We start from the raw sequence: 144,179 nt of genomic DNA on the forward strand, positions 1-144,179 counted from the left end.
GAGCCCCGCTCCGTGCGGCCCCTGTCGCCCCTGGGCGGCTCAGGCCCGCGCCCCGGTCCCACCGGTTCCACCCCGCCCGCCCGCCCGCAGGCGCCGGCAGAGGCCACTTCCCTGGGAAGCCTGCGCCTGTGCCCGGGCGAGGCCTCCGAGGGCCGCTAGGGGGCGCGCCGGAGCGCTTAGTCCTCTTCGGAGAGCTCCCCGCCCGCAGCCCCCGCAGCCCCGGCCCATTGTGCGGACCAGGCTCGCCCCAGCGCACCGGGCAGCTCGGCGGCCCGTGTCTCACTGGGGCTAGACCCCCGACGGCGGTGCAGACCGAGGGTGTAGGCGCTCCCGCTGCTACGGAAAGGCGGCGAGAAAGGGGCTGGTGTTCAGGGAGAATCGCGCGCGTGTTTTCCAAGCATCCGGTCATTTAATCTCGTGTTTATCCTGCTTATAAAATCGTACAATGAGGTAGACAGTCATACACCCATTTGCAAACGCGTCAACAGGCTCAGAAGGTACAGCGGCAGTCTGCAGGGCGGCGCAGCTGGGGCTGCTCCTCCGGCCGAGCGCGCGGCCGGTGTCCTCCCGCGGCCAGCGGCCTAGCGCGGGAGCAGCGTGCGGAGGGCCGGGCCCGGCGCGTGCGGGCCGCGCGGCGGCTGGTCGGGGATCATGGCGGCGCTGTGCTCGGCCCGCAGCGCCAGGCGCGGGCACGCGGCGCGGAGGCGGCGCAGGCCGGCCGCGCTCACGTTGCGGCAGAAGTCCACGTGCAGCGTCTGCAGCGCGCGCCCGTGCGCCGCCGCGGCCGCCAGCGTGCGGTTGGTGACGCGCGCGCAGTTCTCGAGGCGCAGGGTGCGCAGGCGCGGGCAGCAGCGCAGCAGCCGCGCCAGGCAGTCGTCGGTGACGTGGCCGCAGCCGGACAGCGTGACGGACGCCAAGTTGGGGCACCTGTGGAGAGAGGGCGGTGGCCGCAGGGGCCGGGCCGCCGAGGGCGCCGTTAGCGGGCCCGGGCCCGCAGGTGCAGGTTCTCATGGTCTCCGCCGTCCTCCCGTAGCCTGGGAGGCGTCAGGACCTTAATGAACGGAGAAGGAACAGCCCAGCCAGTGTAAGGACTTCCTGGCTGCGATGCCGCGGCCGGAGCCGAGCCCGGCTGGTGCCACACTTCCCTTCCCCATACGGCAATCCGCGTGGCTGCTTAGGCCCCGGAGCCCAGGGGGAAGCCTGGCCCGGTCCTGCTGGGTCCCGGAGGGCAGCTGTAGTTCCCTCCGTCCCCCGCGCCTGTTGGCGTGGTGAGCGCGCGGGAGTAGCGGGCAGCGGGCGTGGTGAGCGCGCCAGGCCGCCTGTGAGCCGAGGCCCTGCCTCCCCTGGCCGAGAGGAGAGGGAGGGTGTCCAGGGGGGTGGCTTAGAGACAGGCCCGCTCCAGCCGTGAGGAGGGCAGGGGTGGGGGGCCCTGGTTTCAGCTCAGTCAGTCATTGCATCCCACTGAGACCCGGACTGCAGACCAGGCCCGGGGGGTGCACAGTCAGGGCAGGAGCAGCTTGTCCAGAAAGCTCGGAGGCCCTTCTGCCCCAGCCTCACCAGAACCTGATGGAGCAGTTAGTCTTGCCTGATTTGCAGTGTGCCCTGGGCTAAGTCACTCAGCCTAATTTTCCCGGTGGGGCAGTAGGAAGGGAATGATGCCAGTGGGGATAAGGGGATTTTTATTTGGGGTGTAGAGAATATAGGTAGTTGTAGTCCACTTCCGGGAGTAAACATAGAGACTTATCCGGTCAAGAAGGGCTTACGGGCCTGGCCAGTGTAGCTCAGTCGTTGAGCTGCAGCCTATGAACCAGGAGGTCATGGTTCGATTCCCCATCGGGGGCACTTACTGGGGTTGCAGGTGAAGGGTGTGCAGGAGGCAGCCAAGCAGTGGTTCTCTCATCATTGATGTTTCTCCCTCTCCCTCTCCCTCTCTGAAATCAATAAAATATATTTAAAAAGAAGGACCCTGTTGGGCACAGGGCTTGGGTCCTTATAGGGAGGAGAGGGGAAATCCCTGCCCCATCAGCTTCCCCAACCCCTTGACTGCATCTGCCTAGGCCAGCTCAGCTCCCTGGTGCCTGGGGCAGAGGGTACAGAACTAAAATAAAAGGCTGGAATGGCCACATTTCACACACTGAACCCATCCCACCCTCCCAGTTCACATGTCTGCCTAGTCTGCACATCAGCCTCCCTACCCTCCGTTTTGTGAAGGAAGAAACTGGCCCAGAGAGCTCCAGTGACTTCCTGTGATTGATTTGCTGTTTTGAACCTTGTGGAGCCACCTCCTTGTGGGGGGGAAATTGCTACCTCCAGGAGGGTTCTGGGGACCAGGTGCTTAAGCCTCAGGAGTGGTGAGCGATCCCTTCCTCTAAGAACCTTCAGAAGAATCCTGATGCAGGAAGAGACCGGGAAGAGAAAGAGCCAGCCCCTGCTGTTCCCCACCACCAGCCCCGCTGAGGCCAGAAGAACCAGCTTTGATGATGCTCATCTATATGCACTGCGTGCCAGTGCTACTGTGTCACTTAACCTGTGATGGGCGATTTGTCCTCTTACAGATGGAGAAATGAGGGTGACAGTTTAAATACTTAAGTTGGGGTCACATAATCGGACAATAGAACTGGGGGACTCGGCACAGAACCCCAATCTCCAAGCCCTTGCTGCACCAGGACAGTAGCCTGGGAGGCCCATTCCACACACACCTTGCTGGTTTGGGGGATTAGAGCAACTCCAGGGCAAGCTTTCTGCCCCATTTGTATCACCCACCACCCCCTTGCCCCCCCCCCCCCATCTGACTTCTGGACCTTGTTCAACCCATCAGAACGGCCTGGTCCTGTGAGGGCTAGTCCCAGCCCATCGTTTCCTTCCTACTGCCTTACAAAGCACAGGTGGGCTACTGCACCGTTTTCTTCCGTTTCCTGTCGTGCTGCCTCAGTGGCAACAAGCTGGCCCAGCCAAGGGCAGAGCCTGGCGGGAAGTCTGTGACCTTGCTCTGGGCAGGAGGCTGTGGCTCAGCCTCTGTCTGCTGTAGGGTTGATGCATCAAATACAGGGTGTATTTGGACATACTTTTAACAAGAAGATATTCTATCTGAAATTTAAACTGGGTACCTCGAGTTTTTACTAAAATATGGCAATCCTAGATTGTGGGCAAATCAAATGACCTCTTAGACTTAGAGCTTTGGTTTGCTCATTTGAAAAATTAGGCAAAAACACCCTTCCCTAGGAGAACTGTGAAGATCAGTAAGTTTCTGTTGGGGAGACCATGACTGTATATCACCACCCCTGCCCTGAGCCTGGCTGGGCTCAGCTAATCCAGGGCATCCCGCTCCGCCCACAGCTGCAGTTCCTGAGCCCTGGGGTTTGCTTGCTGGAGTGTGTGTGGGGAGGGGGGCAGAGGGGTGGGAGGGTTGATTGCTAAATCTAGGAATCTTTTTATGAGGTCTGACCTTGAGAATCCTGGCTCAGCGGACCCACCTAGCACTTGATGGCTGCCGGGGAGGACAGCTGCCTGAAGGACAGCAGGACAGCGAGCTGATGCCCAGCTCCTCCGCTCCAGGGCCTGTGGGGCTAAGAGGAGCTTGCTCCCCCCATGATTTTATCCATCTTCCGGGGGCTGCGCTGCGGGAGGGCCTAGGGGGTCTGCCTTGGGCCTATTCTGAGGACCCGGAGGCAGAGCCATCTTGGTCTTGGAAGCTGCTCTTCCCTGCCCCCCAGGAGCCTCCGCGAGCTCTGGGTGCCAGTGCCAGCGCTGCTCCGGAGGCGGCGACCTACCTGTCGCACACCTGGAGGAGGAAGTCATTGACCAGGCTCTCGTGCCGGCTGCAGATGCTCCTCTGGAAGGCGCTCTTGAGCCAGTCCTCGATGCTGCACACCTGCACGCGGCTGGAGTGCCAGCAGATGGAGAGGCTCCTGAGCGTGGGGCTCAGGAGGAAGTTGTCCTTCTTGAGTTCTGTGAGGGAGCGAAAGTGCAACAGGGGCCAGAGTGCGGGGTCCTCAAACACGTCCTGGAGCTGGGGGCAGGTCCTGGCGAGGTTCTTCCTGCTGTCCTTGTCCAGGAAGGAGAAGAGGTGCAGCAGGCACTCGCGATTGAGCTGGGTGATGTGCATGGTGTGCAGCAGCCACGGAGTGTGGCTGGGGCCCAGGGACCTGACCTACCTCCGGCTGCTCCTCCCCAGCTCCAGGCCCGTGGACATATATGGTTGTGGAATGGGGTTTATTTTGGGATAACAACTGGTGCTGGCGCTGGGGCGGGGGGGCAGCATCAGACATACGTGCAGCAGTCTGTGTCTCGGCTTATGTTCAGAGGAATTGAAAATCCTGGCAGAAAAGCAGCCTATTGAAGTTAAATAGTTTCCTTAAAAGGGATTTCTTTTCCTTTTAGCTGACAATGGTGTTCAGCAGTGAGCTCTTTGGCTTTTCCCGAGGCATTTTCATTCTAGGTGGCTAGCCAGCCCACCTCTGTCCGGGCTTGCAGGCTCTGCGCGCGGAGGGACCTTAACTGTAAATAATTCTGCTCTTCTCTCCTCTTCCCGAGCACCAGAGTTCTGCCCCGCTCGTAGTGGGCAGCAGCCTGCTGTCTGGAAAGCGCTCAGGGTGACAGTTGTTTCCTGAGCCGTGAGCAGACACGGGTGGTGCCTCCTGCTTTCACTCGGTGCTGATGGCTCCTCCAGGCTGGGCTGACCGGCCTTCAGACCCTGCTGCCCTCCACCAGGCAGGGGGCCCTGGCCTCCCAGCGGGCTCTGCTCTTATCCCGTCATTCCCAAAACACGTACCTTCAGTCGCTTACCTTTCTGGTTTCTTCAGTGAACGTGTCGTGTTTTAAATTACTTGCTTTACCTTTTTCTAATGTGTCCAGTTGTATCTAGCCTTTATCTCCAAAACGCTCAGGATGGATAAAGTAGCTCTTCATACAAAACTTCGTGAAACAACTTTAGGTGCAAGTATTTTAGCCTGAGTTTGCCCTTTAAGCGAACCACACACCATCCTTGTGAATGCTTTAGTTCCGCTTGGCAGATTGCACGAGTCTTTTCCTTTCAGTTCTTCTCCTAAAGTAACCAACATTTCTCAACACATGGATCCATTTCCTAACAGTGCTTGCTCGAGTCCCAGTTCGACCTGGACTCTCCTGTAATTCCCTGCCAGGAGGGCCTGGCTTTGGCACAGGGTGGGCGGCTGGTGCAATGCCAACAGGAGAAAGCTGCTGGGCCACAGGAGTGAGCGAGCAGCCTTCTCTCCCTCTGCTGGGCCAGGCACTCCGCCCAAGGAGTCCTTTCTTCCTTCTCCTATGGAACTGGCATTGGGAGGACAGGAATCCTTTGTTTGCAGTTTGTAGAGTAAGAGAGGAGCTCAGGCTTGGTCAGACCCAGTGCAGCTTTGCCTGCCTTTAAAAGCGGATGCAGCTGAGGAAGGATTCTGGCCAGCTCTCCTGCTCCTAGAAGCCAGTCTCAACTGTCCTCTGTTGAGGACAGATCTGCCAAACAGCTAAAGGGAAGCTTTTATCAAGGAGAAGGGAACTAGCTAGTACTTCGGGCTAATCATTTAACTTAAAAATGACAGCCAAAGCCCCTCTTTGGGCTCTCGCTGTCCTTCCCCACTCAAAAGGCTCGCTGCACAGCACAGATGGGCTTAACAGAAAGCGTGTGATCTTCACTTCCCCTCCCGAGTCCCTTCCAAACCAGTGCTTCTCACAGGGCGGACCCTGGAAATAGGCAGTTCATTCACTTTCTTAAAAGGCAGGGCTGTGTGGCCACTGGCCACTGGGAAGGGTCATTCTGGTTTGTGTGGCTGCCAGCCTGCACCCCACCCTGCTGGAGCAGCAGAACCCAGCAGGGACTGTCTAGAGCTGCCCCTCTAGGGGGAGGGGGCTGTACTACAGGCCTCAGAATGCAGTGGGCACACATGGCATGCATTTTGGCAGGGAGGGGTCTGGCCCAGGCCTGGGTTGTCAATGGCAACAGCGCCATTCTTTTTTGTGTGGAGCTTGGCTCCTTGGCTGCAACGCAGCAGCTGCACAACCTCTGACAGTACAGCTGCCAACTTGTGATACGGGACCTGGAAGCAAAAGCTTTTGGGCTGCAGGCACCCGTCTTATTTTTTCCCTTTTCATTGAACTTTATTAGGGTGACATTGGTTAATAAATGATATGGGTCTTAGGTATACAGTTCTATAACAAATCATCTGTATATCGTACTGTGTGTTCACCACCCGTGTCTTGTTTTAGACTTACAGGAACAGGAACCGGCCAGTAACAGGAAAACCATGGTATGGACTCGGGGCAGTTCTTGGGTTTGTTTTTTTTTGTTTACAGGGGACATGTGGGCAGAGAAGGTAGTATTCAGAAGCTTTCTCTAAAGCAAAATGTTTAACAGCTCTTGTCTTTTACTTCTTTTACTTAAGATCATCAGTATCCTTTGCTCAGAGTCCGAAGCCTGGTTCCTCAGGGTTGAGCCTCGCTGTGAAGGTGAGCCGACCTCACTCCTCTAAGACCAGCTGCCCAGGGAGAGACAGGGCGACTTCCTTCCGCACAGGGAGCTCCCACAGGCTCCCGGCAGCAGCCCTGAGGGTCTCTCCCCACCCCCACCCTCCCCGCAGGCCACCTCCTCCGGACCCCCGGTCGCCAGCAGCTCCAGATGATGAGGGTTCTGTAAGGATTTGCCTCCTGCTGGCTGAGTCACAAGGCCCAGAGCTTGAGGGAGGATATTATTTACTTGGCTCCACTGAAAGGTGTTCAGAAATAATAGTCAAAAGGAAAGAGACCAGACTTTTAATGATACTTTCCATACAACAGTTCAGGTTGGTGAAGCAGAAAAGGGATGTGATTACAACTTAAATGAAATCAGTCACTTGCACAATTAATCCTCTCGGCATCATACAAACTAGGTTTTAATGGCAAATGATCATAGCACAGCCAACACGCGCGGAGGGAGGCTGGAGCCGGGCTCTCTGACCTGAGGGGCAGGTGCTGCGTCCAGGCAGCGGGCAGAGGCCTGCGCTGCAGCCGACACCCCTGCCCACCTCGCCCCGCGCGGAGGGCGCTCCTGTGGCTGCACTCGGCCCGGCGACCCCCGCCCTGGCGGCAGGAACTGGCCCTTCCTGCACTTTCCCAGGGCCCGCGGGAAGAGGCCGCTCCAGCCACAGAGGGGCCGTGAGAGCTTAGGGGAGGGGGGAGGTTGAAGTGGGATAAGTATATCTAAATAGACGTATGTACACTAACCGATGAAGGAGAGGTTTGGCTTTAAGAAATAAATATGTCCCCAACCCCAGAAGCCACACTGCCGAGTGGGTTCCACAGGTGAGATACACATTTAACACAACCAGGGCCAGTGCACCTGACTGGCTTAATTCTGTTACACTTGTCATCACTATACACTGAGTAGAATACAGTGGATTAGCAAAGGTTTCTCCACCATGGAGAGAGATTTGTGTTGCCACAAACTGTTCTATCACCCACCTAGGTGGGAGGACTTCTGAGAAAGGTTTCTCGTCCAAGGAGCACGTGGCGGCGTGAGGCCCTGCCTCCGCACAAGCTCTGAGCGAGGAGCCACGCGAGCCGAGAGCGTGGCCCAGGGAAAGCCCTGAAGAGCACAAAGTCAGCTTTTAGAAGAGGTGTGATAAGGCTACACAGTTAAATTTCAAAATACAAACAGGCACATTTACATCACTGGTGCTAAGCGCACAATTCAAATGGGTCCAATCACTTTCCCAGAGAGCCTTCATGATATTCAAACAGTTCTGCTCAAGTAAAATCAAGCAATAAAAACACGACAGCAATTCAAGAGAGATGTGTGCATCTTTTAAGCCAAGAGTGCCAGCCTGTCTGAGGACCACTTCCCCCAACGAGTGGTCTGCTGTGGTCCAGCCTCTGCTGAATTCCGTCTGGTATGAAAACAGCTCTTCTCCACCACTGTCAACACTGGCCGAGCTCTACTGCTGAAGCAACGGCAGCCGCCCGCTTGGAGACTCGACCTGCATGGAGGTGCTGGGAGTGACAGCTGTGCACCTTCTACCTGGGTTCATAGCAGATGCTCACCAAGATCAGAGTGGAGTTAAATTAAGGTAGTGATATGTTAGATCAAATTAAGTGAAACTAATTTCTGAAGATCAAAAATAACAATTTCAGCTGGTTCACATAATGTAATTTAGCATTGTGAACTGCTTTAAATAGGTTCCTCTTCTAGACTAAGTTTTAAGACCTAAACATGACGGCAAAGCTTTTTTTCCCCTCTGGAGTAAAAACTTAGACCCCACCGTCCGCGTAAACGACAGAGCGATGGAAATGTCTTGGGTCTGCACAGCCCCATGCCGTGAGCCGGACTGGCTGAGAACCGAGTTCTTTAACTGGAGTTAAACGTGCAGCTGTGACCACTGTCCTGAGAGGTCAGGGTGAGACATGATCTCAGTTCGCTCCTGGTCACGCTGAAGTGTTAGCGGACGGGAGCACCTTTCTATTTACCGGGTGGGATGCTACCTGATTCATAAATTGTTGAATAAAGCCAATTAGATTTTTTTTTAAAGTGTTTAGTGGATATGGCTTACTCTGAGGGAATGTGGGATTTAACATGGGATTCTAGTTCCAAATTTCAATTTGAGTTAAATTTGAATAAATTCTGAAAATTTAAAGAAACTAAGAGATAGAAACTACTTATTGAATACTTCCAACCTGCTCTGCTAGGTTGGACAGGCCAATGGAACAGGGCCATAAAGACTCGTTTCTTCTGCAGAAGCAGGGCCCACAGTGTCACCTGAGAAGCAGGTGGTCGAAATTAGCTCTGGAGTTGGGCGAAGTAGGACCAGAGAGGACACGCAGTTATCCCCAGTGCTCAGTCAGCGGGGGAACAGATGCTGATGCCAACAAAGCCATGTTCCCGGCTCACCGGGAGCACCAAAACCATGTAGCTGAGTCAGGATTTTTAAACACTAAATGTATTTGGTCTTTTCTGTACTCCTATCTTCTCCATGAAAACACACATTAAAAATACACCTCAAAACCAACAGAGTAATTCTTGAATTTGCAGTACAGATATCAGTTATTTCGTTCATGCTAATAAACAGCAGCTTTGAGAAATACAAGAGCATCGGTTACCTGGTCTGCTTATTGATGCCCTGCTACCTTTACAGGCAGAATGAATGATTCCTGAGCAGTCACTGAAATCCCATGGGCCACAGATTCCACACACACGTGATTCTTGATTCAGAGTCAGCCTGGTCTCCAGCACAGCTGTGCAGGCAGCTGCATTGCTCTCCAGTCAGGAACATGCCTTACTGTCAGCATGTGAGAGCAACAAAGCATTGATGTAAATGTGCCTCAAAGTGAGAACTGAAACATTAATATAAAAACGTCCAATAGAACTAAGTTCTTGGAACTACATATAAAAACTGAATTATTACCACTAAAGCAGCAAATCAAAATATCTGCTGAGGTTTTCTGGTAGAACTAAAAAAAAAAATTAGTTGGTGCCCAGATTCACTACCATTGACAAAATAAAACTAAACCCCAAATAGGAAATTGAAAAGTGCATAATGAAATTAAATCTTGGATCAAGTATTTATGGAGAATTGGAAATGTTTGTCCGGCATAGTTGACGAGTATCGGTGGAGAGGAGGTATTAAAGTTTATCTGCCCCCGCTCTGGCCTGGCGCTCCACGTAGAAGAGGATGTAGGCCTTGGCCTTCACCACGGTGTCCTCCTCCGTCAGCGTCACCGTGCTGTCATTGAAATGGAACCAGCGGCCTTCGTGAGTCGCGTATGCTGTGTAATGTCCAGAACCCACCCTGTGAGGAGGAGTCAGAAGATAAAACTGTAGTAAGTGCTACAATGGAATAAACTCTAGAGAACTGTGGCTTAAGATGGCTTACTGAGCTCACATGTTTATCTTCCTCAAAACCTACTGAAATGACAAGGCAGAGACTGACACTAGAACCAGAGTGGAAGATTTTCTCAAACACAAAGGTGTATTCACGGCACCGGATTAATGGAGAAACTAGCCGAGTAATGCTCAACCTAACAAGCACAGGCTACGGCTAGAGGAAACAGAACACAGAACCAGACTTCCCGTCAGAGTTTTGAGGAGGGGTAACGGAGCTTAATAAAGACCCTAGCTGAAGGAAAGTGCCTTTCCCCTATTTTGGCCATCAAGGGCTTTTTTCTGTCAGCACGACCCACCCACTCTCCCAGGCAGAACAGCCTGCAGGTATAACAGAGACGGTCACAGTAATTAACCACTGAGGAAATGAAGGCAAAAAAACTTCACAACTATTAGAAAAACCCTTACCATCCTATGTATAATCCTATGTAATAAAAGCCTAATATGCTAGGTGTCTGGTCGTCTGGTGACCGGTTGACTGTCAACCAACCAAAGCATAATATGTTAATGATATGCTAAGGCCGCTCAACCACCTGCTATAATGTGCAATGACCACCAGGAGGCAGTCAACTAGTCAACCAGGAGCTATGGCATGCACTGACCACCAGGGTAGATGCTCCAACCGGTAGGTTAGCTTGCTGCTGGGGTCTGGCCGATTGGTACTGAGTGAGATGGGCTGGACACGCCCTGGAGCCCTCTCATGGTTCCTCCTGGGCTGGCCAACCTCCTGTGTAATCAGAACTGGGTGAGACAGGACTGGACACAGCCCTTGCGCAGTCCCTCCGGGCCCCATCATGCATTGATGTGGTACCTTGGCCTGGCCTGTGCCCTCTTGGAACCCATGACCCCGGGGGGATTTCGGAGAGCTAGTTTCAGCCCGATCCCACAGGCTACTCCCCTGGGGAAGGCGCCGGATGCAGCGCTCACGGTTGCAAGCACCACTGCAGCAGCAGGAGCCTCCCATGGGGACTGATTGGGCGCGAGCCTGTGGCAGGCACAGTGGGGCCAGCATGAGTGGGAGCAGCAAGTAAGAGCTGCAGGTGGCGTTGGCCTGTGGGTTCTGGCCCGATCCCCACAGGCCACTCAGAGGGGCCCCACCCATGCATGAATTGGTGCATAATGACCAATCTCATCATTTATGATTCTGAATAAACATCCCAAAATCATCAGTCATGAGAGGGAAAAATAGCATGAAAGAGAAGTATCAGAAAAAAAACCACAGTAATTAACCACTGAGGAAATGAAGGCAAAAAAAACAGAGAACTTTAAAAATTCTAATTAGTACCAATGTTTTCAAGAAGATACTGCAACCATAAAACAGGAACAGGCTGTTATGAAACAGTTCTGAGAAAAAATGTGATCTCCACAATATAAAAATTCATGGAGGAGCAAATCCTTAATTTGGAAAGAGATGTAACGCAGATTGCTGATTTGGCAAAATGGGCCAAAAAGATGGAAAACATTAAAGGATAATTAAAATATGTGAAAGATCCAAGAAAGTTACTATACATTTCACAAAGTGAGGTATTCAAGAGGAGTATGGGGTGGGAAAAACAAATTCCCATTATTGGAAGACACGAGATTAAGACTGTCCCTTATCAACTATCAAGCAGGAATATATCATCCAATGTTATTTCTTAAGTCCAAAGACAGAGGATCCTACAACCTTCTAAAGAGAGAAAACACAGAGAAGTGAGTTACCCAGCCAGTGTGGTTCAGTGGTTGAGTATCAACCTATGAACCAAGCGGTCACGGTTCGATTCCCAGTCAGGGCACATGCCCGGATGGCTGGCTCGACCTCCAGTGTAGGACTTGGAGGAAACAGCCCCTCAATGATCTCTCTCATCATTGATGTTTCTATTTCTCTGTCCCTCTCCCTTCCTCTCTGAAATCAATAAAAAAATATTTTTTATAAAAAGGAGTAAAGAGTCAGAATTGTAGTGGTGAAGTCAATACAACAAAGTCTATAAAGTTCTGAGGAAAAGGGTATTCAGTATGGAGAGTGGTTTTCTGAAGGTAAAACAGTCATTCTCAAACAGACCAAACTTTCAGCGGGAAAAATAATCAAGAATTATTCAACAAAATAAAAAATGAAGTGTAGGACATGAAGTTATAAATAATTTTCCATTTTCCCTATTTAAACATCAATTGGCAAAGGAAATTAGTTGAGTAAAGAATGCTCCGGATTTGTGAACTGACTGGGTTCTGGATGCTAGGCTCAAATAAATCACCTTCCATCTAGCTTTTATGTGCCCTCACTTCACAGCATTCTTGCAGAAATATTCTTTCACACCAAACCTGAAGGAAAATTCTATTTCACCCACTTTAATGTGCCTGAATCCACATTTTTAAAGGGAGTTTGGGGAGATTATCAGAGTGGTGCTATTCCTAACCGGGCCAGCCGCTGGCATACTCACCCGGACCCATGGTGCACCACCACCGCGGCGAGGTCGTACAGGCAGCTCTCAGGGCCACTGTTCTCAGGCTGCGGACAAGGGAGAAGGCAGCCAGGACTGAGTTAGGGGCAGTGGTCAAGGGCATCCATATCTCCCACCTCAATGACCTCCAGCCTGTGTCAGTGAAGACTTAATATTACTGAAGAGCCGTCTTCTCACCAGCTAACAATGATATTACCTTACCTCTAGTAAGTAGCATTTCATGTCTAGTCCTCTCAGTGGAAACTCTACGTAGGTGTCAACCTTGTTTCTTAAATATGCTGTCCAATGAAATCTTTTCAAATGTAAGCATAGCACCTGGATCAGAAACAAAGGCAAAGATTGTAAACAAACTACTTGGTTAACTATCATATATTTTAGGTGGCTTTCAGTTTATCTTTTGATCCTTGACATTGCTTTCTTCCATGCACGCACTATTGTGATACTATGATTTGTAATAATGAAATGTATTACTTGGTCGTAGTACCCTTTTCTGGTATATGGCTCCTAAAATTCTTAGAATTTCCTAAGTAACAGAGTTAATGAATGAGGTGACTCACTTTAGGATGAGGGCCTACCTCCCTGATCTCGGGTAGGGTAGAGGAACTGGAAGTTAAATCAGCGGCCAATGGCCAGTAATTTAATCAGTCACGTCTATGCCATGAGGGCACCTGGAGAGTTCCAGTTGGGGAACCAGAATGCTTTCTTTCATGTGCCCCATGCTGGCCCCAAACTCCACACGGCAGGAGGGTCCTTTGGAACTCATACTGTGTATCTCTTCATCAGATTATTCATTTCTATCCTTGGTAATAAATCAGTAATCTAGCGAGTAAACAGGTTTCCTCAGTTCTGTGAGCTCCTCTAGCAAATTAATGGAACCCAAGGATGGAGGGTGGAAACCTCTGACATACAGCCAATCAGAAGACTAAGCATCTAAAGTGCAAAGGGGTGGGGGGCGGGGTTTAAGATAACCTCTCATGTGTAGGTCAGAAACCTAAAGTAGCATTCTGGGCTTATGACTGGCTCTGAGGTGGAGGACAGTCATGGGACTGAGCCCTTAACCTGACGTTCCTTCAGCTGGTGTCAGAACTGAGCTGGAGTGGGGGTCACCGAGCTGGTGCCGTGGGAACCTCTCTCCCTCCACACGCTGCAAACTCCGATGGGGACACATTAAAGTATGCCTTATCAGAGGGTTTATTTAGCTTTTACTGAAAACACTAGAGACTAATACAGGAGAGATTACATAAAGTTACAGAAACAATTTGCTTTTCATCAGTCATAAAAGCACTGTTCCCTTGAAACTGCATTAGAATCTGAAACTTAACACTCACCTTGGGTAGTTTTTGAATCCAGAACTTTTTAGTGGACTTTTGTTTCTTTTTGCATTTGTGGCACATATATAACTCTGTCTCATCAAGCTCTTCCAGGTCAGTAAAACTGCGAAGACAATCTAAAACCAAATGGGTTTTGGCAGCATTACATCGGGAAGTCTTTAATAAAGGCAATTACTATAGAAAAAGACTGACCTTTGAAAGCAAACAACTTAGGCTCAGATCTCAGCTCTATTAGCTATGTGTTACTGTGGGAAAGTCAGCTCTCCTCAGTTACAAAATGAAGATTTAAAAAAATAACAACAAGCCCTAACCGGTTTGGCTCAGTGAATAAGAGCATCGGCCTACAGACTGAAGGGTCCCAGGTTCGATTCCAATCAAGGGCATGTACCTTGGTTTGGGGCACATGCCCAGTACAAAAGGCAGCTGATTGATGTTTCTCTCTCATTAATGTTTCTAACTCTGTATCCCTCTCCCTTCCTCTCTGTAAAAAATAAATATATTTTTTTAAAAAACAACAATAATATCTACTAAGAAGAACTGCTGTAAGGGAGACAAATAATGTGTACAAAGAGCCTGGCATCATAACTTATTAGAAAATAAACATAGATTACAGAAGGCCACCTTATTGGTCTTCCTCCTGTACTGCAATGAATCCTCTGTTCCAGACTACTTTCAATATGTATATATCTCTCTCTTCCCCTTGCTCTCTGAAATAAAAATATTTCAAAAAATGAAATCAATAAAAAAATATCCTCGGGAGAGGATTAAAAAATATATAAAGTTTAAAAAATAAAAAAGACACATTTTATACTCATGATGGTTATTATTTTTTAAAAATGGGAAATAACATGTTATCTAGAATGTGGAGAAATTAGAACGCTCATGCATTGCTGATGAGAAGGTCAGATGGTGCAGCCACTGAGGAAACCAGTGTTGTGGATCCTCAGAAAGTTAAACATAGAATTACCATATGATCCAGCAATTCCACTCCTAAGCCTACACCCGAAAGAATGGAAAGCAGGGACTCAAACAGGCGTTTGCACATTTATGTTAGAACAGCCCTGTTCACAATAGCCAAAGGTGGAAGCACCAGGCCCTGCATCACCTGCTCCTTTTCCCCACCCCCTCCCTCCGCACCTTCTCCCTTAGCTTCTCGCTGCCCCCCAGCACTTCCTGCTTCCCAACTTTTCCTTCCTTCGACCTTTTTGAGAAGCTAAGACTTACTGGGTGACCACAAAGTGGTCCCACAGCCTAGTTACACAAGATAGCACAGTTTCCTCCTTTTCATGTGAGGCCACGTGATAAACCAAAACAGAATGAAAGGTCCATCCAGGCATGTCAAAAAAGCACTACAAGCTGCGCCTAGTTTTTCAAGCGCTCGGTTTAAAAAATGGTGGCCTCTAGGAGCCTTTCTTTTTTCTTTTCTTTTCACACCTCTCCCTGCGGCTACAACAGGCTCAGGAACCCCACAACTGCTACTGTACTCAGACAATGAAGCAGCCTCACTGTCAGCTGCATCAGGTCAGAAGGCTGGTGTGCCCGGGGCAGCCACGAGGGAATTTCAACAACGAAGCAGCATCATGCACTCTTGCTGAGCTAGTGCTGAACTACCAGTCACCTCCATCTGGGTTTTTAAAAGCTTCCTAAGCTCTTCTGAAAACCTAATGCCCATTTGTAATGGTTTCTATGGATTAAAAAACAAAACATAGTTTTTTCCCTAAAAAGTTCCAACCGATGCCCCTTTATAAAACAGCTTTTAAATCTGTTTTTAAACAGAAATACTTTTTTTTTTTAAATATATATTTTATCGATTTTTTACAGAGAGGAAGGGAGAGGGATAGAGAGTTAGAAACATCGGTCAGCTGCCTGCTGCACACCCCCCTACTGGGAATGTGCCCACAACCAAGGTACATGCCCTTGACTGGAATCAAACCCGGGACCTTTCAGTCCGCAGGCCAAGGCTCTATCCACTGAACCAAACTGGTTTTGGCTAAACAGAAATATTCTTAATCATGGTATTTCTGGACAGTGGGCTTATAAGGAATGGGTATTTATTTTCCTCTCTGCGCTCTTTTGAATTTTCCTTGTTTGTAATAAGGAAAACCATTATGAAAACACATCCACACACATCTCTTTAAGAGCAAGATTGCCTCAATATAGCATCTCCTCTACACTCATAGATTTGACAGTTGCCATCTATAACAATAAAAGTGTAATATGCAAATCAATTGAAGAGCCCAACAGCAGAACGACTGTCCGGACGACCATGCTATGACACGCACTGACGCCAGGCCAGCTAAGACGGGAGTGATGCGATTGGTCAGGGGGGCCCACCATTGCCCCCCAGAGGAAGGCCCAGGCCACCCTCTTCGGGTGACTGATCAAGGGGGGGGGCAGGGGGCTGTGCGATCGATCGCCCCAAAGAGGGAGGCCCAGGCAACCGAGCTGAAGGCTGAGGCGGAGGGCGGGGCCTCCCTCTGCAGGGCAGTGGGTCACGTGGTCCAGACTGCAAGAGGGCACAGGCTGGGCTGAGGAAACCCCCCCCCGTCATAAAAGTGCACGAATTTCATGCACTGGGCCTCTAGTTTTAAATATTTGAAAACTCTGACCCTGAATGTACTAGAGTAATATTTTGCAGCAGCACAAATAAGAATTTCACCTCAAAGCTTATATATGGAAGTGAATTATCTCTAGTAGGTATCCACAGTCACACCTCAGCAAAGCTTTGTTGCTCTCTACTGACCTTCACTTATCTCATTAAGAACCTCAAGAAGCTGCTTAAATTTTCATTTGTATTTTATGAGGGGGAAAAAATGTCTTGGTTGTTTTTTAAACTCCTAAGATTCTCAAAGCTTTCAGGGCATATATTTCACAAGTGTCAGTCTTCTACATTATATTAACTGTTAAACAGAATTCCTATAGAAAGCAAGGAATAAAACTGGTTTGTTGAAGTTATTGAGTCATTTTTCTATATTATGTAAGTTTAATTTAGCAAAGCAGTAATAGTGAAGTATGCATAAATTAATCCATATTTTTATTCCTCTCAAATAAATACCTAATTATAAAGGTGACAAAAGTTAAAAAATTCAAACAATATAAAAGAACATGAAAAAGAAGTCACAATTCCATTTATTCCTGAATCCCATTCCTTAAGATAATCACTGTGAACAGACGGTGTATGCTGTTCAAGAATTTTAATGTCTTTTTTATCATACACAATGGATTAATTCAAAATACATACATCCATGGAGTGTTTTATTCTATAATATTTTGTATTCATCTTTCTGTGCCTGGGCTATTCATCAACTTTAGATTTCTTAATTGCTACATAGTATAATTTATTGACCCAATACCCTACTGTTGGGCATATAAATTGTTTCTGATGTCTTGCAGTAACAAAGAATGCTCCAATGAATATCATTTACATATGTTACTGTCCACATTTGCAAGTAAAATTACTAAGTCTAAGGAAATGCCTATTAAAAATTATTACTACCCTCCAAAAACTGCACCAATTTATACTCCTAACACCAATATGAGAGCCCACTTTCAAAATTTTCACTAACAACGGCTATTATCTATCATTTTGACCAATTTTGTTTTACTTATACTTGAAAATGTGAGACATTTTTCAGATGTTAAATTGACCATTTGCATTTTTTCTTCTTAATATACTTTGCCCAAGTACTCTTTCTTACATTACAAATGTTTGTTTCCAGTTTATTAACTCCATCTGCCAATTTTCTTGTTTGTAGTACCAATTAACCACCTATGCTGTGTCATGCACTCTCCAGGATGGTCTTAAGAAAGGAAGGTTGGTATTGAAGCATCTGGGATGGGTAATAAGTGCAAAGCTACAGAGAACCATGAAGATGACCAATTTGGGCTGGGGAGAAGGGTTGGGGGCAGGGGAGGAGACACACAGGGGAAAAAAAAAAAAAAGGAAAGAAGCCTGAACAAACAAGTATTTCTTGGGGCTTCCACCAAAGATTATCTGGATTTATTGGGTTTTATTAAATATTAGGAAATACTTTTTAAATATATACCCACATGTTTATATCAAGGAACAGTATTTTTTTAAAAAAAAAACTAATGCCAATATTAAGACTTATTGAAGAAATTTCGCCGAAACCAGTTTGGCTCAGTGGATAGAGCGTTGGTCTGCGGACTGAAAGGTCCCAGGTTCGATTCCGGTCAAGGGCATGTACCTTGGTTGCGGGCAAATCCCCAGTAGGGGGTGTGCAAGAGGCAGCTGATCAATGATTCTCTCTCATCGATATTTCTAACTCTCTATCCCTCTCTCTTCCTCTTTGTAAAAAAAAAAAAAAGTAACCAATGGCCTTATGTTACTAAAAAAAAAAAAAAAAAAAGACTTATTGGAGAAATTTCAAAATAAAGTCAATCCAATTTAGATTATATAGTTTTAGGCTCTTTAATTCCTTTAATAATTTAATTTTTACTGATTCCCTCTAACTGATCAAATATTTATTTTTAAAATTTTTTTTATTTTATTTATTTTTTTACAGAGAGGAAGGGAGAGGGAGAGAGAGTTAGAAACGTCGATGAGAGAGAAACATCGACCAGCTGCCTCCTGCACACCCCCCACTGGGGATGTGCCTGCAACCCAGGTACATGCCCTTGACCGGAATCAAACCTGGGACCTTTCAGTCCACAGACCAACCCTCTACCACTGAGCCAAACCGGTTTCGGCTCAAATATTTATTTTATGACTAGAGGCCTGGTGTATGAAATTCGTGCACAGAGGGCAGGGATCCCGCAGCCCAGCCTGCACGCTCTCGAATTCCAGGACATCCCTCTCACAATCTGGGACCACTGGCTCCTAACTGCTCACCTGCCTGATGGCCCCTAACCGCTCTGCCTGCCTGAGCACCCCTAAATGCTTGCCTGTCTGCCTGCCTGATTGCCCCTGCCTCAGCCCCCCTGCCAAGGCTTCATCAGGAAGAATGTCTGGATGGAAGGTTGTTTGGCTGTCTGGTCTAATTAGCATATTATGCTTTTATTATTATAGATTAAGTTCACCTGTATTCATATGCTACAAATATAAAGTATATCTGATGTCAAGTATATTGTGATATTTAAAAAATAGATCTCAAGCCAAAAACAGTTTTAGAGAAACACACAATAGCCTATATATTAGGGGAAGTGGAGTGGGCAGGGCTTCCTTAAAACTTCTTCTGTACTTCTGTTCAACAGAGACAATCCGCACTCACACAGGTGGGAACTGAAAGCATCTATGAGGGCAGGTTTACTCTTGTTTCTCAGAGTAGTTCAGTGCCTTTGACAGTCATTCACTGAGAGATTTCCAGAAACTGCCTGAGCCACAGTTCTACAAGCAAGACTCTGCAGCTCCTATTTAACGAGCCAAATGCTGCACTATGCACCTGTGACACAGAGAAGCTCGCCCCTCCCCAAACAGCTATATTTTTACTCGGAGAAGTTGATTCTAGAGCAGTGCTGTCCAGCAGAATTTTCTGCAATAACGGAAATGTTCTGCATCTGTGCTGTTGAATACCATAGCCAATAGCCACATGGTTCTTGAACACGTAAAATATGACTAGTGCAGGTGAGCAACAAAAAATTTTAAATGTCATTTTAATTGCATTTTAATAACCACATGCAACTATGGTTGCCATACAAGGCAGTGCAGTTTTCAAATCTCTTCTTTAAAAACAAAACAAAACAAAAAAACACAAAACCTTCCTATCTATCTATCTATCTATCTATCTATCTAAAAGCCAGGGACCAGAACATTATAACTGTAATGACCGGTCACTATGACGCCCACTGCAGCCAGCAAATAGGCCTGATTAGGGGTGGTGCCAGCTGGCCAATCTCCCGCTGCCCCTCCCCCTGGCTGGCCCTGCCCCTGATGGGCCTCCCACCCGAATCGAGGGCGAGGTGAACAGCTAACCCCCTCCCCTCCCCCCACATAGCTCCCTCCAGCCAGCCCCATCCTGATAGCCCCACCTACCTCAATAGGAGATGGGGCCGGCCATCCAACCTCCTGCAGCCCCTCCCTCCAGCCGGCCTGCCCCATAAGCTCCCACCACCCGGATAGGCCCAAGGCCCCTACCCCCAGTCAGCTCTGCCCCTGATCAGCCCCCCACTCCTTTCAGGGATAAGGATGGCAGGCCAACCACCCATTGCTCCTCCCCCAGCCTGCTGGCATCCAATTGGCCACCCGCCCCATTCAGGGGTGGGGCCGGCTGGCCAATCGCCCTCAGCCCCGCCTCCCAGGCAACCTGGCCGTGATCAGGTCCTGATCTGGACCAGCCAGCCAGCCAGCTGGCCAGCCAACCTACCACCATCTCCTCCTCCTGACAGGCCTGACCCTAATCGGGGTGGATGGGGGCCCAGTCGGCCCGACCCCACCCATGCACGAATTTGTGCAGTGGGCCTATAGTCTAACTATAACTGTGACAATACTCCCTGAAACAGTTGAAGGAAAAAAAAATTACTTTTAGTCAACATACAATTGAGGGCAGAAATTACGTTGCTTGCCTTCAGTGTACAGTTGCTTAATGATAGGACATTTACTAGGTCCTCTTTTTTCTATCCTAGTTTCTTCTTTCTATGACTAAAAAGAACAATTAGTCATTATAGTGGCTCTTGCCTTCACTAAAGTAGTTAATACTCACCAAAGAAAAAAGTTGTTCAAAATCTTGCAAATTAAATGTAAATTTTAATATTCTTGCAATTAAAAGTAGGGCCTATGTTTAACCAATGGTATTACCAACAGATTTCTCACACTATTTGTCATACAAAAGCATAAATAACACCATAATTCATAAAACTCTGCTAAGTATTCTCTCTTCCTGTGGATACCAGTGGGATATCCATAGAATAATTATATTTCATTAGGTCAGAAAAGGTTTTGTTATGAACTTTCACTTTTAAAAGAGAAAAGTGAAAAATGTTTTATGCTTGACCTACTATCTCTGAAAGGCCTTCTCATTAAAATGAATTTTTTTGGACAGGAAGAGACATCCAGGTTTAATTTTTGTTAAGTTACAACACAAATTCATTAAAGTGATTAACAACACAGCACATAGTGATGAAACTTACAAATATACCCGGGTATTTCAGAGGGAAAAAAGAATTCTAGGACATTAATTTAATATCTTACCTCGTAATGAACAAACTGGTCCATTTTCTTGATTCTTAGAGCGCTTATTTCTGAATTGACTTGGAATATCTAATGAAAGGTCTTAAAAGGAAATAGGAAAACAACTGTTAAAGACATATAACTCAAAGAGTAATTTCAAAAATTGTTTTTAAAAAATATATATATATTCCTTTTTTCATTTCAGAGAGGAAGGGAGAGGGAGAGAGAGACAGAAACATTAATGATGAGATGACAAGAGAGAATCATCGGCTGCCTCCTGCACGCACCCTACTGGGGACTGAGCACACAACCCAGCCATGTGCCCTTGGCCGGAATCAAACCTGGGACCCTTAAATCTGCAGGCTGATGCTCTATCCACTGAGCCAAACCGGCTAGGGCAAATTATGTATTTTTAATGATTTATCTTCACTGTTTTAATTTTCAAAGGAAATAAAATTATTTAAATATACTATCTCCACATACCAAATATGTCTTACCTAGGAATGGATCAAACTTTCTAGATTCTGTCCCACATATAAGGCAGTTAACCTCATTTTGGAGAATGCCTCCAAATATAGCCGTGACAACTGTAGATGCTCCATTTCTAAAGAAAATCACATAAGAAAACATCTCAGTAAAAAAAAGAAACAATTTATATTTAAATTATAAAATAATGCAAAAAGTTTCAATCTATATAAATGTATTCTAAATAAGAGGGTTAAGCCATTGTTGGGCCTTCCCCCCAAGCTGTCTACCTACTACTTTACCTACTACTTTTTCCAACATTAACCGACACTAGACATTTGGCACTCTTAACAGGAGTCACACTCAGGGCCAGAGAACACCTTCCCCACAATTATATGCCGAAGAAAAGTGGGAACCGCTGTATATTTGAGTCTTTCCACGGCCTCTCATCTTACAGGGAGCTCTCAATTCCTTTACTTTGAATCACTACCTCAATCGGAAGTAGATTTCCATTTTTCAGATGGTCATCTGTCAGGTTTGGGGGAAAAGAAGAAATGTAATACTTATTTAGTAATTACTGGGGGAGTTCTGACTTCACAATTGAAGTGCTGAATGTTATGGTCAGTGAGACTTAAAAAGCTCACTTAGAATATTATGAATAACTAGAGGCCCAGTGCACGAAATTCGTAAATGAGGGGGGAGGGGTCTCTTCAGCCCGGCCTGCACCCTCGGAGGATGTCTGACTGCTGGTTTAGGCCCAGTCCCCATAGGGCATAAACCGACAGTCAGAGATCCCTCTCACAATCTGGGACGCTGCATGCACAGTGACCATACTTTTCACACAGGAGAAAGGCATCTGGCTGTTGTATGGGCAGCTACATTTTTTGCCCTGATTATAGAAAGTAGTACATAACATGACTCTTCTGAGCCAGAAGTACCATTTTCCCCATCTTATGGGTGGAAAACTGAAGTAGAGAGAAGTTAAGTAATTGGCTTTATCACACAGTTATAAGTGTCAGAATCAGGGCTGACTACAAAATGTACAAGCCAGGGCCCATGCATGTCATCGCTGCATCATCCTGTTTTTTCAGTGTTAGAGCAGCCTTGCCAGGTTTTAATTTTTAAATCTAAAAGACTGTTCCCAATATATAGGGTAGGGTTCCTAGGCCTGGCCAGTAATGCAAATATAAATGCCCCTGGTCTGAAAGTGGGAGGCATGTGCCGGCCAGTCCACTGGTCACAAAGTTCAAGAGCAAACATTTTCAGCAAAGATTAAGGAAAACTCTCCGCCTTCCATTATAAATCTAACAAACAATAACACCAACAGAAATATCTGAGGTTCTCCTAAAACAGCAAAGGAAACTAAATCTTACATGCAACATTTGTTACTTGCAGACAGGGTAGAATTCTCCTGCAGAATTGGTGAGCAGGATACACCATTGAAACCGCCCTGGAGTTCCAAGTGCAGGTGGTCCAAAAGATAGCGCATGAATTCATGGGCATCCTGCTGCTGGTAGCCCCTGAAACACACACAAACACCTGTCATGGGGGAGGCTCCACCTGCCCGGCCAAGCCCACAGGAGGAAAAGCGTGGGGCAGAGATACACCCGGTGCTCAGAGCTCAGGCTCAGGAAGGCTCCTGGAGACTTTTCATCCCCACATGCTCCATGTTTTACACACAAAATTTCTCAGCAAGAAAAATAATTGTTTGGAAATAAAAAATATTAGAGGTAATTGGACTTGTAGTGATCTCAAATGAACCCACTTTAGAGATGAGGTAAAAAGGGGGGTGAGGGTGGGATTTGCCTAAAGTCCTGCAGAGACAGAGCTATAACCCATGTCTCTCTCCTGGATGGACTCTGAATCTTCCCACTATCCCACTGGCCTGTCCAGAGATGCTAAACTGTTAAAATTTCATATCTAAACGTCACCATAAAACTAAATCTAAACCACTACCTCATGAAATAAGGAATCTAAAACTAATTCTTTAGATTGAAAGATACTAATTTTTAAGCACTGGCTGAAAGATAAGAAACACTTTATAAAGGGTTAAAAAGACATCTACCATTCTATACCTAAATCCTAATCTCGATTCAAAAGACATTTTTAAATAAACATTTTTAAAAATGCATTGACTCTAGGTGCCCGGCTAGCTCAGTTGGTAGAGCATGAGACTCTTAAAAATGCATCAACTCATACACAATTATTCTCTATCCTAAAATTTGAATATATTGTATATAGCAACATTTTCTTAGGTTACTTCTTTCACTGTATTCAAACAGGAAATACATGGAATTCTTATACTAATGCAGACCAATGACAAGTAAACAGAAATGAAGGCTGACAGAAAATAAAGCTGATACAACTGGAAGGTCATAAGGGTTTATATAGATAAAATAAATCAAGCAATGAAATACAAGGTACTTGCATAAAACTGTTGATGGAAAAGACTTATGCCGACATTTTGCCAGCATGGAAGGTTCTCTTTAATCTACCCTCTAAATCTCAAGGTTTTCTGGCTTCGTCTTGAGTCAAAACTTCCACTGCTCTTCCAGGCAATGGTTCCATAAACAAAATTTCTTTCAACCAGAGTTTCCCTCAATCTATATTTTCCCCCTTTTCCTGAAATTTCTCCTGGAAAGAAGAAATTATGAAAATAGTCTGCCTAATCAATGGAACTTAAATCAGAAGTCACTTTGGCACTGCACTATAACTTTTTCTGAACTACTTAGTTACAAAATACCAATATGTGTTCAAATATTTCTTCTAAGATTCATATGAATAAATGTAACATTCACAGTCAAAACTATTCATTGAAAGTTGATAGTTCCTTTATGTACCTAAGGAGATGCTTTAAACCTTTTCAATACAACATCCTTTATTTTTTCATAACTCAAAGGTATTATTACTACTTTAGGACATGTGTGAAGTTCTACACATATAAAAATATGTGTTCCTTCACCAAAATAACCTGATATCTAATCATAATGTTTCTAAAATGGATCATGAAAAACCAGTCAGTACATTGTAGTTATGCCAATTTGCATTTTCATCAGATATGTTAAAAAAAATAATGTTCCTAATGTATACTAATGAATGTTTCCAACCACACCATGATTTTATATTCTTTTATCAAAATATATTATATTCTAATGTTTATTTTTTACCATTGGAAACACATTTTTTACCTACATGAGATCACAGAACACTCAGCATTTTTATTAAACTAAGTTATGGGTTTTAATGTGTGATCTTTACCAGAAAACAGTCTCTTTTAAGACTAGGAAAATTTTCTAATTCTGACTAAAGAGACATTTACAATTCCATTTTTAAACATTTAAATAAAACCTTTTATTGAATTATATGGAAATCTTAATATTATTTAGTATGTTAAACTGAACAAACTTCAGTTAACTTTTTAATTATTTGCCAAATATACAATATGAGCTTCAGAGTTTCCTTGTAGTCAATTTAGAATCAAATATCTATTATTTAAACAAACATTTATCTAGTCTATATATCCAACTTCTGTTCTCCTCTTTTAAATAAATAAATAGCAAAACCAGTCTTAACTATTTAGAATACCACCACTTCACTGGAAATTGTTTCAGGAACAATATAAAGACTAATATTAATGTTTTAAATATCTTTCATTAAATAATACTTACCTAAAATTTGGCATAATCTTCCAAACAACATAAAATAAGGACTCTGGGCTAAATGCAGTTTGGCTACCTTGCCATAAAGCACATAGTGTCTTTCTAAACTCTTCCACCAAAGACCTGCAAAAGAGGAAGGGACAAGACCCTGAGCATTAATGAGAGGCTATTATTACAATGCATAATGTCAACTGTCTAAAGTTCACAACAAATTATACAATAAAAACATTAAGAGGGCCTGGTCTCTTCTGAGCTAAGTCTGACAATTAAGTAAAAGCCTTTCAAAAATTCATGTAAATAGAAGTAATTACTGAGAAAACTAGTTTTGTAACCATATGGTGAAGTCTGTGCCAAAAGACAGTCATCCTTGAACAATAAAGCAATGGGTAAGTTACAAACCAAATTATTGAAGAATATACATTTTCCAAACTTAAAATCTTCATTTCTCCTTCTTGCCCCTCACTAGGGGCACTTCTCTGCCTCAGAGAGTCCATCTGACCACAAAGCTTCAACATTCGGTTCCATACTAATGACTCTCAAAAATCCAAATCTAGAAGCTGCATTTTCTCATGATAACTTTTATTCAGGTTTCTCCAGCTTCCAACAGGAATTTTCCACTGAATGTCCTCTTGCCACTTCAAACTCAACATGCACTGAACCTGCTCTCTGTACTCTCCCTATTGTCCCCCAATATCCATTCTCATCTTCTCCGTAAGAATAAAACTTACTTTTTTCCCTTTGGCACATAAATTCCTGGAATAAAAAACTTTGAGTGTGTTTAAATTCTGAGAAATTTCCTTAAAGAGAAATAGTCCTTATTAACCCTCCCTGCCTCCTTCTGGCTAGAATGAGGATGAACTGGTGGCCTAGACCTCCAGCATCGTCTTGCACTGTATGGCTGAGAGCCCCACCCAGGGCTGATGGCACCGAGAGCGAGAAGGAGCCTAAAGACTGAGTGAAAACAGTCCTAGATAGAAACTTGTAACTTTTGCGTGAGAAAATAAACCATGGATGTTTAGGTCACAGTTAATTTTGATTATCTATGCATGTAGCTAAGTTGATAACACCTCCTCAACTTCAATGACTATATCTGTCAATAAACTATCATACTCATGGATAGCTAATAGATGAGATGACTCAGGGAATCTCAGTATCTTCTTTCTCAACCCGTTATCCTGTAGGTCCCTGGAATACAAAGTACATTTTTTACTTAGTGCCTGAACTTATTTGAGGAATTCTCCACCTTAGTCTTGGTGAGAGTCAGAGCCCGTCTCCCGCTCTGGAAGCTGGAAAGTCCGGATACTTGCTTTCCCAGCCTATCCCTCCACCCCCACTGCAGGAATCAGATCCAGGGCCTGGGCTCTGCTTATCTGAGCAGGTGTTAGTGATGCAGAGAATCTGGGACAGTACCACACCCTTTCTGGTGGCAAACATCATCCTCTGCAGCTCACCATGCACCCAGATGCAGCAGTGCCAGCAGTGGGAGCTCAAGCTGCACTGGGCAGCAAAAGCAGTGTTTTCATGGGGAAGTTCTGTGGAGTGACTGTGGCTTTGGTTCTAGATGCCCGGACTTCATACCTGATTTTCTACCTATCCAGTAATGGTTAGCACATCAATTAGACCTTCAGTAAATTCCTTTTCTGCTTAACATAGCCAGAAGCAATTTCTACAGTTTGTAATTAAACCCTAAATGGTTAATGCATCAAGTACTACTCACTCTTCCCTTAAGTTTTGTGCACATGCATTTTTTCTTCTACATTTCACTGCTATCCCCTCCAACCCAATCCTATGTAATAAAAGGCTAATATGCAAATTGTCCCCTTGACTGGGAGTTCGACCGTAAGTTCAATGAGGGAGCAGCACCAACCAACCAACAGCCTGCAGTCCCTCCACCCAAGCAGCCCCACCCCTGATCAGGCTCCCCAACCCCTATCAGGGCAGACCAGCCAGACCCCACCTGTGCATGAGTTCATGCACTGGGCTTCTAGTTTCTATGGAGTATGAGGCTCCCTGAATGCAGGCATTTTCCAGTTCATCCTATTTCATTTTCCAGTTCATCCTATATGCTGTTATCTAAGTGAATTCTCTTTTAAATATATGTTTATTGATTTCAGAGAAGGAGGGAGGGAGGGAGGGAGAAAGGGAGGGAGGGAGGGAGGGAGGGAGGGAGTGAGGGAGGGAGGGGGAGAGAGAGAGAGAGAGAGAGAGAGAGAGAGAGAGAGAGAGAGAGAGAGAGAGAGAGAGAGAGAGGGGAAGAAACATTGACCTTACTGGGGATCATGCCCACAACCCAGGCACGTATCCTGACCGTGAACTGAACCTTGACCTCCTGGTTCATAGGTCAATGCTCAATCACTAAGCCATGCAGGCCAGGCAAAGTAAACTCTTAAAACACCACTTCCAGTGATGTCATTCCATCCCTCTCCAATGCCTGGTTTTAAAGTTGCCCCACATTTTGGCTCTAACCATTCTGGTATACTCATCTAACATGTTCTATCCTATTCTCCCTCAGCCACCTAGGCAGAACAGTGCCAGGTTATAAAACAGCTTTTTAGAATGTGTGGGATGGGGGTGTGGGTATGGGATGGGCAGGCTTAGGGAAAACATTACATTAAAAACATACACAGATGCCCTAGCTGGTTTGGCTGAGTGGATAGATCAGCCAATCAGCCCATGTACTGAAGGGTCCCAGGTTCAATTCCATTCAAGGGCATGTACCTTGGTTGCAGGCTCCCGGCCTAGTTGGGGGCATGAGGGAAGTAACCAATGGATGTATCTCTCTCACATTGGTGTTTCTCTCCGTCTCTCCCTCTCCCTTCTACTCTCTCTAAAAATCAATGGAAAAAATATCTTTGGGTAAAATAAAAAAAACACACACCAGATTATAAACCACAGACCTGTTGCAGTAATGGTAAGATATGAAAAAAGGTGCCCCTTACAATCATGATAATATGATAGGTCATCTAAACCCCAAACAGTGTGTGGCTGCACTGAATATATATTAGTTCTCAATAATCACTAATCAATTCTTCCCCTCCTCATGTCAATGAAAAATGAACTGTATTGCCCAAAAGAGGTTTACCTAACAATATCAGACAAGTCAATTCACAAAAGACTAGTGATATTCATGCTGGTCTACACCTAAAACTGTATTTCATATATAGACATCAGTTTTAGAATGTCCAAATTCACAAAAATTCAGGAAGTAGAGTGATAAATTTATGCTGCCTTTTAAGTAAATACATGTAAAAGAATTTCACCAATTATTAAGATTATCTGCTAGATACTTAAACACAACTTTTAGAAGAGTTTTTTTTTTTTTTTTTTTTTAATGTCTGTGCCTGTGAACTGACATATGCAATGGAAATCACCAATGAGAGACTTTTGTTTTGTATCAAAGCGAGAAAGGACATAGTCTTAGAACTCACACGTTGTTATCCCCCTGGCTCCTGGTGTGATATGTTCTCCTTCCTGCCGTCTTCCCATTCCTTAACTCCACAGCAGGCAGTTCTTTGAAATAACAGCAAAACTGTTCAATGTTACTATTTAAAGAGGAAGGGAAGAAAATTATTTTTTTTTTCATTTACTGTAAAGAAAGTTCTATGAAACCTACATATGGATTTTGTGAAAACACAATCTCAACTTTTCATTTTAATTGTACTCAACGTATTCTCTTGCACTGGGTATCTTCATTAAGTTCCCACATTTATACTAAGTTTAAATACATGACTGCAGAAATGAACAAAGATCTTAAAACAAAATCTGTTCAAAAAAATCCTCAATCTCCCCTCCCCACACATCTTTAGAACTGGTTGTCACCATTTCTTTCTTCTCAGGGTGTTTGTAGGTGGTCAACAATTCCCTCAAATAAAAACAACCCATAGAACCAAACATACTGTTTAGATACACTATATAGAATAACAAGGAGGATTCAGTAGTGACTAAAATGTCTTCTTTGGGCAAACTGGATAAGCTAACAGTACCTTTAAGAAGAAATACAAATATGGCTTCTGCCTTATTCCCAAGGTGGTCTCCAGAAGATAATTTATTCTGACTTTTGATAGCTCATTGAAATCTAAAAGTAAACAACTTTCAAAATAATTTATTCTATACAACTTAGGGCAGCCTTCTTGGCCATTTTATTTTTACTGCTTGTCTTACATTCTGAAGATCTTCTAAACATCCAATCTTATGACTACACTTAAGACTCAACTAATGATTCAAATAAGCTTTCTGAACAAGGTTCCTTGTGGCCTAGGAGTCTGCAAACTACAGCCCACACACTATATCTGGCCCTGGGCCAGTGAGCTTTTACATTTTAAAACAGATGTTTAAAAATGGAGGGAGGGGGTGGTTGAGGGGAGAAGAATATGTGGCAGGCAAAGATTAAAAATATTTATTTAACTTGGCCTTTTACAGAAGAAATTTGATGGTCTCTGCTCTAGCCTATTCAAGAAGCAATAGAAAATAAATAATAACTGCTATCAGTTATTTAATGCAAGGTACTTTTCTAATAAGCACTTTATATAAATTATATTATATACTACCCAATTACCCTGTGAGGTAGAATTATTATCCCCAATTTTACTGATGAGAAATCTAAGGAACTGAGGTAACTTGCCCCAAGCCATATGATTAGAGTCGATGGCAGAGAGGATCTGAACCCACAGACTTTGCTCTTAACTATTCCACTAGAAACTAACAGCCGATACTTAAGTCATATTACCTGAGTGACTGAAGGATGGCATTCATAAAACACGTGTTTCCCAAATTCCGAAGGCCAGTGGCACAAATGGCAGTGGTGCTTCCCTGTAAAATAGGACAAGAAGAAGCCATCAGTAATGCCAAGAGAAGAACTGTTTCAAACATCGAAGCAAAGCAAAGGCTTATATTTGAAACTCCAACATCAAGCCAATCTGGAATTGGTCCTTTTCTGTCCAATTAATATTTCAAAACCTGTTTATATTCTCTGTATAAGTGTCTACACATGTTTAGGTGGTTGTTTCTAATCCTGGGACTGTTCTAAATGGGAGTATCTTATGGACGGTTATGAGGAAAGCAGCATTAATAAGTACCATGTAGTACACAATGCAAAAACCAGGAAGATCCTTAAAAGAAGTAAAAATTAAGACTTAATGCCATTACAAGATTCTATTAAAACTACTACACGTTACAAAAAAAATGTATACACCCAAGTATTTCTGTCACCAAACTTTTAACGCTAAGCCATGCATAAACAACTAATATGTATTTTTCTAGCAATAGAGTATTAATCTTAAAAAACTACCTGGCTTTCCCTTAAACCAAGGCTTGATTTTCTAATTAGCTCTACAAGTTCATCATGACATCTGAATACTACACCTGAACATTGGAAGTGAATCTACCGATCCAAATCAAAGCATCTCTGACCATAATTCAGTTGGCCAGAGAACACGTTAGCTCTTTCTTCCACCAATAGAGACACTTTAAGAGTGTGTCTATACATAGCTAGCACAAGAGCAGAGAGATAGATGCAGGGTAAAATTATTGAAATATTTTCTGATTTTGCCCTGGCCAGGGTGTTTCAGTTGGGTGGAGTGTCGTCCAGTTTACCAAAAGGTGGTGGGTTCAATCCTGGTCAGGGCTCATGTGGGAGGCAACCAACAGACGTTTCTCTCTCACATCTATGTTTCTCTCTCTAAAATCAATAAAAATTGTTTCAAAATAAATAAATATTTCATGATTTTAAAATTTTGCTAATCCATTAATGGCTCATACATCTAGTAACAGATGATTAGCAGAATGAGAAAGCATATTCTTTTATGGTGAAGTTATATTAATGAAGTCCTAAGAAATTTTTAGGACTTTAATTTTTAGAATATTAATATAAATATTCTGAAAAACATTTCAGACCCATAGATTTTATACGAGGGACTTTAACAGAAAGCAAGGATCTTTGGATCTTACAGAAACATTGTAATGAGGTACGTGAGTACTAGGCATTAAGAACAAACACTTTGGTGTGGTGAACACACAATACAATATACAGATGATTATAAAATTGTACCCCTGAAACCTATATAATTAACCAATATCATCCCAATATAGTCAATAAAACTAATTTAAAAAAAATGCTTGCTAAGGCGGAGTACAGTAGCAATCCTGACAAAAGAAAGGCACTGTCAATTGGACTCATTGGGGTATTTAGCCACATTAAGAATTATTGGTACAAGTGGCAAACATTTTATAAAATATTCTATTATAAATCCAACGCATCCTATATAATACAGAGGTTCTATGCAAATTAACCCTCATGCTCTCACAAGATGGTTGCCCACAACCAGGCCAACAGGGGGGTTAGTGAGGGTCAACCAAATGACTGAACAGCAGGCTGCATGGAGTGACCAGGCCAGCAGGGGGTGGAAGTTCGGGACAACCAGGCTGGCAAGGGGGGGACAGTTGGGGGAGACCAGGCTGACAGGGGGGGACAGTAAGAGGCAACCAGGCCGATGGGGGGTGGGCAGTTAGGGGCGACCATGCCTGCAGGAGGGTGCAGTTGGGGGTGACCAGGCTGGCAGGGGTGGGCGGTAGGGGGTAATTAGGCTGGCAGGGGGGGCAGTGAGGGGCAACTGGGCCAGTGGGGGGTGGGGGGAGCAGTAAGGGGCAACCAGGCAGGCAGACAGATGAGTGATTAGAAGCCACTGGTCCAGGATTGTGATAGGGATATCCAACTGCCGGTTTGGGGATCAGGTCTAAACTGGCAGTTAGATAGATATCCGAAGGGGCCCCAGATTGGAGAGGATGCAGGCTGGGCTGAGGGGACCTATCCTGTGCACAAATTTCATGCACTGGGCTTCTAGTATACTTATAAAAGTGAACAAGGACTATCATTAATGTAATAAAGCAGACTATATCTGAAACAATTCTTATATTTGAATAAATTTTAATTACTTACATTTACTTTTAGTAACTTGGTGTTTAGTGATGAGTTTTCCAAAAGTTTTCTTTTCCTATGCCTGTCAGCTGTGAAAGCTGAGCTATTGAAACACAAACAAACAATAAAAAAGACATTAATACACACAGATTTCACAGCAGGTTTTAGAGAATAAACTTGGCTGTTCTTAGTGTCTAGGGTATGGAGCCTTGCCTGGCTGCTTAGTCAGGTGAGGGAATGACCTATTACCGTGTTTCCCCGAAAAGTAAGACATCCTCCGAAAATAAGACCTAGCGCATGGAAAGATAAGACATCCCCTGAAAATAAGACCTAGCGCAACTTTGGGAGAAAAAATTAATATAAGACACTGTCTTATTTTCGGGGAAACAGGGTAGGTCCACTGTGGCCCACAAAGTACTGAAGTAACTGAGGAGCTCCACTCCCTGGAAAAGCCCTACGCTCCTTCAGCAAGATGAGCCAGAAGAAGCCACCACCGGGTGCTTCCAAGAAAAGCTGGCCAGGTAGGTAAAGCCTGTGGGACAATCCCTTGCCATCACCACTCTATCTGCCTAGGTGAAGCTTCACAAATGAGAACAGCCATTCCTCGTAACAAAAGTAAAACCCTGGTCTGACAAGATTATTCTAAGATTTATCATAAATCTCAAATACTGTGCTACTTCTTTTATAATTTTGGTAAAGATATAAATCATGTTGTATTCATTTGTCATATTAGGTGATGATATAATCTGAGTTTGTGAAATAATAAAAAAGTATAGGTATATACAAATTCATTTGATCCAGCTATGCTACAAAGGATATCCTAAAATAAATAATTAGCACAGAAATTCTGAATTAAAATTGTTTAAATTTCTCTTGATGAAAGAAATATTTTTATACCAAGCCCATGTGGCTCAGTGGTTAAGCATTGACACATGAACCAAGAAGTCGCTAGTTTGATTCCCAGTCAGGGCACTTGCCCGGGTTGCAGGCTCAATCCCCATTAGGGGGATGTGCAGGAGGCAGCTGATTGATGTCGCATCCATGTTTTTATCTCTGTATTCCTTTTCCTTCCTCTCTAAAAATCAATAAAAAAGTATTTTTTAAAAGAAAGATATATTTTGCTTAAATTTATCAGAGAGTAAGTACTATCTTCAAATGGTCACTTTAAAATTATGTATCAGGAGATAAAATTATCATTAAACAACACAGACTTTTAAGTCTGCCAATTCTTTCCCATCTCCTAAAAATACTAAGCTTATCCATAGCAAATACAAAATTATTTCTTTCCAGAATTTCCAGATGAACTATGTCTTTGGAGCATCAGATCTAATAACAGTCAGTTGCTTCAAATCTAAACACACTCATAGGAAACATATCTTCAGAACTGCATGTCCCTCTCAGAGTATTGGTGGCTATAAGGTAAGAATAGACCAGTTCCATAGACTACTATGTTGTTATTCCTTCAAAAACTCTGTAAGTAGCCGAGGCCGGTTTGGCTCAGTGGTAGAGCGTCGGTCGGCAGACTGAAAGGTCCCAGGTTCGATTCCGGTCAAGGGCATGTACACTGGTTGCGGGCACATCCTGGTAGGGGGTGTGCAAGAGGCAGCTGGTCGATGTTTCTCTCTCATCGACGTTTCTAGCTCTCTATCTCTCTCCTTTCCTCTCTGTAAAAAAATCAATAAAATATATATATTTTTAAATTCTGTAAGTAAAGAAGTTGAATCACAAGCATAGGACATATGCTACTTAGTGACAATGGCTAATAGCTCATTTTTAATCTACATAAAACATTTAGCTTTTAAAAACAAAAGTCATTAAAATTTATCATCAGGAAGTCTCAAAATAGCAAAATCCTCTAGATCCACACACTATGGTAGCCACTTGCAGCATGTGGCTACATATATCTAAATAAATTAAAATTAAATAGTATTTAAAATTCAGTTCTTTAGTCACATTAGCCACTTTTATGGTGCTCAATAGCCACATGTGACCAGTGGCTATTATACTGGTTACTGCTGATTACACAAAGTTCTAGTGCTCAGTGCTGCTCTAGAGAATATGCAGAAAAGCTCAAGGTAAGTAAAACATAAATGTAATCACAGTTTTTAAAATGTAGCTCCCATTATAAACTAAAGCCTATGTTTGAAAACATAAAAATGAATGTAGGTAATGTTTTTCAACACAGGAAAAGGATTGATTACAAGGTAGATGTTTCCGTGGGCCAAGTAGAAGTGTAGACAAGGTGGTCTGTAACATCTTTTACATGATGAAATGGTCGATGGAAATAAAAGACTGATAACTGCATAAATGCATGCAGGCTCCTGAATGTTCTCTTTTCCCTTTGACTTAGTCCTGATTAATTTATTAGGGATTAGATAGTAGACTTAAGAGAAAAACTATTCTGCTAGCTACCCACTTCTATAACAAAGCACCATCGTAGTAAGATCTTTACAATGACTTCACACAAAGAGTGATATTTCATCAATTACTGCAGGAATCTCCTACTTCACAGTTAATTGTGACTGTTTCAGACAAAATTAAATATTTTGGATCTGTTTGTCCAATCCTAGATAGGGCTCTGACTGCTTTGTTCCAATTAAGAGAAGAAGTGCTTTGAAAAAGAAAAAAGCCAAAAAAAGATGACAAGCCAGAAAGTTCTTAAACACAAAGTACTTTAGTTTAGATTTAAAAAAATAAATTCTTCCCTTATCAGCTTTATAATCTATTTAGTCAAAGAGACATGCATATAGACTTAGTTAACCAAAGCTATGCAGTGTTTCACTTGAAGAACTTAGTTATTTCCTCTCAATATACAATTTTAAAATATTCTATTGGCTTTACATTTAAGCTTGCTTTTGACATACTACATGATAAAAACCTAATATGCTAAGTGTCTGGTCGACCGTTCAACCAATCAAAGCATAATATCCTAATGATATGCTAAGTCTGCTCAACCACTCACTATGATGTGCAGTGACAACCAGGGGGGCAGACGCCGGACACAGGAACTGCCCCCTGGTGGTCAGTGCACTCCCACAGGGGGAGCTCTTCTCAGCCACAAGCCAGGGCCATGGCTGGCGAGTGCAGGGTGGTGGCGGGAGCCTCTCCCACTTCTGTGGCAGTGCTAAGGATGTCCACCTGCCATGGAGAGCAGGCCCAAGCCGGCAGTCAGTCATCCCCCAAGGGCTCCTCGACTGGAAGGGCAGAGGAACCTCCCCATCCCCACCCCTCCACCTCCAGAGCACACAAATTCCGTGCACCGGGCCTCTAGTATTCTCGTAATACCTTTTATATATCAACTGTGACAATAAATTTGATGGCACCTAATGACTCAGGATGATTTACACAGATTTCATTTGAGTCAGCAGTCATTCCAGGACTATGCTTCTATCCACTGCAGCTTCCAAGGCACTGCTATTTGGATTATTTAGCTGCTTGAATTTTGGGTCCAATGAGTTTTATCTGAATGGCCTATTTGGCTACAGCAAGAAAATTCTATTATATAAATTCTTTAATTTCTTTATAATGACATAACAAAATATTTTTATATTTCCAGTGAAAACAAAAAGGAAAAACAAAAGGAAAAAGAAGAAACTAGGATCTTGTGCTATCATAAAGATGCAAAGTGGACAATATAATTAAACCAATTTCCCTTAAAAAGAATACATAAACTTCAGTGCTTCTAAGAAGTCCTTATAATACATTTGATAAGGATTTTCTATTATCAAAGGTAACTGTATAAAGATTTCATATTGTCTTCTGACTTTTCCTTGCACCCCCGCCCAAATTCTCCTAGCAAATAAACCAGGTGGCTTACAAGTCGGTGGGTTATAACTGAAGAACAGGCCCTGGGACCCTTGGATATATTTATGACAAATATTAAATGAAATAAATGCTGAGATGTGACCACTAACTATGGGCACAGTTTCACAGTTTAAGATAGCCAAACTCAAATCTTATTTTATTAATATTTCAATCACACTAAAAACATGAAGTTATAGAACTCATAAACAAAATCCCCACTCAAAAATTCAGAAAGATCCCTCAGATCCCTCAACCACAATCAATCCAACCCCCCCCCCCCCCCCAGGCTTATTACTTACTTTTCCAAGTTCTGCAAGTGTTCTCTGACTTTCTGTACCAGTCCCAGCTTGGTGTCATTAACCACAAAATCATCACAGCGATAACTGCAAGAAAAATATTCATCAATGTGTGTAAAGAGCTGGAGGAAACCACAGTAATGAAATCACTAAAAGGTCTGGCTGCTGCCAAGATGATCACATGGCTCTGCAGGCAGTTCTGTTGGTGGCAAGTTTAAAGAGGACTTGGAATCCACAGCGGAATGTTTTTATGAGCCTTTTTAAAAAGCCACGTAGGCAATGAACACTAGTTTCTTTCACATTTTTATTCAAAAGCTCGATTCCTCCTTCAAAAATGAAATAAACTGCTACTTGTATTATATTCTTTTTAGAGATGCATAATATGTGAAAAATGAAATAAAAAGCAACCAACTCTATTCATAAAGCTTTAAAGCAGGGGTCTTCAAACTGCGGCCCGCGGGCCACATGCGGCCCGCAGAGGAGTCTGATCCGGCCCGCCAGGTTTTTTGGGCAGTGAGCGCAGCCGAGGTGTTACAGTAGGAATTAGTAGTTCATATAGTCCGGCCCTCCAGCTCTCTGAGGGACCGTGATCTGGCCCCCACTTTAAAAAGTTTGAGGACCCCTGCTTTAAAGTGATACTTCCCAACTCAAATTAATGGAGAAATTGGGGGCAGGGGGAAATTTAAATGAAAAATAGGGGGAAGGTAACTAACCTGTAGGGATAGTTGAATAAAAACACTAAAAATAAAGCTATGTGTCTTAAACATAATTTAATTAAAATAAATTGTATTCAGATGGTTGAGAAGAATGAATCTTTTCATTCTGAGGTGCTAGAAACAAAAGTATAAAACAGTGGCTACCTCTTTTGGAAAACTGATATCATTTAAAATGATACTGTGTGTGTGTGTGTGTGTGTGTGTGTGTGTGTGTGTGTGATGTTTTTACATGCTTCAGAACATCAATAACCAAATAACATAAGGAATCACATATAAATAAATTTTAACTTGTACATTAGCATTCAATTTTTTCCCCTGGGATAAGACCAATTTTAACAAAAACAACTTATGAGTTAGTACCAATATATTCTTTTGAATACCAGCTTTGTATAAAAGCACTTATTCTAACTACCGAGGAATAATGACAGTAATGCTGCCATTCTGAGCAAACAAAACTTTGAATGCATAGCAATTAGCAAAAATTAGGTCATCTCTAGCAGAATCCAAAAACCATTTCTTGCATATCTGAAACAGCAAATCTATTTTAAAGATTTGATGAGAAAATGAGGCAAAGTAACTAAAAATATTTTTTATACAAAAGCATAGTTTGTGTCTTTTATTCTCGTGAATAAAATTTTAAATGAATGCTTTTGAAAATTTTAAATTATATATGTAATAATTTACACCCCATCCTCCCATTAACATTACTATGCTGTCAACCAAATATCTCTCATCTATTGTCCAAGTTCCCAGAGTCAAATACGAACATTTCTATCAATAACAAAAGCCACCTTTTATAATACATCCTAGTGTGTTTCTCTTTGGTTAAATAGCAGTAATGGCAGGAGAGTAATGATCACTTTATGATAAATATGTAAAAAATTATGTAAGAAAAAAGTTTTAATTCTTTGTTCTTCTCAGCAAAGATGTTAAGAGGGTCAAATCTACTCTGTCTAAATTTGGGCTTAAGGCACTTGGTTCTTCCATGAACATTCAGCATTCACTTAAGAAGGAAATTGCACTGTTACTCTAGTTCCTCCTTATATTTTAATTTTATGTTTGCATATATTTATGCATGTATTTCAAATAAAACAGTACTCTATTCAAAATAAAAATACTCCAAATGCTAGTGTTCATCTGGGAAATGAAGTCTAAAAGGAAATTTACATCACCTTTCATGTACTGACAGGATATTCTACTACCTAATTGAAAAGTGAACCCCTTAACTTCCATAAATAGTGTAACTTCCATAAAAATTGTTTGCTTTGTATAAAGAAACAAACTGTTTCAAATTAAATGAAGTAACTGATTTTTTTTCTTATTAAAGCAATTCTTTAATTCATGCATACAGCCAGGATATAAAATTACTTAACATCTGTTAAAATAATGTTTTCATATATTAAAATAGACTTATTTTGGGCCTTGTCTCTTTCAACTAATCTTGTTTAATTGGGTCTAGTTGTTACATCTAAGTGAATTTTTATCATTAAAGTGAATAAGTTCCTATAGATTCTAGAGCTGTGCTAATATGTCTCATGCAATTTTATTTTTTTAAGGATTTTTAAGTTGACTTTTTAGAGAGGAAGGGAGAGAGAGAGAAAAACATTGATGTGATAGTGAAACATCAAATGGCTGCCTCCTGTACACCCTCTACTGGGGATGGAACCAACCTTTTGGTGCACAGGACTATCTATGCCCAACCAAGTGAGCCAAATTGGCCAGGGCTGACTTTTAATTTTTCAAAGTTGTAATTAATATAAAATTTTACTTAGCAACTGAAGCAGTACAAAATATTTTTAAATTAATGACAATTTTATGGTCTAGGTGAAACTATATTTCACTTTTATTATATCACATAGGTGTGTTGCAGCTTGTACTTTCTAGTGGAAACAAAAAGAAAAAACAAAAAGGAAAAGAAGAAACTAGGATCTTGTGCTATCATAAAGATGCAAAGTGGACAATATAATTAAACCTAATTTCCCTTAAGAAGAACACAAAAACTAGTGCTCCTAAGAACACCTCATAATACATTTGATAAGGATTTTCTAATATCAAAGGTAAATGTATCAAGATATCATATTGTCTTGATGGGGGCATGTCATTAATAGTATATTATACATAAACAGAGCACCAATCTAGTTTGTATCAACAGAATGATTCAGTTGAAGTTATTTTTCCTTACAACAATGCAGCATTGTAATGTGTTTATCTGACTAGTTTATGAAGACAGCATGAGTTACAGTGATATTTATGTAAATCACAATTGGTAGTAAAATTGAAATATATTTTTAACTATAACAAATTATTTTTCTAGCTTACTAGAAAGAATAAAAATTTTAACTTTTTTTAACTTTCAAATGAAAACACAACGAATGAGACAGAATTAAAAGGTATGGTATGTCACAAATTTTACAAAGAATGGCAATTATGATTTGCTACAGCAGAGTAAAATAAATCAGTTGTGTAAAACTAATCTATATATATAAAACCCTAATATGCAAATAGGCCGAACAGCAGTACAACCAAACTGGTCACTATGACGTGCACTGACCACCAGGAGGGGCATGCAGAACATGTGTCGGCTATGGCAGGATGGTGGAACAGGTGAGTGGAGGCAACAGACCAACGTGGGGTTTCTGGTTGCTGTCATCTCTCCCCCCTCCAATCCCCCACCAATCTTCCTCCTAATAAGCTGGCCACTTAGTGTGTGTGTGTGTGTGTGTGTGTGTGTGTGTGTATCACCATTTCAAAATTTATTAATTCTAGTTGTTTTCTACTACCCTGAGTTTTCTGAGCATCCTATAATTTGAAAACAGAAATAATTATTTTCTTCTTTTCCAACGTTTATAGTAATTATTTCATTTACTTCTTTCTTACTTCAATGGCTGGAATTGCCAAAATGAAGTTTAATTACAGTGACAATCATGTAATTGATAGGAAGTATTTGTCTTGTTTCTGACTTGAACAAAAATAGCTTTCCTATTTCATCAGTTAGTATAGAACATTTGATTTTTATGGAGGAAAACTGTCATATTTTAATAGTTTCCTTTTATTTTGATGTTAGTTTTATAAAATCAGAATTGGTTTCTTTATAAATGCATTTTTGCTTCTAATGGTACAATAATCTGAGGTTTCCTTAATAATGAATATGTTGGCAGACTGCAGGTATAATTTACTCAGTAGTTATATAATTTTTTTGATACTTCTTACTAGGCTAGATTTTCTTAAAGTTATAATTATTTGTAACTATTTTAATGAGTGAAATTGACTTGTTTTCTTTTGTGAGTTTCTATCAAATTTAAAAAATATATATTTTATTGATTTTTTTACAGAGAGGAAGAGAGAGGGATAGAGAGTTAGAAACATCGATGAGAGAGAATCATCAATCAGCTGCCTCTTGCACACTCCCTACTGGGGATGTGCCCGCAACCAAGGTACATGCCCAGGCCGATGCTCTATCCACTGAGCCAAACCAGTTTTGACTCTATCAAAGTTTTGTCTTAGGTTTTGAACATTTCCTAACAATATACTCAATGTTAAATTTTAAGTTTGAGATTGTATTATGAAATATATTAACTACCAGCCACATATGGCAATTTAACTTATATTAATTAAATCAAAATGAAACATTCAATTCCTCAGACCCCAAGCCACTTTTAATTGCCACCATAGTATACCACACAGATGTTACATCTGATTGTTAAAATTCTAAGTTTTTCCTCCATTCCTATTATCAGTGTTATTGAAGCTACCCAAGTCATACGGTTCTACATCATATTCTTAAGGAACTAATACTCCCAAATCATTCTTCTCCCATCTCAAACAAGTCACAATCATCATACAAATGAACATGACTTTCTATGCAACAGAAAAAAATTTCTTAATCTACTAGATACAAAGCTATCTTTATACAATAAGTCATATATAATACTAAAATCACCAAAACTTTTATGCAGAAAGTACCCTCAAGAAGGGGACAATGACAAATCTATCAAGTTTTTTTTATATATATATATATATATATATATATATATATATATATATATATATATATATATATATATATATATATATTATTGATTTTGTACAGAGAGGAAGGGAGAGAGATAGAGAGCTAGAAACATCGATGAGAGAGAGTCATCGATCAGCTGCCTCTTGCACACCCCCCACTGGGGACATGCCCGCAACCAAGGTACATGCCCTTGACCGGAGTCGAACCCGGGTCCCTTCAGTCCCCAAGCCGACGCTCTATCCATTGAGCCAAACCGGTCTCAGCTCTATCATTAAGTTTTAAATTCCTTTTCATTCCCTGGCATAATGTTTATATATCTTAGAGACAAATTTGACCTTTAGCTTTATTATAAACTAGTGTCCCAGTGCATAAAATTCATACACGGGGGGGAGGGGGAGGAGGTCCCTCAGCCCAGCATGCACTCTCTCCAATTGGAGATCTCTTGGGGGACATCCCTCTCACAATTTAGGACCCTTGGCTCCTAACTGCTGATTTGCCTGCCTGCCTAATTTCCCCTAACTGCCCGTCCCTGCCTGCCTGATCTTGCCCCTCACTGCTCTGCCCTGCTGGCCTGATCACCCTAACTGCCTCTGCCTGCCTGATCACCCCTAATTGCCCTCTCTTGCCAGCCTGATCTCACCCCCAACTGCCCTGCCCTGCTAGCCTAATCACCCCTAACTGCCTCTGCCCCTCCACCATGACTTTGTCTGGAAGGAATCAGACATGCAGTAGATGACTGGTCAACCTGGCCTAATTAGCATGTTACCCTTTTATTAGTATAAATTATATAGGATATGATTGCTTATATGGGTGGGGAAGCCTTTTTCATCAGGAGGAGATGCTCCTGGCATACAAAAACACTTAATCCCTATATATGGACTGATAGGCAGCCATATGCACTATACTGCCAAACTGGTCACTAAAAAATGAACCCTTTTTTTTTTTTAAATGAACTTTCATTGTTCAGAATATTAGTTATTCCTCTTTTCCCTCCCCAGTTTCCATCCACCCAGTTCCCACCTCACCTTCTGCCCTTACCCACCCCCCTCCACTGTCCTCATCCATAGGTGTACGATTTTTATCCATTCTCATCCTGCACACCCCCTCTTCCCCGAGAATTGTCAGTCCACTCCCTTTCTATGCCCCTGATTCTATTATATTCACCAGTTTATTCTGTTCATCAGATTTTTTATTCACTTGATTTTTAGATTCATATTGTTTATATGTTGATATGTATCTGTTGTCACTTTGTTATTCATAATTTTTATCTTTACCTTTTCCTTCTTCTTCCTCTTCTTAAAGGATACCCTTCAGCATTTCATATAATACTGGTTTGGTGTTGATGAACTACTTTAGCTTTTTCTTATCTGTGAAGCTCTTTATCTGAACTTCAATTCTGAATGATAGCTTTGCTGGGTAATCTTGGTTGTAGGTTCTAGCTATTCATCACTTTGAATATTTCTTGCCACTCCCATCTAGCCTGCATAGTTTCTGTTGAGAAATCAGCTGATAATTGTATGCATGCTCCCTTGTAGGTAACTGTTTTTCTCTTGCTGCTTTTAATATTCTGTCTTTTGCTCTTGGCAGTTTAATTATGATGTGTCTTGGTGTGGTCCTCTTTGGATTCATTTTGTTTGGGGTTCTTGCACTTCCCGGACTTGGAAGTCTATTTCTTTCACCAGGTAGGGGAAGTTTTCTGTCATTATTTCTTCAAATGGGTTTTCAGTATCTTGCTCTCTCTCTTCTCCTGGCACCCCCATAATTCAGATGTTGGTATGCTTGAAGTTGTCCTAGAGGCTCCTTAGACTATCTTCATATTCTTGGATTATTTTGTTTTTCTGGTTGGGTGTCTTTTGCTTCTTTGTATTTCAAATCTAGGACTTGACTTTTGGGATCCTCTAGTCTGCTGTTGGATCTCTGTATATTATTCTTTATTTCAATCAGTGTATGCTTAATTTCTAGTTGGTCTTTTTTAATATCCTCAAGGGTCTCACTAAATTTCTTATAAGTTGCCGAAACTGGTTTGGCTCAATGGTTAGAGCGTCGGCTTGGGGACTGAAGGGTCCCGGGTTCGATTCCGGTCAAGGGCATGTACCTTGGTTGCGGGCATATCCCCAGTAGGGGGTGTGCAAGAGGCAGCTGATCAATGACTCTCTCTCATCGATGTTTCTAACTCTCTATCTCTCTCCCTTCCTCTCTGTACAAAATCAATAAAATATATTTAAAAAGTAAATAAATAAATAAATTTCTCATAGGTTTCCAGAATATTCCTGAGTAACCCTATAAATGTGGTTTTGGACTCTATATCCAGTAGTTTGCTTTCCTCAATTTCTTTCATTTGTGACTTGTCTTTGCATTTTGGCTGCTTCCCTGTGTTAATATAGTGGCCTTGTGTTCTAGGTGACCTAAAGGTCTAGTGGTGCAGAGTCTGCCACCTGAGTGTCTCTCTTATGGATCTGAAAAGTGGTAATCTGGATGGTCTCACTCTAACCACTGGGTACACTGGCTCTTGGATCTCCAAGGAGGTGCAAAGTCAGCCACTGCCTGAGGCCACCCAGTAGGAGCTACAAAGATATCTGCAGATTCCTTCTCTTTGTTTGGGGTTTGGAGGTGCCCAGATAGGTCCAGATGTGAAGCAATGCAAGCTGCTGTGAACCTTTAGACCCTCTTTTGGAAGTTCTGGGACTTTTTGACACAGTTGCAGTTTGTTAGGTAATTTTAGATTACAAAAGGCCAGGACATTCATACACAAAAGCATTCTGCGCACAGCGTGGGTGGGGTTATAAATTGGGTGGGGCGGGGTCTCAGGAAATCACCAGGAGGGAGCAAACAGCAATGGCTGTCAGCCCTGTCCCAAAGAGGCCTCTGGGTTTCTGTGTCCCATGGCACTGTGCAGGAACAATGATGGCTACAAGCACCTTTGAGAGAAAGCCACCCTTGTGTTCTGGCCCAATGCCAGACAGTCCAGTTTCTCCCCAAATGAGTCTGGCCCAGAACTGGAGTTCAGAGAGTCGGGAGCTTGAGTCTCCAGTTCAGAGCAGTCAGGAGCTTGAATCTCCTTCCCAATTAAAAATGACAACAGCAGCCGAAACCGGTTTGGCTCAATGGATAGAGTGTCGGATTGGGGACTGAAGGGACCCGGGTTCGATTCCGGTCAAGGGCATGTACCTTGGTTGCGGGCATATCCCCAGTGGGGGATGTGCAAGAGGCAGCTGATCGATGACTCTCTCTCATTGATGTTTCTAGCTCTCTATCTCTCTCCCTTCCTCTCTGTACAAAATCAATAAAATATATTTTAAAAATAAATAAATAAAATGAAATAAAATAAAAATGACAACAGCATACTCAGTTGCCAGACCCCTTCCACACATGTGTGCACGCCTTCGTAGCTCCGCACTTCATTCCTGTACCTCCTCCAAGTCTCAGTGTGCTTTTCTCTTTCCTTCTAGTTGTATAAATTCCATTTAGCCAGCCTTCCAGTGGTTCTGGATGATACTCGTTTGTCTTTTAGTTTTAGTTTTGAACTAATTGTGTGAAGCAGCAAGTTCAGGGGTTTACCTATGCCGCCATCTTGGTTTCTCCTAAACCCTTTCTTACACCTTACAGCAAATAGCTGTTGCCCTTAAAACCCATCCTTCCCCCCACTTTAGGTTCTGCCTTCGCAATTCACCCAGATTAGATTCTGATTGGTCAGTTTCTATGCTAGTCAACATCAAAAGCTCTGCCTTGTAGGCAGCAACTGGCTTCTCAGTTCACCCAAATTTGGTTCTGATTGGTGGGTTTCTATGCCAGTCAGCATCTCTGGGCCTATCTCTGGGGCTGATCTGCAGCACTGACTGCAAGACTGACTTACAGTGTTTGGTTGAGCATTTGGTTGTTTTGGACATTACGGACCCTGGCTCTTTATATATTGTATATAGATAACATACAGATACGGAAGAAGAAAAACATCCAAGTGTATATTCTAGTAGCTTCATCTATTTCAAGACAAGAAAAGTTAAAATCCAAAAATCTATTTTAGAAAAGCAAGCTTATTTTTAAATTTTCCATTAAATTCTGGTGTACTGCCATCAAATAAGCCAATTTTAAGAAAGTAGGAGAATACCTGCAGAGAATACTCATATCCTTTGTTAAAAGCAGACAAGTATCAGTTTTTATGCTTTCAGACCACTTCTGTTAAAGGGTTTATTTTTAAATTTCAAAATACTGTCTTTAAATAAACAAACCTCTTCCTGTTCTCTAATCTGTACACACTGAAGACTTGTTTCCAAAGAGTTTATAATGATAAAGAAAAGATTTTCTCCTTTTTTATTTTTAATCACAACGGCCTTAGAAAATTATTTAGTATTAACTTAAGCACACTAGGTAAGAGCTTTATTTTCATTAGTTTTGATTAAAACTGCTAATGTTACAGGTGTTTAAAATGTGAAATATAAGGGATTTTTTTAAGAAAAATGAATCAATTCAATATCATTTCACAATATTTCTTTGTTTGGAGTTAAGACATTGCCCTGCCAGGAAAGAAAAAAAATCTATGGAAATTTTATTTTAATACTCCTTTTATACTTTTGCATTCTCAGAAATTCAGCTATTGTTGATAAGGATCAATTTGACAACACTATATCAGGTGTCAAAAATTATTTGTTCAGTATTTTCAATCAACTAACTCAATAAGATATCAAATTAATGTTCCTAATTTTTTTATTGAAGTTTTACATATGTCTCCTTTTTCCCAATTGACTTCCCCTCCCCCGCCACTCCCACTCCGAGGGCAAGACTCTACCACTCCAGTGTCTGTGTCCATTGGTTATACTAACATGCATGCATACAAGTCCTTTGGTTGATCTCTAAACCAAAGATCTCTCGGTCTTCTGTATATCTTCTTTCGAAAAGTTTCTATTTAGGTCCTTTGCCCATTAAAAAAAAAAAAAAAAAAAAAAAATTAGATTATCTTCCTATTGTTAAGTTGTAGTTCTCTGTAAATTTTGGAGATGAACCCCTTATCTGAAATAGCACTGGGAAATATGTTCTCCCATGCAGTGGGCTTTCTTATTTTGTTGATGGTTTCTTTTACCGTGCAGAAGCTTTTTATTTTGATGTAGTCCTATTTGTTTATTTTCTTCTTAGTCTCCACTGCCCTAGGAGCTGTATTGGTAAAAATATTGCTATGACATATGTCTGATATTTTGCTGCCTATGGAGTCATCTAAGATTTTTATGTTTTCCCATCTTACATTTTAAGTCCTTGAGCCATTTTGAGTTTGTTTTTGAGTATGGTTTAAGTTTATCTAGTTTCATGTTTTTGCATATATTTGTCCAAATTTCCCAACACCATTTATTGAAGAGAGTCTTTTTAAAAAATATATTTTAATAATTTTCTTACAGAGAGGAAGGGAGAGAAATAGTTTGAAACATCGAGGAGAGTGAAACATCAATTAGCTGCCTTCTGCAACCCCCCTCCTAGGGATGTGCCTGCAACCAAGTATATGCCCTTGACCAGAATCGAATGGGACCCTTCAGTTGGCAGGCTGACACTCTATCTACTGAGCCAAACCAGTTAGGGCAAAGAGACTGTCTTGACTCTATTGTATGCTCTTGTCTCCTTTGTCAAATATTGAGCATAATGGCTAGGGTCATTTCCTGGATCTCTGTTCTGTTCCATTGGTCTATATGTCTGTTCTTGTGCCAGTATCAGGCAATTTTGAGATCTGTGGCTTGTTATTATAGCTGGATATCTGGTATTGTGATCCCTCCAACTTTGTTGTCCTTTCTCATGATTGTTGTGGCTATGTTGGGGTCTTTTTTTATTCTATATGAATTTTTAGAGTTTTTTTCTAGGTCTTTGAAATATGCCACTGGTATTTTAATGGGGATTGCATTAAAACTGTAGATTGCTTTGGTTAGTATGGACATTTTAATCATGTTGATTCTACCAATCCATGAACATGGTATGTTCTTCCATTTGTTTATGTCTTCCTCTATCTTTTTTCTCAATGTACTGTAGTTTTCCAAGTACAGATCTTTTACCTCCTTAATTACGTTTATTCCTAGGTATCAATTTTTTTGGTGCAATAATAAATGGAATTGTTTTTTTAGTTTCTCTTTCTGTGAGTTCATTATTGATGTATAAAAAGGCCATAGATTTCTGGGTATTAATTTTGTATCCTGTTACATTACTGAATTCATTTATTAAGTCTAGCAGTTTTTTGATGGAGTCTTTGGGATTTCCTATGTTCAGTATCATGTCCTCTCCGAATAAGGGCAGTTTTACTTCCTTTTCCAATTTGGATGCCTTTTATTTCTTCTTCTTGCTGATCACAATGGCTAGCACTTCTAGTACTTCATCAAACAGCAGTAGTGAAAATGAGCATCCCTGTCTCGTTCCTGTTTTTAGGAGAGATGGATTTAGTTTTTGACCATTGAGTATGATGTTGGCTGTAGGTTTGTCATATAAGGCTTTTATTATGTTGAGGTATGATCCCTCTAATCCCACTTTGCGGAGGGTATTACGAGTTTGTCAAATGCTTTTTCTGCAATGGTTGATATGATTATGTGATTTTGTCTCTCAATTTTTTAATGCAAAGTATCACAATTATTGATTTGTGGGTATTATACCAACCTTGCATCCCCAAAATAAATCCTGCTTAGTCATGGCATATGATCTTTCTAATGTAATGCCTGATCTGATCTGTTAGAATTTTGTTGAGGATTTTAGCATCTATGTTCATCAAGAATATTGGCCTATATATCTGTTTTTGTGGTGTCTTTATCTGGTTTTGGAATTAGGGTAATGCTGACTTCATAGAAAGAGCTTGGAAGTGAGCCTTCCTCTTGAATTTTTTTGAATAGTCTGAGGAGGACAGGTATTTCTTCTTTGAATGCTTGTTAGAACTCCCCTGTAAAGCCAGGGCTTTTGTTTGTTGAAGATTATTGATTACTGCTTCAATTTCTTCAGTAGTTATTGGCCTATTCAGGTTTTTTTTTATTCTTCCTGATTGAGTTTTGGGAGCTTTATTTTTCTAATATGTCCATTTCATCTAGGTTGTCCAGTTCAGTAGAATAGAGTTCTTCAAACTATCCTATCTAACAAAGAGGGAATATGTTAATTGACTCTCATGCTGTCATAAAGGAGATGCCCACTGCCAATAAGAAGGGAATATGCTAATTGACTGCCCCACCCTCAAATGTGGTGGCACCATAGCCACAACATGGACAGCAGGGAAGGCCAGTTGTGGGTAATCAAGCCAGCAGGGGAGGCAGTTAAAGGCGACCAGGTCAACAGGGGAAGGCAGTTGGGGGAACCAGGCCTGCAGGGGAGGTCAGTTAGGGGCAACCAGACCGGCAGGGGAGTGTGACCGAGCCTACAGGAAAGGGAAATTGGGGCCAACTGCACCAGCAGAAGGCGGCAACTGGGGGCAATTGGGCCGGCAGGGGAGCAGTTAGGCATCAATCAGGCTGGCAGGGGAGTGGTTAGAGAATGATCAAGCTGGCAGTCAGAAGCGGTTAGGGGCAATCAGTCAGACTGGCAAATGCCTGGCCCATTCTCCAGATTGTGAGAGAGATGTCCAACTGCTGGTTTAGGCCCAATTCCTGTGGGCCTAAACCAGCAGTCGTACATACCCCAAGGGGTCCCAGATTGGAGAGGATGTAGGCTGGGCTGAGGGACAGACGGACAGACACACACACACACACACACACACACACACACCCCAGTGCACAAATTTCATGCACCTGGCCTCTTATTTTTTTTTCATAATCCGTTGTATTTCTTTGGGATCAGTTGTTACTTCACCTCTTTCATTACTGATTTTGTTTATTTGGGTCCTTTCTCTTTGCTTCTTGGTGAGCCTGCCTAGAGGTTCATTAATCTTATTTATCTTTTCAAAGAACCAGCTCTTCGTTTTGTTGATTTTTTGTTTTTGTTTTTTTTTTGGTCTCTATGTTGTTTATTTCCACTCTGATCTTTATTATTTCCTTCCTTCTGCTTACGCTGGGCTTTCCTTCTTGCTCTGTAACTCTTTTGAGTTCTATGGTTAAATAATTTATTACCATTTTTTCTTTTCTGTTTTTCTTCTTCTTTGGTAGGCCTGTAGAGCTATGAACCCCCCTCCTTTTTTTTATCAAACCCACAAAATTATTGCAAATCCTATGGTAAATAAATCATGTTATATGATTAAGACATGTTTACTTTTCAGAGAACAGTGGAGCATATGAACTAATACTTTGTTATTTGTTTTTTTTTGTGTGTTATTTATTTATATTTTATTGATTTTTTTTTTTTACAGAGAGGAAGAGAGAGGGATAGAGTTAGAAACGTCGATGCAAGAGAAACATCGATCAGCTGCCTCTTACACACCCCCTACTGGAGATGTGCCCACAACCAAGGTACATGCCCTTGACCACAATCAAACCTGGGACCCTTGAGTCCGCAGGCCGACGCTCTATCGACTGAGCCAAACCAGTTTCGGCTGTTATTTCTTTATTAATTCTCACCCAAGGATATTTTTTCCATGGATTTTTTTTGGAGAGAGTGGGAGGGGAAAGATAGAGAGAAACATCAATGTGAGAGAGACACATCTATCGGTTGCCTCCCACTCACACCCTGACCAGGGGCAGGAAGGGAAACTGCAACCCAGGTAACGGCCTTGACCAGAATTGAATCCACAACCCTTTCAGTCCATGGGCCATGCTCTAACCAATGAGTCAAACCAGCTAGAGCTATACTAATTCTTATATACTTACTAGAGTCCCAGTGCATGAATTCATGCACAGGTGGTGGGGTCCCTTGGCATGGCCTGCAGGGAATGGGCAGAAACCGGCAGTACAACATGCCTGCCGCTCCTGCTCATCCTGGCCCTGCTGTGCCTGCAACGGGCTTGTGCCCAGTCAGTCCTGAACAGGAGAAGCTTGCGCCACTACAGCGGGCAGGTGCTCCCAGCTGTGAGCCCTGCATCTGGTGCCTATCCCGAATTGAGTGGGGGGGGGGGGGGGGGAAGACATGATTGGCATTCTGGGCGGGTGGTGGGATGTTCTTGCCAGCCCAGGACCAGGATCTGTCATACTGACATTTGCGCTGGTTGTCGGGAGCCACTTTTATATCATTTCTTCCTTGCAGAGTGTCTAGGGAGGAGAAGGGGTTGCTGTGCTAGAGGCCAACAGCATTGTCAGGATCATGCCAGCGGCACTGGTCCATCAGTGACTGGCTCATTCTCCAGAGATTGGACCTGCAGGACTACTGAGGGAGTGAGTGGCTGCCACTCGGCTGGTGGGCTGGTGGGCTACTGGGACAGGTCAGTCAGCTGAGCAGCACTCCAACTGTGCGAGTGCATCGACCACCAGGGGGCAGCTCCTGTGTTGAGCATCTGCTTCCTGGTGGTCAGTTCACATCATAGCCACCAGTCAACCAGTTATTTGGCTGTATGGTTGCTTAGGCTTTTATATATATACTAGAGGCCTGGTGCAAGAAATTCATGCATGGGTGGGGGTGTTCTTCAGCCCAGCCTGCACCCTCTCTAATCTGGGATCCCTCTCCCAATCCAGGTCTGCATTGGGGGCTGGGCCTGGGGCACAAGCAGAAATTTTCTGAATGGGTCCATCATGGTAGGTGGCATGCCAGATCCAAGTGGAGTAGCTATGCCAATAGGGGAACCTGCAAGGAGTTCCACCTGCAAGCCAGCCATAGATATCCAGCTCCCTGGTGACAAGCCAAGCCACTAGTACTGCACTACAGGGTCTGCAGAGCCCATGGGGTGGAAGGCAGCAGCCCCAGGTGTCCCTCATACCTCCTGTTGGCCCTGGCCTCCTCAACACTGGTCCTGGGTTGGTTTGCATAATACTAACTCATATTCTAGACACCAAGTAACAGATATAAAACCACCCATACTCATTACTTTTGTTTAAAATTAAGCATGATTCATTATTCTGAAAAACTATAAAGGAGAGTCAGCAATTACCCTTTTTTTTATATATATATATTTTATTGATTTTTCACAGAGAGGAAGAGAGAGGGATAGAGAGTTAGAAACATCGATGAGAGAGAGTCATCGATCAGCTGCCTCTTGCACACCCCCTACTGGGGATGTGCACGCAACCAAGGTACATGCCCTTGACCGGAATCAAACCCGGGACCTTTCAGTCCGCAGGCTGATGCTCTATCCACTGAGCCAAACCGGTGCCAGCTAACGTTTTGTTTGTTTTTTTTATTTCAAAGAAGAAGGGAGAGAGAGAGAGAGAGGTAGAAACATCAATGATGAGAGAGAATCACCGATAGGCCGCCCCTGCATGCGCCCTACTGGGAACTGAGCCAGCAATGCGGGTATGTGCCCTTAACTGGAATCAAACCCGGGACCCTTCAGTCTGCAGGCTGACACTATCTATTGAGCAACTAGCTAGAACTCCCCTGCTATTACTATATGAACTATACCTCGGGGTAGCCAAATAGATGCAAGAATAAAAGATTCTAAACTTGAGAGGTTTCTTTATTTTTCCCCCAGCAAAACAAAATAACATATAAGTTATTTTTTCTTACAAATAGAGTAACATGTTTTTCTTAAAACAAAAAACAAGAACACCATATTTTAACTAGATAACACCTATTCTGTCAGAATGTAATCTGTTGCTAACCCACCTTACTTAAAAAAAAATCTTCATAGTTGAAAGTATTAACATATATTCCTCCTTTCCCCCACTGACCCCTTCTAGTCCGCCCCACCACCTAATTTTTTTATAAGAGGAATATTCATCGATAAGCATTAACTCAGCAAGTAGAGACTTTAAGGAATAGCATCTCAACCAGCCAATGTGGCTCAGGGGTTGAGCATCGACCTATGAACCAAGAGGTCATGTTCAATTCCTTGATCAGGGCACATGCCCAGGTTGGGGGCCCAACCCCCAATGTGGGGTACACAGGAGGCAGCCAAACAATGAATGACTCTCTCCCATCATCAATGCATCTCTCCCTCCCTCCCTTTCTCTTTCCCTCATCTCTGAAATCAATAAAAATATATTATAAAAAAAAAAGAAAAAAAAATATTATAAAAAAGAAAAAGAAAAAGAATGGCATCTCTTCCTAGTGAGTCAAATCTCAGAAATGCAAAAGACTTTCTAAACAACCATGGTCTTAGATATGGAAACACAGAGTTGGTAGGCTGCCTTCTTTCTCTTTATGTCATCAAACTTGATAAAGAAAAGACCTGGTCAACAGCATTAAGTAAAAATGATGACTTAATAAAGTAATGATTCATTCAGGAATAAATATTAATAAACACATTCTAATAAACTTGGCTAATTGTTATTGAAATATTTTACATTCTTTTTCATTTGTGAGAAAAGCAATTTTGTAAATGTTTTTAAGTCCTTCATATACTACATTTGGCTAAAAAAAATTCTCAATGCTGTAATTTCTAACTTACAAATATGCTAAAACCAGACAGAAAGTTTGGGGGAGAGCCAATATACCTAAATCAAAGATAAAAGCAGATATTGCCTCAACTTTTTTACCTCAAATCACTGAGTAAGATGAACTCCTCTGAACTGTATGTTCAACTTGGCAAATAGTCACTGCAGTTAGCTATAAAGCAAAACCAGAGGAATGGGTATATAGGTGGCTATTAATGGGCCAACAGTGGTTTGTCCCACAGTCTCCGAGAAACAGAGAGCCCAGTAGTGGACTAGACCCTGATAGTTACTAAGCCAGCAGAGTAGTGATTACAGAGGTTGACAGATAAAAAATTCCAACAAGTTTTATCTATGATAACTATACTGGCAACTTACTGACTATATATATTTTCAATTTAAATGTTTGGTTATGGAAAAGTTAAAACATATATATATATGTTTATATATACAACACTATAATGAATCCCATTACCATCACTGAGTTTCAATAATTAGCCAATCATGTTTCATCTATACCTTCCACTCACTTACTAGTGCCCATATTATTCTGAAACAAGTCTAGATCATATCATTTCACCTATAAATATTTCAATACTAGCGGCCAGGTTCACGGATTCATGCACATTGAAAGGAAATTAATTAGAATATTTTAATATCGCTATTCACTCTTTATAAGTGTCAGAGATAAAAGAAAATTAGTAAAATGTACATGAAAATAATATATAAATTCAATAAACAATAACATGATATAACAACAAAGACATATGAAAAAAGATGATATAAAAACAAAAAGATGATATAAAAACAAAAACATGACATAAAAAAATCGTTAAAAACAATGATTGATACATTGATTAAACTTATTCTAATATCTCCCAGTATAGCACATTAAGACTAAAAACGCTTTCCGAGTGCTTGACTAATTTCCCTTGTGATGAAGTATTTACAACTTTAACGTCACACGCTCTTTGAACTCGAGAGAAGGCAACGTATTTCATCAGAGAAACTCAGGGATAGGCAAAATTGACATGTAACACCACATGTGTTACGTTCCACCACAACTCTGTTCGCTAACTGCATCCTCATTTACCTCATTTTCGCTATGAAGGCAGTTTCTACCAGTATTGGTAGTACTTGTCGATGACTGGTTTCTTTCAGCTTGAGGTACATTGTACCAAACGTTGTTTTTCAGACACATTCTGTCGACACCACTGTCTTCTTTCACGTGTGCCAATCGCTGTTCTTCAGTCATATTCTGTTGACGATGTCGCTTTCTTTCGGCTGCAGAGGTACGTAGTGCCAATCGCTGTTCTTCAGTCATATTCTGTAGACGAATTCGCCTTCTTTCGGATGGAGAAACATATGGTGGCAATTCTTGGTCATCAGGCATATTATATCGACGACGACGCTTTATTTGGGGATTGTCCTCGACAATTAGTCTGACAAGAGTCCTCTTTGCACTGTCGCTGTTCTGTGCCCCGCTGCCGTGCTTAACAACAGAAGCATAGAGAGCGATGGGCACTGGAGCTGAGACTGGCTCCTGGCTCTCAGAAACTGTAGTAGTTTCATCCACTGAATTATAATCTTCAACTTCAGAATCCTCAATGACATCACTGATTTTCTGCCATGGCTCCAGCTCCCCCTCCTCACATTCCATAAACAGGTCCAGGTCCGTGTCCGCCATGCTCCTGCGGTCGCCGCCGGTAGTCTGACCCAGAGAAGGCGCCATCGCCTAAAGGGACCTTATGTTTAAATGGTAAACACCGCTGAAGTTTTACTCTTCAGGACGGCCCAGGAAGGTGCCAAAGAGCAATGAGGTACTGTTGACGTGAACCTGATAATAACCAAATAGTCCATTTACTTTCTAAACCTCCACACAACTTTCTGTTACCACTTCTGGTTCTTCCAAAGTATTGGGCTTCTCTGGGTCCTGGATACTTTGAATCAAATCATAAACCTCTAGCGCTTTCTCTTCCATGATCCGGGGCTGCCGGTCAGCTCCCCGCTCAAAGAGGCCCGAGAGCCACAGGACCCTGCTCAGCGTCCAGGAGAGCAGTCCCGACGCCCGCTTCATCCTCACGCTCCGCCATCCCTGGCGACTGTCCCACCCGAGCCGCCGTCTTCCAGCGGCTGGCCTCGCGATTTATCAACTTCCTGGTCTTCCAACGGGCCAAGACCAACCTAAAAGTGTCCAGGGGAGCAGGGAATCGGCCTAAAGTTCTAATTTTAATCTGCTCCTGTTTGATAAAATAATTCACACCACATACAGTTCCATTTGTATTGACTAAAGGAGAGAGGTTGGGGGTAGGAAGAAAGAAAATATTACTTAAATAATAGAAGTAAACATGAGCCCTTGTGTGAAAATCTTGGTAAGATGCTCACTGCTACTGAAAGCTTCACTTACCTCTAGCTCAGTTAACATGATCTATCAAAGCGGTGGGTTTGTGTCAAATCAAAATTTTCCTTTTGGTGTTTCTTTCAATCTTTTCAAATAGTGACCCATTTTTTGTTGTTCTATTTGGTTAATATGTACCCCTTCCAGACGCCCTATTTTATATCAGAAATGAAGGGAGCTGCTCTGCAAGGGTCTCCCTCTTGAGAGGTAAATGAAATGGCTCACATATGCCCGATTTATTTAGGTCTTCTTCAGGAATAGCGTTCTGTGGCCCAAGATGATCTGAGGGCACAGTATTACAGATTTGGTATAAACCTGCCCATTCTGGGGAGATAATAACAAAATTCAATCTTTCCAATATATACTGCCTTTTGTGTACCAGACACTGAGTACTGTGGAAGATACAAAGTTTGGCATATGGTTCCTGCAGTCCCCAACGACATTTTCAAATATCTAACACATAGTAGGAAATTACAAGTATCCCAAGCTCTATGAGTTTAGGAGAAATTACATCCAGTTACAGTTGGAGCTGGAAGGCGGGAATGGGGTCAGTTCAGTGACAATGTCATAAAGGGTATGTAAAGATAGGACAGGGCAGGGACTCTTGGAAAGGAAAGGATAGAGAAATTGTATTCCTCAGAGCATGTTTCACTTCTTTAGAGCATAGAGCAGATGGAAAAGAAGTTTTACCATTAGCTATAGTCAAAATATTTTGACTACAAGCATAATAATTAATAATCAAATAGGTTACACCTAATATATCAATATTTTACCTCTAAACCAAATCATTCTGTCTAACCACAAGAAATTTATGTACAATGAAAACTTACAAACAGGAATGGAATTACCAAAATGCCCCGGGAAATAATACATATACACATACCCCATACAGAAAAAAGAAATTTTGTTTGTTTCCTAATCATAGTGAGGTGTGGGGAAAATGTTCATTTAAACTCCAGCTTCATTAATGTACAGCTATCACAGAATCCTTTTAGGCCTTCAGTGCAATCATAATACAGGATGAATCCCTGGCATTTTGTTCTAAAACCCACAAATGAAATGGTAATGCGCCCAGCTGCAGCTCCCTTCCTGAATTTCAGAAGCTCTGGGTGTCGCACACATGCAGCTCTGTATCACTTCACACAAAAGACTGGCAACTAGCCAAGAAGTCTCTGTATGGTATATATTCCCCAAGGTTTAAGAACTGCCACTTAACTACAATTCAGTCATAAAACGACAGGTACTTTTAGGACATTATCCCAATATAAAACAAATTCAATTCAAATTTATTTAATAAAGGTATTCCTCCAAATTGCAATATATAAAGACAGTAAAGTATATAACCTATATTTTTAAAAAGATCTATGATTGTAATTCCATTTCATTAAGATATTCTAAGATCATTCTTAAAATTTCCTCAGATTACTATTTCCTTATAATCTTATCAACAGCAAGAAAGCCCACCGCACACAGAGATTTAACTGTATTTGGAAACTTTTCCATAAGCAGTTAATCACGTTGCTAATTAAAAATCAAGATGAATGAATGTTTTAATATCTGGTACATGTAGGTAGACATGACCAACAATAATGAATGTGAGATAGATATCTCAAGAATGATCTTATTTTCTGCTGTTTTACAACCCTTCCGAAATGGATACTTCTATCAATTAGGTAGCTACGTAATTCTAGTATGTAAGTTTCCTGAGAAAAAGGGAGGGGAAAATAAAGAAAACACCTTCAACAGCTTGGCTAATACTTAACTTTCGTAGAAAGTTTTACAAGAGCAAATAACAATAAACTGAACACTATGAAAAGCTTAGGAAGATTTTCATCTTTACTGAAATGTTCATCTGCCTCTAGCTTCTCTTTCTCCCATGGCTGGACATCTTCCATACAAAGGATCACTGATATATTAGTGATCTGAATGACTGAACTTTAAAATGTTATATTCAACAATCACAATTTAATAATGTTAAGCTTGTCAAAATTTAAGACTTAGGAAGCCAACTGATCTTTTTTTTCTCCTTTTGATGGACACCTTTCTACAATACAACTATCAACTAAAGATGATGTAGAAAGGATTAGCACACAACTTCAGTAGAAAATGTAAATTGAACGTATTTGGAGTTTAAATTTCCACCCTGCCTACTACCACTTCATATGACAATCAAGGGCTATATAGGAAAAACACATACACACAAAAACCTTCCACCCTGACCAGTCCGACCATGGGATCAAACCTGCAATCTAAGTATGTGCCCTGATGGGGAATCCAACCCTGTGTATGGGACAATGCTCCAATCAACTGAGTCACACCAACCAGGATGAGACATCAGTTTTTAAAGTCATATTCCCAGATCTGCCCCCAAAAGAGCAGCTTGGTTTATAGCCTAATTGCTTAAATAATTCCAGATATTCTCACAAATCATACTGGTTTCCCCTTCTGAAACTTTCATTGCATGATAAGGGGACAGATGATGGAATGCTCCCCATCCTCTCACCCATGATACCTTCCATTATTATTCCCTTGTCTTGTTCAGGTAGAACTTTCCTCTGGTCAACAGTATCATCATTATGAATATCCCCACTATAGGCAACATTCAGCAATTCCCATTCTTCTTCCAATAAAATCAAGAAAGGAAGAAATAGAAGAAAGGGAAGTAGGGAGAATATTTGCAAATAGTTTTCATGAGTTTCTCCTTTTTCCCCCTTCATTACTACCCTCCTCAGATCTCACCTGAGAACATACAAGCCATGTAATTCACTGCTATTCTCGAGTTTGTTTTCAGCTGTACTTTTGATAGTACCATTAGGCAGTGGGGCTTTGAAGTATTCTGGATGAGCAATTATTTAATGAATGCATTTTAAATTTATTCCCTACTTTGTAAATTATACTATGGGGAAAAAAACTTTCAAAGAAAACCTTTAACTGGCCTTTCCCACTACCAAACAAAAGCCTTTCAGTGTCAAAAGCCTTTTGAATTAAGTAAACTGATTAAAACAACTGTTCATCATAATTTTCTAGTCAAGGAAATAAATTTGCTTCACACCAAAGTTAAAATTGTAAAATACATTGACTTTCTAAGGATATGGATTGTTAAACATCACTGTAATCTAAATAACCTAGATCTAAGTAGTTCTAAAAAGAGATACTTAACTTTATTGTCATTTATATGAAAATCTCCTTCTAAAGAATTTGATATTTAAAAAAAAAATAGCTACACATAAAATTTCTGACAATCATCTGCATAGAAGTAGGAGAATGGAGCTATTCTGGAAGAGGGGACGTTGTCACAGTAGTTTTTTATACAAAGAAATTAAATTTTTAGGGATTATGTAACAAAATATTAACTTGCACCATAGAAACATGGATTTGTACCATATTCTTCAATTAAAAAAAAAAAAGGAATTGTAATGAACAACAAAGAAATAGATATTCTTCATTTTCCTAAAGATTATTGGGATAGACAAGGAACATAAGGTGGGTAAGAAGAGGGGGCCAGGAAGTTGAAAGGAACAATGCAAAGTAAAAGCTAAGTGAATAGGATAGGCATTCCTGATGGCTCCAGGCCCATGAGTGAATCTTAAAAGAACTAAAAGGAGGTGTTAGCAGTAGCAACTGGCTTAGAGATTGGTGAGGAAGGGGAGCGAGGAAATGAAAAAACACTTGCACACTCATAGGAAGAAATATCACTTCCAGGAAAATATTAATACTTACCAGTATGTACTGTAGCTACTACAATCCATACACACTGTGTGCTGAGCTTTATCTTGTTTTTCTGATTTCTTATGATTGGTTAAGGGTACTTGTGCATCTTCATAATGCTTCTTTGCATGGCCATTCACATACCTTACAAAAACCAAATGAAAAATTATTTTAATCTAAATATTGCTTTGGAAGTTAAAGTAGTAGGAGATGATGATAAAATTAGATGGTAAACAAACTAGAGTAAGAAAGAATTCTTCCTTATAAGAGCATTCAATCATTTATTTATTAAATTGAATACTTAAAAAATGCTCCTTTTTCTGCAATCAAATATGACAATCAACTTGTGATTTACAGCATATATACAAAGATGCACCCACTGGTGCATGATTGAGATTGGGGAGGGACTCAGGAGGTTGGCCAGCCAGGGCATGTCTAGCCTATCTTATTCAGTCCCGATGGGCTGGACCCCAGCAGCAAGTTAACCTACTGGTCAGAGCGTCTGCTCCCTTGTGGTCAGTGCATGTGATAGCGAGAGGCTGAGTGGCCTTGGCATATCATTGGCATATTACATTTTGATGGGTTGAATAGCTGACTGGTTGACCAGACACTTAGCCAATTATATAGTATGTTTAAATGATTAGTGTAAATGTCAGTAATAAAGTAGTAAGTGTATTACTGCCAATATTAAGATTGGCAATGTTTTGGCTAATATGTAAATACATCAATCAAATGTTAACAGTTTTATATAAAAAAAATGGCTAATATAAAAATAAGTATTTCCCTCAACTAGTTTTAGATTTTAACTAGGCAATTTGGTCTAAAAAGGAAAATGTCAATATATGTCACACATTTCTAACAATGAGCACAAAAAGTTTTCAGATAACTTAAATGGGATGGTATTATGAAGACCAATAAATATATAACTCAAATATGCTGATAAACTATGTTTTCTAGTTGAAAAAATATTCAATTTTAGACTTCCCTACAGATAAGTGGTCTAAAATTACTAAAATCAGAATCTGTGTCAATCAACACATAATAAAAGGGAATTAACCAATCAGTTATGTAAAATGAAAATCCAAATGCAGACTACTCTCATTTGTTTAATCTACTTAATCATATTCCTCTAAAACTATATAAAATGTTTAAATTTAAGATTCCATGCAAATGGAAACAGACTACCTGCATAGTCTAGGAAATTTTCAATTTATTTTCTCAAAACCTGCTTAAAGAATTGTTTACTGCTTGCTATTAATAACACTAGTATCTCCAATTTTTTAGTTTGTCTGGTCTTTTTGTTGGCATATGACCTTCAAGATTTAGGTTGTAGAGCACTATGAGACAACTGGAGAACAGAACTATATAAATTTTATTGCATTATTAATTCTCACCTCTCAAAATCTAGGAGAGGAATCTGTCTCTTCAAGTGCAGAATTTAAGTGCTTGTACATTTCTTCTGTTTTAAAAAAGTGTTATCTGTACAAAGTATTTTCAGGTTCCCCAAATCCTAGAGATTTCAAAACCACAACAGCCAAAATTAAGAAATATGCAGTTAACATTTTCCAAAGGTACTCTTAAGTGTACATGGAAAAAAATATTAAATTTCAGGGCTCAAAATGTAAAAAATCAAAAGTTAACTGAATAAAGATGCTCTCTTCATGCAATGAGGGTTTTAAAAATAACAATGGGGAAGCAGTCCTAATAAATATGATATAGATTTCAGTCTGTGTGACTTAGTATAATTTCCCATCCCCTGCTGCTAAACTTTTAACTTTGAAGCAAATTCAAAGTGGATTTTTTTAAGCTACAAGAACAATAGATATAAATGTGCTGCCAGGCTAAAAGAACACAAAGGTTGATATTTGAGTTTGTGTCAAAAGAAGAGTTACTTCAGTAACATCATTTTGAAATCAAGAACTGGGAGGAAACTCAGGCTTGAACCAGGATGGGGTGAGAGATGGGGAATTAGGTCCCTGGAAAACAAAAGTATCTTAATATAACAATGAAACATTTGATATATCTTAGAAATTAACTATGAACTCCACAGTGAGAACATTATCAAGGGAATTCCTTTAGCTGTAAATATTTTAGTGTTGCTTTTTCTTTTTTTTTTTCCTTCTTCTTCAGAAGAATGATGTAATACCTGGGATTTAAATCAAAAATCAGTAAATTAGGTGGAGATGGGGTAGGTAATAGGTGAAACAAGCTGGGCCATGTGCTGATGATTGCTGAAACTGGTCACCCTAATAAAAGGTTTAAAAACAACCATGAGGTAAACTTTTATTTAAATACTAGAGGATCGGTGCACGAAATTAGTGCAAGGGTAGGGACCCTAGGCCTGGCCAGCGATCAGGGTGGATCAGGGCCTTTTGGCTGCCAGCTGGAGCCTCCCTTCCATTGCTGCCAATTGCTGGCCTGGGCCTTCCTTCTTTCTGTTCTGCACCCTGATGGTCAAATATGTCATAGCAAGCGATCGGTCTCCCAGTTGAACTCCCAGGGGACAATTTACATATTAGGCTTTTATATAGAGATTTCAAAGTTCCCATATATCATCTTTTCAATCAAATATTACTAGGTTTAGGTTATCTTGATCATCAAATGAATTCTAAGTATCAATATACAGGGTTTCTCCCCTAGATTTTCCTTAGTTGTACCACTGAGGGGGAAAGAACCCAACTGATTCTATGGGGACAGATAAACTCTACAGAGAATTACACATTATGATTAAGCAATGGTGATAAATAAACCCAAATCAATAAACCATTAACATGAAGCTTAAAGGCAAACTGAAAAATGCAAGTAGGGAAGCCAAGCAATAAGAATGTCACCTACCTTCCACAGTGGACACTTGAACAAGTCAAACAGACCCAGGGGCTTTTGTTGGATCGGCACACTAATAAAAAGAAAAATACACAATATACCAATTGTACATGTTAATTTTCAATTTCTCCCCTAATCTGTAATGTCATACCCTATGATTCAGTTGTGAATTCCAAGTCAGCGTAGGTGTACTGAGCTCACAGATCCCTGCCCTGTGAGAGCACTGACACAAAGAGACAGCCTAATTAGTTCTATTGAGAAGAATGTAAATGCACATACTCAGCAGCTGCTCATTTTAATTGTTGACTCAAATAGTTTAATTACTAGTTAAATATATATTTACTTTTTTCTTTTATTACTTATTCCTTTTACCAGTATCTGACAAAATTGGTAAGTCTATTTTCTCGTAGCATATTTAAAATTTTAAATTTATCTTTCATTAAAAGCATTTTAAGTCTAATATTTAATCACATGTCTTTGCCATGTAGATCACATCCTACATAATAAAGAGGGAATATGCAAATTGACCATCACTCCCCCCAAAGATGGCTGTGCCCACAGCGGAGGCAGGGTTTCCATAACAAGCCTTAAGGAGCAATCAGCCGGGACCTGAGGCTGCATCCCCGCAACCTCCATGGGGCTTGATGGGGGACCTCAGGCCACGACCCCGCCCTGGTGCCAGACTGGGCGACCTCAGGTCATGCCCCCCACCTTGGCACCAGGCCAGGGGACCTGAGGCTGCACCCCCTGCCCAGCAGGGCTTGGCGGGACCTCAGGCTGCACCCTCCCCTGGTGCCAGGCAGGGGGACCTGAGGCCATGCCCCCACACTTCAAAGTGGTCCTGCCCTGGTTCTCGGCCATAGAACCTCAGGCTGCTCCTCCCACCCCAGTGCCAGGCTGCACCCCCCACCTGGCGGGGGTTGGCAGTGACTTCAGGCCTCGCCACCCGCCCCAGTGCCGGGCCAGGGGACCTGAGGCTGCCTGCACCTCCTGCCCGGTGGGGCTTGACAAGGGTGGGACTGGCCGGGTCTGGATCTCACCCAATGGGGGAGAGGCCAGCCGGATCTGGGTCTTGTGCAATTTTTAGGTGCACTTGGGTGGGTGGGGACTTGACTCTGGATCCCGTGGTTTCCCCCAAACTCTGACAGAAGATTTTCATATACATTTTACTTAGTTTCTTTCATCTCTGACACTTCTTTTATTAAAAAAAAAAAAAAAAAAAAAAAAAAGGCAAATACCAATATTAAAATACTTCCTTTAATTAATCCCCATTTAATGTGCATGAATTTCATGCACCAGGCCACTAGTACTATTATAAATGACAATTTTCAGTTTATTTAGTAAAGACATAACTTAAGGATACAATTAGGAGCACTAAACCCAATTCTTCCCAAATCAATGTCTCAGTTACATAAGATATAACTCTAAATATGACAACTGCATATAATTCTTACTGAGAGTGTAATCAGAACATTAATTATTTTACTTTAAGTATTATGGAGTGGGGAAGGCTAACAGGGTTATGAATATTTTTAAAATATTAATTGCAATTTTACTTGTTGTTTATTCAACTTTTTTTCCAAAAAGCCCAATAAATATAACAATGATTTTCAAAAGGGAAGGGATATAAACATCACCTGGGAAGATTTTTCAAAACACATGTTCTTCTGAGGCAGAAAGAACGTGTATTTTGAGAAAAGCAGCTTCGCAGACAACTGCCTAATAATACACCCCTTGAGAACCACTAGTTAGCCTCCTAGGAGGATGCGAGGAGCAGCACAGCACAGCCACACACACAGGATTATAGTAAATCCATTGTCTGGCATATAACATGTGTTCAATAAACATTTGTTGATCAACCAAAAGACTTGTATGCATGCATATATGCATAACCAATGGACACAGACAATAGGGAGGTGGGAGCAGGCTAGGAGAGGTCAATGGAAGAAAAAGGAGACATGCAAAACTTTCAACAATAAGAATTTTAAAAATAGTAATAAACATTTGTTGAAAGAAAGTTTAAATTTCTTAGTTTAAAATAGCAAGCTCTTCCAAAACCTGGACCCTACCTTACTGCTCTTGCCTTATTCAACACAACAGGTCTTTCTCACAGTTAAGAAAAATTAACCAGACCTAGCTGGTTTGGTTCAGTGGATGGAGCATTGGCCAGAGGACTGAAGGGTCCCTGGTTTGATTCCGGTCAAGGGCAAGTACCTTGGTTGCAGGCTCAATCCTGCAACCAATCTATGTGTCTCTCTCACATCGATATTTCTCTGTCTCTCCTCCTCCTTAGGTGAGGAGAAAGAGAGAGAGAGAGAGAGAGAGAGAGAGAGAGAGAGAGAGAGAGAGAGAGAGCGAGCGAGAGAAAAGAAAACTTATTCAAAACGGAGAATAAGGTGAATCAAGAACTATAAACCCTTCAAATATGTAATGAAACATTTTTAATAGGTCCTCCTAAAGATATTTTATTATAGTACCACTAGAGGCTGAATGCATGAAATTCATGCAAGGGGCTTGGAGCTGCATCTGGAAAGTTGTCTGGAAGGTCATTCGGCCATCCGGTCTATTTAGCATATTATGCTTTTATTATTATAGATTGTCTGATCTGGTTCTATAGATTAGGAACCAAATTCTATTAGGTTAAGGTAAATTTGTAAATTTTTTTTCAGTAGAGATAATTTCTGTCCAACGGAATCCAAAGGTTTTACTACCCTGTAGGACATGAACCAATTTTGTACCTAATGGAGCAATTTATTTAAATGTTCTTTCTTTAGTGTCAACATACACTCAATTCCTCAAATGCTTTTGGAATCAGCTTTACCATCCTGCTGTTTCCCTAATAGTGAGTTAAATAAATCTATGACATATGGTCATTCTATATTTGTTTGGGAAGAGTAGAGTGGACAAAGAATAATAAAAGAACACAGTGATATTCTGACCAACAGGGCTCTATTTTTGTATTAGTTTTATATTGATATTTAAAGAGAGAGACAAAAGAGAGAGAGAAGCATCTTTGTGAGAGCACATCAATGGCTGTCTCCTGCATGCACCCCAACAGGGATCAAGCCACAACCCTGGCATGTGTTCTTGATTGGGAATTGAACCAGCAACCTCCTGGTGCACTGGATGATGCTCAACCAATTGAACCACACATGGGCCAGAGCTCTAACCTACTCTTGAATATGAAGGCTTTGAATGTAAAATCCCTTTCCAGTTAGCCAAAGACGCAATGAGAAAATCTTTATTTTACATTATTTGCCAGTGCATCCTAAAGGTACCTGAGTTTTTTACTCAGTTGGGTCCAATTTTGTTATGTTTTTGTAAGCTACATGACAGAAAGGCTAAGAAGGATACCTGCCAAACTGCTAACAATTACTTTAGGCAAGTACATGAGAAAACTGTTTTTGGAGGGAGACTGTTGGCTTTTTATTTGTACACTCCTATGGTACTGGGATTTATGTCAACAAGAAGATGATGTATTTATAGTTGAAAAGAAAGTCCTAAAATGATATTTTTAAGAAGGAAAATAGCCCTACCTGGTTTGGCTCAATGGATAGTGTCGGCCTATGGAATGAAGAGTCCCAGGTTCTTTTCCAGTTAAGGGCACATGCCTGGGTTGCAGGCTCAATCCCAGTAGGGGGTGTGCAGGAGGCAGCCAATGAATGATTCTCTCTCATCACTGATATCTGAATCTCTCCCTCTTCCTTCCTTTCTGAAATCAATAAAAATGTTTTAATAAAATAAAAATAAATTAGAAAACAGCCATTTTTTTTTCCTCTTAGTGAATAGTAAGAAACCCTATAACTCAATTTGGGAAAAAATAACTATTGAAGTTTAATATTATCCTCATGTAATTATAATTGTTATAATAGTAACTATGGGCCCAATATTTTAACTACCTAGAGTTCTTTTTAATAATGAGATATTTCTTTATTATTTTAAATGAAAGAAATCTATAGCTAAATCACTATTACTTTGATATGTTTCCTACCAAGTGTTTCTCTCCCCCCCCCCCCCCATAGTTGTAAATATACACACAGTACATAAAATTTTATAATCTAACTAGTGGCCCACTGCATGGATTCATGCACATTGAAAGGAAATTAATTAGAAGGTGGCTGGCAGGGCAGGACTGGGCGAGACAAGCCAGACATGCCCTGAAGCCAACCTACAGCAGTCCCTCCCCAGGCAGCCACACCTGGGGCACACCATGGCTCGAAGGTCATCTGTGGAGTAAGCGGGATCCCTCTGGCAGGTGGGGTCCCTCAGCCTGGCCCTCGGGATCAGCCAAAACCGGCTCTCCTACATCCCCAGAGGGATCCTAGAGTGTGAGAGAGCACTCTGCAAAGTTGCTGTCATACAGGGTTTGGAACTCAAATGCAAGTGTGCAGTAAATCAGATTCAGGACCAACTGTGCCCCAGCAACAACATAATCCATGGCCAAAGGTGGAATCGTGCAACCCCATGAGGATTTGGGCTCCCTCCTCTCTGGTTCTGGGGTGCATCACCTGACAACCACCGATGCTGTGACAGCAGCTCAGCAGTAAACCAGATTCGGGGCTGACAGTGCCCAAACAACAACATAACCCATGGTCAAAGGTAGAATTTCGGGGCCCAGCAAGGAATTGGACTCCCTCCTCTCTGGTCCCAGGGTGCACCACTGGGAAAAGCACCACTGCCCCCTCGTGGTCAGTGTGCATCATACCTACTGGCCACTTTGAAAGGGTTAATGTTATGTTAAGCTGGTTGCTTAGCCTTTTATATATATTTATATAGACTAATGGTCCGGTGCACGAATTTGTGCACATTGTAAGAAAATTAATTGGAAGAAATATTTTAATATCGCTATTTGCTCTTTCTCTATAATCGAAGTGTCAAATTCATGATTTACAACGGCAGATCAAAACGTGTGTGAGTGGTGCCAGTGAGAGCTTTATATGTATTGCGCATGCAAGAGTCAACTTAGCCTTTTATAGGTATATAATAAACTTACTTAATTAGACCCACTTTCTGATTTAGTTAACCTTTTTCCAGCTCAGTGAAGCACCCCAAATTCTCTTTCAGGTTAATTGTCAGCAACACAGCAGTAAATATCAACACAAAGCAGATTATTATTGTAGATCATGCAGGAAGAACAAAGGAAAAAATACTTAACTGCAGCAGTGATTGACTACATTCTGCACAATGAGAATACCTGAAGTCATTTTCAAGGTCCACCAGTTTTTTTCATTCAAATCAAGTTTCTAAGCTTTCTAAATCTCCATTTTCTGGCTAATGAAAAGAAAACAGGATTCCACCAAGTCTCCTATCTACCTACTTCATGACTTCTGTGAAGATCAAATGAGATGAAGCACTGGAAAATGCTTCACAGACATTTGGTTAAAGTGTAAAATGTTTCCACCTGGCTATAAAGCAATTGGTGTTCCTGTGCTGAAGAAACTCCAAGGAGGCTAATTGCTAGGGAGAGGAAGCTGGGCATTCTATGTGATGTCATTACTCAGTACCTACAGCAGGGGTCTTCAAACTACAGCCCGCGGGCCACATGCAGCCCCCAGGGGAGTCTGATCCTGCCCGCCAGGTTTTTTGGGCAGTGAGCGCAGCCAAGGTGTTACAGTAGGAATTAGTAGTTCATATAGTCCGGCCCTCCAGCTCTCTGAGGGACCGTGATCTGGCCCCCACTTTAAAAAGTTTGAGGACCCCTGACCTACAGTAACCATTTCTGGGCTGGGTTGGGCTGTGAGCTGCATTTTGTGCCATGGGATCTTGGCAGGATTGGCGGTGATTTGGTGGGTGTTGCTCTAGAATGGTGGTGGGGCTTGTGTCCCACTTGGGGGAAGCGAAATGTTGCTTTGTGGGCACCAGATCTGCCATGCCATTTATTGTTAAATGGCCTATCACTAGGAAGAGGAAGCTGGGCGTTGCTATGTGACATCATTACCCAACGCCCACTACCACTGTTTCTGGACTGGGCTGGGCTGTGGGCTGCATTTTGTGCCATGGGGTCTCAGCAGAGTCAGCGGCAGTTTGGTGGGCCATCACTCCAGGGTGGTGGCAGTGCCTGTGTCCTACTTGCAGGAAGTCGAGCGTTGCTTGTTTTGTGCCAGGTCCGCAGTGCTGTTTCTCTGTAAATGGCCAGTGTGTGCCATGGCAACTCCTGCATTGAGCGTCTATTCCCTGATAGTGCACATTATAGCTACCAGTCAGACAGACACTTAGTATATTAGTCTTTTATATGTATAGATTGTTCCATTATTGGTATATAGGATGCATTTCTTCTAAAAAATATATATTTTTATTGATTTCAGAAAGGAAGGGTGAGGGAGAGAAAGATAGAAACACCGATGATTAGTCATTGATTGGCAGCCTCCTTCACACCCCCTACTGGGGAGAGAGCCTGCAATCTGGGCATATGCCCTGACGTGGAATTGAACTGTGACCTCCTGGCTCATAAGTCAACACTCAACCACTGAGTCACACTGGTGGGGTTGAATGCATTTCTTCATGTTTTTGAATTTAGAACAACGTATTCTAAATCTAGTATAGAATTACTAATCTAGAATAAAGTTTTATTAATATTTCAATTTCTTAATTTCAAGTTTTTAAAAAAATACCCTAAGGCTGATGGGAGGAAGGAATGAGAAGTAACTGTTTAATAGGTCTGATGTTTATTTTGGGGTGATGAAAATGTCTTGAAACTAGAAACTAATAGGTTGTAGGTTTACTAAGCGTCACTGAATTGTGCACTTTGAAAGGGTTAATGTTATGTTATACGAATCGCACCTCAATAAAGTAAATATAAGTAAATAAGTAAGTAGGTATTTAAGACAGGAAAGGGGAGTGATGATAAAAGAGAATACTGACTTTCAAAAACATTGAAACAAATGACTATACCTTTTAATAAATCTCAAAAAAGACATTCTGAATCAAGATACCCAATTTCTTCTACCATAAACATTTATAATATAATAACTGAGTGAAGATTTGCTAAGTCTTAATAATAGAGTAAGGGAATTGGTCCTGGCTATTTAAAGGATAGTCGTCTGAAGGCTTAATACTGCCACACTGGAAAAAACATTTGAAGGCTAAGAGTTATAGAAAATCGGGTATGATAGGTATTCTAAAGCCATATATTGCATTGCTTTGGGGAATATTCACTCTTGTCTATACACTCCTTACCCAAATTAAGACCCTTAATGTAATAAAGCCAATTATAAAATAGAATGAAAATACTGGCTTTAAATTAACCAAATTCTCGATAATTATGTATAGAACAGGTCATCGCATGAAAAGGCACATATAATCTTAAAGTCATTTATTTTAATCACCTTAAGGAGAAATAATATAACAAGGTAGTCTCAATTGATAGACAGATGAGTTCAAAAGTTTACTGTAGGTTGAACCTGTTTTCCATGGGAACAGTATTAGAGGTACCCAAGCTCTTCTGTAAAACTCTAAATGAACCATAACATAACTGAATTTTTATAAATATGATATAATAAAATCATAATCCCTAAAATACTTTAGCTCTAAATTTACTATCTATTCAGTATGACATAAAAATATTAAACTGAAGGTTTATTTTAAAAATTTGTAAGTGCTAGTATTTGAGAGAAAGAGAGTACTATGGATGGAAAGTTGTAGAAGTTCAAAAACTAAGTCTGAAAATTTATGTGCTCTTTTTATTACTACATTTCAAGGACATTTGAATTTGCAGTGTATTTCTCATACTTTTCTACTTGGCCATGGCAGGGTCATTGGATCTCATAAACAGAATCTTGTCTTCTTTCACGGAGATTATAAAATTTTTTTAAATTTTATAATTTAAAATTTTATAATTTAAAATCTTCTTTCACGGAGATTATAAAATTCCCTCCTCCAGCAATCTCTCATTGGCCTCAATTCTTCCAACCCCAAGTTCAGTGTCTCTTCTCTCAGTCTCTGGATATCTCAGCCTGAAGGCTGGCACTATCTAGGCTCCCTCCACCATTCTCCTTCAGGTATGGCTGCAGAACCTTCCTCTGGTCCACTTCTCACCCCAACCACAAGCTCTGCAAGTGTCAGCAGGCCTCTTTGGAGGAAATGGAGAATCTTGATACTCTCCTTAGGCCATTCTCCAGAAGGTAGAAGCTGTTAACACATGCAGTGTGGGCAGAGGGGTGGAAGAGCACAGGCCTTTAAAACCTGCTCACTCACTGCTCAGTCTTCTTCCTAAAGCTCCCCAAAATGTTAATCCTCTTGGGAACCAGGAGGTGAGAACTGATGGGGCACAAAGGCAGAGGAGAGGCATCCAAGGGATCTAGAAACCAAAGTGGTTTTCCGGCCTACTAATCCTGGGAAAGGAAATTGTAGTCTGCTCCTTTATCAATCGAGAAAAAAGAGCAGAAAACTAGGGAGTTCGGCTCTTAAAGGAGCCTATTTATACAGGAATATTTTCAAATTGTGTTCAGGAGACAAACAATTCATAAGACAAAATGGTATTGACACCAAATATAACATTCTTTCCACATAACCAATAATCTACGAAATCCTTTGTATTCACTACATAGAACCTAGTAATATAGACTACATTTGATATTCAAGGCCTATCAAGGATTCTCCTGAAATTCTAAAAAAATATTTATAAAATATGATGCACTTAAGGTTTATGATACAACTTATCACTGTCTCTACACAGAAAACAGATCAAGCACACAGCACTAACAGGCAAGCCATTTATAGTGCATCCATTATTGAACAGTTGCTGCAACTGAGAGAGAGGCTCTTTATCTTCTAAGTAATGCAAATGGTGAGGATCTGATGACCTGGATTTTAATCTTGGCTCTTCCATTACTAGCTATAGAACTGAAAATATCACTACTCTTGGATCTATTTCTTCATGGTAGTTAGGTAATGAGCATGTCCCTTCTAATGATAAAATTATTCAAAGAATGTAAGGCAAAAAAATAAATTAAACAATCATGTCATCTTCTATAATTTTTATTTCTGCTTTTCACCTACTTTTCTTTAAAGGCTTAAAAAGAACTAATTGCTAACCCTACCTAATAAAAGGGTAATATGCAAATTAACAATCACTCTGCTACACCACAAGTCACGCCCACCAGCCACACGCACCATCCAATCAGAGCGAGTATGCAAATAAACCCAACCAGGATGGCTATGGCCACTAAGAGCAGGAGGGAGGCTTGGGTTTCCCAGGCAACGGAAGAAGCCAAGCTTTCCACCTGCTCTTGCCTGCCTAGCCCTCCACTCAAGGCTACAAAGTTTCAATTATAGAAGGTAAACAAATCTAAACAGAAATGGCAGCAGCCACGGAGCTGGAGAGAGCAGGCTAGGGTTGCCCCCAGCAACAGAGGAAGCAAAGCTTTCTGCACACCCGGGCTAGCCCAGGCCTCTGCTTAAGGATACAAAATTTCAATTATAGAAGGTACATAAGTCCCAATAGAAATGGCTGCTGGCCATGGAACAAGCAGGAGGCTTGACTCTTCTCCAGGCTACAAAGTTTCAATTGTAGAAGGTAGATAAATTCCAGATAACAGGGGCTCCGCTTGGGTCTCCAGGGGGCATGGCTAGCCTGCAAACCACCACAGGCCCCTTGCCCAGGCTCCCCAAGGCCCCAAGGGAACCCCCACCCTGATCCGGGACACCCTTCAGGGCAAACCAGCTGGCCCCCACTCGTGCACCAGGCCTCTTTCCTATCTAATAAAGGAGTAATATGCAGATTGACCATCACTCCAACACACAATAGCTGCCCCCATGTGGTCAAAGATCCTGCCCCTATGTGGACACAAGATGACCACCACAAGATGGCCAGCAGGAGAGGGCAGTTGGGAGGGACCAGGCCTGCAAGGGAGGGCAGTTGAGAGAGGCCAGGCCTGCAAGGGAGGGCAGTTGGGGGCAATCAACCCTGCAGGGAAGGGCAGTTAGGGGTGACCAGGCTGGCAGTGGAGGGCAGTTAGGGGTGACCAGGCTGGCAGTGGAGGGCAGTTAGGGGAAACAGGCTGGCAGGGGAGCAGTTAGACATCAATCAGGCTGACATGAGAGTGGTTAGGGGGTGATCAGGCTGGCAGACAGAAGGGGTTAGGGGCAATCAGGAAGGCAGGCAGGCAAGCAGTTGGGAGCCAGTGGTCCTGGATTGTGAGAGGGATGCCGACTGCCCGTTTAGGGGATTGGGCCTAAACGAGCAGTCAGACATCCCTTGAGAGGTCCCAGAGTAGAGAGGGTGCAAGTTGGGCTGAGGGACACCCCACCCCCACCCCATGCATGAATTTCGTGCACTGGGCCTCTAGTGTAGTATAATTTTCTAAACCAACAGCTTTTTGTTTTTTCAGGTTTTTTTTCTGCCTCCCACCACCCCTGAGAAGCAAACACATTCCACCACATTGCCCATCAGTAACAGCAAGTCACTGCAAATGCAGAGTGGGAAGTGTGTGGAATCACCGTTCAAAACCATCATAGGCAAACATGCTTCTAGTGAAGCTCAGAACATCCCCACCAAAGCATGCAGACTTGTTAAAGTTCAATACTCCAAAATATCAGCAATCCATAAGAAAACATTTATAATATGCATTTCTTACGAAGTAAATTCATTTTTACCTAGGTAACGCTTATTTAGTACATACTATGTGCTAAGTACTATTGCATCCACTTTATAACTATTACTTCATTTAATCCTTTACAATCCAGTGTGTTGCATATTGTTATTTGGCATGTTTACAAGGCAAAGACAAGTTATATAACTTGCTAAGTTAGTGACAGAACTGGAACTCAAACTCAAACAATGTTTGCAATCACTTTAGTTTTCATAAGATCCCATTCTGTGTGTGTGTGTGTGTGTGTGTGTGTGTGTGCGCGCGTGTGTGTGTGTGTGTATATATATATGTATATATATGTACAATATATACATATATGTATATATGTATATATACATATATATATATATATATAAAACATACCTTTGTACACATTTTTTAAAATCTGGGAGGTATATAGTAATTATGAACAATTAAAGGAATTAGATGGAGGATTAGAGGCACCTTTAACTATACTGCTGATTTTTTTCAGAAAAAAAAAACTTATTTTATAATAAAAATAAACTTTAAATGCCTTAAACTTAAAGATACTGGTATTCAAGTTGTCCTAATGAAAGAATTTATTCTAAATTAAGCATGAATAATAAGTTAAATCAAAATCCAAGATTACAACTCGGAGGTTTTATAAACACACACACACCACATAAAAGTATCAGTAGTAAAAGTGTTAGTCTTCTTGAAATTGGAGGATAGGGCACATATACCCAGGTTGCAGGTTCAGTCCCCAGTGGGAGCATGTGTGTGAGGCAACCCATCAATTGATGTTCCTGACTCCTTTCATCTCACTAAAACCTATAAAAAACTAGGGAAGGAGGGAGGGAGGGAGGGAACTGGTCCATAATGTAATCTAGAAAAGAAGAAATCCAGCTAAACTAAGTAACTGCCAAAGGTGCCAAAGGTGCCGAAGCTGCTAGAGTGCAGCCAAAATCACTATCTGTTGCACTCCCCACCCCCCTGCTAGGCACTGGGTTCCCAGGAATTCCCAGGAATAGGGAAACAGGAGATTTCTCTTAAAAAGCAACAGAAAGTGTCCAAGGCCAAAGGATGATCCAAGGTAGAGCTTGGGAAGTTAAGCAGAGGTCTAAATAAGGCAGGAGGAAGAGACCAAGCATGAGCACCAAATTCAAAATGGTTGGAAGTAGAGGTTTGGACTCAAGGCCAAGATCATGGAAGTAAGAATTCACAACCCAGGCAAGAAGGGCAATTACGATGCAGTTTATCTTGGTTGTCTTTCTCCTTTATCCCAATGAGAATATTTTCCACCTTCCTCCTTCTAGCAGCTCCCTCTTGCTTCAGTCCCATTCTTATTCAAGGCTAGTAGTCAATTTCTCCTGAATCATTAGATAAGTAAATTGTTTTCTGGTGAAGTCACAGTTCAGTATTTCCCATAACCATTCTCTTTCCATTTAATGGCCCTCTGATAGATTAAAGAAAGTAACAAATTCTTTGACATTCTACTGAACGAGGCAGGTCTTCTGTCTGCTTTCCTTGTATAGGGCAGGCTCTGGAACTGTTCTGGCCAACTGAATGGCAGACATGACTCTGTGCCAGTTTGCAGGTCCAGGCCTTAAGAAACTGACAGCTTCCTCTTCCTATTGCTTGGGTGGCTAGCTCTTAGAGAAGCCAACCACCATATAAGAAGTCTGATCACCCTGAACCAACATATTATAAGAAGCCCAAACCTCATGGAGAGACTTTGGAGAATATGACATTTGTCAGTGTGGGGGAGACTGGGAAAGGGAGAAAGACGGAGACAGAGACCAGGGAGCACAGAGGCTCCAGATATGCGAATTAAGAAACCATCTTGGAAGAGGACTTTCCAGCCCAGGCACTCCAGTCACAGGTACTCCAGCTGATGCAACACCAGCTAAATTCTTTCTGAATTCCTGACCCAGAAAAAGATAAGCAAAATCACTAAAATGTAGGATAGCTTGTTATGCAGCAATAGATAACCAGAATACCAGATACAGCATTAACCACTCACCCTCACCAACAACTCACTGGAATGATTGACACTGTTATTCTGAAGTAAAGATGGGAACCTTCAAGGCTTTCTACCCCATAAGAATCAAAGCTCTTTAAAGACTAACTATCCCCTCTGCAACAGAGGTAGTAAGAGTAAAGACATAGCAGTCTATCATCAACTAAGCTGCTATCATCCTTTGGACTGGCTCTTTTTGTGGCCCATCAATATTTTAATAACTCAAATACAGATGTGCTGTCATAAGGCAGAATAATTCTTTCTTGAGTACAAACATCGCTCCAAGTATTGTTCCTCATCATAAAAATGACCTTCAAAATGTCAAAAACAGTATTCCTATAATAACCCCAAAGTCTGGGTTAAATCCTTAAGAAGGTCATTGGCACTTGCAGAATTCCTTTTCTCATTAAAAGCTACAAAGCCTTACCCTTCATTCCTTTTGCGTCATTGGATTATGTTCTTTAGAAGCATTCTGGGAAACCTCAGATTTTATTGAAGGCTGAATTTGAAAAACTGACTCTGAATAAAAAAGTTGAGAACATCCTACTCCATCTCTGTTTCCAATTCTATTTTTACTCTAAGAGTTCTGACACATTCCTCTGCCAGCCTGACTTGATCCCCATCATACCAAGTGATGTCTCATTCCAGGCCTTTGAAGCTGGGATCAAGAGCCCACATCCAAACCAGAATCCCAAAATTTCTGCGGAAATACACTTTTCTCTTCGTGCTCTCAGTCAACTGTTGCACAGAGACCCAGGAGGAGGAGGTAGGCAAGGGGCACACTGACCAGAATTCTGCTTCATCTCATTTTTGACTGAACTGAGCAGAGGCCTTGATCACTTGCCCATGACCTCTAACACTACCAAAAGAACTTCTTCCTTCCTTAATACAAAAATGTACCAATCTGACTGGGTTCCTCTCATAGGAATGTAACTGCTACTCTGTAGATTCCAACATGTTACAGTGCTTGCCCCAGCCAGGCGATTTAGTTGGTTGGAGCACTGTCCTATACACCAAAAAGATTACAAATTCTATTCCAGGTCAAAGCACATATGTAGGTTGTGGGTTCATCCATGATTGGAGTGCATTTGGGAGACAACCAATCAATGTTTCTCTCTCACATTGGTGTTTCTCTCTCTCTTCCCCTATCCCCTTACTCTCTCTCTCAAATCAGTAAAAAACAAAACAAAACAAAACAAAAAAACAAAAACATATCCTCAGGAGAGATTTTTTAAAAAGCATTGTAGAGGACATGTGATATATAATGAAGTAGGCATGGGCTTCAGAATCAACAACCTTCTAGCTTTACCATTCTTTTAACAACAACTTAGGGGAGTTGTTCCAGAGTCTTCTTCCTCATCTGTAGAACATAATTAATACCACCTCTATTCACATGGCTATGGTAAGGATTTCATGAAATAAACAATATAAAGTGTACAGCAAAGGGCCTAACAAATAGAAAGCACCACATGATTGTTAGAGCTTTCCCTACTGAACACACACACATAATAAACATATACATATATACATATACATATATATTTAAATATATCTTTATTGATTTTAGAGAGGAAGGGAGAAGGGAGAGAGGGACAGAAACATCAATGATGAGAAAGAATCATTGACTGGCTGCCTCCTGCATGTCTCCTACTGGGATCAAGCCTACAACCTGGGCATGTGCCCTTGACCAGAAATCAAACCTGGGACCACTCGTCCACAGGTTGATGCTCTATCCTCTGAGCCAAACCAGCTAGTGCTAAACATATATTTTAAAAAGTTTATTTCAAAACTGATGTAACTACCGTAGCCACCTTAATATAAGAATCATTAAATTTTATATATGCAATGTAAAATACACACCTTAGGAAGCAAATTCATTTTAGAAACAAATTTTGAGAGATGTGCAAGGCGGTTTAGAAACATTTAAGCAAGTTTAGAAGCAACTTAGGTGTCAAACCATACTGAAATATACCCAACTCAGGGGTATTCGGAGATTACCGTATTTTCCGGCGTATAAGATGACCCCCTAATTTTAGTTAAAACATAGGTTTATGCCTATATTCGCTGTATAAGACTATCCCCCACTTCAAAGAAAAGACTTACTTTGCTGTCAAGATCTGCAGGTAATTTTTGTGCAATTTTGGTCTTTTGCCCCCGATTTTCGGTTGACTTTTTTTATTTTTTTTAATATATTTTATTGATTTTTCACAGAGAGGAAGAGAGAGGGATAGAGAGTTAGAAACATTGATGAGAGAGAATCATCGATCAGCTGCCTCTTGCACACCCCCCACTGGGGATGTGCCCGCAACCAAGGTACAGGCCCTTGCCTGGAATCGAACCCGGGACCTTTCAGTCCGCAGGCCGACGCTCTATCCACTGAGCCAAACCGGTCCCGGCCGGTTGACTTTTTTTCGTTTCAAAAGTCGTCTTATACACTGGAAAATGATTCACTAATCTGATCAATCAGAATACACCTTAGGTATTCCAATATCCAATACAATAAAGTTAAAAGCCCAGTCATTTAAAAATACTTTTATATTTCTAACTTTTGTTTTAACAAAGAAATAAATAGGAATGATTTCAACACATTCTAGATTTAAGATAGGATGATCAGCTTATTTTTAGGGACAGTAGGTCCAAACTTCTACTCTAAATAATTCACTTCTTCTTTTCCACTTTATTGCCTGCTTCTCTTTAAGGGCAATGTCCTTGGCTTTTAGAGGCTAATTTTGAGACTATGCTCTAGCCTACTTTCTCAACCTTTTTCATGTCAGGACATGCTCAGAAAATGATAGAATCTGTATGGCATATGCACACAAACTGAAGACTTCTCAGGGCCAGAAGTGATCTGCTTGGAGGCTCTAACCACCCTTAGGCTGAGATTATTATCTCAACCCACATGTAATCCCTTCATGGCTCCCCTAATGGGAAGCCATGCTCACCAATCTTTTACTTGGTTATCTAGTAATGTAAGAAGAAGTCCTCCTACTCCGATGACCACTTGTTTGAACAAAAGACTGGGAGTCATCAACCACCTGAGAGGGCCAGCAGAATTATCAGGCAATTTAAGATGCCACTCTTCTGAGAATCTACAGTTTATAAATACCCCTAATGCTCTAAAACCCATCGGAAAAAATAGATGCCCAAATCTTTATTTCTATCCTATGTAAAACTGTCTGTTTTACTGCCATTCTGTAACCCCAGGGATCAGCCAGTCAACAGTATGACATGAAGGAAAAATGAATTAAATTAAAAGAGAGAAGTGCCAGAAGTACTGTAGATGAGTCTGAGTAGAGGGTGATAAAACAGCATTGCTAAATATGTACAAGCAACAGTCAACTGCTTAAAATGTACCTGGATCCAGAGCATATGATTAGCTACCACTGACTAAAAATGTTTCCATGGTCGCTTCCAGGTCTCTGATTTCAAGGTTGCCCAGGCAGAAAAATAATTACAATAAATATTTCACTTCAGCAGTCTTGAACACATTTTTAAGATCACAATAAGAGCTCAAATAAAGGAGCAGGCAGACAAATATCTTGAAGTATTCTTTTTTTAAACATATGTTTTTATTGACGTTTAGAGAGAAAAATATTTATGTGAGAGAGAAACATCAATCATTTGCCTCCTACACACACCTCCAGCAGGGATCAAACCCAAAACCTAAGCATGTGTCCTGACCAGCTATTGAACCAGTGACCCTTTGATGCTTGGGACAATGTTCAACCAACTGAATCACACCAGCTAGGACTTGAAGTATTCCCATAAAATCACTTACATATTACTGTTCATACAATTAGAAAGTTAAAACTTTTCATCTTCCTTGAAGACACTCAAAATACAAAAATGTATTTATATAAGGCTATCAGTTGCATCATTACTTGTAACTATAATATGTTGGAGACAATCTAAATGCCCTAACATAGGACAGTGGTTGAATTCACTGTGACACATCCACAAATAGGAGTACTATGAAACTATTAGTGCTATCCAAAATATACTATTAATTGAAAGAAGCAAAGTCCAAAAGAGTATATTTAAGCTTGAGACCTTTTGTGAGAGAAAATAAGAAAAGATTCCTATATTTTCATTTAAAAATAAAAAAAGAAATGCAGGAAGGATAAATCAGAATAACTGGTTGTCTACAAGGAGTGAGTGGGAAAGAGTGGAGGGGTTGGGTAGTAACACTTCTAGATACAGTTTTCATTTTTGGAACCATGCTAATGTTTTACATATTCAAAAAGTAAATAAAGCCAAAACCGGTTTGGCTCAATGGATAGAGCGTCGGCCTGCGGACTGAAGGGTCCTAGGTTCGATTCCGGTCAAGGGCATGTACTGTGGTTGCGGGCACATCCCTGATGGGGGGTGTGCAGGAGGCAGCTGATCGATGACTCTCTCATCGATGTTTCTAACTCTCTATCCCTCTCTCTTCCTCTCTGTAAAAAATCAATATATTTTTTTAAAGTAAATAAAAATCAGCAAGGATGTTGTACAAAAAGATCTAAAATGGAAATTAAACACAAACAAATGTACTTAACTGTATGTCAAATAAATGATGTGTGTAGTAACAGGAGGGTGACTAACCCAAGTAACTTTTGAACATATACTTTATATATTGTCAGTATCCAGACAAAAAGAACTGTAAAGAAATACTGACCTCTAGTTATAAGGGTTTTCTTTGCAGTGGTATGGGTTAGCAGTTCTGGAACTACTTTCTCTGATTATGTCATTGAGCAAATGAGTACATATGTTGGAGATAATGGGAACCATATTACTAGTCTTGGAAAAGGGCATTACAAGTAAGGAAAAGGGCAAGACTAGATCTGTAGTGTGAAGTTGGAATTATAGGCATCAAATAAACTATTGGTTTTATACACACACACACGTATAGACATGTATATTTGTATTTCTTAGCTCTTATCCACTGAGAGATCTTAGTTTATAAACATTATTTATTCCCAACAAAAAGAAATGAGTGCTACTTGGAGAAATGGCTGATTGCAAGCAAGGCTGGGGCAGGCTGAGTACAAAATGAGCCTGGAGCATCTTGCTGCACCAGAGTAAGAGCTCAAAGAACAATAGGGACATGTCAAAATTATGGCTCTAGGGGTTTCCTACTAGCCAAATCTAAGACATGTTGGGCCTCAAAATAAGTAACAAAATATCACAAAATAAAGTAAAAATCTGAGTCTATACTAATAAAACAAACAAACAAGGAAAACTTTCCCTCACAGAATATCAACTAATATGTTTAGAAGAAATACAAATTAGAAGATCAACATCTTGCAACTGCTCTAATAACTGATTCAGTCAAGAATTATCAATGTGTAGTAAATTTAGGTGCAAGTTTAGTAATGAACAGGATATATATACACACACTGGGTGAAATGGGCCGGACATGCCCTGGGACCCTCCCATAGCCCCTCCCCAGCCCCAATCGTGCACCAGTGGGGTCCCTCAGCCAGGCCTACACCCTCTCACAATTCGGGACCCCTCGGAGGGGATGTCCCAGGCCAGCCTAAGGGACCCCACTGTGCACGAATCTGTGCACCAGGCCTCTAGTTAAGTATAAAGGTAAAAAAAAGCATCAGACTTGCATGGGGTCAAAAAGTAACCTCCCACAGGCAGAGAGCTCAATGATGTAACCCAGCAAAACAGTTAATAAACCAAGAAAGAGAAAGACAAAGGATCCAGGAAGTAGATCTAAAACAAGATAATAGCAAGGGAATCACAGGCTAAGAGCTGTCCATTAAGGCCTAAGGAACAATTAGTTCAAATTGGAGCAAGAGGGCTCTGGGAAAGAGGGCTTCAGAGAAAAACAGTGGTAAGAGTTATCTCCCTGCTTAAGTGCTTGGAAAATAATATTCATAGACATTTGGCAGACTTGCAAGTATATTTGGGAGAAAACATGTAGAAGGTAAACTAAGCAATTTTTTAAAAAGGCAATTATTTACTCAAGGAAAAAATAAAATGCTGGACAAAAAAAGAAAAAGCAATCACCGTATTAATCAGAATTTGTCATCAAATTGCAATGAGAAATGGAGAGGGGGGCAGAGGGAAGGGTGGTGCAACCATGACTGTCCCATTTACCATAGCAAGATGTCGAGAGGTAATGCCTAAAATTGATAAGTTAAGAAATAAGAGTGTATTACTTAGCAGTATGCAGGAAAATATGAGAGAAAAAGCTAAGTATGGCTTAAAGTGGTTGTCTGTGGACAGCAGGACTGAGGGTGAAAGGGAAGGAGAATACTGTTCTATTTTAAACCTTTTGATACTATGACTTACTGTTTATATGTATTACTTTTTGAATATTTATAAGGTAAACTGATATATAAGTTATATCAACTTATAAGACTTCCCAAACCTTATTTTTTTTTTTTAAGTATGCTTAAAATCCACTATTTGGTATAAAAATTACAATAGCAGTTTATCATTTGGAACCAATTCCCTATCTACTGTAAGGCTAATTTGCAGACTTAATATGTGTCCTCTACTAGAGAAAGTGATTTCAAAGCTGGCCAAAATTTGTCATGCATATGTTAACAGATCCAGATACCTACAGAGCCAGAAAAGAGAGGGCATCTGGTCCTGCTGACTTGCCACAAAGAGACAAATTTCGATCCATAAGGCTGGTCCCCTCACCGTTTTAAGCACTTAAGTTTTGAAATGGATTTTTGAAATCAGTTTTCAACATCAAATGAAAACAACATATGGAAACAATATATGTGAAACCACATATTCTCAAAAACTGTAATGCACTAAACAAATTTGTTATTCACTCTGTCACAAACTCAGACTTGTTCAGGCCTAGTTTGGAGAAAAACACCTTATAGGGCTGTTAATGCTCTATCTGCCAGTCTTCAGCTAACACTGGACCTGTGCCCCTACCTCCAAATGAGGGGAAAGGGCAGTGGGAAGAAGGATTAGAACTACTAAAGCCAAAGGAGATTACAAAATCAGAGACAAAATGGGCCACTTGTGCCTTTGGGAGATCAGACACAAATAACTACAGAAAAATTATCAGTTTACACTGTTTGGAAAATAACTTCCCCATGAAGTTAATTATGTGGAGAATGAACACAAAAGCCATGAATCACTTTAAGAAAAATTCTGACATCCAATATTTTCATTTATTTAATATAGCAAGGTCTGATGCAACTGCATGCTTTTGCCAACAACCTGAGTAAGCAAAGCCAAGGTTAAACAGTAGTGTGATCTTCAAAAGAAATGAATCAAATTATAAATGTAAATACCACACAACTATCATTTAAAAATAATAGCAAGTGTATGCAATATAAGAAAATGTATATATTTTTATAGGAAGCACTCCATCCCATAAATAAATTTTAAAAACTAAGAGCTTTAGGGACCTCTTATGAACAGACTTTACTCAGAAAACAATGTGCTTAATATTTACATTGTATAATTCTCTTGCTATTTTTTGTGATTATATAATAAAAGTTAGTGCTAAAGCACATGGAGAGATTGCCACACATGTATTTACTGGTATGCTGGGAAATTTTGTTCTTTTAAAATTAATGGGACTATTTATGAAGAAGTGGAAAATACAAATATAACAACTGGGCACAGACTTACACTCTGCTTAAAGGGCTGGATACCAGATATTAAAAAAATCGGCACCTGCAAACTCCAACCGCTGTTATTTTTTAAAATATTTTATTGATTTTTGTACAGAAAGAAAGGGAAAGGGAGAGTTAGAAACATCGATCAGCTGCCTCTTGCAAACTCCCCACTGGAGATGTGCCTGCAATCAAGGTACATGCCCTTGACCTGAATCAAACCTGGGATCCTTCAGTCCGCAGGCCGACACTCTATCCACTGAGCCAAACCGGTTAGGGCTATTGTAATTATTTAATAAAAACCAAGAGTTGGGATTTTTTATAGCCAATAGACACAATTTTAAAATATGACACACATCTCCCCAAGAATCTTTATTAATAATTCAAAGGTGAAAAAAACAAAAACCTGAAAATATATTTTTTAAATGTATTTCTATTGATTTCAGAGATAAAGACAGAGAGAGAGAGAGAGAGAGAGAGAGAGAGAGAGAGAGAAACATCAATGATGAAAGAGAATCATTGTTTGGCAGCCTCCTGTATGTCCCACACTGGGGAATGAGCCTCACAACCTGGGACCAGGAATCGAACCCTGACCTCCTAGCTCATAGGTAGACACTCAACCACTGAGTCATGCCAGCTGGACTGAAAAAAAATATTTTTTACATGAAGCTCTAAAAAATACTACTATATACAAACAAAACACTTGAAAAAAGAAAACTAATACAGTCAAACTCTCAGAATTAAATTTTCATGTCATGGCCCTGCAGATTGCAGCACCTTCTGGTAAGATACATCAAAAGGTTTTGGGTTTGGCCGAGACCGGTTTGGCTCAGTGGATAGAGCGTTGGCCTGGGGACTGAAAGGTCCCGGGATCAATTCCGGTCAAGGGCATGTACCTTGGTTGTGGGCACATCCCCGGTAGGGGGTGTGCAAGAGGCAGCTGATCGATGATTCTCATCGATGTTTCTGACTCTCAATCCCTCTCTCTTCCTCTCTCTGAAAAATCAATAAATTTTTTTTAAAAAAGGTTTTGGGTTTGATCCCCATTTGGGGCTCATATGAAAGGCAAACGATGTTTCCCTCCCTCTCTCCCTCTTTCTCTCTAAAATCAATTTAAAAAACATATCCTCGGGTGAGGATTAAGAAAATAATAAGTTCTCATATCATGAACTTCTTCATATGTAGCTACTTCATACACGTAAGGTGAAATTTGAGTTCTTAGTTGTTAGCGCATCCATTAACATTCAGAATAATTCAGGTGAAAACTAGAGTTAATCTCAAGTCAAAGGACATTTTGTTGTATGACACTAAAACATACATACATAAATATTAATAATATGTCAACCATAAAGTTTTAAGTTATATAGTTCTTTTTAAAAATGTTATATCAAAACATTTCTCTAACATGTTATCTAACAATTATCCCAAGGAAACATTCTACCACAAAAATTTGTTTCCTAAAAATTTCAGGTTGATATTCACCATTTTGATTAAGATAGTACAATCCCAATATTGTGCAAAAAAAAAAAAGTTCAAAACAAAGGAATGAGCAATAATCTGTTCTTTGGAAAAGAAAACCTGAGCATGGTCAGAAAGGACAAATATTTAAAGAAGCTAAAACAATAAGTGTACAGTACTATCTTATAATCAGTTAAATTAAACCTTCAGGAAGAACGGTTAATCACCAGCCAGTTCTTCTTGGTGATGAGATAGTACAAGAACAGTCCATAAAATTAAGAGTCTTCTGGTTGGGCCAAAGATAAACAGGGCAAGCAGATTTCTACAAAGCTGTCTTAAACCCAGCTAGAACAAAGAAAAATATCAGGACAGAACATCTACTCAAAATGGAAAACAGCTCACTGGTAGAGCTCTTCAATCGTAAAGCAGAATACAAATTCTCCAGATAAAACCCACTTGGCTGTAATATCTTTTCAGAGATACATGCTAGTTCCTTAAAAATAAACTCTCAATTCCCTCCTCAAAGAGGTCTTATAAAATTTAATTAGCTAACATTTATTTAACTGCGAAGAATTTAGTTAACACAAACAACTAACAAACAAACAAACTTCATTTTTCAATGTCCAAATTTAATTTCAATAGTTTTCAAAATCTGAAATATTCTTACTAAGCTCGTCTGTATTTTATGCATCTGTAAATAGCACACTACTTTTCAGTGAAGTGTGTTTTAAGCTTTGCAGTCTTAAAGGCTATTAATTAACTTTTGCAAGAAAGACAATTAGAAAATCTTAGAATACAACTAAATAGAACCAACCAAGTACCTACACTGCCTAAAAACAAAGATTCCAATAACCTCTTAACTACCAGAGGCAAAAGCTAAATTCAGTATCTTAACAATTTTCTTCCTCTTTCACCCCACAACAAACCACCTCCAAGAATCTCATCTACCAGAAACAAAATGAAAAAATGGGAGGGGCAACTTTTACAACAGAAGCACATTTAAAAGATAACCTAAAGCTAATTGCATTTTATCCACAGCTATATTAAGATGGCTAGTTTGTTATATTTGAAGTACGTAATGTGAATAGCCCATAAAGAAATTAGATCTGAACTTAAGAAAGTTAAGACATTAAAAACCAGTCTTCTCCCAATTGTACTACAATCTTGTCCCAACTTGCCTTCACTTTAATAAACGGGGGGAGAAAGAGCTCATCAAATTCAGAATTTAAATAAATTATTTTTAAAATATAAAATTTAAAATATATTTTTATGTCAAGAATCTTCAAAGGAATTTTTTGAAGTATATACATTAAAATCCTTTAAATTTATCATACATTAAGTTACTGGATGACAAAATAAAGACAACCCAAAAGTATAGTTTGAATGGCATTTAAATTTAAGCTTTAGGCTCTATCTACTACCCTCCCCCTCCCCCAAGCATGTTAAGCAACTCTCTTAATCTGTCTCAGTTTCACAATCTATAAAACAGGAAAAACTACAAGGATGGGTAGTTAATTAAATTAGGAATAAATGCTAGCAAGCTGCTTTGAAGTTACTTTATGCTGTTCTCAGTTCTCCTCCTACTCAGTAAAACTAATAAATGAGAAAACATCTGGAATTACTATAGATACTAACATCTGCAGTCTCACAGCAGTTAAAAAATGATCTCTATTTACAAGCTTCTAAACCAAAGTTCATTCAACAACCCCAAAAGATTTCAGGATACAATTGCAAAGAACATTTTTTAGGTAAATTTCCTTTCAGTCTGAAAGATACCTAATCTTACCTACATTCTCAAAACAGGCTATTACAAATTGCAGAACATCTTGAGCAGTCTTGGCACAAAACAATTCTTGGTAAGATGAACAAGCTGTCACTGTTGTTAATGCTATTTTCAGCATTCTAAACTGTCAATCAAGGTAAGCTTCCTCACAAATACTCCCTCCAAAAAGTACTAGTCCCTGCTGAGAATCTAAGTACTTCCTTCTAAGCCATCTGTCCAGGAAAGCTCTATTAAAACACCTAGAATGCAGTTGCTCTCAGTCTAAAGGAGCTATGAATAAAAATAAACACTGAAAACATTAAACCATCTACATTTTCCACTTCTAACACTGATAAACTACTACCTACCCAAGTCTATTCTGATGCCCAGGGTGAATACAAAACCCACAGGCAGGTTGGTCAGAAACTGTAGCTTAATCAAAGGAGACTAATACGATATTTTTTTTCCAAAGAAGAAAATTTTATAAAATAGCTCAAGAAGGGAGGGAGGGGGAGGGCTCAAAAAGAAAAAAAACAAAGCAGATTAGGAGGAAATGTACATGTAAATTACTCCCTGATGGAAGACTCAATTAAATTTTAAAACAGGAATTTAAATTACTCAGTGAGCTACAACCTCAATTACTCTCTGTTCTGCTTACTAGCTACAAACACTATAAAAAATGTAAGTATCTCTAAATCTAATTTGAAGGATCCAAAATTAATCTATTATATTCTAGTAAAGAAGGAAGTTGCACAAATTTCAACGAGGAAACAGTAGGATGTTCTAAGAGACTAAAGCTAATGCTGTAAAAGCAAAGAATAATGAGAATGAATTATTTTGAGAATAAAGGATTAATGGGAAAGTGAACCAAAGAGTTCAAATTCTCGCCTCAACCTCATTCTTTCTTCTGCTTAATAGTATACAAAGAATGTACTTCCTGGCCTAAGAAGGCTGTTTAGAAAATAACTTCTGATCAATGTGTCAAAACTTTTTCACAACAGCAAAATACTAACCTCAATCCCTAGATGGCAGTTTCCTCAACCAAACAAATGACAAACATTCTAAATTCCAGCTCTTTCACATCTACTACAACTTATTCTGAGACTGAAAATATGGTGAGGTTACCTTAAGGTCCCGGGGGAGGAGGTGGGGGGCAGAATACTACTGCCAGAAAAACTAGAAAGGCAATTTGGCTCAAGCTTACAAATATTACCTTAAAAAGTTAAAATCCTCTAGAAAAGTAAATAAAGTTTAAATATTAATCTTTAGAATTAAGGTGCAAAAGGATCACCTGCCCACAGATTTTTAACTGCCTTATTCACATTTACTACTACAATGTCCACCTGCTCACCTATAAATACAGAATGTCAAAATACAAATTCATTGTGATGACAACATCGCCACAGATGGTCATGTGCTGAGAATCCAGTCAAAGTTACAGGATAAAATACTGGCAGTGACTCTGGGGGGAAGCTCACTTGCTTTGCATTCATTTTCAACATAAAGACCATTCCAGCCACGATGTAAATGTAAGAAAATATCTTCATCCTTTAAACACATATTTACTGTCTTATGTTCTAGACTCTTAATAAATACTTCACAAAATATACTTCAAAAAGTAAATGCATTTTTCCTAAGGAACTGATCATATCTAGAAAACTTAATCAGAATAGAAGAATCCTCTTTAGAAGTAGGTTGAAAAAGAAATGTGACAAAAAAATTAACTGATTTCTTACTTTTGTCACAAATTACACATTTATTACCACCGACAAGGACTCAATGATCAGTTCATTACCCTACTAAATGGATCTTCAAAATTAGGATTTATCTCCAATATCCACCCCAAACCTGCCAAACATTTACTTGATCTATACTTACTTTCCGTAAGTAATGCGAGGGGAAGTGTGTACTGGATAACTATAAAGAGGCATACACAACTCCTTGAAGTTATCAGGGAAATTATCAGGGAAATTTTTTGATGCCTATAACTATTAAAATATTTCCAATTTAACTGGCTAACCAAAACCCCTAACATCCAAATGCCTGGTCTTCAGCCTTCCTTGGTTATTGAAAACAGTTGTGTTTAGGGCATCTTTTTGTTTTTTTTAAAACAATTTGTGTGTTTTCCCCCTGTATTTTGTCACTGGTTCAATGCTTCTATCCACAGAAAAAAATAACTGCCCAAGCCTCCAGCTTCTGAATATAACATCTGGTATGTGCACACATCAAAAAGCTTGAGAGAATGTCCTAGTTTTTATTTAAATTTTTTCATTTAAAATGAGAATGCCTTTAAGCAAAGATTAGACAAAAATCAGCTTTTACCTTATTAGGAGATTGCTATTTTCAACATTTACCTTAAACCACAACATGGATTTATCTTCTAACCAGTTAGCTTCCTGTCTCTCCCCAACTAGATTAAACTAACATTTTCGAAAGCAAAGGACTATTAGACCCCATGATCTGTTGCCCAGTTAATATATTTCAAAAGCTTTGTAAGTTTCCACAAAGATATAAGGATTGCTAGCCTTAAAGCTTTAAGGATTTCCCTAATACTTTATAGCTATTCTATTAAGAGCAGGTGTCCTTAGCTGTTACTATAGTTGTATACTAGTGGGTTCTCAAAGTGTGGTCCTGGACTCCTGAGAATTTCCAAGACCCTCATAGGGGGCATATGAGGTGAAATGATTCTCATAAATAATATTATAGTGTTACTTATATTTTTTATCCTCATTCTCTCACAAGCATGCATTAGTTTTCCAAATACTACATGATGTGTAATGTAACCAGAGACTGAATGCAAAAGCAGATATGAAAATCCAGCTGTCTCCTATTATGCTAGACAACAGAGTTGCAAAAATATAAAATAATGCTGCTTTTTCACTAAGTTTTGTTTTGAAAAGATAGTTATTTTATGGAAACTATGGTTTATGTTAACAGATAATGGGTTATTTTTATTTCTAAGTGATTTAATAAATACACATTAAAAATTTTCCCTTTTAATTTCTGATACAGCAACTATCAATAGATGCTAGCCATACCAACAAAAGCTCTTTGGGTTCTCAATGATTTTTAAGGGTAAAGGGATCCTGAGAACAAAAAGTTTGAGAACAGCTAAGGTACACAAGTACATAACCTAACACACAGTGCCTTTCACAGATAAGAAGCTCAAGTTAACTCTGAAATATAATTACTTGTTAGACCCTCTAATCTTGTTGAGTAGTATATCTCTTTGGAAAGTATAATTCAGCATGAAGCCATTCTGTCCTAGGCCCTATTTAAGGGGCTTTAGATATTGATGTAAGATGTCCTGACCTATAATACTTCCTATTGTTTGAATAGTTTCTTAACATTTTTCACAAAAATTGCCTTGTTCATCCTAACAGCAACCTGTGAAGTATTACTCTTTTTACAGATGATGTCGTCATGAAATTGATGCTTAAAAGGAAACAGAACTACTTGTCCAAGGATGTACTGCTAACTAACAGGGCCTAGAATGTTCATCTTTTGCAATTGCTTGGCTGCTTTAAAGCTGTTTTACTGTGGTGTAATTCCAATGAGAACAGGGTAAGGGCATGACTTTTAATGCCAAAACAGGGATTTTTTCTTTCTCGTTAATAAGAACATAATCAGACACAATACACAGTCATACCATTATTCAACACTCGGGCTACCCTTTTGGAGAGAAAGGGAGGGAAGGAGGAAGGGAGGGAGGGATTGATTCAAGAGTGTTGGAGGATAAATACCAGAATATATAATCCTCCAAGATGATGAATTAGTTAAGGACTCACACACAGATAAGGACTCACAGATTACTAATCATTTAATCACTGAAACAACAGGCAGGTAAGAACAAGATCGAGCTCAATACAGTAACATTATATTAATGAATGGATGGATGCCAATAGGTCCAATTTACAGAATGGAATATGGACAGAAAAAAAATCCCCACATAAAGTTAAACTTGCTTTATTGGTCTACAAACCCAAGCCAGAGGCAAAGGTACCATCCTACCCTTGAACAGAAATCATCCCTCCCTTAGGGCTAGACACATTCTTGTTACCAGCACAGGTCTCTAGTTATGCTCCATTTTAACCGACATTCCTCAAGAAATGCCCACTTTTCTGCATCTCTTTTCCACAGTCTGTCAAAGGCAAGACTGACTCACAAGAGGAAATCTGCCACTTGCAGGTGCCCAGCGAGGCCATTTTAAAATTTGATGCGATTTTACCAGAAACACACACACACACACACACACACACACACACACACGAGTGCGATAACTGTCCTGTAGTTTATTTTTCAACAGATGAGCAAGAGTAATTTCATCATTCTCATGAGGTATGCTTTTCCTAGTGTTTACTTTGGCCATTTTCCCCCCCAAAATCTCTTTTGGGAAAAAACGAAAAGTTATAGTATCACAGCTATAGCTACAATTTTAGCTACTGCACCAACAATTTGTAAAGCAATTTGATGCACCTTATTTGTTGTTCCATACTCAACATTTACTGCAAAAGATGTATTCCTATGTAAGAGCTAATTTATACAAGTTTCTGCACCCCTATAAAAGAATGGCAATACCACACTGTAAAGCCAATTAACCGGATGATCTTTAGAGGCTTCTTGCAGGAAAAAAAAAAAATAATAATAATAATAATAATCCGACTTTACAAAGGCAAGCAAAGCATCAAACCTCTGAGAGGTCCAGGGAACTGGGGTTATTTCTATTCTTTACCCTGGAGTGTATTTTTCTTTGTGGCGTTACCTATGTTTTTTCTTTCCTCCAAGGGCATAATTACCATTTACGAAGAAACCTGTCAAAAGTGTTCAGGCAAGTCTCTAAACTACCTCCCCAGCTGCATGCAGCCCATCACGAGAAATGTCACACTTGCTAACATCGTTCCCATTGCTGTGTGCCTACATTTCCTCAAATAAACGTAAGGTTTTGTTTTTTTGTAGGGCACCGTTCAAATGGTACTCTACAGCCCAAGCTACCACGAATCCTCTCAAATCTAATAAACAAAAGACTCTAGCGGCAGCACCAGGGCCCTACCAGGAAGTAATCAAAGCCGTGCGGCCGGTGCGATCCTAAGTCGCTACCACAGACAATAAGCGGGCACTGGGGTTTCCAACCGGCCGGCAGAAGGAGCACATTTGCGTAAGCAACACAAAAGCATTGCCTGCACCCACTGACTGTTGTTATAGGGCACAAGCGCTGGGAATGCCAGCGCAATTGCAGACGACCAAACGTCCCAAAGCCGGCCCCCGGGCCGCCCCTCCGCCGCAGCTGCCGGGTCAGCCGGCCGGGCTCTCCAGCCCTCAGCTTGTTTTCAAACTTCACCCTCCCCGGAGGAGGGAAGACTCCGACCCCGGCCGCCCGGCGCGGGGCCCGAGCACCTCCCGCGGCTCCGAGCTCCCGCCCGCCCCGCACAGGTCGGGTTGCCCGCGGGCCAGCGGAGGGGAGCGGGGCTGGGGCGAGCGGCGAAAGGCCGGGGCGCCCCGAAGCCCAGACAAAGCTGCGCCCCAAGAGCGGCGTTTCCCCGGCCGGCCGGCCGGGGACACGACGCCGCTCGGGCACCTCCACACGTGAGACCGCCCTGCGGGGGGCCGGACGCCCGCCACTACCGCCCCCGACCCGGCGGCTCCGGGAGAGCACAGCCCCAGGGCAGGGCGGGGCGGGGGCGCGGGCCGCGGGCCCGGCGGCTCCCGGGCGGCGCGTCGCTGCCCCCACGCGCTCGCGGCCCCGGCGGGCTCCCGCCCCGCGCGGCCTCGGCCCTTCACCGGCGCGACCGTCGGGCCGCGTAAAACAAAGGAGCGGCGGCCGCTCCGCCCGCCGCGCCCGCCTCGCCGCACACCCTCCCCGGCCCCCGCGGCACCGGCTCGCCCTCACCCCTGTGGAGTCCGCGCGCCGGCCGCCCTCGGCCCCTAGACGGCAGGCCCGGCGGAGCCGGGGCCTCGGGTGCGCGGCGGGGCCGCACTCACCGCTGCAGCACCAAGACGACGGGGAGCCGTTGGGGAACTTGGCTGAGTCCGGAGCGATGCAGACGCTGGAGCTGAGGTGCGGACACTCCATGGCCACGAGGAGAGCGGCGAGGAGGGCCGAGGCTCGGGGTCCGGGCGAGGTGAGGGGCGGAGGGACTCCGAAGGCTCCGTCTGGGGTCGCTCCTCGCTGGGCGCTTCGGCCGACGGCGGCTGCGTCCCGAGCCCTTGCGTCAAAGAAAGCAAAGGCTTCCGGGCGCCGGGTTTTCTCGCCCGCCGTCTCCAGAAGCCCCGCTCCGGAGAACTGGACGCTCCGGGATCCGGGTTCTGTCGCCACCTCTTAGGCGGGGGCTTCCGTCTTCCCAGGCCGGCCACGCCCCCTCCACTGGACAGGCCCCGCCCCCGACGCCCCGCCCCGCCCCCGGCCACTCCGCGGGGTGGGGTCCTGCAGCGCTGGAGCTCCCCCGCGGTGTCCCGGAGTCCAGCCGCGCTCCTAAATGACTTTCTCAACTCCGCCCCCCGGGGCGGCCGCGGCTCTCCCGAACCCCTGGGCTCCAGGAGGAGGCACGCCGGTCAGGTCCGCTGCGTTCACCGCGGCCAGCGAGCACTCGCACTCACAAGACTGATCCTGCGTGGTGTGCGGTGGTCTGACTATACCGGGGTAGGAAATCTGGCCGTACAAGAAAGTGTGAAAGAGACCAAAAAGAAAAAGAAAGTGTGAGGGAGAAAAGAAAAACCGCTCGGGCCGACAAACACTGTGGCCCCCATTTTACACAAGATGACACAAGCTCAGGGTAAGAGTCTGCCCCCTCCCCGCGCGGCCCTGGAGGCTGCAGAGCAGAATTGAGTGGTGTTCTCCCGGCGGCGCAGGTGCGATCCTGACCGGGTTCTAGGTTCTGACCACGTGGGCTGAGCCAGGCACCTGGGTGCTGCGTGACGGGACCCGCTGGGGCGCCCACGAACCTGAGTTCAAACCCTGTCATTGTGACTCACCTTGTGCATTACCTCCAGCACGTGGTAGGACTTGCATACACCTCACCCTATATGGGCGTTTGAGAGATGCCTAATCAGGGCTTGCTGAGCGCGAGGTCCGGGTAGCCAGCCCATAAAAAAAGACAAGGGATCTAACATTTGTTAGACACCTACTCCTGTCTCCCAACCAGGCACTTTACACACAATACCTCACTTAAACCTCTCACCACCCTGCAAGCTGCAGTTAGCATCCCCCTTTTTTCTGCGGGGAGGAGGTGGGAGGGAGAGAGACTGAGTCTACCTGTAATTGGTTAAGGCATGTGGGGATAGGATCCTCGACTCTGACCTCTTTGTTGAGAGCGGATAGGGGAAAGCTGCAAGGGGCCTTTTGAGCAGGCGTTAACCCAGACGGGCCTGTGATCTCTCTGGGAGAAGGCCTTGAGGACTCTGGGGCTATTACAAATACTGACTCGAAGCTGGAGCTCCTTGTAAAGCTCGGCGAAGGAACAGCAAGGCCAGGAAGGGAACAGAAGGAGGAGGAGGAGGAGGATGTGGCAATCCTGCGGGCAGAACGAGAGGAGGAAGGTCAGGAAATGATTAACCGGGCTGGGCCGGGTAGTGGTTAGAACAGGGCACCTCCCTGCAGAGCAGGAGCAGCTGAGGGACGACCTCTCGGTCACCTCTCACGCCTCGCCACCCCACCCCACCCCACCCCCTCCACCCTCTGGTGCCTCAGCACCATTCGATTTGTGCCTAACTGTCCACTCACCTGGGGCGTCTGTGCTGACCCTGTCTGCCAGTACTATTTCCGATTCCCGAGTCCACTTTCCACGTTTTGATTATTGTTTGCCTTCCAAGTTTTGATTACTATTATAGAGCAAGCTTTGGTCTTGGGAGTTTATAAGAGTTGGGAAAAGTACAGCTTCAGTTCTCCCAAGCCTTTTTCTTTTCTTATCTGTGAAACTGGGACAATAACACTTATTTAGCAAGGAGGATGTGAGAGTTCGTGTGAATTGCTACCACGTGGTGAGTAGCAAGTAAATTACAGCTTTTAAAAGTATAGGAGGTGAGGGAACAATTCTTAGGAAAGAGGATGATAAATAAAAATGACCTTTGCTCAACTCTCCAGCCCTCTCCTATCAACTGATTTTTTTTCCCCCCAAGGTCTGGCTGGACCAACTTCTGTCTCCCTCTGGACACCTACCTCCATTTAGAATCCATACCCCCACCTTTAGCCAAGAAGGATGCCCTGACCCATGCTGTCTTTCAAATGGGCATGCAATGTTTCTTTTTCCACCCTCTCAGGGACTCGGTTTCCTTATTCTCTAGACTTCATCTTAAACATCAGGGAGGCCTTCTGTACCTCTAGGTTATCTCCAGGTGTGTAATGCCCTGTCTGCCCCCACACTCAGCCTTTTTAAAAACACTCTTCATGCATATAATTGTTTAATGTCTGCCTTCCCCCTGGAGTTCCATAAGGATAGCAAACAAGTCTGTCTGGTTTCCTGTTGTATTCCTAACATAACAGGTCCAATACACGTGTTCAGTAACGAGTGAGTGATCAGTTAGCGGTGTCTTCCATGGGCAGGAGTTTAGCCAGGCATTTGCCCCCACCAAGATGATCTCTAAATTTCCTTTAGCTTTGAATGTATGATTTTGACGTCATCGGGAATGTGAAAGTACCTTGTAAGGTGTAAACTGCTAAAAAAAAAAAAAATAGATTTTAAAAAATAAGGAAAAGAAAGAAAAAATTTTTTTATTAGAATTCTCTCCCCAGCTAGAATAAAAACCTCTGGGGCCCTAATTTAGTCATTGACTGCGGTAGTCCCCAGAGGCAGTCCCGAGAAGCCGGGCAAAGCCGGAGGCCCTCCTGGGGCTTCAGCTAGGTTTCCTGAAGCACAGGGAACTTTCCTGTGTCTCTGAAAGTTTTCTTAAGAAATTTAAAGAAAAACTCGTGGTGAGTAAATGTGTCAAATGGGGGAAGACCACGGGGCACACTGGGAAACCGGCATTTTTAGTTCTGTGTTTCTTTGGCTACATTTAATACACGTTTGCTTTTTCGTTCTTGGCCGGAATCGCTTTGGCACTGAGGAGCTCTGACATACATGCCAGTAGCCCTGACGGTATGAGCCAGCTCCAGCTCCGGTGCTCCTAATGCTCGGCCTGGGGGTCACCAGCCAGCCCTCAGCAGCCACACACACACACACAAACACCACACACCACACACACACATACACACACACACACACCAGCCCTCTGCAGCCACACACACACCACACACACATACACACACACACCACACACATACACACACACCACACACACACATACACACCACATACACACACACACACACACACCAGCCCTCAGCACACACACACACACACACACACTCACACACATACACACCACATATACACCACTCCTCAGCAGACACACACACACACACACACCACACACACACATACACACCACATACACACACACACACACCAGCCCTCAGCAGACACACACACACACACTCACACACACACATACACACCACATACACACACACACACACACACACACCAGCCCTCAGCAGACACACACGCACCACACACACACACACACACCACATACACACACACACACACACACCAGCCCTCAGCAGACACACATGCACCACACACACACACACACACACCACATACACACACACACACACACACCAGCCCTCAGCAGACACACACGCACCACACACACACACACACCACATACACACACACACACACACACCAGCCCTCAGCAGACACACATGCACCACACACACACACACACACACCACATACACACACACACACACACACACACCAGCCCTCAGCAGACACACACGCACCACACACACACACACACACACACACACACACACCAGCCCTCAGCAGACACACACACACATACCAGCCCTCAGCAGACACACACACACACACTCACACACACTTATGCCCTGTGGAGCAATTCCTGCCCACAGAGATGAGTGAGTTTTAAATTTATATTTTTCAGAGAAGAACACACAATTTCAACCATACTAACAAATGTTTCTCTTCTAAAGGAGATATATAGATTTATGGGGGGCGGGAGGCGGGGGGCTGATCCAGGAAGAGGACATACGTTGCCATGGGAACAATGATCAGGCAAGGTCTCAAGGTTGCTGTGACCTTTCTCTAGCCTTAGACTTGAGACTCCTGGCAGAATCAGGAGTCCTGCAGCAGGGATTACAAACTGACCAGGCCCTGGGGAAGACTAGCTGTCACTAACCCCATTCAGGCAAGGCTTATTGGGAGAACCCAGAGAGCCGGGTTAATGAATTACCATAGAGATTTTTCTAGGAGTAAAGCCTCCCAGGGAAATCAAAGTTACATCAAGAAGAGGCTTGGAGAGCATTCGGAAGGGCGTGAAGGGGGAGAGGGGAAGGCCCCCGGGAACTCTTTTATCACCTCACTTAATTTCCCAAGCATCGTTTATCTGATGGTTCTCTGCGTGTTTACTTGTTTATCTACTGTCAGTCTCCTCCATGAGAACAGAAACCTTGCCAGTCCTGTTTGTTGCCTAACCGAAGCTCCTGGAATCCAGCCCGGTCCAGGCAGGCCCTCAGGAGCTATCTGCTGAGTGACTGAATGAATGAGGGGCTGCGTGAGGCGTCAGCCGCGGCCTCACCTCTGCACTCAGGAGCACCGGCGTGGCGTTCTCCCGCTTCTCTCCATGCATCCCTGCCGCGCGGTGTTCCTGCCCAGAATTCTTCGGTGGCTCCCTGTCTCTGGACCTCACTGTCACCTGTCCCTGTCTTTTGCTAAAGTGGTTTCTTTTTTTTTTCTTCTTTTTTTAAAGCTGTTCCAGCAGTACCTTAAATAGTTCCCTCGTGATGGAAAATGTGCTCCTTCACACCTCTGTCTCCTCCCTTACCCCGTTCCCTTCTGCCAGGCCGGCTCCTCCTCCTCCTCCATGAAGCATGTGGCCTCCTCAAGGGAGCCCTCCATCACTCACCCAAGCAGACCGCTCCCCTCCGCCCCCTTTCTGTCTCTGCAGCTTGTTTGTTACCTGGTGCTGTTATGTTCTGACTTCCTTGGAAACAGAAGCTTTTCTTTTTATCTGTGGATCCTAGGCACCTAGTTTAATAATTACAGATATTTTTTAAAAAGATTATATGGGGGGGAGGGGGGAAGAGGTAGAAGTGGGCATAAAGGGGATACATTGTGATAGAAAAAAAATAAAAGAATAAAAAGATTATATCTGTAGATTAAATGTTGGGAGTGCCCTCTGAGCATGATCATATCAATCATTGCATATAATGGTCCCCTGGGTATTCACAGAAAGGAACTCAGCTCTATGAGAACAAAACTTACATATATTGGGTTCCACCTAGGTGCCAGATACTATGTCAAAAAGTTGTTTTCGTTTCTCCATTAATTCCCACAGCAAACCTGACAGGTAGGCATTATCGTCTCCATTTTCCCGAGGAAAGAAATAAGGCTCGAAAAAGGTTAAATAATTGCACAGATATACACAATTAATACCGGGTCTTTCACCAAAGGTGGAGGCATCGCACCCACCCCTCAAACACAGGTTAGCTAGCCGGTTTTGCAGTGTTAGATGGGAGTAGCTGAAGTTCCTGATAAGGAGGATTCTTAGGGACCACAGGACACAGCAGAGCCTTCTGAGCAACTAAAGAATCTCTTAGGTACCGTAGTAATCATTATTCATCAACATCTTAATTTGTATTGCTTTTAAGTCTTCTTCATCACTGAAATGTGAACAGCACTTTTATGAAGGAGATGGAAGGCCCTCTTGTTGAAGACCCACTCTGCAGATGAAACACTGGCCAATTAAGAGAAACAGTATTGCTCGAGCAACAAACAACTTGGACAGCGAAGGAGTCACTTCTTTCTCTGGGCCCCCTTTTCCCGTCTGTAAATCAGGGGGCTGAACTACATGATTTCCAAGGGCCTTTCCGGAGTGCGCGTTCAGTGATCCTGTGCTAGCTTATGGCCACCTAGTGACACTGGCCCAGGCAAGAAGGCTCTTGGACCTTTGTGGCAGAGACTGCTAATTGTTCACCCCCAATCTGCCCTCTTTTCCTCCCGGAGGAGAAATTTCTCATCTTCCTTGTAGCTAGGTGTAGCCATTTTTAGTCAATGGTGTCTGAGCAAGAGTCGTAAGGATCACTGTGGGCAGCTGGCCAAGACAAAGATACCTCAGTGTCCAGTTTTGTTTATCAACACGTGGAAGAAAAGAGGGAAATAGATTAGGACAGGTCCAGGAAGAAATGTGGCTTTCAGTCTGTCTGTTCTGTGTTCTCTCTTCAACCATTTGTTCTTTTATTCAACTAATCTTATCTATGCTCCTGCCACGTGCCAGGCACTGAAGATACAGGGACTGAACTCTGACCAGTGTGGCCAAATGTTTGGAGCATTAGCCTGCCGTCGAGGGATCTCAGATTTGATTCCTAGTCAAGGGCACGTACAGGTTCAGTCTCTGGCCCCCGTCAGGGCACATGTGGGAGGCAACCAGTTGATGTGTCTCTCTCATTTTGATATCTCTCTCTCTCTCTCCCACACTCGAGCGCGCTCACCCTCTCTCTCAATCTCTCTCTCTCTCTCTCTCTCTCTCTCTCTCTCTCTCTCTCTCGCGCGCGCGCTTCCACTCTCTAAAAATCAATGGAAAAAATATCCTCTGATGAAGATTAGCAACAACAAAAAGATGCAGGGACTCAGAGCTTAGTGCTACCTGGGGTCCTCCATTGACATCCCATTGCCACTCTCAAGATGAAAAACATTTGATACCACTCTTTCCCCCTGAACTTGTCTGAACCCAATAAATGTAAGTTTTGTTCTGATTGGACATCAGAGCCTCTGAGTTTCAAATTGCTGTCTAGAGATAGGGCTTTAAGCCTTTTAATTGTAATGACTTTACATGTAAAGGGCCTGTCTTGGTGCTTGGCACACAGTACACCCTCAATAAATGTCAGATAGGAGGATTGATGAGGGAGAGGAAAGATGATGGCCTGAAATCATTGATTCTAGTATAGCTGGTGCATACGGTTAAATTGCTGTTCTTTGAAAGGAATATGGACCAGATCATTCATTCAACAAATATCTCTGATGCTCAAGGCTCATGGGATATAAAAGTGGGCATCACAAAGTCTCATCGTCAAAAGAATAAGGAAGGGGCAAGAGAAACAGATCAGCAAACAAGCAATTACAACACAGTGTGATAAGTGCTAGGAGAGGAAGTACAGGATGTTGCTTAGCCACAAACAAGGGGCAACTAACCCAGGCTGATGGGCGGGGGCGGGGGAAGCATGAGACAGGGCTTCCTGGAGGAAATGACATATGACCTGAAACTTGATTGATACCTAAGATTTAGCCAGGTAAAGTGGAGTGGGGGGAGGGGACATGCTGTCCCAAACAGAGCGAACTGTATCTGCAGAGGCTCTGAGAAAACCTGATACTGTCAGTCTGGCCGTCGAGTCATGGGCAAGGAGACGTGAAGCTGAGAGGTGAGGCTGGCAAGGCAGGCTGAAGCCGCATCTGGAACAGAGGACTGCCAACACGGAGATCGGTCCACAGGACCCTGACGTCTTTCAGGGTTGCACGAGGCCAGGTCTGGGAGAAGGGCTAAGGGGAGAAAGGTGCAGAAAGTTAAGAGATAAGACAAAGTAAAGAAAGGAACTAGCAATTGTTAAACATCTGTAAGATGTTGGACAGCAGTAGTCATCTGAGCAATGCAAATTAAAACCACAGTGCACACCTACCCAGAAACAAATAAGCAGGAATTAGAAAGCAGATGTAACTCCCCCTCCCCCCACTCCGCCCCCACAGTCATGACCATGAAATCCCTTGATTTGTGCTTGAGGAGCTTACAACCCACTGGGAGGGAGCGGCTCATACACAACAGGAGTAGGATTTTGATGGGGTAAAGAACTGTAGGCCTGCCAAACCCAAGAGGCAGCTGATCGATGATTCTCATCGATGTTTCTAACTATCCTTCTCTCTTCCTGTCTGTAAAAAAATCAATAAAATATATTTTTTTTAAAAAAGAACCCTAGGCCTGGAGAACCTCCGCCTCTGCCTTCTTCTCTTCTTTGCTAACCTTAATCTGACCTGACAATTCAGCTCTCTGAAATATTCAGCTGGCCAGAAAGGGAATTTCTCAAACATCCAGAGCATAGAAAACCCTTCTATGAGGTGCCTGATGCACTGGAAAGATTCAGGGTTTTGGGTGCAGTCAGGCTGGGCCCTGTCTCCGCTGCTAGCCTGCTGCGTGACCGTGAGCCCGCAGCAGCCTGGCCTCCGGAGCCTCCGTCTGTGCAATGGGATTAATCCTAGCTGCTTCCAATGTGGTGACTCGCCTGTTCTATCTCCCTTCCCCAAACACTGAGGCTTGGAAAGAGAGAACAGGGATTCACGTGTTATGATCAGAACCATTTCCGGAAGTTGCCAACACCCACACTTGATGCACTTACGTAACCAGGCCAAAGGTTCTAAGCATATTTTATAAGTACATCGTCGAAAGCACTGCTGGGCCTGACCTGGTTATCAATTGGCAGCAGTGGGTGTGGGGGAAGGTATTTAACACTCTCGCCACCTAAAGAACAATGGTGGGAAAGTAGGCGAAGTGCCTGAGAGCCCTGGCCTTTCTCAGTTACCTGTGGGGCAGCTGGGGCTTTCCGGCTGCAAACAGAGGCAGCAAGGCTTCATGGAAGTACCCTTGCTGGGAGCCCCGAGGGCAGTGGTCAGCAAACTCATTAGTCAACAGAGCCAAATGTCAACAGTACAAAGATTGAAATTTCTTTCGAGAGCCAAATTTTTTAAACTTGAACTTCTTCTCAAGCCACTTCTTCAAAATAGACTCGCCCAGGCCGTGGTATTTTGTGGAAGAGCCACACTCAAGAGGCCAAAGAGCTGCATGTGGCTTGAGAGCCGCAGTTTGCTGACCACTGCCCTCGGGCAGAATGATTGGACAACTGGCGGGTCAGGAGTGTCACAGAGGCAGAGACTGGTCTCAGAGAGTGGCTGTGTTTGTCCAGCACCCCACTGGGCCTCTGGTGGCTCCTGACCCCTTGGTGCTCCTCGCTTGCCGGAGTCTGCGTGCAGCCAAGTTGGAGAAGTGCTTGCTTGTGCACCTCCTTTGGCCTGTCCTGAGCTTGGGATGCACAAGCTGGTTCTATGGGAGAAAGAGATAGTACCGAGGGGGAAGCTCTGAGGGCAGCAGTCAGCATAGCGGGTCCCGCCATAAAAATCCTTCAGACTGATGCCAGGGAGCCCTGGGAAGGCAGCTGTAGTCCCCGTGCAGAGAGCCCGGCGTGCACGAGGCACTCAGGCAGTTCCATCCGTCTGGTATAAATAAGTGTGCATCAAGTGAGAAGTTCAGTCTGAAGCTTACTCGGGAAGCTGTGGGCTCTGGAGAGGAAGACTTGGTGGGAGAGGGAGGGAAACTTACTTTTCACTGTACATCCTTTTATTCCTTTAAAATTTGGTACCACTGGGTTTGAAAAAGTTATAATTAAAGAAAGAATTTTAAGTCTAACGTAACCACCCCCCCCCCCTCAGAAACATGTGTACTGCAATAGGAGGGAGAAACTTAACGTTGACTTCCAGATAATCCTGCTACTTCCTAGCTCTGGGCCCTAAAACAAACTGCCCACCTTCTCTGAGCCTCAGTATCTAACTACAGTGGGGACAATGGTCCTCCATTGGATGGTTGGAAAGGTAAAATGTAGGAACACATTAACACCCCCCCCCCCCCAAAGACTCACCATGTGCCAAGCACATTTCCTAATGCTTTCTGTCTGTGTGTTAACTCATTTCCTCAGTAAGACAACCCTATTAGAGGGATGCCATTTGTTCCCTCCTCCCTGTTTTTTACAGATGAGGAAACTGAGGCACAGAGAGACTAAGGAGCTTACTTAGAGTCTCACAGCCAGGCAGGCCAACTCCTGAACCTGGTTCTTCCCATCTCCACTCTGCTGCCTTGAAATGTTAGTGGCTACTTTTCCATAAGGAATTCTTTAAAAATGTAAGCATTTTCAAGCTCCCCCAAAATGTCTTCATAACTGTGGGCTGTTGGATATGATGTCAGGCTAGTGAGGGCAGTGCTGGTTAAGGAATCAGCAAAGCAGAGGGAGGGAGGGAGAGAGAGAGGTGCATCAGTTCTAATGCAATCAGAGAATATAGTTGAATGGTAGCATATGTATAATTTTTCTGTTTTATACTTTATTATTTTTAAAATTGTGAATTATATATTGGAGGAGGGTACCATGATTTCTTAGGATTTGGGGCGTCTGCAAATTAATGAGGTGAAGCAAACTTTTAGGCAGGTGCTTCCCCCTGTGGGCCCTAGGCTGAGTCATCTCCTGCTTACACGGCTGATTCTGCCTGTGATATCGATAGTAGGTGTTTTTATGGTTTACATCTGATATTAACTTATCTGTGACCATTTACCTCTTTTTCTTCTAATTCAATTTGTAAGAATTCCAATGAATTGGACACCCAAGCAATTTCATTGGGCTCTCAATTTCATTGACTTCCTACTGCACTTGGAAGAAAAATATGGAGTAACCTCAAAAAATTAAAAATGGAACTGCCTTGTGACCCAGCAATTCCACTTCTGGGAATGTATCTTAAGAAACCCAAAACATGCCGAAACCGGTTTGGCTCAGTGGATAGAGCATTGGCCTGTGGATAGAAAGGTCCCAAGTTCAGTTCCGGTCAAGGGCAAGTACCTTAGTTTCGGGCACATCCCCAGTGGGGTGTGTGCAAGAGGCAGCTGATCAATGATTCTCTCTCATCGACGTTTCTAACTCTCTATCCCTCTCTCTTCCTCTCTGTGAAAAATCAATAAAATGTATTTTTTTAAAAAGTAAAAAAAAAAAAAAAAAGTAGAGTCAAGCTGGCTCTCTCTAAAAACAAAAACAAAAACAAAACAAAACAAAACAACACACTAATTTGAAAGAATATAGTATTTGCATCCCTGTGTTCATTGCAGTGTTATTTACAAAAGCCAAGATTTGGAAGCAGCCCAAGTGCCCATCAGTAGATGACTGGATAAAAAAGCCCTGGTACATTTACACAATGGCATACTAGGACTGCTCAGCCATAAGAAAGAAGAAACTCTTACCTTTTGCAACAGCATGGGTGGCCCTGAAGAGCATTATGCTAAGTGAAATAAGCCAGTCAGAGAAAGTCAAGTACAATATGATTTCACTTATATGTGGAATCTAATGAAAAAAAATAAAGGAACAAACAAAATAGAAATAGACTCATAGATAGGGAACAGACTGACAGCTGTCAGAGGAATGGGTTGCGGGGCTAGGGGGGAAAGGTGAAGGGATTAAGCAAAAAATAAACAAAACAAACAAACAAACTAACTCATAGACACAGACAACAGTATGGTGATTACTGGATGGAAAGGCGGGAAGGGGAAGACAGAAGGGGAAAGAGGGGGGATAAATGGTGATGAAAGTCAAGTATACAATATACAGATGGTGCATTATAGAATTGTACACCTGAAACCTAAATAATTGTATTATCCAATGCCACCCCAATAAATTTAATAAAAAAGTAAAAAAATAAAAATTAAAAAAAAGGAAAAGAAAATCATAATTCCAATGAATTGAATACCCAGGCAATTGGGTTCTTAATTTCATTACCTTTTTATTGGAAGAAAAAATTCATCTGTGTGTGCTTCCTTAAAAAAACCTACAAAGTCAGGAATGAGTCGCAATTTGTGAGGGGTGAGGGGCCTTATTTTGCCTTGGCCGAATTGAAAAGCCTTCTTCATGCCCCCGGTTGTGTTTCCTTTCCATTTCCCCTGTCCATGCCCCCTAGGACCCTCAATGTTTCTTATTACCCTTCCCCAATTGCCCCCACCCATCAGGCCACTCCCTCTGAGCCCCTCCCAAAGGCCTTGAAGGGGCCTGTGCTCAGCCTGTGCTAAGACAGGGATCTTCTACCGTAGAACCAATCCTCCTCTTCATGCCCCTCCCCTCAGTGCTCAGCCTGGCAGTGGGCATTGGCCAAAGGAAGGAGGAACCATAAAAAGGCCCATCCCCACCTCCCACCCACCGCCCATTCTCACTGCAAACTTGCATCATCTCTTCCTGCCTCTGCTCTTATCAGAAGCTTTCAACAACTCCCCCGCTGCTGCTAGAAGCAAGCCTGGACCCTTCCCTGGCTTGGCATCAAGGCTCCCCTACATTTGGTCCCCACCCACCTGCCAGCCTTGCCTCTCTCCACACCCGCACACCGGCCTGACTGCTGAGCAGATCCTGAATGCTCTGGCCCTAGCTTCTCCTTCAAGCTGCTTCCTCTGCTCCCTTCACTCCAGCGGGTGGAAGTCCTCTCCTTTACGAAGGCGTACCACGAAGCCCATCCCCTTGAAAAGTTCTTCCCAGCACCCATTTCATTCATATTTTCTCTTTTTTCCCCTTCCTCCTTCCCTTCCCCCTCCCTCTCTCCCTTCTCTCCTCTCTTCCATGCCTCTCTCACACACACAGTGTGACTTGATCTCCTTCTTCCATGCACGCTCCCTTGGGCCTCTGCGTATATCTTAGAAATAGCACTTACTTCAGTCTGCTTTGGAATAGAATTCACGTTTGCCTCACCTCCCAGCTAAAAACTGCATCCCTAGAATGCAAGAGCTACTCGTTCTTCATTCACATCTGCACATTTATCATAGTACTAGCCCCAGGGTGTTTTTGTTTTTACATGTAATGGGTTCTCAATACATGGTTGGCCCTTGAGTACAGTGACTTGATGGACAGAGCCTTGGCTTTGGCAATGGACACAACTGAATTTGAGCGCCCCACCACTTTCAATAAGTGTGTGACCTTGGACAAACCACCTACTCTCTCTCTCTGAACTTCTTAAGTCCATTGGGTGGTGAGGAATGATTGAGATAATGTACGCAGAACATCTAACTTGTGCTATTCATCAAGTAGGTTCCTCATAAACATGACTCACCAACTTCAGCTTACTAATACTTTTAAAGAGCGGGACCCTGTGGAGTGGATAGCTGGGGGAAAGGCTACGAGAACATTTGCACTGAAAGACAACGGTGACCTCCTTCCAACCTGGGCCTGTCTTCCAAAGGGATGGCAAAGGCGGCAAGGATTCTTACGGAAGGGGGAGGCACAAAACGGGCAGCCCCAGGCCGTGTAGGATGTGGGCCACACCCTTCCCAACTAGAGAGGCCAGACACTGCCCAGGAAATCAGCTCCTCTGGTATCACGTGTGATACAGCAACACCTTCTGGAGAATCTCCTTACCTTAATGTGAGTTTGTGTATTTGGAGACTAGGAAAAGCTTGGAGCATGGAGAAATGGCCTTTTCAAAGGAATTGGCCAGTGTGTCTCTGGCACTTCGGGGGAGAGGGGAGAGGGCAGTGAGGGAAACGGGCCCAGTGGGATACGATTCTGGAAGGCCCCCCTATCATGGAGACACTCACTCCTGCCAAACACCTTCTGATCTTCCGTTAGTTTCTAGGAGCAGCCATCCTAGAAAGGGGCGATGGGGGGACAGGTGAGAACAAATCAGTCTCCCCTGTTTGGCAGCTATGGTTCTCAGTGCACATTATTAAATGGTGGTTTTGATACATTTCCATCTCCTGAGAATTTGGGTAGAATCTGCTCTCCTCAGGGCTGAGCTCCCTTGAGGAAGCTGAGCTACTTCTTTCTGTGCAGCATCCCCACCAGTGGTGGGTGGTGGTGATACAGAGTGTGACTTGAATACCGTATGGCAGCCTGTCCCTTGGAGATAGGATCCTGTTCGAGGATTTTAACATTTCAATGACTTTTAGAGATCACCTCGTCCAACCCACTCTTCTTCTAGATGAGAAAACAGAGACTCAAAGAGATCAAGTCAGTTCACAATGTACACTTTAAATACCTTATGTATAAGCTAAAAATGAAAGTGAAAATTAATTTTAAAAGATTTCCAGCCAGAAGGAGAACCCAGGTCTCCTCATCTTCGGTTCAGAGTTTTTATCCTATTTCTGTAGGACAGCCCCATAAAGACACTTTAATGTGGTATGGTGCACGTGTTTCCACATGGTTGAAAATTATATATCTGGATTTGACTCGAAAGTGTGAATCTTACTTGTTCTAATCTCAAAGAGGGAGCCCCAACTTACTCTCTGCCTGACTTGTAGCTTCTCATTCTTTGGGGGCAGGGGTGTGGTAAGAGGGGAAGAGTGGGACTTGTGCAAACTGTATCTAGATTCACATTCTGATAAAACCTTGGGTGGAGTTGGGGGAAGTCCAAGGCATGAGAGTTTTGGCTTAATCAGCCTGATTTTTTTAGTGTTGAGTAGACGGGCAGGCAGGCGTTTTCTCCTTCTTCTCTAAAAGATACCCAGCCTCTTTAAGTCCAAAAAATTAGGTATTCCATGAGATACCCCAGAAAGGTAGATGCCAGCACAAGTGGTGAAAAACCGACAGTAACTCATGGTGGCTCAAAAAGAGCACAGCCGCAGCGGGTGGCTCAGTTGGTTGGAGCATCGTCCTGAACACCAAAAAGGTTGTGGGTTCAATTCCTGGTCAGGGCACATACCTAGGTTGCAGGTTCGAGCTCCTGTCAGGGCGTGTATGGGAGGCAACTGATCGATGTTTCTCTCACACATTGATGTTCTTCTCTCTCTCTCTCTCTCTCTCTCTCTCTCTCTCTCTCTCTCTCTCTCTCTTTTTCTCTCTCTCTCTCAAAAAAAAATCAATAAACATATGCTTGGGTGAGGATTAAAAAACCACAAGTACATGAAGCTAGGGGATGACGAAAGGAAGGGGATATCCAAAGGACCAATGAAACATTCATTCACTCTTTCAAGAGATCTTTAACTGAACACTTAATTAAACCAGGCACAGTTCTAAGCACTGGGGAAATCAGCCCAAGGAAGGTACAGAGCACCAGGCAAGTACTCTAGAAGAGGAAAACTGCAAGTCATGGACAGATCCTCAGTTAAATGGCAAGTGAGGTTAAAGGAGGACAGTGGGAGGAATGGGATCTTAAAATGATTAGTCAGAAATTTCAAGAAGATAACATCTACACAGGTAACATTTTTTTAAAAACATGTGAGAAAGGAGCCAGAGGGAGATCACATTGGCATTCTAGAGTAAACCAAAGTGTTTGCACTGAATGCTGGGATGATTCATTCACTGAGCAACTACGGACTGAACATCCATTTCTCTTGCTCTCAGAAGGCTCTTTGCTGTTCCTTGCCTTCACCAGACCCCCCCCCCCCACCTTGCCTTTAATACCCAGTGTCCTCTCTGTTTGAGGGCTTCCCCCACTCCAAAACAATAGCACCATTTAGAGAAACATACGCAAGCTGAAAGTGCGGTGACAGGAGAATGAAAAATATCCCAGTGAGGACCCTGTCTAAGTCATCTTCATACACCAGTGCCAGGCACATGGTAGGCATTGAGGAGATTTCAGTGAATGAATTAATATAATTGCTAGGTGATGAGAAGGCCACATTTGTATAATAAGAAATGCTTCCATGATTACACTTTTGTAAAAGTTCATTCAAAATTGTTTTTAAAATCCATTGGAAAACACTAACAGGGTTGAATGATGGAATTATGGGCTTTTCTTTTCCTCATTTTGTGTACTAAAGCAACATTTTCTAATAATGAAATTATATTTTAGCCCATCCCTGCCCTGCTTCCTCCCCAAAGGAGAATTGTGAGAATAATTTATTCCCTAATTTTGTGCCATGTGAAGACTGAGAAAATATGACCTGAATTTCATAATGCAACCTGATAAAATTTATCACCGCATTATTTTGATGTGTGTGGTGGTAGGCATGATCATTGAGTAGCCGGCCATAAATAATAGTCCCCATAAAACACTTTGATTAGTGCTGACCTGAAATAGCCAAGCTGGGCCTTTTGTTGGAGTATTGGAGCAGGGGAGGCAGGATATGAAGGAGGATATGGCTCTGCTGGCTTCACGAGGAACCCCCACTTCTCTGGCAGATGATGTCAAGACCTGGGAGCTCCGAGGACCTCGGCTGACAGATGTTCTGGCCTCCAGGTGTAGGCAGCAGAGCAGGGCAGTAACTGGGGCTTTCAGGCTTCATTCACAAGGGGCTTTTCACCCCACCAGGTGCCACTACCACCCCAAACTCTCCTTTTCCTCCAGGGTCAGCCTCCCGGATATGAGGACGCCAATGAGGATCCTGTCTGTAATGTCATCAATAAATACTTATTTGGGCAGTGGAACCATTGTTTTGTAAAGGGCTAGAGGGGCGTGTTCATTCATTCACACGACAAATACTCACTCATTGAGAACCTGCAGTGCACCAACCAAAAGCAAGGTCCTACACATACACGATATCATCTCTTGCTTTCATCAACATTATGTGGATGTTATTGTCCCTATTATATCGATAACGGAACAGGCTCAGAGAGGTTAAGGAACTAGACCTAGGTCAGACATTTAAGGAAGTAATGGGAGTTGGTTGGAGAGGGATGTAAAGAGGGAAAGAGGAGTGATCCAGGCTGACCTTTGTCCGACTTGGATATCCGTTCTCTCCATACTTCCCCTTGGGGCAAAACAGAGGTTTCCAGACTTGATGTTTAAAGGCTGTATGATTATCAATGATCACTCTGGTTTTCAGTCTCCTTGTTTATAAAAATAAAGTGCTTGAGAATATGTTTTTTCAAGTGTCCTTCCCGCGCTGGGTTCTTTTCAGTGTTTCCACTACTTGCGTTTCTAAAAGCTCTGCTGAACAGTTCTCTTTCTGGCCACTGGTGCAGAGCAACAGGTCTCTCCTGAGATCGCCCCCTAGAGGAGATCGGTGGTGTTGCAGGAGCCTTCGCTTCCTGGGAGAATACAAGCAACAGACAAAACCAACATAATCACTTGGTAGAAGCCAACTTTAATTACCTCTTTGCTTTAAAAAAAAAAAAAAAAAAAAAACACAAAAAACAGATTTAGAAAACATTCTCACAGCCCTTCCCACGCTCACCACACCAAGGCTGCTGGAGCATTTAATGACGGGGAGCATTTGTAGCCTGAACTACTGGTTCTATGAGTCATTTTAAGATTGGATTATATTTTACTTCCTACCCCTCAGTTTCTTTTAGGCCTTGTGAGGCCTCTTAATGATTCAGTCCTAGTTTTGCAGGGCTGCCGAACAGTGATTCTAAAACAATGTATTTGTCACTACTTCTTTATTTTTATGGCAATAGTCAGTTTTTGGTTAGGTAATATATGCACGTGGTAAACATTCACAAGTCACTTCAGAGTTTTCAGTAATTATCATGTGACCCAGCAATTCCACTCCTGGGTATATACCCCCCAAATTGAAAACAGACATTCAAACAAAAAGACATGAATTTTCATAGTGGCACTCTTCACAATAGCCCCAAAGTGGAAACAATAGAAATGTCATCAACTGGCAAGAGATAAAATGTGGTTTATCCAAACAATGGAATATTATTCAGTCATAAAAAGAGGAATGAAGTCCTGATATATGCCACTATTTGGATGGACCTTGAAAACATTATGCTAACTGAAAGAAGCCAGACACAAAAGGTCACATATTATATTATTCCATGTATATGACATATTCAGAAGAGGTAAATCAATAGAGATTTTCTCATCTGTAAATTAGTGGTTCCCAGGGTCTGGGAGAAGGAGGGCAATGGGAAGTGACTGCTCATGAGTATGAAGTCTCCTTCTGAGGTGATGGGAATGTTCTAGAACTAGATAGTGGTAGTGGTGCACAACATTGTGAATGTACTAAATGTCACTGAATTGAGCATTTGAAACTAGTTAAAAAGGTAAATGTTATGTGTTCTTTACCACAATACAAATAAAAAAAGGAGATTCATAAAAAAGAAGTACCTCTTTCTCTAGGTCCCCTTCCTGAAGACAGCACCAATACCAGCTCTCTTCTCTATCCTTTCAGATATTATTGTATGTATGTGCATGTGAATAGTGTTCATATATTATATACGTGCTTATGTTATGTATAGTATATATATGCATATATATGAAAAATATATATGTCCTTTTCTTTCTTTTTTTGAACACAGATGATCACACCATTCTATAACTTGCTTTTTCCACTTAAATGGGTTCATCTTTTTAATGGATTTTGATCTTTCCAAAATGATATGTGAAAAATATCATCTCATTACAGTTTGTCTTTATTTACTTTCTTATGAATGAAATTGAGCATCTTTTTACGTATTTCAGATCAAATTGTATTTTCTTATCTGTGAATTTTCTTTTCATATACTTTGCCCATTTTCATTTGAGGTTTTTTTGTGTGTTTTGTTTTATTTTTGGTTTGTAGGTGCTCTTTATAAATTAAGATTCTTAGTTCTCTATGATATGAATTCCAAATGTTACCCAATTGCCTTTGACCCCTCCCCGCTAACATCTGTCTAACCAGAAGCATTAATTGTCCCTGTTTGAATCACCCAGCATGGTTCCAGGTTTCCTGACTGGAACTTGACTGATACATTTGGGTGTTGTTGTTTTTATTATTATTCATTTGTAAGAACTCTTTGATTAAAGAAATTGGCCAATTATCTATCATATGTTGTAATTATTTTTATTAGTTTGTTTTGGCTCTTGTTTATTTTTACTCTTATTCAAACATTTAAATTTTTTAATATATTCAAGTTTACCAATGTTTGCCATTATAGTTTCCATATTTCTTTTTTAAAATATTTTCTTTATTTTATTTTATTTTATTTTATTTTATTTTATTTCATCATCATTTATTCCCCCTATACCCTCTTCCAGCTCCACTTCCCCCCAATCATCATACTGTTGCCCATGTCCATGAGATCTTTCTCTTTATATTTTTTCTATTTTGCTCAATCCCTCCACCACCTCCATAACCAGAGCTGTCTGTCTGCTCTCTATTTCTGAGTCTGTCTCTATTTTGCTTATTAGTTCAGTTTGTTTATTAAATTCTCATATGGTACTTATCTTTCTCTGACTAGCTGAATTCAATATAGTTTTCATATTTCATGGCCTGCTAAGATAGGCCTTCTCCATTCCAAAATTATAAACACATTCACCTGTATTTTCTTGATATACTTTCATGCTTTACATTGAATTTTTTATTCATCTGGAATTTATTTTGGAGTAAGGAGTGAGGTAGCAGTATAATTTAAATGGTTTTCCCAAATGGAAAATGGTGTCTAGTCAATTGTCTCAATAGTATTTATTGAATAGCTCTTCCCTTCTCCTTTAATTTAAAATGCCAATTTATTAAGTATTACATTCAAATATATACTTGGGCCTATTTCTGGACTTCTTTTTCTATTGGCCTATCTGTCTATTTGTAAGTCAGTTATACTTTATTTAACCAGAAATCAGCATTTAGATACTCATTAATTTAAATACCTCTACATTTGAAGTAAGGAACTCTTGGAAGTGAAAACACAAGAAAGGGAGGGTGGAGTCCCTCCATGCCTGAGAAGTCAGAGGCCGATTCAAAAGGATATTTTGAAAAATTAATCTCTTAGCCCAAGGCTTCCTGAATAATTTTTGGTTGATAAAGCAAATACATCTTAAATGTCTGATTTCAACAAAAAGGTTATATTTTTGTTTGTTTGTTTGTTTATGTATTTTCTGGGAGATTTCATAAATTCTATCTTCCAGCTCTTACTGAGCTGTCCCTTCTGCTATCATTTTTTTTTTTTTAATTCTGAGAGTTCCTTGTTATTTTCCAAAGCTCTTTTTTAAAATAGCACCTGTTCTTGTTTCATGGATATCTTACTTTCTCTTCTCTTTTCTGCCTGCTTTTGTAGTCTCTGAGTTCATCGTTTTGTTGGTTTTATCTTTTATCTTTTAAATTAGAGATTTTCCTCAGTTATATATATGATTTTGGTTCTTTATCCTTAAGAGTGAAGCATGAAAAAGCTCATTGGAAAGTGGGGGGTGGGGAGAGGGAGAGAGAGAATAGGGTTATTGATTAAAAGGCTTCAGGCAGGATAACGAGGCAGAGACCTCGCTGTTTATTTAGGTGACCTTCAACTGTCAGTCTCTTAAGCCTTTTTTTCTTGGGCAACTTTCTCCTGAAAAGAAACCTCCAGCCTCCTTTCTAGCGGATAGCTATCTGGCTGCCTGCTCCTTGGGAGTTAAGCTGAGAAGAAAATGGGGGATGGGAAGGTGGTACTGGCAACACAGGGACACTACAAAATGGGAAGATGTGGTGGTGGTGGTGGGGAGGGAGGAATTTGACATTTGATTTCTCAAAAAAGCATTCAAGTACTACTATGTGGAAAATCTATGTTCAAGACCAGTGAGATTGCTGGGCAAGGCCTCTGGATGCGTGAGGTGTCGCTACATTAATGACTATTGACCTAAGTGTGTGTTTGAAGTACAGATACAGCTTGTACCCTTCGCCATTCAATGGTCTCTGGCCACTGCAGTGCACCTAAACACTGGAGAGAGCCCATGGGTGTGTGCTGGCGGGATGTGGGGATGTGGTGGAGGCGGAGCCTTTGGGAAACACTTCCATTCACAGGCACCCTAGTCTACATCCCTATAACCTTTAGGGTTTTGTGCTGATGACAACCATTTTGGTGGCCTGTCCAACCTCTCTTAAAAGCTCTCAATTGTTCCTTCTTCCCTTTTAACTAGGGATCAGATGTGTGGGAAGTTCAAAAAACACTTGCTTTGAAGTGTTTTTTTTGTTTTTTTTTTTTGTTTTTTGCCAGCAAGAAGGCTCGGTTTTAAACACAACGTGTACTTGGTTTAGGGCTCTGCTCTCAAACTCCCAAAGGGAAGATCTTTTATAAGTTTGCTAAATTCGCCATGAGCTTGTGTCTAAATTCTACTGTTGGCAAAGTATTTTGCAGGTGACACGGCCATCATTTTAAAACAGGAAGTTAGCTTTTCATCCTTAGTCTGAAATCAAGTGCTTCCGAAAATAAAGTCTTCAGCCTGAGAATCTAACACGACCAGAGTCACCACAGGAAACTAGGTGACTCTGGCTCTGCCTCTCCATTCACAGCATGCTCATTCATTCGTCCGTCTCTTAAATACCCAATTTGTGCGCGGCCTCCTTTAACACCGCTGTCTACACCAACCAAATGAGCTACGCCATCAAAATGCAAGACTTCCCATGAGCAAACACGGTGGAAAGAGGCTTTCTTTTCACTGCTGTAAGATATTCTCTGTCGTGTGAGTGAGCCACAATTCACTTATTCATTCTCCTGCTGATTCACGATGTTGGGTTGGCTCCAGTTTTTTCTATTACTAACAATACTGCCGTAAACAACCTAGCACATCCCTCCTGTGGTTTCATTCACTAAAGCAGTGGTTCTCAAAGTGGGATCTAAGGACTCATGGGGGTCCCTGAGGCTATTTTAGGCAACTGCCCATCTTTAAATGGTAAATCTCATAACTACTGAGAATTAAATTCAAATTTATTTTTTAAATTTTTTAAAAACTTATTTATTTTTATTTTGTTAGAGTAGAAGGAAGGGAGAGGAGGGGTAGAGATAAAGAAAGATCGATGTGAGAGAGACATATGGATTGGCTGCCTCCTGCTCCTGCCTGACCGGGACTGGGGTTCTAACCTGCAACCGAGGTACATGCCATGGGCTGGGAATCGAACCCGTGATTCTCTGGGCCATGGGCCAACACTCTGGGGCCTGGTTGATATTATTTATATAGAACTCCACTCAAAAAAACAGCACGATTAAAGTATATATAGGTGGAGAATGCATACATATTTGCTGAAACCGAAAACAAAAAACAGAAGGCAATGTTATGCTGAAATACAGGATAGCGGCTACCTTTTATGAGGAGGCAGGGGCAACGGTGGGAGATCGGATTAGTTCTTGGTCTGTGTTTTGTAAGGAAGGAAGAACCTTTTCTCTAGTCTTCAATGTTCTCTCAGCAGGTCTCCATGAAATGGACATGAGACAGCCCTAGCGGGCTTGACTCAGTGGATGGAGTGTTGGGGGCATATGCCTAGGTTGTGGGCTGGGGGCGTGTCGGAGGCAGCCGATTGATGATTCTCTCTCATCATTGATGCTCCTATCTCTTTCTCCCTCCCCTTCTTCTCTGAAATCAATAAAAATATATTTTTTAAAAATTGACATGAGACAGATACACAACATAAAAAAATAACCCAATTTAATTACAAAGGTATGTATGGGGGACTCCACATACATGAGAGAGTCAAAGAGCCTACATACATGAGAGGTTCAGAGACAGAAGCGGAAAATGAGGCGTACGGCATTTCCCTGAGCTGGATGAGGCCGAGTGCCTTGGGCTTTAGAAGACCATTGCAGGAAGATAAGAGCAGATGCTCCGTAATTCATCGTTTGCTCTGCCACACAGATGGGTCAAAAAAGTTACTTCTGATGGCAATGCTTCTGATGGGCAAGGTCCCTCATTTAAATTCTTTAAGGACAGGTGAAAGCTTCCGATGAGCTAGCTCTCAGGGTCTTGTCTGCCTTTAGCTCGGCATAACCCTCACACTCAGAGCACCTCTTGGGGGGACTCACCCTGAATCCCTAAAGTTCATTAGTGTGCTTTACAACTGACAGATAGGCTGCAGCTTTCGTTTCTGTGTATTACATGCTGTGTAAACATTTTATTTGCTAGCTATAAGGAAGACACCGTGTCAGGGGCTCCCAGCCTGCCGCTGAGGTCTGAGTGGAAACCACACTCCTCTTGCCTCTGGGTTTCAGTCAACCGAGAAAGAGATCCAGGGCGAAGAGTCTCGGCTTTGTCGCTGACAAAGCTGGACTTGAGGAAGTGGAGGCCAGATGGTTTTCTCCTCCTTTCTCCCTGGACCCAGGTGGTCAGGTGCAAACTAGGGGGCCCCTGCCGACCTCTCCCCAGGTGGCAGGGCCGACGTGGTGGAGGAGGAGGCCGGAGAGAAGCCACGGAAGGGACAAGGAGGGAGGGGCTTTCCTTCCCCGGGAGTGGAGGGCAGTCCCTGGATGAGACACACACGAACTCTTCCCAGGATGAGTCCCTGGAGGCCAAGCAGGAGGTGACAAGTGCTGATGGAGGGCCATGAGCACGGGAGCTGTGCCAGGCCGAGCTGCTTGCAGGCGACAGTGGGATGGAAGGCTTCTCAGGGGAGGCCACACGTATTTTGCCTCCGAGTTCCGAAAGACGGTTGCGACCTGGGCCAGTAAATGGTATCAACCCAGTGGCTGAAGCAGTGGGATGGGGCAAGGGGCGGAGGCCTCAGCTGGGGTCTCTGTGAGCCCCACAGGACAGAACTGGCCCTTTTGTGGACACGAAGCGTGTGCCACCTGAAAGCATTGCAGCAGGGGGGCCACCCTGCGAGGTGAGTGAGGCAGGGTCAGGGGAGGGGCTGGCTAGGAGTGGGGAGAACCTCCTCTCTGTCTCCTCCCACCTGTGAGAGACCCTTCCGGCTGCTGACTCCTGGCAGGCACAGGGACACAGCAGGAAGCATGGGGTATTTCCCCGAAAGAGAAGTCCCTACCTCACCCTCCAGAGGACAGGGGAGCTGGGTTTGTGATCCCGAGGCCTGCCAGCGGCTTGATTTGGAGCCAGGTGAGTCACATTCAGTGAAAACCTACTTCCTGTGTGTCAGGGTCTTATTTTCTGTGCATCGTGTTCTCCGATGGCACCTGATCCCGACAGCCACTCCGTGGGGCGGGCGGTCTCGTCTCCCATTCACAGAGGAAGACTTTGAGGGTCCGGGGAGATGAGTAATTATCCAAAGTAATGCACCTAGGTGGTACGGGATGCCAGCTGTGAGGTTAGAACCTAGCTGTCTGCCACGAAAGGTGATGGATGCCCTTGCCATTACACTGCTTACCCTTCCTGGGCCTCAGTTTCCCCTCCTGTAAAATGGAGATATAACATCTACATCCCAGATCTGTCATGAAAACGAATTGCCCAGCACCTAGCACACGGTTGACTTCCCTTCAAGTCCCGGCTGCAGGGTCAGGCTGACTCAGAGGTCGCTGTCGCTCTCTGGGTCTGGCTGTTCTGTGCCTCTTTCGGGCCAGAGACCTAACCACAGAGGGCAGGGTGGTGAGCTACACGGCTCATTTCACATCATTCGTTCTCTCAGGTTTCTGCAGTTACATTTCCCCCCTCGCTGACTGCAGGGGGAGGCCCCCTCCCCCGGTCATGCTCGTTCACACCCAGGCTGAGCTGGTACCCGGGCTCTCTCAGGAGTGAGAGCCTCACAGTCTTGACCCAGAGAGCCAGCCGTTTCCCACAGGCGGGGACTCAGAAATCAGAGTGGACCCACAGAGCAGCGAGCTAAGAAGAGGAACCCCTCAGATGATCAGAATGGGCCCCGTGCTGTGCCCGCCTCCTCTGAGCCACCGTGGCTTCCGCGAGGCTGCGATTAAGGGGCCAGCGGACCTTATTTTCAAGGCTTGTCTGCAGTTCAATCGGTCTGATTCTATTTACCTAAGTTTAGTTCCTTTCAGCAGCGAAGTGGCAGGTGCTGGGCAAGGTTCGTGTGTGTGTGTGTGTGTGTGTGTAGGTTGCTGAAGCTCAGCTCCCCGGAAAACAACTTGGTTAGGGGTGTCATTCCAGAAATGGAGCTTAATTCGCAAGATATTTTAACTAGAGCAGGGATGGAATGGGAGGGACTTGAAGGCTCTGTGAGTTTTATTATTATTGAGGAGTCTAGCTCTCTGCCGGTTGTGCTTCGCCAGGGAGAGGGATGATTCATTCACGTCTCACCCAAACAGGCTCCTCCCCTGTAGTTTATAAACGTGTGTGTTTGTGTCTTTACGGAGCTGGACAAGGAGGGAAAACAAACATAGTGAAAGCTGTCCCCCTCGCCTTCTCTCAACTGGAAATTTCCAATTCTGACATCCTGGTTAAGTTTTTAACACTCTGAAACTATAATATATCTTCATCTATTTTGAGTGGGCCATACTGACCACAAAACAGTAAGGGGGCAGTGATAGATATTCAGGTTAGCTGGCAACAAAATAAAATGAGTGAAACTAGTCAATGGCCGGAGAAACCGTACATGTCAGCGGGACCTTACAAAGAGAGACAAAACAAGATGAAGGAAAAAAACCCGGCAGAATTGAACGCTGTTGACCTTCTTGCAACCACAAATGCGAAGTGAGCTCAGAGCCCGTGGGAGGGTAACAAAACAGAGAGAAGGTGGAGGCAGAGGCTGCCCGAGTCCCATCCAGGCTGCCTGGGCAGGGAACTGTCTGCCTTACAGAAACTGAAATCAGATTGAGGAGAAAGTCACAAGCACAAGGGACTTTGTGAGTCTACAGACGTGGGTTTCTCCCTCCATCTTGGCCCAGGGAATGTGGAAAACCGGTAATGTGGCCTTGTATGCCGGTGGCTGCCCCTCTGGCCCCCTGGCACCGCTGCCTGGCAGGAGACTTCAGGAGCCCAGGACTGGGAAGCCCAGGAGCTTAACCTCCTGGAGGCCCGCCCGAGGGCATGGATCAGAGACTGAACACCAGCCCTCTCCCTCAGGAGAGGTGAGAGAGGGGAGAGTCTCAGCCCACTCATTAACCAGCTAATTAATTCTGGAGCATGTCGTGGAGATGTCATGGGGAGGACAAAACGAATGAGATGAGGCCCAGGCCCCCAAGGGGAGGGAAGGCAGATGCATATTCACAACCAGTGACATAAGCCACTTGAAGGTGGGTAAAGGGGGTAAACAAAGCACTACAGGAACTCTTTTCCTCTTCAGGAGTCTTTTCCTTACAGAGGCCGCGGTGCAATTTGTTGTTGTTGTTTTTATTGATTTTTAGAGAGAGGAAGGGAGAGGAAGAGGGAGAGAGAAACATCTGTGTGAAAGTGAAACATTGATCGCTGCTTTCTGCCCTTACTCACACACACACACACACACACACACACACACACATACACACACACCCCGCCAGGGATCGAGCCTGAAAACAAACCGGGGATGTGCCCTGAGCAGGAATAGACCTGGCAACCTTTTGGTGCTTAGGATGATGCCCAACCAACTGAGCCACATCAGCTAGGGTTAGACCATGCTTTCATAGAGAGGGGGGGGGGGGGGGGAACTTAGCAAAAAGAAAAAAATGAAAATCACATTATATTATCCCACCCAGAGAAGCATCATTAACATTTGGGAGTACATCCTATCCAGACTTTGACCTTATTCAAATATATGCATCCGTTCAAGACAAATATGTGCTCTCTCCGCTCTGTTTTTCTGAAACAGAATTATATTACAGATAGGATTTTGCCTTTTGGAATCTCACAACACACCATGAACATCTTTTCAACTAACACATCTATAGGCTAGTATTAGCATCGCCGTATTTAATAACTGCATCGCACTCGTCATCTGACTTTAAAATAATTTAGTTGACCGAGGTGAGGAGATGGGGGCTTGGGGTCTCCAATGGCAACACTCGGTGAACTCGATATGTGTGTCTCACAGTGTTGAGAGGCAGCGTTGGAATCAGATCCTGCCTCAGAAGCCTAAAGGGTAAACGCAGGCTGGATGGCAGCTGATGGACAAGATAAAGGCGAGGGGTTGTGCAGGGATCAGCCTCCGTCCCCTGGGCGGAGGGTGTGAGCATTTCTGAGAAATGCCGGGTGGCTCGGTGATTGCATCAGCATAAAGGTTACGGCGGGTAAAAGAGCTCAGACTCCATTTCCATGCTAATGAGGACCCTCCGGGAGGCCGAGGTGGGGAATGAGGCTGTCAGAGCCCCGCTGAAGGAGATGGATCTGCTAATTGTGTGTAAGACAACTGGAGGGAGGGCGGGCCAGAGGGGAGGAAGCCGGTTCAGCCGCTTAGCCAAAGTCCGAAGACAAACGTTCCTCCTTCCGGGGAGGTAGAGGTTCTGGGTTCACGTGTGGCCTCTACCATCTGCGAACCGGAGCCAGCCAGGCAGTCCCTTTCCGGAGCCTTACAAGGGCATAACAGCAGCCCCCGGGGGCGATGCCTGTGCCCTGGCGCTTGCTAACCGTGGTGGTTGTAGGACTCCGTGAGCAGCACTAATGGCGCAGAATTGTACACTCTGTAGCAATTAATCCCACGTTTTGTGAATTTCACCTCAATTAAAAACCAAAAACAACACAACCGCCAAGGTTGTGGTGAGGATTAAGCGAGTCCAGTGGGTTTGTTTTTGTCCTCTGTGGGCAAACAGGAAATTGGCTTTTTTCCCATCGTTGCTTAACCCTTCTGCGCCTGGATCCCTCCACAGGCATGGGGCAACAAGTTAGTGGGTTTCCGGGCTTTTAGTTCAACTTGGTTACTAAAATCTCACTCATGGGGCAGTTTGTAATTTCAATACAGGCACAGCTCAGGAATACTGCGGGTTCGGTTCCAGACCCCTGTAATACAGCGAGTATCGCAATCAACTGAGTGGTAATCTTTTTCTGGCGGAGGATCTTGCCTTTAGTGGGTAAAAGACACGTCACCTGTAAAGCACAGTCACACCAGAGGAGCCTGCCTCCGTGTTCTTCCTGGTCCTGCTGCTTCTGCGCAGGCTGCTGAGCGTGGGAGGCGGCAACCCTGGCTCACGGGCCCCTTCCTGGGGCTTCCCTTGCCTGAGTCATCACCACGTGGCTCCTGGCCACAGAGCCTCCTCTGGGTGCTGCCGGGGACGGGCGGGCCGCTCCCTGCTCCAGCAGGGCGGCCTCCGGGTGGGTGCTGGTCAGGCTTCCTGGGCAGCATTCAGCCAGGCCCCATTGAGGACCCCAGGGGGCAGCCATGTGCCCCCGTTCCAGAGCTCTCCTGGTGCTAGCTTGGCTGTGACTGACCACTCAGGCAACCCAAAGGTTCTCAGCTCCCCCCCAACTCACCACCCTCCGAATGCCTAGTTTCCTTCTGAAGAGTCCCTTCCTGTGTCCTCCCAACTTCTGGCCCCCAGCCGCTGAGGGTGAGGCCTCTGCCGAACCCCAGCCCGCTGCCTGCGGTACCGCTGGCCACCAGCTACAAGAAGCATTTACTCCTCCTCCTCCTTTGGCTTTTGTGCTCAGTTTCCTCTGATACCAGGCTAACATTTTCTTCCAGCGACTCAACAAAGACAGATGCCGCCCGCACGCCCTTTATGGCTCCTCCTGTGCTGGTCCCTGGCCTGTCGCAGTCATTGCGGGATGGACTCGAGGAAACTAGTCGTTGAGGAAAGAGGAATGGCAGAGAGAGAGGAGAAACAGACGTTCTTAGCTTTTGTCGCCGTGCCAGCCCTTGTCTGCCGAAAACACACTCACCGCCCCGAGACGCTTGCTTGCCAGCACTTCAGACATTCTGGCTGTCACCGAAGACATGTCAAATGGCAGGGCTTTTCTGACTGAAAAGGAGGAGGCCGAGGCCTGTCTGAAGCCTCCCCCGCCCCCGGTAAAGCTGAAAGCGCTGACAGACACCGCCATCCAAGTACCCTGTTTCCCTGAAAATAAGACAGTGTCTTATATTAATTTTTTCTCCCAAAGTTGCGCTAGGTCTTATTTTCAGGGGATGTCTTATTTTCGGGGAAACACAGTATGTATAAACAATGGCAGTGCTTCCTCTCCCTGCAGTAACCTCCTTTTTCTCTTTTCTGGGCGAAGGACTCCTTCTGACCCTTCCAAGCCCAGCTCAGTTAGGGCCCCGTCCTCCGGGTGGGCCTGTCAGGTAGGAAGGACAGGATGCTTGGCTCGGCGCCTCTCCTCTCTCCCCGGCAGAGTGTCCTGTGAGGGCCACTGGACATCCTGTGTGCATGTTACCTGGTGCCGGAAGCTACGAAGCACCACATTAAAAATAATACCTGGCTGGGGTTAGTTAGTTGCTTGTACCTGTTCCTGAACTATGAGCTCTTTGATGTCAAGGATGCTTTATTTATTTATTTATTTATTTATATATTTTAAAATATGTTTTTATTGATTTTTTTTTTGAGAGAGAGAAAGGGAGAGGAAGAGATAGAAATAGATAGATAGATAGATAGAGAGAGAGAGCGAGAGAAGCACAGATGTGAGAGAAGATTGATCTGTTACTTCCTGCATGTGCCTTGAAGGGGAATCAAACTAGCAATCTTTCGGTGCATGGGATTGAGCCACATCATGTAAAATGTTGCCTCAACACTTTACACAATGTTCAGTGCAAAAGCAGGCACTTGACAGACGTGCCAGGCAGGGCAGCTGCTCCACCCAGGCCGACAGCCGGGCAGGAAGGCTGGCACCTGGCGCCGTAGAGGGCACGGCTGCTGGCTTTGCCTGTGGCGAGGCCCTGGCCGGTCTTCCTTTGGGACTCCTGTGATCTGGTTTGCCTTTGCTGCTCCCAGGAGCTCTTGCTACCAACTCCTCCGGACTCCTGGTGCCCCCCACCCCCCGATTCGCTCCCCCAGCCACCCAGCACTGGACCATGGCCTCTGACTTCAGCTCCCCCCTGGCAGGTTCTCACACAGGACCTGCCACAGCCTCCCAGCACTGTCCCCTGCTCGAAGGACCCAGGTTTGTCTCCTTAAGCCAGGCTTCCGGCCTCACGTGTGATCCCAAGCTCAGCGTGTTTATATCAGCGTTAGAGAGAACATCAGGGCTGTGAGCTGATGGGCTGCAGTCAAGCACGGACAGACCTGGGGTCAGGTCCTGGCTCAGCCCCTTACTACCGTGTTTCCCCGAAAATAAGACATCCTCCGAAAATAAGACCTAGCGCATGGAAAGCTAAGACATCCCCTGAAAATAAGACGTAGCACAACTTTGGGAGAAAAAATTAATATAAGACACTGTCTTATTTTCGGGGAAACAGGGTAGCCGTGTGACCAGGACCAGCCGCTGAACTTCTTAGAAACTCAGTTTTCTCATCTGTACGTGAGAAACACACAAGCACACACAACACACACACACACACACACACACACACACACACACCCCTGATGCAGAGGGTCACTGTGAAGAGTAAACACTAGGACACCTAGTAAGCCCCTGGCCCTGTGCTTCACACACAGCAGACTCTCAGTAAGTGTCGGTTTCCTTCCTTTCCTGTTTTCAGGGAAGCCTGTCCCAGTCTAAAAGCCCACGAGCCTGGGGAACACAGGTGCCCATGTTAAACTACAACCCGGGAAGGTCACCACGCTGCCAGGAAGTTTATCTTCCCAGAGGAACGAGGACCCCAGGCGACCTCTGGGTCCCAGCCTCGCCCCAGTGGAAAGCCGGGCAGGCCCGGAGCGGGTGTGGAAGGCGTTCAGAGCTCACGAAACACCGGGACAGGGCAGTGCCAGCAGAGCAGTCTTCTGAGAAGCAACGCATGAGCAGAGCTCCGGGAGGCCTGGGCATGACCCCGGGGCTCAGAGGGAGGGCAGTGACCTGAGAGCAGTGACTCTGCACACAGCTGGGAGCACGGGGCTCACCCAGGGACCTCTGCCCCTGGCCGGGGGGGAGCGTGCAGTCTCTGACACAGACTCCCAGGAAAACGGGAGAACCGAGGCAGCACGTGCCCTCGTGGGCAGACCGGGGAGATGGGTACATTGGGGACATGCCACGCTGAACAGAAAGGTGGTGGCAGCCGAGGGGAGGACAGCCAGCGGAGTCAGCTTGCTGCGGTCCCTTGGAGCAGTGGTTCTGAGAGGGGTCCCAGGACCTGCTGTGTCAGTGTCACCAGGGTTTGTTAGAGATGCAGGTCAGCAGGTCCCTGCCCACCCCCCTACAGGCCTACTGAATCAGAAACTCAGGGGTGTGACCAGCTGTCTGGATTCTAATAAGCCCCCTGGGTGACATGGATGCTGGCTGAAGTTTGAGAACCACAGACTTACTTGGCGGGTGCTTTTGCTCCACTAACCTGAAATTTCCTTCCCATTTTGAAGGGACGGGAGATGGCATGACACTGGAATGGTTGTAACTGTCAGAGACGATATCTGGGTTCAGAGCCTGGCTCCACCCCCACGTGGCAGTGTGGACTTGGGCAAATCCATTTATCTCTCTGAGGCCTGATTTCTTTAAGTGTAGCACCTCTACCATGCAGGGTTAGATGGTTAGGTTTAGAGAGCATGCATGGAAAGTATTGAGCAGAGTGCCTGGCACATAGTAGGTGCTCACCATCACTACCATCATCACCACCATGAGCAGGAAGGAACCCCTGCGGAGTCTCAGCTGTAGATGCATCTGCGGGAAGTCATGGGGCCACCCAGGACTCATCCTGACCCGCGAGTGTTTAATAAGCTGCTCGGGATGTTACTGTGTGCCACCTGTCACCTGGCTACATCCTCATGAAGCTAGGAACTGACTTAAAGACAATAATCGCGTTCAAATGTGAAGAGAAACTAACTTCCCTCTCTAATTTGGATAGACCCAGGAAAGCCCCAAGGAGAGAAATAATCCTCATTATAATAAAACCAGACATCTCCCCACCCCACCACTTTCCCTTTCCCCTTTAGATAAGCCCCTTAAGCACACAGAAGCCCTGGGTAAATATTTGCTGAGTGTTGAATGAATGGATTGGCTCGGTCTGATTTGAAAATGCCCAGCTGTTGTGTAACATAAGGAAACCAATCTGTGACCAGACCTTTAGCCTCTTGTGGAAGGAGCATGGCAGCCATGGTACCTACAGGGTAACACACTGACATCTGGAGAAATGAGGCACCGGGGGACCAGGAGAGACCAGGTCTCTGGGACAGGGGATGGAGGTGGTTTCCTGAACTTAGTGAAGGCCTTTTATGATGAGACGGCCAGTGGCTCTCACCCCTGGCGGTGACATGGCATCTTCTTTCACGCCCGGTGCTGCCGTAGCCACTGTGTGGGCCTCCCTGCTTCCAGCTTGACTTTCTTCACTCAACTTCTCCATTGTCTACAGCACACGGCTCATCATTCACTCCCACTCCCTGCCCACAGGATGAAGTCCCCTTGGCAGGGAGATCAGGGTCCTTGGCAATTTGGTCCCAATGTCCATGTCCAGCTTTACTACCCACAGTCAGTGCCTTGGCCACACCCAAGTCCCGCCTGCGAGAGCCTTGCTGTGTCACACCCCCAGCCCCTGACTGACGGGCCTGGGCCCCTCTTGTCCGCCTGGAGACCTGGACACCTCTCCCCAGCCCCTGCTCCAAGGCAGTTTTCTGTGAAGGGGGCCCGCCAAGGCCCAGTGGCTTCATGAATGCTTTCCAAAGTCTTTACTGGACCGGAAATTCCCTTTACCTCCTTTTCCAACCCACGGATTCCTAGTTTTCAGGATGTGGCTCTAATATTGCTTTAAAATTTTTAAAAAAAATGATTTCTGCCGAAACCGGTGTGGCTCAGTGGATAGAGCGTCTGTCTGCGGACTGAAAGGTCCCGGGTTTGATTCCGGTCAAAGGCATGTACATTGGTTGCGGGCACATCCCGAGTAGGGGGTGTGCAAGAGGCAGCTGATCGATGATTCTCTCTCATCGATGTTTCTAACTCTCTATCCCTCTCTCTTCCTCTCTGTAAAAAAAATCAATAAAATATATTTTTAAAAAAATGATTTCTTCACGTAATTCCAGATTTAAAGGGAAGTTGCAAGGATAGTACAAATCATTCTTGTACACCTTCCACCCAGATTTCCTAAATATTAAGGTTTTGTAACATCTGCCTTAATCTCATCAATCTAGGTGTATCATTTTATTTTTCCTAAACTGTGAGTTATCTGGTTTTTACTCACATATCCCATCAACAAATGTTTATGGTGGGCCTACTATGTACCAGGCAGTGCTATAGATAATAGGGGTGTGGTAGGGAACAAATAGCTTGCATTAGAATGTGGTGGGACTCTGCAAATCCCAGCAAATCCAGCTAAAGTGGCTTGAACAATAACAAGAAGGCTAACTGTAGAGCAGCTCCAGGGTTGGCTGAGCAGATCAAAGATGTTAGCTAATATTATCTGGATTTCTCTTAGCTTTCCCCTTGGGAAACAAGATGGTTGCCTTAGTTTTAAGCAAGACATCCTCAAAGGGAACAAAGGGGACATTCCTGTCATGGTCCCTGTATACTGGGAAAGAAAGTCTCCCTAGAATCCTCCCCATAGCCTTCCCTTCCACATCACTGGCCAGAACCACATCGCCAGCCAGGCCTACACCCACCGCTCGGAGAGAGGCGTGAGGCACCATGCCCGCCACCACCCAGACCACTTCCTGGCTCAACCATCACCAAAGCACTGGGTCGTCAGAAGAGTAGGAGGAGAGTGAACAAAATCTCAATTTTCTTTTAAGAAGGAAAGAGGGGGAAAGGTTATGGAGAGGGCAACTGACGGTATTTGTCAACTCTCCCATTTACTAACTTACCAAATATTTACAGACTCTGGCTTCTCAGAAACTCTTGTTTATACAAATATAAAGTCGCCTCATTGCTAGTCCTCATGCTCATTGTATCAAGTTCTACGTTTTACTTACTAGGTTACATAACGTCTCTACATCTATCCCTCTGTCTCTTGTCTCATCCAAAATAAGGTCTCCAGTTTCTGAGGGCACAGAATCTTAGCCAGGGAAGATTTTAAGAAGATTCAATAACTGCTTCCAGGATGCTCATGGGCCACTGCACAGGGCGGGCCCGGAGGGCTGGGCTGCGCCAGCATTCACCGTTTAGTTGCTGGATGGGGAGACCCAGTGGAAGGGCCGGGAAGGCTGGGAAGACACTAGGGTCCGCTTTCTCAACTGGTCTGGAAGTACTTATTGCAATCGTTTAACAACCAGAATGACGGTACCCAGGGGACAAGCTGGACATTGGCTCAAATTCCCACAAGACCATTTGCAGTATCCATGTTCTATCTATGGCACAATCTTCCCTCCTTCTGCCCCAGGGTCAGGCATTTGGGCTGCCTCCATTAAAAAAAACACACATATTTTTTATTGATTTCAGAGCGGAAGGGAGAGGGAAAGAAAGACAGAAACATCCATGGTGAGTGAGAATCGTTGGCTGGCTGCCTCCTGCATGCTCTCCACTGGGGACTGAGCCTGCGACCCAGGCACGTGCCCTGTCTGGGAATCGAACCAGTGACCTCTTGGTTCCTAGGTCGATGCTCTGAGCCACACGGGCTGGGCTGCCTCCAGTTTTAACTGCTGTAGTCAGCTCAGTTTTAAGCATCCCTGTATACACCTTTGTTATAATTGACAACATCTAAACATATATTTATATGACATATGTGTATTTATAAACACATCCTTCGTATTTTTTATTTATTTGTTTCCTCTGAACACTTTTCTCAAAGTGGTGCTCCAAGGTCAAAGGGTATGACCGATTTTATAATTTGCTGCAGCGATTTGAAAGCATGAACCAATGGTTGAGAAACATCTTTACCGACTTTTCCATAGACTACCGCTGCTGGAGTGAGGGGAGGCCCGCGGTGCAGTGGGAAGAGGGTGGGCACTGGGAGGAGGAGAGCGGGGCTCAGTTCTGGGCCACGTTACTTTTTGGTAGGGCTGGGGACCCGGCAGTCTCTCAGCCTTTCTGGAGCTTGGTTTCCCTGTGAACCAGGGGAGATGCCATCTCTCTCGGCACCAGGCACAGTAGCATCCATTGCCTCTGTCTGTGCCTGACGTTGGCCTGAGGTCCTCGCCGCCCTTGCCATGCCCTTACCAGGGCTCACCTTTGAGAGATTAACTGTTCGCGTCCTGGAAGCGGCTGGGTTTGGACCATAAGGCAGTGTGTAGACTGCCACCTTCTGGTGTACAGAGTCAGTGTTCAGATGACACAGGGCACCAAGCTGCTGCCCCTGTGTCCCATGAGGATCTGCCCCAACAGCCAAGCTGCAGAAGGAAGGGGAGGCCCTCCCCACCTAGACTTGCCCTGGCCTTGGTGGTGCTTCAAGGTGATGCCCTCCTTCTGCCAGTGAAACCTGTGGAGGGAGAGGCCGCGTTTTGAAAAAGCTGCTTGTAAATGATGGTGTTTGGGGTTTTGAAGACGGTGAAGGGGCTGGCAAAGGCACCTTTGCAGAAGCAGGAGGTCTGTCAGTGATCTATTAAACCTTGTTTAGAGAGGCTGATGGCTGTGGTCAGTCAGTCCACACATGTTTACAGAACACCTAACATGTGCCAGACAAGTGCTTTGGCAAGCAACGTTGAATAAGACAGTCAGGGCCCCTACTGTTCTTGTCTAGTGGGAAAGTTAGGGGATAAGATCACTTCTTTTAAAATAAGTATAATTTTTGCCCTGGCTGGTGTGGCTCTGCTGATTGGAGCATCATCCCAAACACTGAAAGGTTGTGGGTTCAATTCTGGTCATGGCACATCAGCAACCTGATCCCCCATCAGCAACCTGAATCAATGCTTCTCTCTCACATCACTGTTCCTCCCTCTCTTCCTTTTCTCCCTCTCTAAAATCAATAAACATATCCTCATGTGAGGCTTAAAAATGTTTTAAAAATTAATATGCTTTAAAAAAATATGAAGCGCATCATGAACTTGCAGTGTCCATGCTAATCTTCTCTGTATGGTTCCAATTTTAGTATACATGCTGCTGAGGTGAGAACTAGACACCTTTATTTATGTAATGAAGACAAAGGGGCATCTATTACAGAAGAATTTTCAACACAATATTTCACTTCCTGAACACTATAGCTACTTTTATTTTACCATCTTCCAGTCCCTGTATGGTTACAAGCACATTTTTAGAGCTATACTCATGATACACATTATCCTGAAGTTTGTTATATTTTATCTATAATAAATGCTTCTCCACATTGCTACTTAATCTTCATAATTATCACTATGGCTCTATAAGAGGCAAAGTGTGACTATATCAAAATCTATGTAGCAATTCTCATTTTTTTTTTCTCCATGTGCTGTAATAGATATTGCTGATGTTAACTTCTTGGTGCAGATTTTTATTGCATGAATATGGTTCATCCCCTTTGCTGCCATATTGCTTCTCAAAAGAACTATTACTAATTTACAATGCCACCAATATGATACCAGTGCGTCAATTTTACTACAGCAGGTGCTTTGAATATTGTTGCTTTCATACATTTTTGAGAATTAATATTTTAAAGTTGGGTCCCAAATTTGCTTTCATCTGCATTTTTTTTTTTTTTGGATGCCAGTAGGCAGGTTCTTTTTTGCACGTGTACTGCTTATAATTGCTCTTGTGTGAAATGTCTGTTCATATTGCGGTTAAATTTTGAATGAGTTTCTTGTTTGATGTCTTTCCTTAGAAGAGAGAAAAGCAATAGGAGAGTGCGTGCAGTATTGCAGCCCAGGGACCAGAGTGGTACTCACTACATTACTCATTGGTTAATACCTCCTCCTGGAATCTTCCTAAGGAAGCCTAGATGCTCCAGAATCTAAAGTGCCAGACTCTTCTGCTTCCCTGCACTACGGAGTGAGAAAAGTGTTTGTATAATACCCTTGGCTGTGCTTGACTCAAGGGCGGAAATGACATAATTTCTTACTGTGTATGAGAAACAGTTGGACACCAGCCCAGGTGACAATAATGCAAATGAAAATTATGTGGTTGGAGAGTTAATCTGCTTCCTAATGACTCTGAAGTATACAGAGTGTCCCCGAGTGTCTCCAGTGGAGGAGTCCCTCTGATATGATCCAAACCCTTGGTCAGAGAAGTGAAGTAACTTGCCCAAACTCACACAGCAAGCTAAAAGCCCAGCTCCCAATTCTCACTGCATCTTTCCCGTGTCCTGAATGTGAGTGTAAATGAACCTGTGATTCTCTCCTTCCAGGGATTGTCAGGCAGACAATCCCATTCTGCCTCCAGCACTGGGGGTGTCTGCCTCCCAGTCTGCCTCCAGCACTGGGGGTGTCTGCCTCCCAGTCTGCCTCCAGCACTGGGGTTGTCTGCCTCCCAGTCTGCCTCCAGCACTGGGGTTGTCTGCCTCCCAGCCTGCCTCCAGCACTGGGGTTGTCTGCCTCCCAGGCTGGACCATTTCCGGAACACAGCCCTGGGAGGGCTTTCTGTGCTGGGAGTTGGCTTCCTTTTCCTGCAGGCCGCTAGTGAGAACCCTGGGCCTTTTCTTTCCGGGAACGCAAAGTATTGTACCATGTAGGGCCTGAGCAGTAGCTGAACGACCAGTTTATCGGAGCACAAATCCTCCCGGAAGAATCTGCGAATGTTAGAAACTGGGTTTGTATGAAGGTGAGCCTTTTGACTCGGTCAGTAAGGCTTTCTGGTTTAATTCCTCATTTCTGCTTTCTCGATGATTAGATGAAGAAGGGAACTAACATTTGGTTAACACATACTATGTAGTAGGTACTATCTCTTTTTAATTTCATAAAACCACACCTGCCTTCACACCAGTCACAGATTTGGAAATGGAGGCTCAGAGAGGTTGTACAACAGCTGAGATAATCATTATCTCATTGATCCTCAACTAGGGTGGCGGGACCTAGAATGGCCAGTCAGAATAGCCTAGGACAGTGGTAGGCAAACTCATTAGTCAACAGAGCCAAATATCAACAGTATGACGATTGAAATTTTGAGAGCCAAATTTTTTAAACTTAAACTTCTTCTAACACTACTTCTTTAAAATAGACTCGCCTAGGTATTTTGTGGAAGAGACACACTCAAGCGGTCAAAGAGCCGCATGTGGCTCAAGAGCTGCAGTTTGCTGACCACGGGGCTACGAGCTTTTTCAAACTATCCGTGCATGTTTCCATGCATCTTTCCTATTGAGAACAAGTGCATCCACAGTGCCACCTGTGGGGTTTGTGTTCCCAGGTGCTACCCCACAGCCATTTATTCTGGACAAGTGCCAACACACTGGAGCTGACTAGTGGGAGGTAGAGATCCATGTAGAGGGGCCGCAACAAAGACAAGGAAAACCAGCACCTGGGAAAATTCCGTGTAGAAAAAACAGGAGAATTCCAAGGATTGTGACACGGGGGAACATAACTCAAGACCAGAGAAGAGAGACAGTCTTGGTGGGTGGGAATGTACCAGGGACAGGCCCAGAGGAGGCTGACCAATTCCCAGGAAGAATGTGGTCAGGGGAGGGGGGCCTGGTGCAGGATTTGGGGGGCACCTGTGGCAGAATCTCAGTCTACCACATTAGTATAGAGAGAAAGCAGCTCTGGTAGAAGGAGCACTTGACCAGGAGTTCTGAGACCTAGTCCTGGCTATGTGACTTCAGGCAAGTCCCATCACCTCTCTGTGACTTGGCTTCATTGATTGATTGATTGGTTAGGTTAATGCTACCTGAGGATATTTTTTCCACTGATTTCTAGAGAAGGTAGAAGGGTTGAAGGGAGGAAAGGAGGGAAGGAGGAAAGAGAGAGAGAGAAAGAGAGAGAGAGAGAGGAAAGACACATTGATTGGTTGCCTCCCCCATGTGGCCCAACTGGGACTAGGGATCGAACCTTTAGCCCAGGTATGTGCCCAGGTATGTGGGAATTGAACCTGAAGCCCTTCAGTGTGTGGGCTGACACTCCAACCACTGAACAACATTCGCCAGGATGTCTTTCTCTTTGAAATGGACATAAAAATAACCTCCTCTGGCTACCTCTCAGAAGGATTATGGGAAATGATCGAGTTAACTCACATGACAGTTTTTAATAAATTATGAAACACTATGCACATGTCACAGAAAGACTACTAGGAGCAGCTATAAGTTCTAATTCATCATCATTCCGAATTTCAGTGTTTTCAGCTGTGTTTTATCAATGAGGTGAATTTGATGCCTGTTGAGAATCTGTGCACCAAAGCTTGGCTCAGGGCAAGCCCCCATGTTAGTATCCCTACCCCACCCTGATGTTGTTGTACCACCAGCCTAATTAGTATGGATTTCAGCTACACAGAAAACACCCTCTGATAGTGATCTGACTACTCTTAAACACACACACACACACACACACAAATATATATATATATATATATATATATATATATATATATATATATATATATATATATTTACATGAATGAACTTTTATATAGCATAAAAACTACAACTTAAAGAACAATAAAACACACCACACAGTGAGCTGAGGAAAAAATATCACCAGTATGTGCAGAGTGCCTACTTGTCCATCCCTAATGCATTCCCTTCACTCTTCTCATTGTGTGTTCATCTTTCTCTTGCATTTTTAAAATAACTTTACCACCTATATTATCCCTAAGCAATATATTCTTTAGTTTTCCCTGTCTCTGAATGTCTATAAAGGGGGTCATCGTATGAGTGTTCTATAACTCGTTTTTTGCTTCTGGGACCTCCCTGTGTTGAGAGATGCAGTTGCACCTCATTCAGTTTTACTGCTGTATAGGACTCCCCTGTGGGAATGGATTATCACTGATTTATCCTCCAACAACAAATGGACATTGGGTGGTTTCCAGTTTAGAAATATTATAAACAACACTTATCTCTGTCTCCTGTGCATGCTCTTGTGTGACTGATTTGTAGTAGCTTTTTATAGATTCCGCACACGACTCTGTTGCCAGTTGTGTGTATTATCTTCTCCTGGTCTCTGGCTGGTCTTCAAACTCTGTGTGTGATTTTTTTTTTTCTTAAAGGAATAGACGTTTTTAATTGTAGTGCAGTTAATCTCAATCTTTTCTTTCATCGTTTCCTTTTTGGCATCTTGTTCAATAAATTATTATTATTTTTTATCTGAGGTCAGAAATATGATCTCCTGTAAAGCTTAAAAATGCCAAATGTCTTTCTTAAAACTGTTCTGTCTCCTGAGCTCCCGAATCTTTCCATAAAATGCTCCCGGAAGCCTGAGGCTATTTCTATTCCCGTGGGTCTTCTCTCAGCACCTAGACCTTGGAGTTCTGACAAATACCTAGCGAAAGACTCCATTCCTGGAGTGGGCGCTGCAGGCCTAGCTCTCAAAGGCCGCGTATGTCCTGTGCTTTCTAACGATCTCAGGCCTCTAGGGGGCGCACTCACACCAGATACTGAGCTCCCTGCAGCCTGCGGAGCTCAGAGATGGAGCCATCCAGGAGCTCCTCAAGCTCAGCCCCCGCCAGGGTGCACTTACCACCCTGCAGGCTGCAGGGGCAACACCTCTGCCTCAGCTGATCCCCCCCACCCCGTTCTCTCTCCCCAGCTTCTCCCTGGGCCTAAACCGCTGGTCCCAGGTTTCCCTCTCTTCTTGCTTTTGAAGGAACTGCACCAAAGCTTCCCAGTGGGTCTTGCTTTCAAATCTGCCCTTCCACCTCTTGCTCTATTTCTTTTCTTGGAAACTTCCTGATCCCTAATGTCTTTTGGGGGACAATTCAGTAAAGATTTTTTATTGGGTCAGAGGCTAGTGTGGTTCAAACCTGAGCTGCTGTGGCTCCTGCTGCAGAGGGCGGGATTGAAACGTGCTGCACTCTGGCCCTGGCCCTGGTCCTGAGGGGGTGCGGGGCGAGGCAACCAGTGGCACTAGGAGAGGGAGAGGGGTGGTGGCTGCTAGGGCTTACGAGTTCAGGAACAGGGTGAGCTACTGTTAGGACCACTCCGGCCAAGAAGCAGGGCGAGGGGCTGAGGCCTGGGACAGAGAAGACTGGTGTACCAGATACTAATTTGAATCCCAGCTCCTCCACTAGCTAGATGCCAGACCTTAGGTTACTCACCCTTTATCAAACAAGTTTCCTCATCTGCATAATGGAATAACAAAGTCTGCCTTGCAAGTAATTGCATGTACAGTGCCTTGCAGTCCATCTAGTTGCCTCTGGTTCCCCTTTCTCATCTCATCTCTAATCTCAGGAGCCACTGATGCAATATTGGGGGTGCTTGTGTCCCCTAGAAGGTGCAGGAAGACCTCTTGACTTCTGGGTCTTGAATCTTTTCTAAGTGAGTGCTTCTCAAGCTGTGACATCCATAGGAGTCATTTTTCCGCCATAGCTTTTCTCAAACTCTGTAGGTTAGTGACTAGGACAAGGCATCTCACACTTAATACTCGATGCAATATGTACATCAGATCACTTGGAGATCTTGTGAAAACGTAGATTCAGGGTCCCTGAGTCAGCCTGGGATTCTGCAGTTAACCCCCAAACCTCCCAGGTCTTGCTGTCTGGTCCCAGGAAACACCTGCATAGTGTGGCACTATGTCACTGGAATCATTACGCCAGAGTGATTTATAGACTCTTCCTCAAGGAGCAAACTTTGAGTGACTATTTAAGGTAGGTTGAAATAAAATAAATTAATACAGGTTTCATAACTAAATGCTTACAAAGACAGAGTCTGACTTACTAGAAACTATTTTTAAAGTCCTTTCGGGTGTTCATAGAAATATTTTTAGACTTCCATGAGGGTCCAGAGTGGACATATAAAATTCTAATTTGAACCATAAAAATTAATGGTTGCATGGAGTGCCAACATTTTCCAAGCACAGCTTATATCTAGTATCTTTTTTTTTTTTTAACCCTCCTTAAACCAGTGATTTTCAACTTTTTTTCACCTCATGGCACATATAAACTAACTACTAAAATTCTGTGGCACACCAAATATATATATATATATATATATATATATATATATATATATATATATATATATAATAGTTTCCTCAATCTGACAAAAAAAGTATATTTTTATTCATTCACACCAGATGGCTGTTGTTGTGTTAGTTGTTGTCATTTTTTTTATTTGACAATCTAAGAGAAAAGAGGTTAATGCCTCTGACTAAATGATCAGGGATTGCATATTTTAAAGATTCTTGTGGCCGAAACCGGTTTGGCTCAATAGATAGAGCGTCGGTCTGTGGACTGAAGGGTCCCAGGTTTGATTCCGGTCAAGGGCATGTACCTTGGTTGCGGGCACATCCCCAGTGGGGGGTGTGCAGGAGGCAGCTGGTCAATGATTCTCTCATTGACGTTTCTAACTCTCTATCCCTCTCTCTTCCTCTCTGTAAAAAAATCAATAAAATACATTTAAAAAAAAAGATTCTTGTGGCACACAGTGTGCTGTGGCACACTTATTGAAAATCACTGGCTTAGACCAAGTCTAGGCAGAGCAGAATCATTGTTCTCATTTGTAGATGACAACATTGGGGCTCGGCCAGATTCGGCGATCTGTTAAATCACTGGGATTGTCCCTGGCTCCTCCCTGCACCTGGTCCTGTGCCCCTCCCTCCTGTGATGAGGTGACACAGGATACTATGCACCTTCAGATCCTGTGTGTACAAGCAAGGCCTCTTTGGGGATGAGGAGACTAGAGAACCCCTAGCCCAGGTCAGAGGTGCAAGGCAATAGAGCTAGTGCATCATTACCCTTCTCCCTGACCCCACTCCGTACTTCCGGATTGTAAAATGCCACAGTCTTGCCTATACTCAAACAAGCATGTTTGCGATGCAAACACCCATCCTGCTATCTTCTTGCACTTGCTGTTTATAGGACAGCAGGAAGGTAAAAGTAGCCAGTGTCAGCACCGAGCCCGGCTCCACTTCACACTGCACGCCTGGGCCTATCTGATTGGCACCTGAAAACTCAGACTTTTGTGGGGAAGTGGGGGGTGGGGGGGAGCAGCAACCCTCTCTCTTCGGAGTTGGAGCTGATGTGTGTTGATCAGTTAGGCATTCATGAGTCTAAGGTTGTGTGTATGATTTTTCAACCTTGAAGGTTCCAAATTATTGATGCCAAGGCCCCAGCCCCAGATCTGTGGTGGGGCCGGGTTTTTAGTTTCCCAGACTTTCTGACACATAGCCAGGGTTGCAAATTGTCAGACTAAGGTCAAGGATTTGACTAGATCCCCCTACCTCAACCCCATAGGCAGGTTGCTTTTCTCTACTCTGCCCTGTGTTTGGAGCCTTGCTCACCTTGAATTAAAAATGTCATGTGGACTCCATTCCACACAAACCGAGCTGTGGGTATGGAATGCGGGCTGGAAAGGAGGCTGGCTCACTTCTTGGCTCAACCACTTGCTATCGGAAAGGAGGCACCTGGACGGGCCACGGGCACAGACCTTCTGGGCTTGCATCCTGGATCCAGTGCTAACTAATGCAGTGACTCTGGACACACTGCTCAGCCTTCTGAAGCCTCAGTTTCCTTATCTGTGAAATGGGCCTATCGGTTGTCGAAGGGGTGCACAGCTGGGAAGAGGACACACTTACATGACCCTGAGCACAAGTGTCTCCTTAAGTTTTGTATCCTAGGCACCTCACTGGCCTCACCTTAGTCCTTGTTAAGAGGGGGTGAGAGGAGATGGTGCATGACCAGTTCTTGGAGCAGCACCTGGTGTGTGTCAGATGCTCAATAAACATTGATTAGGAGCAGGGTTGGGTCTACAACCCATCCCTTAAGTTGGCCAACTCCACTGGCTGCAACCCATTTTCCAGAATCATCTCCCTCCCTGTCCCAGGCACCCCACAGGCCGGCCAGGCAGGCACCTCTGTCTCTGAACAGGTCCCTCCAGCTCCGGTCAGGCCAGCAAGCTCTGCAGCTCTATAAAAGCTGTTGCAGTCATTTTCTTGAAGGCTGTAAGGAGTGGGACCCATCAGGTGACACCCCGTCAGTGGGAGAAGTGGCAAAGAACCATCTCACTTTACATAAACTGCACTGCCCTCCAAAGATAATCATCAACCCCACCCCAGTGCATCTCGCAGAGACTGGAGGTGGGGTGACAGGGTCCAGGAGGGAGAAACGGGGTGCTAGTTCTGCAGAAATGACGACTGGCCTGTCAGAAAGTTTTTACAGGGCTGGCCACATGGGTAGAGCTGCTTTAAAAAATGTTAAATGTTTCCAGTTATGGAGTCTGGTGGGCAATTCTGGAAAAGAGGAAAGATCCCACTATCACGATATGTGGTTAAAGTACAGCCAGGCAGTGTGACATCAGGGACGTTTTCAGCAGGAAGCGGGTGGCGGGCACCTCTTCTTGGGAGGGGTGGGGCTGAGGCCGGCGGGGACTTGAAGAAGGAAGGCACCTGCTGGAGAGGTGTTTGCAGGAAAAGACAGAGCCTGTTCAGGGAAGAGCCAGGAGACGCCGCCTGGCTGGCCTGTGGGTGTCTGGGGCAGGGAGGGGGATGATTCTGGAATATGGGTCGCAGCCACTTGTGAGGACTATGGCGTCTGTTGGCTTAATGGGACACGCTGAAAGATGTTAAGCAGGAGAGTAACATCACAGGATGTTTGAACATTTTTCCATGTTGTCTCATCATGAAGACTATTGCGATGAACTGTGTATTTGAAAAATTTCTATTTCTAATGTGTTTTGAAGTCATAGAGTGTACATCTATATCAACATCCCAGAACACAAATTCTCATGGGATTTTATTTATATAACCAACTAGAGGCCCAGTGCACTGGGAGGGGGGGTGTCCCTCAGCCCAGCCTGCACCCTCTCCGATCTGGGACCCCTCAGGGGATGGTTGACTGCCAGTTTAGGCATGAAACCAGCAGTCGGACATCCCTCTCACAATCCAGGACTGCTGGCTCCCAATCGCTTGCCTGCCTGCCTGCCTGATCACCCCCTAACCACTCCTCTGCCAACCTGATCGACGCCTAACTGCTTCCCTGCCAGCCCAATTGCCCCCAACTGCCCTCCCTGCTGCCCTAACACCCCTAACTGCCTCCTCTAAAGGCCTGGTCCCCCCCAACTGTCCTCCCCTACAGACCTGGTCTCCCCCAACTGCCCACTGCTGCTCTCCTCTGCTGGCCATCTTGTGGTGGCTATCTTTGACCACATCGGGGTGGCCATCTTATGTGGGGGGTGAGGGTCAATTTGTATATTACCTCTTTATTATATAGGATAATTAAAGGCAGGTACATTATATCTGTAGCTATTTGAACATAGTACCATATTTTTATTTTTATTGAATTACAAATCCTAATAATTGTGAAGTCTGAGCAACTCTGCCAAGTCTATAGAAAAATATGACTTTTTATTTGCATTTTCAATTAAAAATAACTTTGCTTTGAAGAGCTTCCCCCAGGAACTATCAACATTAGGTGAATAATCCAATAACTTTTATGCTTTTAGAAACAGTAGCCAGGTTTCATAATAACACTGTTTTCCCTGGTTTTTCACAACTCACCTTGAATATTACTTGGCCATTTCTAAAAGTACTTGGACCTCCTCCCTTTTCTTCTCTTTACTTTTTACTTAAAAAATTCAAGCCCTGGCCAGTGTTGCTCAATGGTTGGAGCTCAGCCAGTGTAACAAAGGGTTGAGGGTTCGATTCCAGGTCAAGGGCAAGTACATAGGTTGCAGGTTTGATCCCAGCCTCTAGTCAGAATCAGGTGCAAGAGGCAATCAATAGCTATCTCTCTCTCCCTCTCCCTCTCCTTCTCTCTGAAGGTGAGAATTTTTTAAAAAACTACCCTCCCACTTTTCAATGGCTCCATTCTTTGGAAATATTATTTTGACTCAAACCTCTGATTCCTCTACCCGTGTGACGATGAGCAACTTAATATTTCTGGGCCTCAGTTTACTAGCACTCTGCTCTAAAATGAATAACCTTTAAAAAATATATATATATTATTGATTTTGTACAGATAGGAAGGGAGAGAGATAGAGAGTTAGAAACATCGATGAGAGAGAGTCATCGATCAGCTGCCTCTTGCACACCCGCTACTGGGGATATGCCCGCAACCAAGGTACATGCCCTTGACCGGAATTGAATCCGGGACCCTTCAGTCCACAGACCGACGCTCTATCCATTGAGCCAAACCGGTTTCGGCATGGAATAACCTTTAATATAAAAAAAAATAAATTAATATGAAAGTGCTTTGTGAGCCACAACACCCCTATTAAAAGGTAAAGGGCCATTATCCATATAAACTAAATCTTTTGATGTATTAATAGCCCCCCTAGTCTAACCATGAGAGATTTGGTCCACTGATTCTGAAAGAAATGGAGTCATAAGAAATTCACCAGGAAATTCAGGAATTGGATTGTTATGATGATGTTCCAGAAGATGATGACATGATTGTCATTGAATAAATGAGTAAATTCTTGATACTGTAGGATTCACAGTTGGTCTGGTTTGTGTTGACAACTACCATACTACCGTACCGTATACAGGTAATAAATTTCCTTTATTTTCATTTAACAATAAATGTGTACCGTATTCTTCTTCATGGAAAAATAAGACACCCCCTGAAAATAAGGCCTAGCGCATCTTTGGGAACAAAAATTAATATAAGACACTGTCTTATTTTCGGGGAAGCAGGGTAGCCCTTTGTATGAATCTGTGTTCCAGGAGCTCTGCCTGCTGCCCTGCCCTCCTGTAGCTCCCCACCCCTCCCCCTTCCTACCCTCATACCTTGCTGCCCTGCCCCCTCCTGCAGCTCTCCTGTGCCCACTTGTAGTTCACTGCCCCACCCTCCCGCAGACCCATGACCCGGTCCTTATGTGGATAAGGAGAACAGGCATCAGTGATTCTCAAAGCTCCCCGGGTGATACCAATGCTAAGTGAACCAAAACATTGAGATCTAACTCCTGCTGTTTCTTCTCTGGTCTTTTTGGGGATCATAACCCCAAATGGTAGCTAATGGTGGCCACTCCAGGCCCGGGGGCAAGGTGCCGAGGAAGCCACTTCAGGACGGAGCCTTTCAGATTCCCTCACACGGGAGCAACTGTTGCATGGGGCTGCCTGTTTCCTAACGAGAGTTAGGTCCAACTTGTTAAGTGATGTCATTTGAAAGCTGAACAGGTCATACTGCAGCACCCGCCAATGCCTCCCGTCCCCACACCCTCCCCGAGGACTTAGGATCTTATTTTTAAAAACCCTCCTTAATGATAGTTATAGAGTGAAATGTTGTTGAAGCTGCCTGTTCAAAACATCAACAATATACTTAAATGTATAATAAGCACATTATGCACTTAACCTGGGGTTAGATGGAGAATTGTCATCGTGACCACACGTCGGGCCGGGAGAGGCTTCCAGGAGACCACGTGGGCATCCTCGGCAGGCGGGCGGGTCCCTGGCCCACGTGGGAGTCATTTGGGCTCGGGAATGACAACGAGGCTTTGTGTCTACATTATGTTCTTGCCGCACGTTTTTGGAGTGCCTCTAATTTAATGGCTGAACCCCCGAAGATGGAGGGCTGGAACCCCTTTGCTTTGTCAAAGGGCTGGCAAGAAGAGCCAGCGCAAGACCCAGGAGTCTTAGCTCCTGGATCCCCCTCTCTGCCTGGAGCAGATGTCTTTGCTTCCTGGAGATCTTCCCCTTCCCCAGGTCAATGCCTGATTCCATCTGCAAGGAGGCTGCTGCCTAGATCATTCAGTAAGTAGTTCAGGTGGTTCTCAAATTGTCCAGGTGGCGGGACCCCTGGAGGGTGTGGCACTCTTCCAGCTACGGTGTATTGACCACCTAATAGGTGCCAGTGCCTGTGTGCATGGTTGTGTCTAATTGGCCCCACACCCTGCAGGGTGGGTAATATCCTCTTATCCCCACGTATTTTCCAGTGATAACAACAAGGCTTGGAGAGGTGAAATAAGTTGCCGAAAGTTACACAGCTACTAAGTGGCAAGTCCAAGTGTGGAACCCAGGGCTGAATGACAGGCTCCACTGTCAACACTAAGCAACACTATTCCACGTGGCCCAAGTTGTCAGCAGCCTATAGCCTCCTCTTACAGACGTATGAGGATTCATGAGCAAATCTTGCCCCTCCACAAAACCATCAGGCCCAAAGGAAGTACTTGCAGAAGTCCCACTGTCCTTCCAGAGGGATTCCCTCTGACCTCTATGCCCACCACCACACACATGTGACCAACAAGAAGCACGGAAAAGCAGTTCTTTCACTCTGGCTGTCCCAGGGGCCGGCTCCCAGCCTTCCCTGGAAAGCTCATGGCCACCAAGATGTGTTTCTGGTTTTCACACTCGTTGTGGCCTCTCTGTGTTTGTGCCCATCCAGTGCTGGGCCCGGGGGGTGGGGGGTGGGCAGCAGAGGCTAGGATTGTAATTAATTTATCTTAATGTTTAGTCTTTTGTTTTTTAAAATACATTTTATTGATTTTTTTACAGAGAGGAAGGAAGAGAGAGGGAGAGAGAGTTTAGAAACATCAGTGAGAGAGAAACATCAATCAGCTGCTTCCTGCACACCCCCTACTGGTATATGCCCTTGACCAGAACCTGGGACCCTTGAGCCTGCAGGCTGATGCTCTATCCACTGAGCCAAACCCATCAGGGCTTAATGTTTAGTCTTGATTTGTGGGTGGAGGGTGGTGCTTAAACAACAAATGTTTATTTCTCACAGTTCTGGAGACCGGGAGGTCCAAGGTCAAGGTCTGGGCAGATTCAGTGACTGGTGAGGGCTTCTCCCTGGAGCACAAACAGCCATCTCTGGCTGGGTCCTTATGTGGAGGAAGGGATCTATTTTACAAAGGCATTAATCCCATTCATGAGGGCCCCACCCTCATGACCTAATAATCTCCCACCACCTACACCATCTCTCTGGGGATTAGGTTTCAACAGATGGATTCTTCGGGAGGGGACAGGCATTCAGTGCACAGCAATGGGAATTCCTTGAGGGCAGGCATGTAGCTGTCTTTGCCTGTTTCTTTCATTCCTAGTTTGGAAACTCGCTCCAAAGTAACTGAAGCAAAAACACAAGTAAGCAGATGGGGATTTACCTGGATGCAGGGTGAAAACTGACCACTATGAACAAGACTGGGACCAGAAACCCAAGCTCTTCAGCATCTTTAACTCTCTCTCCTTGCCTCCCTCCTTCTACCCTTCCTCTCTCCCTCTCAGTCTCTCCCCCATCCTTCTTCTCCCACTCTCTCTGCCTTCCTTATATTCACCAGATCTCCTGTCTCCTCTCTAGACATTCATTTCCTCTCCAGCCCTGATTTTTAAAATTCATGTTCATAGAATTACTCACAGCATTAAAGCTGGAAAGGATCTTAAAAATTACCCATTTAATTTTCCTTTGTTTACAGTTGGGGAGCCTGAGGTCTAGAGTTGTTTAGACACCCACTAAGGTAACACCATGAATTAGTGGTCAGAACACAGTATTAGCTACGAAAGGCTATAGTCAATATAGTCACGGGCTCCCCTCCCCCTTGTTGGTCTGTCCCCGGTTTTGTTCCTCTCTGACACTTAGTTTCCTTTCCTAGGACCTATCACTGGAAACCCTCCATGGAGAGATGAGCCAAGGTGGGCAGGACCCGTGGCATCTGTGGGTGGGCACGGATGGAACACTGGCCCAGCGCCTGCCCGTGGAAAAGGCGATCACTGAATAGTAGCTAATGCTTGCATTCACTGCTTCGCCACGCTCAAAATTTAATTTAATTTTATTATTTTTATTTTTATATATTTTATCGAGTTTTTACAGAGAAGAGGAGAGAGGGATAGAAAGCTAGAAACATCGATGGGAGAGAATCATCAATCAGCTGCCTCTTGCACACCCCCTACTGGGGATGTGCACGCAACCAAGGTACATGCCCTTGACTGGAATCGAACCTGTGACCTTTCAGTCTGCAGGCCTATGCTCTAGCCACTGAGCCAAACCGGTTTCGGCTAAAAGTTTAAATTTAAAGAGGAGACTATAGCAGTCAGTTCCATGTGCATAGGAAAGGTAGAGAATTTCCATTCTTCCCTCTTAACTGCTCGGATGTGGATGCGGAGTTCAGTTCGCATGAGCCGCTTATAATGGTCGTTAGTGTCCCTCCAATGGGTATCGATCCATCATTACCCTTCCCGGGGTGGCCACAGCTCAGGGCCATAGTGGGGAGCAGAATGTGTGAAAGCCCTCAAAGACATTACCTTCCACGATGGAAAGAAACGACCCCATCGCGCACACACGTTCAGATGCTGACCGCTGTAGGCCAGGCACCAGAGAGCGGAGGGGAAGAGACCCCCAGCAGCAGTCGTCCTACTTCCTTAGGTTTACAAGATGCTTCCAGTTTTCATAAAGCATTTCCCATAACCACTGCAGTCATCCTGGGAGGAAGGCAGGGGAACCTTCTCCCCGGTGTACAGATAAAGAAACTGTGGACTGACGTTGTGCAGCGGAACTGGGGCTGAAACGTCTGCTGTTTCCAAGAAAGCTCCCTGGTTCCCGTAGCCACAGCGCAGAGGCTGGGCCCACTCCGGAGCTATTTACCACGTACTCCACGAGCCCGGCGCTGTTTGCGTGGCAGGAAGGACAGTGCAGGGGCCAGGCGTGGTGCTGCCTGCCTTCACGGAGCCCATAATGTAATGGAGTTTACAGGAGAGTGAGCAGGAGACTCACTCTCCATCTCCAGTTGGTTCCTCTGCTCAGGGTGCTAGCTCTTTCCAGCATGACCTTAGCATGAGTCTCTGCTGTAATTCTCCACCGGCATGCGCTCCAGAAAAGCCGCCCCTTTGGCTCACTGGGCAGACACAGGCCTCCTCCACGCCCGCAGATGCTGGCACTTCCCTCAGTGTGGTCGGCAGTGCCCACATACGGGCGGGTGATCAGAGCCCCACACGTGTCCTCTCTCACGTCTCAGACTCTCGGGGTCTGCGGGCTGGTAGTCAGAGGCCCGTCCTCCCTTGTTGACCCAAAGCTAACAGAGGAGCCTTCTTGGTCCGTATGCCCTTCGCCACATCGTGGTGACGGATCCCTGGCCACGGGCCCAGCGACTTCTGTGTCAGATGTTGGAGGTAGAACAGCAAGGGACTGGGAGGCTGGAAGCTATTTTCATCCTGTCCGAATGGCTTAAAACACCGGCTTCTGGCGTGCCTTATTTAGATGAATAGTCTTTGCCCTAAAAAAAGGCAAGGCTGTGGCTCCATTGAGCTCCCAAGTCGCTCAAAATGCTCCGGGTCCTGTCTGGGGCTATTCTGAACGTCGTTAGAGGGTGCGAGGCGAACACAATGATTAGGCAACTGAGAGAGCTTTTGGGAACTGTCCCCCTGGACGTTGGGGCCAGGATGAAAAGCACTGGTGTTTGGGAGCCCAGCATGCCCCTTCTGCCCACTGTCGTTTTCAAACAGCGTGGCTGGGAGGTCGGCTCACCCATTCAGAGAAAAGTGTGTTCCTCGCCTCCCACAGCTGAGGGGCTGGGACTTGCAGACACACCTCGGGGAGCCCAGAGGCCGGCTCCCCCCTGGGAACCACACATGCCATGTGCACCAGGGACACGCTCTCTCGGGGAAAGAGCCACGTGGCGGGGGCCCTGGTGGGTAAACACGTTCATTTCAAACCTCTTCTCAGCACCTGGCTGGCCAGAGGGGAGGCTGGGGAAGAGGGTGAGTTTGCCCCTGGTGTCCCGTGCTGCCTCCTGATCACTCACACCCCCTTCCCCGCCCACGGCCGAGTCCTGTCCACACCCTCCTTTCCCAGACGGCGCGCTGTGCTCCAAAACGATCTCTTTGTCTCGCCACACCCATCTCGTTAAACGATTGTGTTTTTTATTTTTATTTTTTTTCCATGTAGAACCTTCAGTGGCAGGAGAAAAATGTCCCCCACTTTGTCCCGGTGTCCAGCATGCCTGGTCTCAGGATCTGAGCAGGATGAACAGATTGGAACAGGTGTGAGGACAGATGTGTGGGTTCAATTCCTGCCCCTGCTGCTTCCTGGCCCAGTGACCTTAGTGGAAGGCTCTTCTCCTATTGGAGCTTCTGTTTACTTTTCTGTGATGACCGCATGGGCCACCAGCCTATCACTGGCTTCAGACAAATATAAGCAATATGGGGGGCCCTGTATGAGTTTTGAAATCGGCCTTCCATCACAATGTCAATGCCGACATCCATCCACTTCGACGGACAGGCTTGACTAAGTTATAATCAGACGGGGATGGCGGCAGCGATACTCAGAGTGTGCAGGTAGTAGTGCAGGCTCTGCAACCAGACTAAGGCACTCTGTGAGTATCACTATCGCCAGTAGTTTACGCTTGTAGAGAGGGTTCAGCTGCAACATCCAATCTGCACTGAGTCCTACAGCATCACCCAGGGAGAGACAGAGAATTATACCCATTTACAGATTAGGAAATTCAGACTCAAATTGATGAACTGTCTCGTCTGAGCATGGAGCTCAGGTTTTCTGACTCCAAGACCAGGGCTCTTCCTAGGGTTCTTTGCCACCTGCACAAAGGTACTCTTTAATAAAGCCAAACAATGAAGGTCATCCATTACAGGTCAATATCTTTGTAACTCTTTGTCAATGGCTACATAAAATCAAGCAGAGGTTTAGATGTGGCTCTTTTGAATGGTGAGTTCCCCACCCCATTGCTTTCAGCTTGGCAAAGAAAGCTGCAGAGTCAGGTAGGGCCTGCCAGGTGACAAAGGCTCTGTAAGGATGACCTCAGAGGGATGATCCAGCCTCCCCCAGGATGACTGGGGGACAGCTGGACTCGTTCTGGGCTGCTGGTGGGTGGGAGGGCGAGGAGGGAGCACATGAGATGCCAGATGACTGCTTCTGACTAGCTTTATGGAGGGAATTCCTTCACTAGAGTCCAACTGCTCTCCTTAAATTCCCACTTCAATTTGAGAATGAACATATTTGGTTAAAGGCAGAATCCAATAGTCCACCCTGAAGAATAGTTCCAGAAATAAGAAGGAACAAATGCAACCAGAACTCTCTGCCTGTGGAAACCATGGTGGCAAAGCAGCGATTCTTTCAATCTGTTCCTCCCACCCATCCACCAGTTCATCTCCACGGCATTCTTTCATCTAACATAGAGGTATTCAGCTTTGACTCTTTTTTTACCCCATCCTCACTGAAAGATAGATATCTATATCTATCTATCTCTCTATCTATCTATCTGTCTATGTCTATGTCTATGTCTATATCTATATCTATATCCATATCCATATCCATATCCATATCCATATCCATATCCATATCCATATATCTATATCATCTATCTATTGTATATAACAAAGAGCTAATATGCTAACTAGTCCAGACGGCAGAACGACCTTCCGGAACGACCTTCTAGAATGACTTTCTGGAACCACCAGTTGGGTGTGGGGGCAGACGGGGTTTCGGGGCCGAGAAGCAGCTGAGGGTGCAAGGGGCTGAGGGTGCAAGAGCTGAGGCACCCAGGGCTGCGAAGGCCTACCCTTGCACGAATTTTGTGCATCTGGCCTCTGGTGTATATACATTTGCTTTTATAAAGAGATGAAGGGGGTGCAGAGAGAGAGAAACATCAATGCGAGATCCGTTGTCTCCCTTGGGATCGAACCTGCAACCCAGGAATGTACCCTAACAAGGAATTGAACCCACAGTCTTTTGGTTACACGATGACCCTCCAACCAACCGAGCCACCCAGCCGGGGCATCCGCTTTGACTCTTAAGGTGCCTATTCCCAGTGGCCGTGGCTCACCCAGCAGTCACCGTGAACCACAGCCAAGAACAGCAGCCTGGCGCCTCCTCTCAGGGGCAAACCTGCTCCAGGCAGCAGCGCGGTCTCCTCACTGTGCCCCTGCCCCCCCCCACCCCCGCCCCTCCTTTTTCATCTGGGCGCGTGTCCTCAGATGTAGTTAGGATGGTGATTTCCCAAAGCACGGCTGTTATTTTGTTTCCATATTCAGCCCACCTGGATGCCATGTGTTTACTTTCAAGGCACCCTTGGACCCTTTTTTTCCCTCGGCTTCTTAGAAACAGGTCCTCCCAGACGTGGCTCCTCCCCCACTACATACACCCACACCCCCTCAACCGAAGAGCCCAGAATGATGACTTCCTGTCGTCATTGCCAGGAATCTGCCCCCGAGTGGGGAGTCACATGGCTGTCATGAGCATGAGGCCTGAGCTCTCTCCTCCACTGTCTACATGAGGAGGGAGGTGGGGCAGGGAAGGAACCGGTGCGGCAGAAGCAGACAGCACGCAGCTCCAGGGGCCAGGAGACCCGGTGCTGCCTGGTTCTTGTCCTGGCTCTGCCAGGAATAACCTGCTCTGTCTGTATTCCAAGGATGGGCACTGGCTTTGACTACAGAGCTACAGGGAGGACCATTAGCCCCAATGAGTTGCCACACGTTAAAGGATTCCAGGCTATAAAATATCATTTGAAGGACAGATTGCTGCAGGGACAAAAGAGGGTCCTGCGGACTCCCCTCCCACGTGGGTCTGCTTTTCTGTGGCCAGGAAGGAGGAGGAGTCACCGCTCCGATCCGGGGCTGCAGGGTGAAGCCCAGACAGCTCTAGAAAGGGTTGAGAAACCAGAAGTCTGTCATACAAGCTCACAGGGCAGGTCCTTAGAGATGCTGTCGCTGATGCTATCTGTGGCTAGAAAAAAATGCAGCAT

General features: G+C 43.6%; 2 protein-coding genes across 4 annotated transcripts; both read right to left on the bottom strand.

The window, feature by feature from the left end:
- Positions 1-311: 311 nt before the first annotated feature.
- Positions 312-4,254, bottom strand: FBXL22 (F-box and leucine rich repeat protein 22). Of its 2 annotated transcripts, none has more exons than XM_084870036.1 (2): positions 3,782-4,254; positions 312-927 (listed from the first exon to the last, which is right to left on the bottom strand). In XM_084870036.1, exons 1-2 carry the CDS (start codon positions 4,103-4,105, stop codon positions 406-408), a joined length of 846 nt encoding a protein of 281 aa, XP_084726162.1. In that variant the 5' UTR covers positions 4,106-4,254; the 3' UTR covers positions 312-405. The 2 variants fall into 2 exon arrangements, with proteins under 2 accessions (XP_084726162.1, XP_084726163.1); XM_084870037.1 differs by having other exon boundaries at positions 394-927; positions 3,771-4,254.
- A 2,492-nt stretch (positions 4,255-6,746) lies between these two features.
- On the bottom strand, positions 6,747-93,318 carry USP3 (ubiquitin specific peptidase 3). 2 transcript variants are annotated; one of them, XM_084887275.1, is made up of 15 exons: positions 90,294-93,318; positions 60,957-61,017; positions 58,134-58,265; positions 35,898-35,981; positions 31,816-31,897; positions 29,608-29,690; positions 28,310-28,423; positions 24,891-25,004; positions 22,596-22,742; positions 21,255-21,361; positions 20,779-20,859; positions 13,629-13,747; positions 12,502-12,615; positions 12,280-12,347; positions 6,747-9,770 (listed from the first exon to the last, which is right to left on the bottom strand). In XM_084887275.1, exons 1-15 carry the CDS (start codon positions 90,382-90,384, stop codon positions 9,605-9,607), a joined length of 1,563 nt encoding a protein of 520 aa, XP_084743401.1. In that variant the 5' UTR covers positions 90,385-93,318; the 3' UTR covers positions 6,747-9,604. The 2 variants fall into 2 exon arrangements, with proteins under 2 accessions (XP_084743401.1, XP_084743402.1); XM_084887276.1 differs by lacking the exons at positions 60,957-61,017; positions 90,294-93,318 and adding an exon at positions 59,516-59,629.
- Between the last annotated feature and the right edge of the window lie 50,861 nt (positions 93,319-144,179).

This window comes from Pipistrellus hanaki (genome assembly GCF_964339955.1).
Source record: "Pipistrellus hanaki genome assembly, chromosome: 1".
Classification (NCBI taxonomy): Eukaryota; Metazoa; Chordata; class Mammalia; order Chiroptera; family Vespertilionidae; genus Pipistrellus; species Pipistrellus hanaki.

Bases quoted from the DNA above. Each gene is read 5' to 3' on its own strand.
- FBXL22 (XM_084870036.1), bottom strand. From the start codon at position 4,105: ATGCACATCACCCAGCTCAATCGCGAGTGCCTGCTGCACCTCTTCTCC. The intron at 928-3,781 runs GTGTGCGACAGG...CTCTCTCCACAG, and splicing joins TCAATGACTTCCTCCTCCAG to GTGCCCCAACTTGGCGTCCG.
- USP3 (XM_084887275.1), bottom strand. From the start codon at position 90,384: ATGGAGTGTCCGCACCTCAGCTCCAGCGTCTGCATCGCTCCGGACTCA. The intron at 58,266-60,956 runs GTAGGTGACATT...GGTTTTTGTAAG, and splicing joins TCAAGTGTCCACTGTGGAAG to GTATGTGAATGGCCATGCAA. The intron at 31,898-35,897 runs GTAAGTAATAAG...GTGTTTCAATAG, and splicing joins CACTTGCAGAACTTGGAAAA to CTCAGCTTTCACAGCTGACA.